A 144,179-nucleotide genomic window follows, 5' to 3' on the forward strand; every position below is an offset into this window, starting at 1 on the left:
CCTCCCCCTCAACAGGAGGCAGGCAGGGGAGAACTGGGCCCTTTAGAGGCAGAGGCTCCACAGCTACAACAGCTGTGGCTTTCCTCCCCTTTCTAGGCAACTTGGGGACTCGAACAATGGCATCCACAGGAGACCGGGAACATTTCAAAGCCAGACGGGTACCATAGTAGGCACTCAGAGAACGGACAGGATCAGGAACAGGTCCAGGGGGTGAGTGCTCCAACTTGAGCACTGCAGACCCAGTGGCTGGTGCTAGGGACACATATCCCAGCATGAGGGGCGTTGTGGAGCCTGGGGATCGTCCTCTTGAGTGGTTCATTCTGTCACGGATCCGGGCGGCTCGGGCACGGGAACGAGGCATGGTGCACAAAAAGGGCGGATGACCCACTTGCGGCTCCAGGAAAACAAAACAGGGTTTATTAAATAAAACAGAAAACACAAGAAAACCAATGAAACCAAAAGGACCACAAGGGGTCAAAACTAAAGGGGATAATTAAAGACTTAATATTACAAAACAAAAACTAGGAAGGGGAAAAACAGGACACAGATGTAACCAAACTAACCAAGACAAGCAATAACAGAATCATAGACAATGAACCACTGGGGAACTGAACAGAAGCAGGAACTAAAATACTAAAGGGGTAACGAGACTAACACAGGACAGGTGAGACTAATTAACAAAGACCAGGGAAATAGGGCACAGGTGAAACTAATAAACTCAAAGGAACTAAAAAACAGGGAAACTAAGAACCAACACTAGGGAACTAAACAGGTAAAGACACAAGCAGGGGCACAAGGAACAAAACCAAAACCAACTACAAAATCAGACACAAGGACTAACAAAACTCAAATGAAACACTAGGGAGCAAAATACAAAAACAGAGGAGGCGGGATTCAAACACAGGATAGAAGAGTACACAAACAACCACATGCTCAACACATTGAGCCACATGACCAGACAGGCAACAGGAGAGAACAAAGACTAACATAAAGAACGGGATGACCAGCAACACCTGCTGGTCAAACGGGGAAGGGACACGGAAGGACCACAGCAGGGGCTGACCCTGACAGACATGGAAGCATCAACATACACACCAAGGTCTTTCTCATAATCAGCTACCTTTATTTCAGTAGGTCCCATAAAATACCTGTACTTTATATTTCTGCTCCTTAAATGGAGTACCTTACATTTGTCTATGTTAAATTTCATCTGCCAGGTATCGGCCCAGTCACTAATTAAATCAAGATCCCGCTGTAGCTGCTGAGACACTAGTTCAGTATCTGCTACACCACCCACCTTGATGTCATCTGCAAATTTCACCAGTTTACTGTATATATTGGTGTCTATATCATTTATGTAAATTAGGAACAATAGTGGTCCTAAAATTGAACCCTGCGGTACCCCACTATGAATGCAGGCCCACTGTGACATTGTGCCTCTTATAACTACTCGCTGATTCCTATCTGTTAACCAGTTATCAATCCAGGTCACTACAGTTCCTAAAATACCTGTCGCTTTGAGTTTAAGTAAGAGCCTCTTGTGGGGGACAACATCAAAAGCCTTTTGGAAATCTAAGTAGATGACATCATAGGCCTTCTTATCATCAACTTCCTGATTAGCTTCCTCAAAAAACTCCAACAGATTTGTTAAACAGGATCTACCTCTCCTAAATCCATGCTGGCTATCCCTCAAAATGTTATTTGAGTCCAGGTAATCTACCATTTTCTCTTTGATTATAGCCTCCATAACTTTACCAGTTATACAAGTTAGACTGATTGGCCTATAGTTTGACAAATTACTTTTTTGAAAATGGGCGTTATGTTGGCATGCTTCCAATCAGAAGGTACCACATCTTCAGATAAGGATTTTTGAAACAGTAAAGTTAAGGGTCGGCAAATAATATCCCTCATCACTTTTTTTGGTTTGTATTGCTTGAAAACACTTTCCACTTTGAAAGTGATGACCAGGATGAGATGATAATAGATACTTTATTGATCCCCATGGGGAAATTCTCTTTACGCCTCCCCTAACTTGTTCTTTGTAGACAAGGATAAGCTGGCTATGATGAGCAGCCACATGTTGCAGCACCCAGGGACCTGGGGGTGAAGGGCCTTGCTCAAAAACCTGCAGGCATGCTGAAGCTGGGTTCAAACTGGCAACCTTCTAATCACAGGCACACAGGCTTAGCCCCCTGAGCCATCAGCATGGCATGACAGAAGGATGATCCACAGTTCAACTTGCAAATTCAATTCAATAAATTTTTGTATAGCACGTTTTCACAACATTACATTATCACAAAGCGCTTTACATTATCCCTGTCCAAAGCTCCCATAGAGTCCCAGTTTACAAAGTAAAATTTTGTATAGTCCAGGTCTAAATGCAGAAGGTCCAGTGGAATTATGGAAGCTGATGTCTGGCCAGGCAGCTCCAGCTGCTTCCTTTGGCAGGATGCAGGGGTGGTGTGGTCCAGCAGCAAGCAGGGAAGGATGGCAGATGTGTCATCAGGCTGGGTGGGCAGACAGGGAACTGTGTGACAAATAGTTGAAATTATATGAATTATTCATATATTATAGAGATAAGGAGGCTCTGGCAGGTCTAATTAACTATGACTGTAATGTTGTGATAATGATCCCCAACTAACTCTGCGCCATATACTAAAATCCTAGCTGGGGGTGGAAACTAGTATTTGGACACCTGGCCATTACACCTATAGGAACTTCTATGATATCCCATTCTAAATTCACAGGCATCAATATTAAGTTGGTCCCCCCTTTGCAGCTGTAACAGCTGTCACTCTTCTGGGAAGGCTTACCACAATATTTTGGAGCGTGTCTGTGGGAATTTTTGCCCATTCATCTAGAAGGCACTAATGCTGGATGTGAAGGCCTGGCTTGCAATCTCTGTTCAAGTCATCCCAAAGGGGTTTGATGGGGTTCAGAGCCATCAACCATAATGCTATCAAGAACACCCTGGGCTGTCTAGGGCCTGGTAGTTATACCTCTGTTTTGTCAGAATTTAACAGAAGGACGTTACTGGCCGTCCAGCTCCTTATATCAGGAAAGCATTCCTCAATTTTTGACAGTTCAATTCAATTCAATTTTAACAACAGTCATTGTCACAAAGCACTTTACATATAACCAGCCCAAACCCCCACCAAGCAAACTTGAGGCGACAGTGGCAGGGAAAAACCCCCTCTAGCAGAAAGAAACCTTGAGAGGAACCTAGACTCAGAAGGAGACCCCATCCTCCTCTGGGTGACTGGGGTGTATGAAAGTGTATGCACATTAACATTAGTTCAAAAGTTCAAGTCCATATAATTTAAAAGTCCCAGTTGGTTCCAGATAATGGTCTCCAAGGAGTCCAGGTGAGAGTTCAAGCGGTGAAGTGTCAGCTCGGGATCAGCTTGGAAAAGAGAAGAAAGAGAAGAGAGTTAGTGACCTACACGTAACCTCCGGCAGTACTAAAGTAACTATGGCAGCCTGGCTAAAAGGGAGACCTGGTAGGAAGCACAGACATGAGAGTTTCCAGGGGTCTTGGCGTCAAGTCAAACTACCGTCAACAACTTAAGTGATCAGTGAGAGTGACAGCACCAATCCCCCCTTTCACCTTTAATCTCAAATGACCATGAACCCCCAGATCTCACATTCATCTTAAGAAAAAGGGATTTTAGTATCCAAAAGACTAGAGCCCAACCGATAAAGGATTTTGAAGGCCGATACCGATACAAATATTTGTTGGTTTTAAAATCCGATATTCCGATATATCGGCCGATATATATATATATATATATTTTATTTTATTTTTTATTTCAGAAACGCGCAACAAAACATTAACAGATTTCCCTAACATTAGTTATTTGTAGTTATTTATGAGTTTTAACTAACATAATATGATAATGCATTTTAAAAAGAAACTTGTTTCTTTTATTATCACAACAGAACAGAGGAACATCAAAATATATTAAAGTTCTGATAAATAAAATGTATAAAAATACAAACTTAAGATATGAAACGTAAAGTCCTTTGAACAAAAACACAATAACAACAACTACCAAATCAAAGTTACCAGTATTAAAAGACTTGGTAAGCTTCATAAATATAACTCTGAACTATACTACTTATAAATTGCTAACAGTATATGAGGTAGTGTACTGAATAAGTCGATCCTCAATAGCTCCAGTCCAGCAGAGGCAGGTTGTAGTACAAGAAGCAAAGTTTCTCTGCATTCTCTCCTTTCAGAGCTTCGCCTATCCTCATAAATATTCCCTATGGTGCTGAACACTCTTTCGCTCGCCACAGAGGAGGGTGGACAGGAGAGGTACTGCCTTGCCAAAGCTGACGGTCTGGTGAAACGGTTGGTGTTGTGTTTCCACCAATCATATGGATTCCCACTCTTTCTGTCAATGACAGGCTCTCTGAAGTACCGTTCTAGCTCTTCGATGATCCCCTCTGGTTCCACTGCCTCACTGGTGGATGGAAGGAGCACAGTGTCATACAGCGAGTCTAAGAGACTGGGTACTTGGTCCTTTTGGGATTGGTCACCTCAGATGGAGTTTCCGTGGCAGAATCTGGTGGACTGGTCTCCATAGCCTCTTTTAGCCAGGTTTTCACTTTTACCAGAATTTCTGGTACCAAAGGCCGCTCTTTGTAGCATGGGTCCTGGACACAGGCAAGCACCACCTCTTTAGCGTCTTTAACTTTTGCAAATCTTTTTTGAAAACTGTCCAGCATGAATTTTCTTGTGGTTTGAATACCCCTGGTGGTTGGTCCCTCTGACTCCAGTAAACGTTGTAACACTGCTAAACATGGTAGAATGCAGGATGTGGATGAGTCCTTTCTGCTGAATTCCAGTGTCAACTCCTCCAGTGGTCCAAGGGTCTCTGCCAGGTTCGACACAATGGACCATTCCTCTGCTGACAGACATGAGAAATGTCCATGGTCGCTAGCATACGCAGTGATGGCTCTTTTCTGTTCAATCATCCTCACGAACATGTGCAGTGTCGAGTTCCACCTTGTCTGTACTGCCTGTATGATCAAATGCTGTGGGACACCTAGCTCCTCCTGAATTTTAGTGCCGTAACAGAGTGGTTGAAGTGAGTTGCAATTTTCTTCAGCTTTGCCAGAATGTCCACCACCACTCTCTGGGAACTGAGGCCATCATTGATAACTAGGTGCAGTATGTGAGCACTGCAGCTCAGGTCTGCCATCTCAACAAGGCTCCTCATCAATTTCCCATTCTTCAAGCATGGACAGAAATGTCTCTCCAATGTACTGTCCTGTGTGGAACTGTGACAAGGATTTCTCGTTCAAGACAAGTTGGACCTTTTTCCAATTCTTGTCAATGAAATGAGCAGTCAGGCTCATGAGTGCCTCATTTGACCCTGACCAACAGTCGGTGGTAAAAGAAATGCTGTTTCCTGCATTTTCAACTGACAGCAGTTTCTTTATTTTGTTTACAACTCCTGTGTAAATCTCATCCATCTTCTTTGTACGGAAAAAATTCTCTGTCTTTAATGGGTATCTGGGTATCACTGCCTTGGCCATAACCCTTTTAAACCCTGCACCCTCAACAACTGCAAAAGGCAGGATGTCAGTGGCTATCATCTCCATTAGGAGTTTGTCCATTTCTTCAGTTCTTGGATCATTTAGAGTCCATTTTGTGGTTTTCTCTAGCACTTGTTTTAGGGTTGGCTGTGTCAATGATGTGGTTGGAACTTGAGGCTGTGCTTCTTTTTGCATCTTCTCGTAGATCTCTTTGTGTTTTGATTTAAGGTGTGCCCACAAGTTGGATGTATTTTTAAATTTGAGGCTGCCAGATCCCTGGCTCACAGAGCCTGTACAGATGTTGCATGTGACTGTACCTGATGGGCCTTTTGTGAAATGCTCCCATACTTGACTTCGTCCACCACTTGCCATCTATCAAAATATAAAGTAAACAAGCCAGGTGAGATATAGAAAAAACAACATAACATAAAACGTAACATAAACATACAAATAAAATGATTGCTGCTACAGCCACAACTATTACTACCAGCATTATTACTATTATTATTAGGCTATTATTATTATTATTGACAGTAATAATTACAAAAAATAATGATGACATTATTACTATCATCATCGTTTATATTATCATTAAACAAGATAAAGGTCACTCCTAAATGTTTACATAAGAACATAAGAACTATACAAACGAGAGGAGGCCATTTGGCAAATCGAGCTCGCTTGGGGAGAACTTAACTAATAGCTCAGAGTTGTTAAAATCTTATCTAGCTCTGATTTAAAGGAACCCAAGGATTCAGCTTGCACTATGTTATCAGGAAGACTATTCCATACTCTGACTACACGCTGTGTAAAGAAGTGCTTCCTTAAATCCAGTTTGAAATGTTCTCCCGCTAATTTCCACCTATGGCCACGAGTTCTTGTATTTGAACTAAAGCTGAAGTAACTATTCGGTTGAACAGCATCCAAATCTGTTAGAATCTTATAGACCTGGATCATGTCCCCCCTCAGTCTCCTTTGCTTGAGGCTGAACAGATTTAGCTCAAATAACCTTTCTGGTGTCAGCTCGGGCGGGCAGCTTGTGTGCGTGTGTAATAATTAGTCCCTACATTGCCTTCCCCACTAACACAGAACGTTTAGGGAACGTTCTCCTAAAGTTCCCTAAAGGTTGCAACTTTTAGGGAACATTAGGGGAACGTTCTGGGAACGTTTGGTGTAACCAAAAACTAACGTTCCCAGAATGTTAAGCAAACTTTCCATGGGAACCAAAACCTAACCAAAAACTAACCTTCAGGGAACGTTCGGGAACCAAAAACTAACTTTCCCATAACCAAAAACTAACGTTCCCAGAACGTTCGGGGAACCATAAATTGTTAGCTGGGTTATAAGCTACCTTATAATTACAATGTCAGCTTGCTTATCCCTTTACCTGCACTTTTTAAATTCTTTCCACCAAACTACAGTACATCAAACCATTTTCAATCATCAGTTGCTGAACGACAGTCTGCAAATGCTGTGGCTGAACGACAGTCTGCAACGCACACTTGGCGTCATTGGATTTCACACACATGTAAAAGAAAAGCTAACTTTTATGCACAAGCTACGTTTGATACTTTTTCTCTATGTCTAAATGTTCACTCCTCGCAAATGTCTAACTTACATTTTACAATGCAGGGACTATAACTAGAGATATGCTAGTTATAAATACAGTAATCATTACTTTATTTAGGCAGAATAAGTTCGTTGTGGTTTCCAAGCTCATTAATGTTAACGTTAGCGGTCTTCCACTGATAGTGGCATTAGCTAGCTTTGTGGTTAGCTAATTCCGCTTTACTCTCGGCTTATTTAACAGCAGCAAAACTGGACATGATAGTCATGAATTTTGTCATGCTTATTTGAGTTAAGAGAACTGATGGGGATGTTCTTTTAATTGTTATTCAAGCAATGTATGTCTCGTGACCAACTCACCATGAACACACTTCGCCGATGATCTCACTCGCGATAACTGGTTCTCTGCCCGACTCTGGCTGGATCAGCAGGTTGCAGGATGTGTGGCGCGTTATACACGAGTGTTGCCAACAGGGACGGTGAAGAGTGCCCTCTGGTGGACAAACTATACAACTCCAACACTCATGACATGGTTGAAGGGTGTTTCGTCCGTTTTTATTTTATTTTTGAAATATTCATTTATCGGCCATTATAAATGCCGATACCGATAGTTTGGAAAATGCCTAATATCGGCCGATAATATCGGCCTGCCGATAAATCGGTCGGGCTCTACAAAAGACTGACTAAAGAGGTAAGTCTTAAGCCTTGACTTAAAAGCAGAGATTGTTTCTGAGTTCTGAACACTAATAGGAAGTTTATTCCATAACTGTGGTGCTTTATGAGCAAATGCTCTTCCCCCAAAAGTAATGTATTAATAGAAGACCTGCATCTTGCGATCGAAGCATATGAGTCAGAATGTAGTTGCAAGCAGAGTGCGAATTACCCCTCCATAATTGGGGGGTACTGCCTTCATAACACTGCCTTCATAACACATTACGGTCCACTACCGCATCAATATGAATAGTCGCCACCAGGATCAATGTTAAGAGTGCAAGATGCGCTAGGGGTGTTTACTAACATGTGTGCAACACACGGTCATGGTCTGGACATGCGACAAAATGAGAATCAATACAGAAGATCTCTTTATCCTTATCCAAAAGATTTTGGTTTTGATAACTCCCAGGAATTATCCTAGATGAAGTATATTAGTAAAAGTAATAAGTCTATACATTTACGAACAGCCTGGTCTGGTCCAGCAGTCTGGTGTTATTCCTGCCCAGTCCCCCCAGCTCCAACAGCCTTCAGAAATAAATATTTGCCTATTAGGCTAATATCTGTCTTGATGATACAGTAAATCTTAAAGTACAGCCTATCTAACTCACCTCTTGGTCCTGCGCGCTGTCCTCATTGTGCCATCTTCCTGCTGCCTGCTCACTGTCCTGCACACTGTCCTGATCCTGCCATCTCCCTGCTGCCTGCACACTGTCCTGATCCTGCCATCTCCCTGCTGCCTGCGCGCTGTCCTCATCCTGCCATCTTTCTGCTGCTTGCTCACTGTCCTGCACGCTGTCCTCATCCTGCCATCTCCCTGCTGCCTGCGTGCTGTCCTCATCCTGCCATCTTTCTGCTGCTTGCTCACTGTCCTGCGTGCTGTCCTCATCCTGCCATCTCCCTGCTGCCTGCACACTGTCCTCATCCTGCCATCTTTCTGCTGCTTGCTCACTGTCCTGCACACTGTCCTCATCCTGCCATCTTTCTGCTGCTTGCTCACTGTCCTGCACGCTGTCCTCATCCTGCCATCTCCCTGCTGCCTGCTCCTGTGCCTCTCCTGCCTTCTGCTGACCATCACTTTCCTTCACACACATTAACAGTTTGCAAAACGGCACCTATACTTTTGGTGTAATGTTCTGTAGCTCTTAACACTAATATTTCCTACTTACTCTTCTTTTACCACCAAAAAAGTATCTGATGTCTCCATCTTTCCTTTTCCTCAAAATGTGTGAATAAAATCTAATCTATGTTTAACAAAACAGTATCTTGGTTACCAGCAATCTAAAAATGTCCATAAATATTAAATTGTGGAATGCAGAATCAATACCACTAAAATTCAAATAATAGGGCTTATTTGCTAGCTAGTTTTTTTACGTTGCCCTTATAGGTTTCACTTATAGTAATGATTTTTCAGAGCATAACGTTAGACCTTTTTATGCATTAACATTAGCCTAATAACAAACTACACAGGCTAAATGGCGAATTAGAAAGGCACAATTTATTCATGATAAAATGAGAATGAAAACATAGGGAGTTCATCTCCTTGGAAAATGACCATGATCGATTTTACCTCACCAAATAAGCCTGGTTTAAATAGAGAACTTAGCTTATCTTACTAGTTAACGTAACTAACGTTGACTGTACCGGCCTCAGAAGGATAATGGCAAGTAATTCAACTTATAAAGACGTCAGCTTGCATTAGTAGATCCATCCAGCCATTTTCCAACCCGCTTATCCTACTGGGTCGCGGGGGGTCCGGAGCCTATCCCGGAAGCAATGGGCACGAGGCAGGGAACAATCCTGGACAGGGGGCCAGCCCATCGCAGACCATGCATTAGTAGATGAAACACTTAAACGAATAAATGAAGGTTGTAAAATAACACAGTTTCAACAGGCTAGACTTGTGCTGGCTACTTACATTTACCAATGCACGACAAACAGGACCATGACAGACGAACACAATAAACAGGTCACTCACTGAGAATGAATGACGCAACCGACTGTCTAATGCTACGTTCACACTGCGAGCGGCGAGAGCGTCAAAGCGACCGGAAGTCATTCATTCTCTATGGGAGGGAGCGTCGGGAGGCGTCGAGGAGCAGCGCGGCGCGGCGCGTCGCGATCTGGGTGCCGGGAGCGTCAGACAGAAGTTGAATCCCAGTCAACTTTATGGTAATGAGCTGTGACGCGGTTGGGCGGCAACCAATGGGAATGTAGAGATGCTCCGCTAAAGAGAGCGCCGCAGAACATAAGCGTGTAAACTTTTGTTCCGACCCAACCGTTCCTAGGCACAATGAAGGAGAGACTTATTATTGCTGTGGCCGGGTACCCAGTTATATATGATGTGTCTCTGTTTGCATACAGGGACATAAATAAAAAAAATGAGGCATGGACCAGAGTGTCCGAAACAATCGGTGTTCCAGGTGAGATGGTGAAGTGCATAATATATTTTTTTGTAGTAATTTTGGCGCCATAGCAGAGAAAACAGTGCAAATTGTCGGTAATGTTAAACCTATTTATAGCATTAGTGTTTGTCAAAACATAATTATGTGTTTTAGTAGAACTGTCGTGAAACATTTTAAGTACTATTTATGTTAACTAAAGAAACATAAAGCACAAGCAACTACTTGGCGATCATCCATTGTGATCCAAGGTAAATTTGAAAAGAAGCGCTACACTATTTATAGGTAACATTTTCCCACCAGAACGCTTGATTTTAAGTGGGAATGCAAATAACTGGCTCACAACAATATTTATTTGACAAATTATGTCCTATCAGCAGTCGGTGCAAAGATATAAGCTACACGTTTGTTTGTTTTGCGACCCCTTTAAAAAGTTCTCAGAGCCTGGCATTCTGAGCGGCCTTGTCCCCGCCCACTCTGTGACGTCAGAGAGCGTCTCCGGCGCTGGCTAGCGTCGCCTTCAGGGCGGCGGGAGCGACGGCTGGCGTCTTTGACGCTCGCGGTGTGAACGTAGCATAAGCTGCTTCTAGCGCCGAGGTGGTTAAAATGGTACGGTCCATATTAGGGGTGTCTGAAATCATTTTACATAAAATTTTCCTACAAGGTGAGGATATCTTTTTTTTTTTTTTACAACAAAAGAAAAATGTTAAGACCCCCCCAAAACTGATATTTTGTCTCTTTGGGGGGGTCTGTACCCCCCAGTACCCCCTGTAATTTGAACCATCGTTGCAATTATACCAGCTCACCTGTTTTAACAGATATATACATATATATCATTTGCATAACAATGAAATCAACAGGATCAACAGGGATATGCAACCCTCATCAGTAGAGGTGTAACAATACGCGTATTCGTATTGAACCGTTCGGTAGGAGGCTTTCGGTTCGGTAAGCATTACAAACCGAACGATTCAGAAAAATACTTTTATCTAGGGTGACCAGATAATCCATGTCAGGGAGGACACTCTGAGCTAGGACAGGAATTGTAAATTACCATTTCAATTAAAAGGACCTGGATTTCACTTGAGCACTGAGCTCTTGCTGTGTGCTGATTGGTCAGTCTCCTATAATCATGCATGTGTCACTAATGCTAATGTGAAACAGCTGGATGAGTCTTTCAGTCAAGGAAACAAACCAGTCAAAGCACAAGAAGAGCTGAACTATTTAGCCGAGCACAGGAGCCTTTCAATTTGAAAGTAGTTTGTAAAACCCGAAGTAGCTCAAAGTGTCCTCCCTGACATGGATTATCTGGTCACCCTACTTTTATCCCTCTGGAGTCGACGGCATCGTCAGCGATGCCGAGTATCTTTCTTGTCTATTTCAGTTCATAACTCGCTTAAATCTTATTATAGAAACATGAAAAAAACACTGACTAAATCCGTAATTGGTCTTCTTTTCAAAACGTCCATTGTCGGAAGTATTAAAGTTTTTAAAATTAGGGGCGTGTAGTAGCGCTCTCACCCGAAGATCGCTATTCACATTCTAAATAGCCGCATTAGCGCGTATTCAAATCCCATTCGCATGGTATTAACAGCGCAACGGTGAAACGCGATCCAGAAACGTTCCAGTCAGAGCCATAAAAGGGGGGGAGGGACGTGGCCAGTTGACAATGGCTCATTCATACACATGAAAGTTGCTACATATTCAATGAAAGGAGCCACAAATAGTGACATGAGTTCGGTTTTTCTTATTTATTTATCCAACTGAATGTTGCAACTATACCATTTAGTCATCTTCATGTAGCCAAGACTTTATTGATCAGATATCTTGGATCAAAACAAACTGCCTGTGATCTGTCGAAAAATACTACCTATCGAGACGTGCTATCGAGCCTTTCTGCGCATGTGCAGTTCCACCGTTTTGGGATTACGGTTAGGTTTTAGGGGTTAGGGTTAAGGTAAGGGTTTTAGGGGTTTTGGGGGGCTAGGGTTAGGGTTAGGGCTATCTATTAGCACTACGGTAGCATTTTTCGACAAGGCAGCATATATCGACAGAACACCGGCATTGCTTACTATGTACTTTTATTATGTGTCTGCAATTATTCCAAGCTGCATTTTGCAATGTCTATACTTTGATGTTAAATTACAAACTTAACATAAATCTGACATATTTACAAAGTACACTAAGATAAAGATGAGTTTAATGCCAAAACAAATTTATAAGAAATAATTTATTTGCCATGAATTAAGTTTATAATATTGAATGAAATGTGTGATCATGCCCCAATCAGTGAAAGTGTGTTCCCTACCCCTAGACTCCAGAGGGTTATATTTGAAAAAAATATAAGAGAATAAAGTGTGTAAAATATAATATTTTGCAACATGCTGACTGTCCCTCCCACCCCCAAACACTACTCCAGTCAGTCAGGCATTTGCTGCACTAGCTCGTTGCAAAATGGCTAGTAACGTTAATGCAATTATCAGACCAGAAATAGAGGATCCTCCTATAACCAACAGGTCTGGAGTTTGGGAGCACTTTGGTTTCCCTGTAAGTTATGAGGGTGATGGCAAGAGAGTGGTGGATAAAATGTGGACACACTCATCTTTCTGGAAAAAAAAACTTAAAAATTGATTGAAACTGAGTTCCATATAAAAACAAAATTGTTCTTTTCTTTCTATTAGTTTATAACTACTACAAAATTACATAAAAAAAATTTTATCAGGAGCTTTTTGGTTTTGGTTATAAAGGAGGTTTTGTTTTATTTGCTGCTAAAAAGAAACCTCAGAAGATGGGTGAAGAATAGCTTCATCATTGTTTAAAGTAAATGAAAAAAACAAGATCATACTTTTTTGATGTTTTAATAAATAAAAAAGTGAAAAAAATCAAAGACATTATCTGGCATTTTTTTGCTGTATCGAAAATATACCGAACCGTGACACCACTGTGTCGTACCGAACCGAACCGTGATTTTTGTGAACCGTTACACCCCTATTATACAGACATGGTGATAACAGTGAGAGGGTTCAGATATGTGTTGATGTGTGTGGACGCATTCTCAGGGTGGCCAGAAGCATGGCCCACAAAGAAGGAGGATGGGGTATCTGTGATAAAGTTTCTGATTAATCAGTATATATCACGACACGGGTTTCCCAACAGGATTCGGTCAGACAATTGGTCCCACTTTAGGAACGAGGACCACCGGACGGTGGAGAAAGCGTTGGGATTGAGACATGCATTTGGAACTGTGTATCATTTGCAGTCCCAGGGAAAAGTGGAGCGAATGAACCAAACAATAAAACAAAAATTGGCAAAAATCTGCGCGCAGACCAAAATGAATTGGGTTGACGCTTTACCACTGGCAATGATGTCAGTGAGGTGTTCCATAAACAGGGGGACCGGGTTCACCCCTTTTGAGCTTCAGACAGGCAGGCAGTTCTCAGGACCCCAGAAAGGGTTGACCTGGACCCCCGACGAGAAGGGGGAGCAAAATCCTAGGGCATATTATGATTGTTTGCAAGGTCTCTTTGCAGATTTCTCTAAACAGATCCAGGAGGCGAGACCAGAGAACCAGCCGGCCAAACCACACACGGTGGAGTGGGTCCTCCTGAAAGTCATCAAACGGAAGTGGTCAGAGCCCAGGTGGACGGGCCCCTTCCAGGTTACTGAGAGGACGTCACACGCGATTCGTCTGAAAGGCAAAGGCGACACGTGGTTTCACTGGAGCCAGTGCGCGGCTGCGGAGGACCCAGGGAGAACCACAACAGAGATCCAGGAGGCCCTGAGGGAAGGAATCCAGAGCGTCAGTTCGGCTGAACTAGACGCAACTCAGGTCTCAACAGAAGTGGCAGAATAATCCCCTGACCTGAGCAACCAGAGCAGGGTAGTCCACCCCTGCTCCAACGACCAGAAAGAACAAAAGCACCTCATCCACTGCCAGACAACACTAGGACCAAGATGAAGATCAAGATAAAAAAGGGAATGTTGGGGGAAACAAGTGTGTTATGTGTGATGCTTAAAATGCTTAAAGTGTTAATGATTAGTAGTTTGTGAGCCATGCCAGCCATGGACCCCGAAGGGGGGCCGCACCTGTGGCGGGCTGGGAGTGGAATTTCCCTGAAGCTCAGGGTTTTTGCCCTCCTTCCTAGGCTGGATGGACAGGATTGTGTGTGGAACTCTTTGGAGTCCTAAAGGGGGGAGTGTGCACTATGTTCGAGGAAGTATGCTGTACTTACATTCCCAATAACACAGCACCTGACGGCTCAGTGACCAGGGCACTCGAGGGTCTCTGGACCCTCTCCAAAACGATGCATGCACACTCCAGGATCAATAACATATGGGATGCTTGGCTGACCTCGGCGTTCGGACAGTGGAAAGGCTTAATGGGCTCGCTTTTATTATCCTTTGCTACTTTTGCTGCGATTTTAGTTACTTGCAGGTGTTGTTGTATTCCCTGCCTGCGCGCACTGTCAGTTCGTCTCATCACTACCGTGATAGAGAAGCGGGATGACACCTATACGCAGATGATGCCTCTCCTGCCTGTCGGGCCGGAGAGGGGCAAAGGTCATTTGGACAGCTTTGAGCTACACCTCCCCCACCAATAGGATGATCTCCTTGCGGAGATCAAAAGGGGGAAGGCAAAATATTACTAATCAGCATAATCAGGGTGATCTCCTTGCGGAGATCAAAAGGGGGAAATTGAGGGAATAATTCTATAAGGGGAAATAAAGGGAATGATTCTATAAGGCTGTAACTAATCAAAACGAGAACTGACTGGCGCGCTGGCAAGGCAAGGTTACCTAATCGGAACAGATAGGGGGGGGCGACAGAGAACATCAGCAAGCCCCTACTTGTCTTTTAGCCTTCCAGAAGGACAACTACGAACCGACTAACGATGGGCAAGTGTCAAACATGTGGTTGTCACGTAGACGGAAGGTACCGAGAGAGGGGGGGAAATGCCCAAAGGGCTTTAAAAGGGATACAGCTGATACATATGGCAGAGCCTCCCTCCTGTACATGCTGAATGTATGTCAGACGGCCGCTCCCGGATTGCAATCTGTCAGAGAATAAACCGATGATTTGCAGCTTCTCCCCGTGTCAGCTATGAATCTCTTCTCATCCACGGACCCGGTGGAGACGGAGTACTCCAACAGGGTGCGAGAACTAACTCTGCCAATTTTGCCGGGCAGACAAAGCTCCACAGGTGACGGAGTCTCTCGACAGGGTTGGTGGTCAAGGCAAGGCCACTGGGCAGAGGAAGTCCTGTAGCATGAGACGGCAGCTCCCCCACTGCCCCTCACTTGTTTGCCTGATGGCTATGATGCGGGCTCTGGGCAGAAGTGTGCTTGATGTTCCTTCATGTTGATGTTCGGTAAATGTTTCGTCACACAACTTAGTTTTGGGCCAGCCTTGCCAGGGGGCTGTTGTCTTTGTCAGTGGCCATCACCTCCACTCTTTCAACCTCAGAGAGGGCCTGCTTCATGCTGCGTGGGACCAAAAGGTTGTTGATGCAGGCAGTCTGGAAGGAGTGGGGTATGCATTGCTTGCAGGGCCAAATCTTCCAGCACATTTGCTGGTACTGAATTTGCTGAATACTTCCAGCTGCTCCTCTCCGTGCTGGCGTCTGCCCACAACCAGGTGACAGGCGCTCATCTCTCCTCTGCCACTCCCCAACCACTGCTTCAATGTGACTTTCAGGTCTGCCAGAATGAAACAGGCTTTTAGCACAAAGTCTAAGAGAGCTTGGAGGGCTCCATATTTGAGCAGAAAGCCCAGGTGGATGGCCTTCACTTACTCGTCCCACACATTGCTTGGGTTGCTCCCCACTGTACTTCAGGAGCCAAGCAGCCTGTGTCATCCTCCACTGGCCATCCTGTGTTCGTCTCACCCGTTTCTTCAACAGTCTCCATCTGCCACTGCTCAGTTGCCTCCTCAGCCCACCTTCCTCGCAATAGCTCAAGCTGAAGTTCTATTTCTTTTACATCGGGAAAATGGTGGGGATGTCACTAGGTACATGATCACACACATGGTAGGTACTTACAAAAAGGGCTGAGATATGTGAGGAGCAAGCAACAGACACATATGACACAGGTACACTACATGGACAATATTGTATTGGGACACACCTCTTAATCATTGAATTAGGGTGTTTCATTCAGACCCATTGACCCACAGATGTAAAAAAAAATCAAGCCCCTAGCCATACAGTCAGGTTTAGAAACATTTGTGAAAGAATGGGTCATTCTGAAGAGCTGTTATTCCAAGCATGGTACTGTCATAGAATGGGGAAGGCCCTTTTCTGTTCCAGCATGACTGTGCCCCAATGTACAAAGCAAGGCCCATAGAGATATGGTTGCACAAGTTTGGTGTGGAAGGACTTGACTGGCCCATATAGAGCCCTGACCTCAACCCCATCAACCACCTTTGGGATGAACTACAGCGGAGATTGTGAGCCAAGCCTTTCAGCCCAACATTAGTGCCTGACCTCACAAATGCTTTTCTGGGTGAATGGGCAAATATTTCCACAGACACACTCCAAAGAAAGCCTTCTCAGATGAGTGGCCACTGTTATAGCTGCAATGGGGTCACCAACTCCATATTGAAGCCTATGGATTTAGAATGGAATGTTATAAAAGTTCCTGTAGGTATAACAGCCAGGTGTCCCAATACTTTTATCTATATAGTTTAAATACATTAGTCACAGAAACACAGCACACATTATTTACAATTACACACAGACAGGGGCTATTTAGAGATCCGCTCAAGCATGCCAGGATATGCAAGTTTGTTTGGTACTCAGGACCTGGACATGCAACTAAATTGGAGTGCCTGAATTGACTGTATGTGTGAATGTGTGTGCACCCGTGTGGTTGGTTCCTGCCTCACACCAATTACAATGTATACAGTCATGGAAAAAAATTATGAGACCACTCTATATTTTTAAACAAATCTGCATTTTTAAATCCTGTTTTAATTGTGGTTCTGCAGGCTGAAAGGCTAGCAGTACACAATAATGTGAAGCAGGAAACACTGGGAACAAACAGAAACCAGGCAGGTAAAGGACGAAAGCAACTTTCAGATACCAGAGATCACCGTTAACTTATGTGACAGTTTCTCATGAATCACAGGATGGTACTGTCATAGAATGTAGAATTTGTAATGTACATTTTAATTGAATTTTTTAGCCTCAAGCTTGTTTTATAAACAAAGCAGTACAATGTCCTATAAAGACATGAATGACATTAATGAGTACTTCTGGATATCAGGTAAGTGAAATAGTTCACCATTAAACAAATCTACAAAAGACCTTAGGTTTTAATATGTAGTGCTAGAACAAATTGCTGTTGCGAGCCAGTTTCCAGCTGGATATATTGGAAGCAAATGACTGATTAACTGGAAAAGGTCACAGTAGCACTTGAGGGTTAGAGATTGTGGGATGAGTTACAACAGAAAGATGATCAGTGAGCACAGCATTAATGCAGCAATGGCAAGCCATAGAACGGGACCAGCAATCGTAGCGCTATTGCAGTGTCACTGGTGGCAGGCCATAGAACAGGACCAGCAAGTGTAGCGCTAATGCAGTGTCACTGGTGGCAGGCCATTGAACGGGACCAGCGAGCACAAGGCTAATGTAGTGTCACTGATGGCAGACCACAGAATGGGACCACTGAATGCAGAACTAATGTAGTGTCACTGACAGCAGACCAAGGAACAGGACCAGTGAGCCAAGCTGAATACAGAAGAGAGAACATTCATTAAACAAAAAGTGTAAACTTTTATTAGCAACCCAAATGATTACCTGGATTGTAGACATTTCCCAGCATGCTTTGGTTTGGAAGGTCAGAGACAGCAACCACTGAAAGATAGTCTCACAGACAATCTGTGGGGCCGTATTACAGGAATGAACTACATCCATGATATAAACACTGGGGAGTATTAACTTTAATGAACCAACTTTAATGAACTTTACTTGAGGACTTCTACTTAACACCTAATTTAAGGATGAGACATTTAAGGAAAAAGGGTCTGTATTGGGCTTCTGAAACCACAACCAAAGCTTCTAAAGCCAAAGTCGCATGGTGCTCTGCGCTGCTGGTTCCTCTAAACATCCATGCAACATTGTAAGAAAAACTCAATAATCACATTTCTGAAAACTTGCAGGGTGCTGTTTGATGGCCTGATCAGCATCTGGACCTTCAAAGCACTCCTTAATCCTTAGATAAAGCACAGTGAGCCACTCTGTGCTGCCTGCCATGTGCACCTGTAACATCTGTGTGTTGGCAATTCACTCACAGCGTTCATACACACTTTTATCTAGAGCAACATTTTCCCCTTTATACAGATATTTTACCAGAAAAGTTATTCTTAACCTTAAGTACAACAAAACTTATCTGCAAATGTCAGACAGACAGACAACCATAAATGAAACACTTTGCTAAGTAAGCAGAGTCTAGCACTGCAGACGTTCAGGAAACATACATGAGAGAGATGAGTTTAATAAAAGAAAGAATCAGGGCACACAGGGTGAAAAGTAACATTAAAAGGCACATTCTGGACTCGTTACTGACCGGGGAATACCTTTAGGAGACAGGTATTCTGAAAGACGACAGCAGCTTTGTTTGCAAATACTAATGTGCTTGCAACACAGAGTAAATGGGAATAAGTGTTTCTGGGACTAGATCAGAGAAGCATCCATCACAGTGTGCAGGCAGCTATGCGGTGCAGCCGTACTCACACCAGTGTGGTAAGTTTGTCAATGAGGTCGTCGATTGTGTACACAATCAGCTTGATGTCTTCCTTCTCAGACAGACGGTGCTGTCCTTCTTTACGCAAAATGACATCCACATCAGTGCTCAGCACACGCTCAGCCACCTGCATGGATACGTGCCAGGGCACATCCTGGTCCTTGAGCCCATGGAGCAGCCGCACAGGGCAGGTCACCGGGATGGGGCCCTGTAGGATGCAGTGATTCTCTGCTTCTCGGATGAAGTCCATGCTGATTCTGTAGACACCTTCCTCATTGTATTTGGTTGCTAGTGTCCACTCCCCCTTCTCTTCCGCCTCCTTCTTCACCTTTGGCACAAACAGCAGTACCATCACTTGGCTACATTTGCACAACTCCCCCCCAACCCCCACTCCCACAACTGTGCCGTTGGATTTCCAAATGCAGAAAACCCCTATATGGTACAGAGTAGGAGGTGGTCACAGTCACAAGCGGTAGAGGACATACCTCCAGAGGAAGGGCTTTGAAGGCTGTGACGAAGTGGTCCACTGCAGTGCCAATGCCCACCAGGGCGGCGACCTTCTCAGGTCGTGCAATGGCTGCCAGAAGCATAAGCCAGCCACCCAAGCTAGAGCCAACAAGGATCTGCAGCAGAGCAACACAGCAAATTCTGAGGGTGTGTATCATTGCTGTTCATGTACCATGTTACCCCCTATGTTCAGAATAGGCCTGTCACAATAACTACTTCTGTTGATCAATACATTATCCCAGAAATAATTGCAATAAATGATTTTATTGTCATATTAAGATAATTTTATACTACTGACATAATGATAATATAATAGCATAATAGTGCAAGTATATCCTTTAAAAGAGCAATGAACTTTTAATCCATAAGAATATTCAGACATTGGAGTTGGAATGTCAAAAAATGTAAATATCCTAAATAAAACCACACAATTGTATTACATATTAAAACATTTGACAAAGCGGTCTAGGAACTGTTAGGTCGTTCATTTACTGGCAATATACTGCCGACCCAGTTCTGCGGAGGGCACTGCTCAGTGAAACAAATGAACCTCAATCAATCACTGGCTAGGGGAAAAGTAACAGCAAGTCAGATTTGGAGAATGGTTGACTGAAAAAGTCTGGAAATACCAGCATTTATATGATTCCTCGCTACGGGATTATAAAGACTCCCAGATGGCAACAAACAACAATAAATAATGTTTGTACTGCAACGCTATATTCCCATGTATGTGTTTGCGACAGTTGTATTAGGACTGTGTATCACCAGGCCTTGGGCAAGAAGAACCATATCACAATACAATACAGCGATACACAAACCAGTTTGTAACACATAAATAGTTAAACTTGTATGTATTAACTAACTCCTTATTATCTGGTAATTTTCAGTGTTACTGACCATTTTATCACAAATTTGTGATAATGGAATACAGATAGTGTCATTAGTCTTCATTAAATATATTTAAGGTATGGTGATTAAAGTTCATATAATAATGTGTTCCATATCATTACACTTGTCTGACAGTAGAAATGCCTTTTGATTTTGTTTTTGAACAATTGATGGTGATATTCAGAATATATGGAACTAGTTAGCTGTGCAACAAATTAGTTCTGCAACAAGAGAGCTAGCTATAACAACAGCTGCTGAAAAACAAAACAAGGCTGGTCAAAAGCATATCTGTTGTGCAAAAGTATAAACATCAGGCATCCAAATTATGCATGTTGAAATATTACTGAACATAGCAATAGAATTCACAAAGATTTATCTAACAGCAATCTTGATAAAACTACTTAATAGTATTCAAATTCTTAAATAAAACTAATCAGAAACATGATTAATCTGTTTAAGAAACGAGGTTTAATGATAACATACTTAACATTAAATTAAATGAACTTGCAGAGATATCTACATAATGTTTATGTTTGGTTTCATACACTACTGCTGGGAACGTCTGGCGGAATCCCCTGTCAGGAGGAGTTTCAACTCCTACCTCCGGCAGAACTTTTCCCATGTCCTGGGGGAGGCGGGGGACATTGAGTCCGAATGGGCCATGTTCCGCGCCTCCATTGTGGAGGCGGCTGACCGGAGGTGTGGCCGTAAGGTGGTCGGAACATGGCCCAGAGTTCCTTAAGGCTCTGGATGCTGTGGGGCTGTCTTGGTTAACACGCATCTGCAGCATCGCGTGGACATCGGGGGATCACACTCCTCAGCCTCCCTGGTAAGGTCTATTCGGGGGTTCTGGAGAGGAGGGTCCGCGAACCTCGGATTCAGGAGGAGCAGTGTGGTTTTCGCCCCGGCCGTGGAACAGTGGACCAGCTCTATATTCTCCGCAAGGTTCTGGAGGGTTCATGGGAGTTTGCCCAACCAGTCTACATGTGTTTTGTGGACTTGGAGAAGACATTCGACCATGTCCCTCGGGGAGTCCTGTGGGGGGTGCTCCGGGAGTATGGGGTGCCAGGCTTCCTTTTAAGGGCTGTTCGGTCCCTGTATGACTGGTGCCAGAGTCTGGTCCGCATGGGCGGCAATAAGTCGGACTTGTTTCCGGTGAGGGTTGGACTCCGTCAGGGCTGCCCTTTGTCACCGATTCTGTTCATAACTTTTACGGACAGAATTTCTAGGCGCAGCCAGGGCGTTGAGGGTGTCCGGTTTGGTGACCTCAGGATTAGGTCTCTGCTTTTCGCAGATGATGTGTTCCTGTTGGCCTCATCGGACAGTGACCTTCAGCTCTTGCTGGGACAATTTGCAGCCGAGTGTGAAGCGGCTGGGATGAGAATCAGCACCTCCAAATCTGAGACCATGGTCCTCAGCCGGAAAAGGGTAGAATGCTCTCTCCGGGTCGGGGATGGGATCCTTCCCCAAGTGGAAGACTTTAAGTATCTCGGGGTCTTGTTCACGAGTGGGGGGACGATGGAGCGGGAGGTCGACAGGTGGATCAGTGCGGCGTCCGCAGTGATACGGACGCTGCATCGGTCTGTCATGGTGAAGAAGGAGCTGAGCCAAAAGGCGAAGCTCTCGATTTACCACTCGATCTACGTTCCTACCCTCACCTATGGTCACGAGCTGTGGGTAGTGACCGAAAGAACGAGATCGCGAGTGCAAGCGGCCGACATGAGTTTCCTCCGCAGGGTGGCTGGGCTCTCCCTTAGAGATAGGGTGAGGAGCTCGGTCATTCGGGAGGGACTCAGAGTAGAGCCGCTGCTCCTCCGCATTGAGAGGAGTCAGATGAGGTGCCTCGGGCATCTGCTTAGGATGCCTCCTGGACGCCTCCCTGGTGAGGTGTTCCGGGCATGTCCCACTGGGAGGAGGCCCTGGACACGCTGGAGGGACTATGTCTCTCGGCTGGACTGGGAACACCTCAGGATTCCCCCAGAGGAGCTGGATGAAGTGGGAAGTCTGGGTTTCCCTGCTGAGACTGCTCCCCCCGCTACCCGACCTCGGATAAGCGGGAGAAAATGGATGGATGGATGGATCGCAGGGTTCATGAACGTAATTTTGGGGTGGGGTGGGGGGGGGGGGGGATATTTATGCCTGAATTTTAAACATGGTTCGCAAACTCCTGAGAGTTCAGATGTTCATTACAGCCCTAAATGTTTTATCATTTTGATTTTTTTATTTCGTTTTTATATTATTATATTCATTTGAAATCTATTTTAGTTTTACATGTGATTTCATTAGTTTTTATTTTAAAGATGTAAATGTATTTAGCTGTTATATTTTACTTTAGGTTTTCCTAACTTTATTTCTAGGGATAGACCTAAAATTGTAGGACTTTGCTGAATTCTAATACCATCAGTATTAACTGGTCTATATTCTAATGCAAGGATGAGATTTTAAAGATGTGATGTGTCAAGTTTAATAAAGTAATAATGAAAACAATTCCAGCAAAAAGAAAAATAGCAATCTTGCAGGTAACGCTTATTACCCTCCTAATAACATTAGAACCGCCTTTTCCCACGCCAATGAACAAGCAAGAACTACTTCGGTGTATGCAGCCCTTTTGTTTGCGCTATTTTGTTGTTAGCTGCTGTTAACACTAATAACACTCAAAAAAACATAATGTTCATAACAGAGTGGCTGTTCTGTCCTGAAACCTTAAAGCTGGAAATTTTTAAACGTAGTATGCATTTTATAAAATGTTGAATAAATAGAAGTCGTTTATTGGTAATTTCATGTTGGTCGAAGTTTCCGCTTTTTAACAACTGTATACGGTTATTTTTATACGGCAAATCTATATTCCATTCTGAACTTAAAATTAGCTGCATCAAAAACGTTACGGCAGTTTGCAAACCCTACAGACTATTTACAAGGTAATAAAACTTATATACATGTAAATGTGTGTGCACAACAGAGAACAGAAAATCTCACACCATGCAGCTGACCAAAGTTGCGAACCCTGCATTTTATTTTAAACGAGAAGTAAAATGCAGTTTTCGACTGAAGCAGCTTATCATTCCTTTGCTTTGTTACTCGGACCAATACAAAACGAATGATTAAACATTATATGCGTCTCTTTTTGTATGTTTTCTAAATAAGACCACATCCCATACCTATACCCAACTGTAATAGCGATTAAAGCGATCTTTTCTTTTAGTATTTATGTTAAAGCAAGACTTTTATTTTATTCCTGTTGTGGGATTAATCTTTGGAAACCCTTAAATTTAATAAGCACAAAAACATGACATAAACACGACTGTATTGTGGGTTTTACGGCTTTGTTGGAGGTCATCGACTCCGCTGCTTTGAGAATTACTGACTGTCTCATTGATGTTTTGATGGGTTGCCGGTATACTAATGCTATTGCCTATTAACAAAAACCAAAGGTATGATACGCTGAAGTACACTCACCTAAAGGATTATTAGGAACACCATACTAATGCGGTGTTTGACCCCCTTTCCCCTTCAGAACTGCCTTAATTCTACATGGCATTGATTCAACAAGGTGCTGAAAGCATTCTTTAGAAATGTTGGCCCATATTGATAGGATAGCATCTTGCAGTTGATGGAGATTTGTGGGATGCGCATCCAGGGCACGAAGCTCCCGTTCTACCACATCCCAAAGATGCTCTATTGGGTTGAGATCTGGTGACTGTGGGGGCCATTTTAGTACAGTGAACTCATTGTCATGTTCAAGAAACCAATTTGAAATGATTCGAGCTTTGTGACATGGTGCATTATCCTGCTGGAAGTAGCCATCAGAGGATGGGTACATGGTGGTCATAAAGGGATGGACATGGTCAGAAACAATGCTCAGGTAGGCCGTGGCATTTAAACGATACCCAATTGGCACTAAGGGGCCTAAAGTGTGCCAAGAAAACATCCCCCACACCATTACACCACCACCACCAGCCTGCACAGTGGTAACAAGGCATGATGGATCCATGTTCTCATTCTTTTTACGCCAAATTCTGAACCTACCATTTGAATGTCTCAACAGAAATTGAGACTCATCATTTTTCCAGTCTTCAACTGTCAAATTTTGGTGAGCTCGTGCAAATTCTCTCTTTTTCCTATTTGTAGTGGAGATGAGTGGTACCCGGTGGGGTCTTCTGCTGTTGTAGCCCATCCGCCTCAAGGTTGTGCGTGTTGTGGCTTCACAAATGCTTTGCTGCATACCTCGGTTGTAACGAGTGGTTATTTCAGTCAAAGTTGCTCTTCTATCAGCTTGAATCAGTCGGCCCATTCTCCTTTGACCTCTAGCATCAACAAGGCATTTTCGCCCACAGGACTGCCGCATACTGGATGTTTTTCCCTTTGCACACCATTCTTTGTAAACCCTAGAAATGGTTGTGCGTGAAAATCCCAGTAACTGAGCAGATTGTGAAATACTCAGACTGGCCCGTCTGGCACCAACAACCATGCCACGCTCAAAATTGCTTATATCACCTTTCTTTCCCATTCTGACATTCAGTTTGGAGTTCAGGAGATTGTCTTGACCAGGACCACACCCCTAAATGCATTGAAGCAACTGCCATGTGATTGGTTGATTAGATAATTACATTGACGATGCTATTTTTTCTTTTTTTTTTTATCAGACATCTAATTTTTTTAGGTTTTATTCACCTGACATGTTTCGACGTTCGCTGTCGTCTTCCTCAGAGTGTTACCGGATGTTATCGGTAGCTCATAAGTTATCAGCTGATGTTCACGAAGGCGTGACCTTCCCGTCTGGATTGACGGATCGGTCACGCCTTCAGCTGTCTGTTCGTCCCCTGTAGGATGTCACTCCAGGTGTGCGAGAGCATGTATGCTCCCTCATCCCGGTTGATGGTCCTCGGGCTTCGTTTCCGGATCTCCATGGCCTCCCTGATCCAGCGCTGATGTTTGTTGTCTTCTGTGCGGATGACTTTGGCATTCCCCCAGTCCATGATGTGGTTCTCCCTTTTGCAATGATCTGTTATGGCTGATTTGTAATTTTCCTGTTGTGCCTTTTCTTTTATGGTCCGGGTTTGTCTTATTGCTGTCTCCTTTTCACACTCCTTCTTATGTTCGCTCTTCCTTGTAGAGAAGCTCCTCCCTGTCTCCCCAATATAAGACACAGAAGACAACAAACATCAGCGCTGGATCAGGGAGGCCATGGAGATCCGGAAATGAAGCCCGAGGACCATCAACCGGGATGAGGGAGCATACATGCTCTCGCACACCTGGAGTGACATCCTACAGGGGACGAACAGACAGCTGAAGGCGTGACCGATCCGTCAATCCAGACGGGAAGGTCACGCCTTCGTGAACATCAGCTGATAACTTATGAGCTACCGATAACATCCGGTAACACTCTGAGGAAGACGACAGCGAACGTCGAAACATGTCAGGTGAATAAAACCTAAAAAAATTAGATGTCTGATAAAAAAAAAAGAAAAAATAGCATCGTCATAATTACTTTAAGACATAATGAATATAATTGAAAGAGATAATTACATTAATGAGAAATTGAACAGGTGTTCCTAATAATCCTTTAGGTGAGTGTATATTGCAGCTGGTGTTTAAAAGGAGCTCGCCAGTTCTATTGATGACAGGACTTTTCTGAAACAAATGTCAGACTATGAAATAGGAAGGCAATTCACTTATAGCTCAGTAGCGGAATCAGTATTTTTCCACACCGCGAATGTAACATTTTCCCTGGGTTTCACATGTTTGCTGTTTGTGGGCCTATACGCCTTCTTGGGCCACTTCTGATTGGTGAGCATGACTGGCACGCGAGAAGCACGGCGCTTGTGATTGGTGAGAATGACTGTCACACAGGGAGCATGAATTTGTAAAACTATTCTCACAGCAGTTTTAAACCCTGGGTCCGACGTGCTGTGTAATGTATATCCTAAATCGCGATTTTTGTGACTTGCTAATTGCGTTGTTTCAAATTGTGATTTCGATTTGAAATCGATAAATCATGCAGCCCTAGTACTGTTCCACTTCGTTTGTATGTCTTGTTTTAAGCGTTTTTGAGGCATTTGCAGTTCAATATAAATATTTTCAAAGCATGCACAAGTGGCGAATGCTTCAAATTTTAACACAATTTTTCACCAATTGGTGTCAGCTCAGTTACATTTTGTTGCGACGGCAGCCCCTCTTGTATCACAAGCTGCAGTGAGTTCGCAAAACAGTCCAAGTTAGTGACTCCCAAATCATAAATTGCTTTTTTTTGTCTCACAGTTGCGTGCGCTTTAAGTGGGATTGTCCATTAAACACTATTCCCACCTCTCAAAACTTTATTTTACAAAGACTGCAAATCGCTGTGCTACTAGTTTCTGTTAAAAGCATAAAATACTCCCAGATCATCACATCTTATCTTACGCTCCTCGTACTGCGAAGGGTATGCGCATGACGTCACAGCAGGTGGAAGTCACTGAGTAGCAAAAAAACAAAGAACATCTGGCTGCAGACCTCTCTAGGAGGATCTCCACTACAGGGATGGAAACACGTGACCTCCACAAGTAAATGGTAAATGGACTGCATTTATATAGTGCTTTTCTACTCCTACGAGTACTCAAAGCGCTTTACAATTTATGCCTCACATTCACCCATCCACACTCACATTCACACACCAGTGGCGGAGGCTGCCATGCAAGGTGCCAACCTGCACACCGGGAGCAATTTGGGGTTCAGTGTCTTGCTCAAGGACACTTTGATGGAGTCAGGAGGAACCAGGGCTCGAACCGACAACCTTCCAGTTGCCGAACGACAGCACTACCTCCTGTGCCACCTGAGTCCAGACATGATGTTGTGCAAACTTATGCCATGGAGGCAGTACCAGATATCACATGATCTCCACGCACAGCCTGGATTTGTCAGTGCGAGAGTGTTCATGCAGCCCTAGTACTGTTCCACTTCGTTTGTAAATTTAATTTAGCTTTAAATTGGTTACTTAAGCTTAGACTGACTGTGTCTACTGAAAAAGAAAAAAACTAATCTGTTTAGCTTTGGTGCACTAGGCAGCTCTGTTACAAATGTTACATGTGCTGTAATGAAGTAATTATTACTGTACATGACAATTATTCTTATTAATTAAACTATTTTGGATGCACATATCTATATGGGATGCTAATTCACAGCCGGTTCTGGATGATGGCAACACCTGGACTGCCAGAAAGCTCTTGACAAACTAAAACAGAATGATCGATCTGGATAACATCAATCCCTTTCTTTTTGTTTCAGTACAAAGAAGATATGGAACACTTTCTTAAAAACTGTGTTGATAATCAGCACCTCCGGATCAACGCTATGTTTTTATTGCCTTAGAGATGAGCCGCAGTGCCCATCACTATAGCCTTTATTTAAAGTAAATTTTTTTAATAACTTTGTTTTAATAATCATATCATTGTAATAAAAATAGTTCAGAGTAGACTGAGTCAGTTGTGTTTGGTGGTTTCTTAATTTATTCTTATATTTTATTCCACTCACTTTTTCTAGACGCTCCTCCTACAATTTTTATAATCAATCCTTTATTGTCCCTCATGGGAAAATTCTTTTTACGCCTCCCTCAACTTGCTCTTCCATGCTGTCCGCGAAGGGCAGCCACCTGTAGCGGCGCCCAGGGAGCTGGGGGTTAAGGGTCTTGCTCAAGGACTCGCAGACATGCTGAGGCTGGGGTCCTTTTTGCGGAAATGTGTCTAGTTATTTATGCAATTGTTCATATTATATATTTATATGTTTATATAATAATAAAGCTGTTACTTTTCCAACCCAATATGCAAATGGATACATTAATATTTAGGCTAAAAACTTTTAAAACTCTGGCAAAACTTTAATACAAGCAACTGTAGAGGTATTGGTAAAACCTCCACAAGGTTACTTGTGTGGTTGAATGAGCTATTGGGACATTTTATGTCATGTCTCATGTCATGCTTTAAAGGTCTGTTAATTGCACTTTGTTTCCTTTGAAGTTAAGAAGTTTGATATTTTTCATATCAAAAGTCCCTTAAGTCCCATCCATTCATCCATCCATTGTCCAACCCGCTTATCCTACTGGGTCGCGGGGGGTCCGGTGCCTATCCCGTAAGCAACGGGCACGAGGCAGGGAACAACCCTGGATGGGGGGCCAGCCCATCGCAGGGCACACTCACACACCATTTACTCACACATGCACACCTAAGGGCAATTTAGTAGCGCCAATTAGCCTCAGCATGTCTTTGGGCTGTGGGGGGAAACCGGCGTACCCGGAGGAAACCCCACAACGACACGAGGAGAACATGCAAACTCCACACACATGTGACCCAGGCGGAGACTCGAACCCAGGTCCCAGAGGTGCGAGGCAACAGTGCTAACCACTGCACCACCATGCCACCCCCCTTAAGTCCCACAGAGTGATTATTTTTTTTATTGTGTTATTTGAATACATATATTTAGACAATAAAAATACTGTTAGACAATGATAGACAGTAACAGTAATTATTATTATATAAAAAAATACATTTAAAATAAAGATTTCTTATTAATTATTTTAATATTAATAATAAACCGTTAATACGTTTAATTATAATAATATTGTTGTGCCGAGCGGGGACGGAACGGAGACAAAGGCGCAGATGTTAGGGTATCTGGGAATACGGGGTTTAATTACAGGTAAGGCAGGCAAAACGGAGACGGACAATACAATGACCGGACTGGAGGAAAAAACTGAAAAGCGGGCGAAATACAGAGGACTAATGACAACAACCAGAGACAGCTGATCACACGGGGATTCCACACGGGGCTAACGAGGGGGCGTGGCACACAGAAGGAGCGGGACACATTATTTTCTTACTTTACAAATTACTGTTTTGATAAATGTGCAGATGTGTTTAGTAAAGTATATGTTCTTCTTGTTTTATCCGGTTTTTGTGTTTAAATGCTAAAGAAAAACATATTTAGGTGTAATTTTTTGGGGCTGGGAACCAATTAATTGGTTTTCCATTATTTCTTATGGGGAAAATTCTATCACAACTCGAACTTTTTAGGATTCGATCCGGAGTTCTGAACTGTATTTGGAAGGAACAGGTTAGCTGCATATAGCTGTCATGTTGTAAGAGGTTTATTTCAGCATGCCATACTACGTTTGCTAGACCTGGCATTAGGGTACAATAAGATACAACAGCCTTGTAATTAATATTACTGGAAGGAGTAAATACAACACTGCCGCGCACTACTTTGACATTAAGGCTGAGGTATACAGTTTGTGTGAATGGTCGCGACAGAGGTGAAGTGTCATGAACAATACTTTTTTCTTTCATTAATCGGTAGTCAATAATAAAACAGGTATAAACAGGTACAATAAATACAATAAACAGGAGTCAGTAATGACAAGAAATGTTAGGGAAACTTGGTGACAGATTATGTTTGCTACTTTAATCGGTTTGTTCACCTCACTGAGTTCAACTAAGATTTTTTTATATTACTGACACCTATTTATTGTATTTACTGTACCTGTTTATCATAGTGTATTATTATGATTACCGATAATGACCGAAGTATTGTCATGTCGCATGAATTCATGTCGCTTCACCTCTGTCGCGACCATACACACGGACTGTATAATTCAGCCTTAATGCCAAAGAAACAGTTTGCAGCATTAAAAAAAAATGGAAAATGAGTTCATGGTGTTACTTGTTGACTGTAAATGAATGCCTCTCCAGTTCGATTTGTTTAGACGCTGAGACATAATTTTGGTAGACATAGTTTTCATATTACTCTCGGCCTCAAACACACAGTAAATTATCTTGTGCGCACAGAATAACTTGCGAGCACAAGAAAATAATTTGTGCGCACACAATTTTTAAAAAGTCACCTTATGGGACTTCGGGGGCTCAGTATATTAAAGTGAGACCATGTAATAACATGGTTATCTAAATAATAAAATTAACATATGCTATTAACTTCCCTTCTTGTAGAATTAAAATAAATTATTAACGTCCGTTTCCAATGTTAATAATATAATTTCAATCGATCACCAAAATAATAAGTATATACTTTAAAAGACTTGATTTCTGTTCGGTTGAGTTAAAGTCCGGGCTGTGTGTGACGATTATGTGATATCTGGTACCACCTCCATGGCATGTTTGCATAACGTCATGTCCGGATTCGCTTGTGGAGGTCACGTGTTTCCGTCCCTCTAGTGGAGATCCTCCTGGTGGAGGTCTGCAGCCAGACCCTTCTCAAAAAACTGAGGGGCAGCGTTAGTGTTCAATTTGAATACCACAAAAAACACATGTAAAATGAGAGTTGTCCTGCGAATGATTGTACAAATAGATTTAACACGAAATAGGAGATGTCTTTTTAGTGATTGCCAAAAACTAAATAAGTATAGGACGTGGATCGGTCATGCATGGCCGATACCTGATCCGTCAAATAGGTCTGGATCGGTGCATCTCTAGTTTTTTTCCAGTGGCAAACATAATTATCGTGACAGGCCTAGTTCAGAAACAAGCTTTACATTTCAACACATACTCAGCAAGCAAGGGGATTCCAGGAAATACCATAATTTTTCTGGCAGATAAATCTGACTATAAAACTCAAATACAAAAGTCTTCCCCGAACAGATTGAGTCCAGGCAGATGAAACATGATTGTTTTTATATTGAATGGATTTTTCATCCCTAAAGATATATATCTCTGTGACATTTGAAATAACAGTGGAAAGGCTCTTTTCACCTGTGGTCCCTCTACAAGCTCGTCCAACACAAACAGCACGTCCTTCTTCCAGGTACCCAGTGTACACTCCGTCCATTGGCTCTCTGATGTTCCACAGCCAGTGTAATCAAACCTGCATGACGCCACACATCTTGGTGACAATACTGCCCTATGTTCAGTGGTGGAGGAAGTACTGAAGCTTAGTACTTAAGTAAAAGTACAAATATCCTGCAAAATATGTACTCAAGTAAAAGTAGAAGTGCTACATCAACAATCTTACTTAAGTGAAAGTACTAAGTACTTACTTTTAAGTTTACTTTAAAGTATTTTTTTAAGTAAAAGTACTCACACAATGGTTTGTCTCAACGTTTGGGGTGTGCCATTTTGTAAAAGAATAGTAGATGTACTGACTTACGCCTCTACCGATGTCATTGCTCGTAATAATTACAAGCAACTAAACAGTATATGTGTATTGGCTCTGGGTCCATGTTGAATGTCTCGTCTTCTTGAAATCAAGCCAGTCTACCAGCTCGTGCTGCTAACTGACGCGCGCTCTGCCATCATTGGAGCTAATGAAGCCACCTGATTGGTAGGAAATGGCAGACAACACCAGAACGCAATAGGCTAACTATTTTTTCATGCAAGATTTTGAGGAAATTGTGTTCATAAAATGTAACGACTAACGGCATAAATTGTAGAAATGTAGTGGAGTAGAAAGTACAGATAATTGCCGCAAAATGTAATGGAGTAAAATAAAAAGTATGCATTATTATTTTTACTTAAGTAAAGTACAGATACGTAAAAATGTACTTAAGTACAGTAACAAAGTACAAATAATCGTTCGTTCCTCACTGCCAATAACATTGCTTGGTTGTCTAAAACACACGATACAGCAGAATAGAGGTGCAAAAAGACCAAAAAAGGCCATCCGCGTCGTCTCCAGTGATACTGGATCGACCGCACACCAAATAGCACATCCAACGTCAGTACATGACAACATCAAGGAGTTACATTTTCACACAAATGAGCCGTTTTCTCATCAGTGCCTATAAATAAATTAATGCTTCTAAACTGCAGAATATAGAATTTAATTACTTAATGTATGACAAGCAGCTAAATCATCAAATCTTGCAGTAAAACTGAAGTTAATTTATTCATCTCTTCAGCTGAGACCCACCTCAGGTAGGAGTGGCCCAAGGACCTACAGAACTCCTGCAGAGCTTCAGCCTTCTGTCCTGCCATGGTGGAGGCAAAGCCAGGGAGGAAGACCACGCCTGGGCTCTTCCCTTTCACCTTCTGATAGGCCAGCTTGGGCAGGTCTGGTCGGCTCACATACTGTATGGAGGATTTGCACCTGATTCCTTTCATTCAGATGCAAAATAGAATTTGTAAAAACCAAGAAAACAAAATTAAATCAAATGATTTGTTGTAAATATCACTATAAATCAAAGCGCACGTGTGCCAACATTTCAGCAAAAAATTGTTTCTTAAATTAACAAAGCGTTCCATTTTGTCCAGTCAGGAAGATGAGTTTGTCTGTGTAAGGAAATAAGCACTGTACCCTTCTGAATGGTTTGCATTCTTCCATGAAGCTCTAGGGACAATGTGTGCCTCTAATCAGAGGTTGCTGGTTCAAATGCCAGGATCAGCACAGAGATTTCATTGGTGCAAGAAAAGGATGAATTTCTAGGCTGCATTCGAAGGGGTCTACGAAATGGGACAGCTTTGTGTCACTGTGACGCATTCAAACTTCGATTGCAGCCTTGAAAGACACAGCCCCTGAATTCAGTTGCTCCATTAACTTAAGTGAAAGAGAATGTCATTGTTGACACCACAGCACACAACAAAACACACCCCCTGCATTTAACCCCATTTGTGACGTTGCAGTGGGCAACTATTATTTTAGCACCTGGGGAGCAGTGCTTGGGGACGGTACCTTTCGCAGGGTACCTCAGTGGTACCTCGCTGGTCGGGGATTCGAAGCAGCAATCTCCCAATCACAAGCACACTTCTCTAACCATTAGGCCTCCCATGTACCTCGCTTTGGACAAAATTGTCTGCTAAATAAATGAATGCGGCTGGACAGGTGAATATTTAAACAGTTCTTTAGAAGTGCAATCATTAAGACTGGCCGCACTAAGAACAATAACTGAACAGCAATGCTAATATCACTCAAGGAACGTGGTTAGGTATAACCTGTTATTAATCCGTTTTTAAGTAACCAAGCAGTAATTCTGGGGTAAGGTCAACTTCACGTACAAGAAAAATCAAAGCTGCGTGTAATACCCCTGTGTGTGCAATACATCCTAATCTGTAAAGGCGCCACGCCGCCCTGAGCCAGCGTACATTTATCTTTTCAAAATTACATTACATCACCAATAACATGCATAATGTCTGCGCATAGGAACTTTTGCTCGTTTAATAATATAAATGCATAATACGCCACACTGGGAGAGGCGCTTGCCACAGTGCAGCTGCGAAGGCCTGAGCCATAGACTCAGTCACTACAGTAACATTTTAACACCATGCAGGTACAGTGATACTGTTAAGAACACAAAACACACGCTGACCTCCGGACGACTGAGCCAAAAACAAAGCGACCTTTCGTCTGACTGCAGACCAGCCGCGCCACCGAACCACCAAGGCAGCCATGCTGTTTCCAAAACACGCGAGAGTAGGATGTCATGCCTCATCATCACGGAGGGGTGGCTCCGCCCCTTTGCGAGACGCTGGAACCAGCGTGACCATGCGCACCGTGAATGTAGTCAATATGCATAGCGAACGAGCCATTTGGTGAGTTCCGTTACACGCAGTCCAAATGATCAGTGTTAAACGTGGTATTAGTGTGTGTTTGAATGTAAGAGAGAACACATTAAATATTTAAGAATTTTCATGTCATTTGAGCAGCTTTACAATGGGACATCTGTCTCACAAGAAATATCGTAGTATGAGGGTTTCCAGAGAAAACAAAGGTGATGTGGATCATGGGTATAAGCAAACACAGAATCTCGCGTTTTTAAGTTAATTTTGACGTGGAGTCAGATCCATTATCCGTCTGTCTGTATGGTAATGAGCCTATGATCGCAATAAGACGCGATGTTACTGAGCAATATTGTTCTATGGGACCGGGGGTGAATCACTAAGCATATTCCATCCCCATCCCAACTCCACCCCCGAGTGCCTTCCTCCGGAGTAACAAGTGCACTGAGACTCCCGCCCCGCTGCACTTTGTTCACTCTACATGTTAATATTACAAACTTTAGACTCTGCTTCCAGGTGACACACAGTTCGGTATTCTGGTAAATCTATCCCCAACGGTCCTATATTTTAAGGCAGATTATTTGGTTGCTAGTTGCAGCCTGTTATTTCAAGAGTGCTCTCCAGGTTAGCGTGAAGCTAGCCGCTTAACTTGTTTGAAATGCAGTCTCCACGCTTTCTTAAGAGACGCCGAACCTTTGGACATCACCGCAGTCTTATTAACTAACCACTGGCAGCAAAGGTCCACCGTTTGTAATTTCGAAATCTCAGCGTTAAGTATTATGGAAAAGGTATGTGTATGCTGGTTTTATCTTGTGTTTTTAATTGGGAGATAAAGTAATTAGTTGCGCTATTTATAACATGAGGTGTATACAACAAAATATTTAAAAGGTTATCAATTAAATTTTCAGTTAGTCGTTATGGTACATCAGAAGTGATACCAAAGTAATGATATAATCATGTTTCGGTAACTATTAAATTCCTAGTCCTAGCGAAGTCATCGCTTGATGTTACATTAACTGGTTTTTAGTGTTGTTATAGTGATGTTTGTTGTCTCCGAATGAAATCGCTTACATTACAATGGCTGATTTTTTTTAGCGTTTTACGGTGATAGAAGTTAGTTCCTAATGAAATCATTTTGTTTGTTATTGCAGTAACTGATTTTTAGTGTTGTTAAAGCGACCCGAATGTCTCAGAACAGGGTGTTACGGTTGTAGTGATGGGGGTTGGACATTGCTTGGTATTGCGGTAACTGATTTGTTTTCGTTTTGAAAGCTAACTATATTTCTTGCTTGTTTTACTGCTAGGTATTGTCATAAACTACACAAAACTGGTCTTAGAAACTATGGGGTGGTTGGGAGAGCATAGCTGATTGGTCATAGAATGAACACACCTTTCAAGACAAATGGGAATAACACCACAATGGAGAAACGTGGTGGACGGTTTTACATAATATGCTGAATGTATGCTGTTTAAGTCGGTGCCAAAAGCATCCTAAAATTGCCTGGCGCAGGATAACACTAACATGTCCATTATGTAAACGAGCCATATCAACTTCTGACCACTTATCTTGGGCAGGATCGCAGGGGGTTTGCAGCCTTTCCGAGGTAACATGGTACTTAGCAGCGGTGCACCTTGGATTGGATACTAGTCTATCACAGGGCCACACATGCGCGAAGTCATATATAATACTGCCAATACAGAGACACCAGTTAGCCTGACTACATCATTGTGTTGTGGGAGGAGATATGTGCCACACAATGAGAACACTCATATTGTATTACATAATTAAAATAGCCTAATTAAAAGATATAATTAAAAGCATTGTTTGGATGACTTATTTATTTATTTTTTGGAAAATAAAGTTTCCTAACAACCTAACAATGCAGGTAAGTATCTCTGGGACATGCTTCTTGGCCATAAGGGTCGGGTTCAGCATGAACAAAGTTCATCAGTGCTCTGACGGCTCTGCATGCCTGTTCCTCTTCCCCAGTGAATAGGATTCCTGCTGGTTTCTGTCTCTGAGTAGCTTTTATGGATTTTTCCAGCAGATGTGCTTGCCTGGTCCTTGTAAAGGGTGGTGTTACACTGCTTTTCCCAAAAGGTCGTTACCTCACACCCCGCACTCTGAACTCTTTCTGGGCAGTAATTTAAACTCCATAGCAGAGAGCAGATCTCCAATCTCAAGTAGGAGACAGATACAGCAAGTCACCAGCCAACCACAGAGCAGTTAGTCCAGCCGTATAGCTGTGCCCTCTGATTGTAGGATATTTAAACTGATTGCAGTTCTGACCCACTCAGTCTGGGCCCCATTCAGAGAGTTAAGCCCTAGTAATCAGATTAGGACCAGCAGAAAGGCCTCACACTGTTTAGGGTTAATACAAGCGTGACAGATGTTGATAAAGACAGACGTACAACAGCAGCAGCAGGCTAAAGATGACAGGCTGGGCTAACATAATGGGTCTTCAGTAGGGATGTAAAAAGTGAGGCTGACCCTTATGTTGGATGGCTAGTGATTCCATAGACAGGGACACCTACAGATGATCAGTTTTTTGTGTCTTTAATTTGTCCCAAGAATTGCAAGAAGACCTATGTCCTGAGATCTTTTAGAATGTTCCAGATTTTATACATCAGTCTGTTTACTTAGATTTTTAATGACCTTCAAAGTCAAAAGGGGAATTTTAAACTCTTCCCTGAACTTGACAGAAACCCTGTGAAGAGATGTTCATGTGATTGTTTTTTCTTCTTCTGGTTACAAGTACAGCTGACATGATTACTTGATTAAACTCAATTACTCAGTTATTAAAAAGCAAATTTACTTCTCAGTCACTCGCCAATATGGCGGAAGGAAGATGGCACATAGTGGATGAGGGTCCAAATATACAACGAAAGCATCAGTTGTGTAAAAGCACTTCACATGAAAGTGAATGAAAATGCAGAACTTAAAGATCACCACAGCATGACTGAAATGTGAATTCATCTTAAAAGAAGACATTCAGGTTTGACAGATTCACCCAATAATGCAAGATTAGCCATAGATGTGCCGTTTAGCCTCTTGGAGAAGGCTAACCTGTCTTTGTCATCATTCTGACTTAAATTGTTTTGCTTAATTTGCTTTCTGTGTACCTAAACATAATTGCTGCTGAAATGAAAATTAGCCTTGTTGCTGAGCTGCATCATAATCGATACTTTATTCCCCATGGGGAAAATTCTCTTTACATCTCCCTCAAGTTGCTCTTGGTAGGTGAGAGCAAGCTGGCCATGAAAGGCCATAGCAGCACCAAGGGACCTGAGGGTTAGGGGCCTTGCTGAAGGACCCACAGATGTACTGAGGTCTGGTTTGAACCAGCAACCTTCCAATCATAGGCACAGACTGAGCCACTGAGCCACATGCTGTTGTCATGTGTCATACGCTACATGTACCTGTGTTTTGAGTAGGGATGATCAAAAAAACTTTACATTATGATATTTAGGAGATGAAAATTAACTATATTGCCAAATAGAACTTAGCTACCAACAGAGTCTGTCAGATAAGTTGGTGGTGTTGTTATCAGTTGTGCCAACTGACACAACATGGTGCCGGCAAATCACTTGCTTTTTCTCAATATTGTCTCTATGGAATACAAAATATTTCAATACAGTAGAAGATGAATACCTTTTCGCGATCAGTTCTTGTTCATTGTCTCTGAGAATGCACGCTGAGCTCATGTAAAGCAGTGGTTGGTAAACTTTTTTTCGTTTTTTTTTTTTTTAAAAACTACATACTAGATAAAATTGCAAAGCTTGCTAAGTTTTGTTTCCTATGACCGAGTAAAAATATTTTGATGCAGCTTATTGATGGTTTAAACTTTGAGGCTGTCACAGTTTTCACAGTTGCATGTGCATGAAATGCCATATAAATTTTACTGTCATACATCATGACTTTGCAAGCTTAGCAGGGCAGCACAGTGACGCGGTGGGTAGTGCTGTCGCTGTGCACCACCTCTTGGCATATTATTTGTTCAATACATATACTGTACAATCTCCATATGAATAATTACTATGTAATAACCTAATAAAAATTCAATAATAAAAAAACCCATATTTCAAAATTAATAAATTTTTTACTAAAGCTAGATCATAAAGTCATGAACATCTCCAGAAAATTTGGTCTTTGGTTTTCAAGGAATTATATGTATTATAGATATCTTGACGTAAATGTAGCATTGCATGGTTTCATATCACTAATGGGCCTTTTTAATGGCAGCCAAACTGACATAAAATAGTATAACAAGCACATGTGTACGTAATAACATTAATTAAGGTTACAAATATGCTACAATGAAATTTAATGGAAGCTTCATTAATTTAATTCAACATACCTGTACTTGCCATACTATTGAAAAGGTCCACATGGCTAGTAAATATGGCTAATAAATGCCTGCATTCATCAGAGGTGAGTGAGGTGTGTAAATCGGTCCAGTGTAAGTGCACACTTAGGGAATCACTCGACTTTGCAAGCATCGAAGGTTATGTCATGGCTGCATATGATGATAATTGGTGGCTAGGATGTGTTGAAGAAACTATGCCCAGCACTGGAGAGTTGAGACTGAGCTTCAGAAAATTTGGTCTTTGGTTTTTGAGTTGTTGCTGAGATATCATTACTTATCTGAAGTGTGTATCAAAACCACAATTCCTATCCACCCATAATATAATTTAATAATTACATTTTGCACGATTGCCTGATGAAGTGAAAAACTAATCATTAGATTACTCGATTATTGAAAATCGATACTGATAACCCTACTTACAAGACTTGCTGCAGAGCAACAGATATTACAGCACAGCATCAAATTCAGACTGAAGCACTTTATTGACACTGTGTTACAAAACAAAATTATATTTATGACCACCCCCAGGGTGCATTAATAAATGAAAAATGAATACAAAACAGAAGATAAAAATAATATAATCGTACAAATACATTGAAATGGACCTTCTATAGATTAAAAAAAAACATTATTAATGCCCAGTGCACAGTGGCAACAGTTATTATTGCACATTAGCAAGAAGTGTATTGCACATTACCAACATAACTTATTGTATATATTCAGTGCCATTATCTCAGGCTGAGGGAATTCAGAGTTCAGCAGGTTGGTGGCTGTTGGGAAAAGCTATTTTTTAGTCTGTCTGTATGTGTACAGATTGATCTAAAGCACCTTCCTGATGGGAGGAGCTTGAACAAAACAAGTCCAGGATGATTGATGTCCTTAATTATGTTTTTAGCCATTTTCACACAGCGAGTCTTGTGTAGATGGTCCAGCGGTGGCAGTTCTGTGTTGACAATGGCTTGTGCTGTTTTTATGACTCGCTGCCGGGGTTTTTTAGCAGCTTTGGTGCAGCTGCTCCACCATGCTGTCATGCAGTTAGTCGAAATGCTCTCTATAGTGTGTCTGTAAAAGTTAACCAGCAGCTTCTGGGGAAGGCTAGCCCTCCTTAGCCTCTTCAAAAAGTAGAGGCCTAGTTGCGCTTTGCCTTCTACCACTGAGGTGTTGTCAGCCCAGGACATAATGCTGATACCTATGTACCGGAAACTGCCCACTCTCTCCACTGGGGCCCAGTTGATTATGACCGGATGGTAGCTCCTCTCCTGCTTTGTGCTGAAGTGCCCATTTAACTTCTTAGTCTCGCTGACATTCAGGAGGAAATTGTTCTTCTGGCATCAGTTCTCCAGGGCCTTAATTCCCTCCAGCAGGCCTTCTCCTCATTGTCAGAGATTAGGCCCACAACAGTGTTGTCAGCAAACTTGACCATGGTGGTAGAGTTGGAAGTGGCCACACAGTCATAGGTGTACAGTGAGTACAGCAGGGTGCTCAATACACAACCCTGGGGAGCTCCAGTGCTGAGGGTGAGAGAGGATGGAGACATGTCTGCCCACCCATACAGCTCATGGTGGTCTTTAGGTCAGGAAGTTGTAGATTCTCTGGCACAGTAATGGGCTGAGACCCAGATCCTCCAACTTCTTAGTGAGTTTTGAGGGAATTATGGTATTAAATGCTGAGTTGTAGTCAACAAACATCATTTTCGCATAAATTCCCTTCCTGATATCCAGATGACTCAGGAGAGGAGGAAATATGTTATGACATCATTGGTGGAGCAATTATGACAGTATGCAAATTGTAGTGAGTCCAGGGTTGTCAGTAGTGTCAGTAGTGCAGGCATGCAATGTTCATGTAGTGTAAACTAAATACAGAAAACGAAAATCAAATACAAAACAAAACCATAACAAAACAAATGTGCAACAGACGCCTAAACACGAGCCCCATTTTCCCCAAAACCTAGCCATTTTAAAAGTTAACAAATCAGCTACAGCCTTAACAAGCATCAGGTGTAACTGGCTCGCAGATACTCGGAGTCATGACAATGAAAATTGCCAACACTAAATAACCATTAGACCACAACCCACACTTAAGGTCGTCACAGGGTTTGAATATCTTTGTGAATGCTGGTGTTAGCTGGTCAGCACAGGCTTTAAGGACTACCTGAGATGCCATTGGGTCCTGCTGCTTTCCTGGTGTCCACTCTCTGGAAAGCCCTCCTCATGTCATGATCCGTAATGGTGACAGTGCTTTCCACTCTGACATTTCCTGATTGACAATAGTCCTGCCAGTCCTATTAGTGCTGCTAGTGTTATTAGCACCGTGGGCTGCAGCCTCAAAGTGAACGTAGAAAGTGTTTAGCTCTTCTGCCAGAGACGCATCTACCTTCCCCATTCTGGAGGGTTATGGTCTGTTATCGTTCTCAGTCCCTGTGATTGATCGGATGTCTTGCCACCTCTGCAGTGAGTTCAAGTCACAATCAAAGTCCTCCTCAATCAGCTGTTTGTACTTTCATTTTGCAGACCTGATGCCTCTCTGGCGGCTCTATAGGCTGGGATATCTCCTGATTTAAATGCTGTGTCCCTTGCCCTGGGCAGCTGTTTGAGTTCATTATTTATCCATGGTTTCAAGGTCATTTGGGTACACTCTGATCCTGTTGTTGACAACTATGTTACGCACAAAGTAATTAAAATATGAATTATATGTATCTAAATTGGTCTGATGGAAAAATATATTCCACTCTGTGTGTTTGAAGCAGTGCTGGAGGTGGCAGCCTCAGGCCTAACTTTGATAGTCCTGCTAGTTGGTAAAATGTGAGAAGTATATTCTTAAGATTCGCTTCATTGAAACCCCCGGCAATGAGGTACCATCAGGGTAGAGCTGGGCGATATGGCCTAAAAATAAAATCTCTGATTTTTTCACAAAAAATCCGATTTCCGATTTTAATCGATTTTCCCCTCCCCTACTCAAAATCAAACTACAGATTACAAAAATGGTTCAAAACAAGTTTTAACTTTATTTAGCTTTTTTTACTTTAGGGTTAAAGTGCAATCTGACAAGCCATAAAAGATGCTTGTAAGTGAGATGGCAGACCACGCCATTGTAAACACTTTTAGAAACTTGTAAAAACTTTTAGAAAGCTTTTTCTATAGCATATTTTCAAACTGGCAACAACACAATATGCCCTCAAACTTATAAATAAAAGTAATAAGTAATATTGTAATAATAATAGAAGAAAAAAAACAAAATTTTATCATGTCAGCTTGGTATTAAGTAAATACTTTATGCCATTGGGCTTGACATAGTGCAAAAGAAAGCTTTTGAAAAATTGTTAAGAAAAATGAGCCACGTACGGGTCTAAAACTTTTAGCATGTTAATGAATCCCAGCTTTTCCACAGTATGTATGGGCACCTTGTCTTTTGCACTATACATCGCGACAGCGTTTGCTATCGCCTTCCATCGTGCCCGATTCTTATCATACGGCACATAGTTCGAAAATGTGTCAGGGACGGTTGCTTGCTTAACTTTGTTGTGCTGGTGCTGCGGCTATTTTCATTTCGCTGGGAGTGGCACTTCTCCCACTCAGCTGCGTGCCTCTGCTTTACATGCTGGAATAAATTAGTCGCGCTGCTTCCTTTGGTTGCAACAGTTTTTAAAGTCTTTGCAATGAGGACTTGTTTGGTCTGTGTCCGACCTCGCAAAACCGAACCAATTCCATATTACAGATGTAGCAACACCTTTCTTGGGCACAAGCGCCAGCTTTTCCCCTGTCATTGCCATGTTGTTAGTGAATCTGCTACAGTGTTTGGGTGCGCCACGCTAATTTACCCATGAAGATTGGTGCGTCGCATTAGTTCTGCTTTTGGCGCTCGTGTGTAAAAAAAAGTAATAAAATCGATTTTCATGAAAACACATCGTCCTGAACTGTAAATTCGAATTAATCGATTAAATCGATTTATCGCCCAGCTCTACATCAGGGTATGAGTTACTGATAGCTGCTTGAGCGCTAGCTTAATATTAGCTTGTGGCGGGATGTATACAACAATATATAACAATAACAAGTGAGTGTTCTCTGGGAGGTAGAATGGTCGGCATCTTAGCATGAGATATTCCAAGTCTGAGGAACATAACTTGTTGGTTGTGGTTGTACTGCTGCACCAAGCATTACTAATGGAGAAACAGAGTCCTCCTCCTGTTTTCTTACCAGAGTCGGGTGTTCCGTCGGCGCAGTGTGTCATGCATCTTACTAGCTCAACTGCAGTATCCGGTATGATGGGATTCATCCATGTCATCAATAGTCTCTTATTAGATTTATGCGTAGCAATACCCAGTTGGAGCTCATCCATTTTGTTGATGGGTGATCTAGTGCTCACAAGAAGAGCACTAGGAAAAGGGGTTTTACGGGGAGCAGCTTTTAGTCTAGCTAGCAAACCCGCTCGTTTGTCCCTCTTCAACTCCTCTCCCGGTGCCGCCTGCGTTATCTCCCTCTGGGGTAGGAGTCAGCGTAAGTCCTAGTGATCTGACAGTCTTCTGCAGTATTGCTTCCGAGTTATAATACTGATCTGTACAGTTTCAGCTGATCTGTAAAAGCTTCTGCCGACTACAGTAAATGTTCACCTTTGTTTGTTGTAAGGAACACCTATTGGGGGAGCAGGAAGACATTGCATCCATGCACGCCACCATCTTTGTAGAAAGCACAGCAGATGTACCTGACTGTGTTGGTAACACATCAGTGGTTTGCTCTTCCTGATAGTAATCTAATCTGCTATAGAAATATGTGCATTTCTTATATAAGGAATCTTAGTTTTACAATATTTCTCCATAAATTCTGAATGCAAAGCATGTAAATATGTAAAGATGTGGACTGTTTGAACTGTTCATATTGAACAGTATCTACATAAAAGCAGTATTTGTGAGTGTTGACCAGTGTCTGAATGTGTCTCTGTGTTTAGTTTGTGCTAGTTTTATGTACCCTATTGATCAGTTTGAATGGGTTTTGTGAAATGTGTTTGTGTATTTGATTATGGCTTCAATAGACAGTTTTGATACCTTTGTTAAGTTTACCCGTAAATCGATAGCAAATGTACCAAGGTTGTAATATACTTTACTCTGGTTGCTTAGTCTGTTTTATAATGTAGCCTCTTTCTGGACCTTTAAGCCAGCTAAGAATGTAAGCAGAGCTGGTGGTCATGGATGCTCAACTTTAAGCTCTGTTATGCTCTGTGATCAGGCATCATCAACGTAAAGGGGTGGAGCCTCTGTGGGAAAAGGGTAGGGCTTCTGAGGTAAAAGGTGAAGGTGGAACCCAAGTCATATGGATCTGAATGTGTATGTATGTGTAGCCTGATATAGGGAGGTATGTGGAAATACTCTGGCCATGAGGAAAAGCACCAATTACTTAAATTAATCACACTGGATTACGGTGTTCATTGCTCAGTCATGCCTAAAAGCAGACTAAGAATATGTTTGAAAATCTGCATGAAATCTACAAGAAAAAAGAAAGCATAGCAGAGACTGTGTTGGTCACACTGCATAATCCATAATTTTCCTAATGAATTTCATTGTGCTCGTGTTTCCCTATCATAGGCTTTGGAGGCCCGAGATTCTTTACCCCGTAAAACTCCGCCCACCTGTGGAATCTCCCCTTCCAGTGACCGTCTGTCTGCCACCTGTCTGCCATCAGCATTTGCCAAGGCACAACAGTCCTTTCAGTGTGAACAGGCTGAGAACAGGAGCTCGGAAGCAGAAGGAGAGAGGCAGGTGTATGGAAATGGCCACGTTGGAGAATTCAGGCTTAGTGGCCTAAGCGGGCAGTCATGGGTCGATTCCACCAGCCCCTCCAAAGTCACATGCTGCACTCCGTCCGCCACACACAGGCAAAGCAGCCCACAGAAGTTGCCACTCCGGGGTTCTGCGGCCTGGCCAGCTCTCTCTGCCCTGCGAGGCATGGGCTCCTTCAGGAAGCTGCGCTCCTCCATTCTTCAGGGCATTCAGAGCCGAGGAGAGACTGCAGCTCTCAACAAGAGCCAAAAACACACCATGGCAGCAAATCGGAGCCAGAGCAATGTCGTGGTGCTTGAAGGCAGTGAAATGGAAACCAGTGTACTGAATCACGAGCAAAAGCTAAGAACCAGTTGGCAGAATGAGGAGGCATGCAGCTATGATGATGAGGATGAGGAAGAGGAGGACCACATTCTGCAAAGGAACACACTCTGTTCTCATAGTTTGCGCATAGCCTTAAGTGCTGGATTCATGGCACAGCTGAGCATTGGGCGGGAGTCTCGTGGGCCGGAGTCCCGTGGGCCAGAGTCCCGTGGAACAGGTCAGCAGAGGGAGTCCCAGCCAGGCCAGCCTGAGAAGGCCAAGCATCAGGCCATGTTTCACAGACTGAGCAGAAGCACAGACAGCCTGCACCTCTTCAGCAATCCCTTCCGACATAGCAGTGCTGCTCCTGAGGATGGAGGCTTGCAGAATATCCACAGAGCCACCAGCAGCACATCAGTGGAGCTGGCAGCCCAGAGCTTAGCTCAATGGAGAGCCCAGACGCAAAAGCTGCTAGGCAGCATGACAGACTTGTCGCTTCGGAGGAGGGTTGCCCCTCACTCACAGGCCACCATGAGGCCGCTCAGTGTGCTACATGATGCCTACTCCCGCAGGACACCCTGCATTGCCGGGGGGGAACGCCATCGCCGCCCATCGCCTACCCGTAGCTGGCCTGGACCTTCCTGTTCTGGGGAAGCAATCAAACAGGAGCGTCTCCCTCCCCAGGACAAGAATAACGTATCTAAAAGTCTGGGGGCTGCACCAGACGTGCCCCCATCTGCTCTGCTTTCAGCTGTACCAGACACCCCCCCATCTGTTCCACCTTCTATGCCACCAGACACACCTCCATCTGTTCTGCCTTCAACTGCACTGGACACAGCCCCATCTGCTTTGCCTTCTATGACACCAGACACACACCTGTCTTCCCCAGACACACCCACAGACATCACTGTATACTCATCAGACATGATCAGGCACAAGACAGACTGGGTGAGACCTCGGCCGCTGTCTGACTATGGTCAGTTGATAACCGGGAAATTCTCCATTCCTGAGGAGGAAGCAGGGTCACAGAGTGATGAGATCATAAGCAGGCCTGGACTGAAGGATCATAGCACCAGCCACAGGAAGAACAAAAATGCGGGATATCGCCACCAAGACACGGTAGTGGAGTCCTACAGAACACATCCCGTCTCTGTGGTTGAAGAGGTCGACCTTTACTCTCCATCAAGTGCAGAGCTTTTAGTAAGGTTCCTTACCTCTGCCAACTGGGGGTGCCCAAAGTTTGTTATGCATGATGTGTGATGAAGTTTGTTGTATATGATGACTTCTATGGAAGATTTTATTGGACTTTATTATTTGTAACCCACAGAATACAATACACAAATATCTACCACAAATATGTACTGGAAGAAAGCTAAAATAAGAGGCGCTAGTTAAGCTCCATGAAACTGAGCACAAATGAAAAATCCAGTGTTTGTTTAGTGCTACGTTTGTGCTGTCTTGTGCCAAATAAATTAATATTGTTATTGTTAATAATTGGTTGCTATTATTTTTCCCCGACAATGTTGTCACGCAGTCCCCCTACAACAGCGCAAAGATGTGACACCTGACTGCTTCTTTAGTGCTACATTTGTGCCGCAGAAATCTCCGTTCTATCTCTCTTAGTTTTTGAGACAGTTACAATAACACATTATTATACTTTGCCTAAAAATAGAAAATTTGCTATATGCCGACACAAAGGCATCAAACATTCCTACATGAGAAACGTGACCCTAAGCACTATATGCCGATCATGTTATGCCATAAACCAAGAGGTAAAATTCAGAAGAAATAAACATTTTTAAACGGCACAAACATGGCACAAAAGATTGAGACTGGGTTGGTCCAAATCAGAGGCACGGTGGTGATGTCCCCATGTAAGCAAAATATATCTCAAAAACTAAAGCAGCACAAACCGAAAATTTCAACAACCTAGACGCCATAAATAATTCAGACTGGTTATTTTAAAATCTGAAACATAGCATATACAGGCGTTGGACAGTGAAACTTAAACACTGGCCAAAGTGGTGTTTCAGGTTTCACATCAACATCTGCGCAACCTAGTGGCCAATTTTCACTGATCGCACATTCCATTCCGATAACAGCAGAGTGTGAAGGTTAAATTAGCAAAGCAATAGCACAGCTGTACATAAAATACTGCAATCCACATGACATAATGGGAGGCATATCAGAGTTTAAAAGAGCACAAATTGTTGGTGCGTGTCTCCCTGGTGCATATATGACTAGGACAGCAACCGGGCCGGCTTCACAGAGCTTAACTAGCGACTCTTATTTTAGCCTTATTCCAGTATGTTAGCTGATAACTGTACCTCATATTTGTTGATTTTTTCCCCCCCTGATCAGCTGCAGTACGAATTGGACAAAAATCCACAAATAAATAGGAGTGAAGTCACAAATGTCACATGATCGACAAATACAAGGGATGTGATCCACAAATGTGCAAAATACATTTCTCGTGTACAGGTAGCTCCATATTTCTGTGGATATGATTTTACACAACACAAATTTAAAAAATACATATTTGATACTTGTTGTTCACGGTACATATTTGTCATCTGTGGGTTACAAATAATAAAGTCCAGTATATACTTCCGTAGATTTCTTGCTAGAATTCACCACAGAGAACAATTGCTTGACACATCACTATTTTCACTAAATTGCTTTAGCAAAGTGTCGACTACCTGAAGTACAACGGTACCTTGGAACACAAACTTAATTCATTCTATAAGGCTGGTCGAGTTACGATTTCGTCGAGGTCCAAGTTGAATTTTCCCATAAAAAATAATGTAAATGAATTTAATTACAGAAAATGCAAATGACTGCTTATTTAAACTTATCTACCTACCTAACTAAAAATAAAAAGCATTGACAATCAATATAAAAATAATACACACATGAAAAAGCGCACACAGAAGCATTAAACATAACATAAATGACAATCCCATACTCCGAATCGAGAGCAGAGACGTGCACCACATTCAAGTCTCGCTATAATTTCCTTACAAGTTCTACAGTTACTCTCAGCACTTTTCTCTTTGGGTTGCTGCTATGACTGCTCATATTCTTAGGGGCCATGACATCTGGATCAGTAAATGTACTGTAAATAAAGCACAAAATAAATACACCAATTACAGGAAGGGATTTTTTGCATGTCGAACTCGGTCGAGAGGTACTGCGAGACTGAGAGTGATTCATAGGCATCAGCATCCCAGTATGTCTGTTTGCCTTTGTGTCAGCTCATCAGAGAGGTGTTTTAATCTGTATGAATTTTGCAAGTCGTCTTTTTTGTTGTGTTCCAACTTTTCGGTCAAGTTCTGCTAGATTTTTTTCAACCAACCCATTCGAGGTCCATATTGATAGAGGTGAACTCATCTCAACCCATACACATTTTAGCAGGTATGGTCGAGTTCCAAGATTTTGGTCAAGGTACAAGTCGAAAAAAATTCAACAGACCCGTTCGATGAACAAGTTAAGGGGCGCTCCAGTTCCAAGGTTCCACTGTAACACATTTCTCTCTTCAGCTACAGCCAGAGCCCACCCCTCCCAGGCCTTCGCACCCGCAGACTCCCTACAGAAAGGCCTTGTCCCATCCGCAGTCTGCAGCCCTGTCCCAGAGCACCCCCACTGGCCTGGACCGCTTGGGTCGTGGGCCGGTCCTCCACAGAGTCCACAGTGGTGAGTGTGTATGTGTGTGTATCAGGGTTTTTGTAGTTAATGAAAACTAAGACTAAAACTAAATTTGTTAACTGAAATTAAATAAATACAACAGCTTTCAAAAAAATGAAAACTAAATAAAAACTGCAATGAACAATTCAAGACAAACTAAAACAAAATAGAAATGCAGTTCAAATCAGCTTTGTTTTCATTTTTACCCCCTCGATTTGCACTGTGGATGTGGGTTGCAATTTACATCATTATCCACCATGTTGGTGCATTTCTCGCCTGGTTGAGGTACTCGAATGTACTGTTTTTTCCACGTTCGTCAAGGTTGTGGTGCTGTTTTTGACTGGACTAACAACAGTGTTTGTGACAAAGGTAAAATATTTTGTAGGATTCCAAAAAACTGTTAATAACCATGATCCAGAGTGAAGAGATTAAGTTTTATCTAGTGAGCACTGCTGCACATTTTCTTTATTCTCTTTGTCTGAGAGACACATACGTATGTGCTGTGCAGTGGTTATATAAATGAAAACCTCCTGTTACCAAGGTTTGTTTAATGGTTTGGATTTGTGTTTATTCATTATATTTATTCATGTCCTGGTATAGCTGGTGCACCGGCCCAAGGCTCAGTGACTCTGAAAGAGGCTCTGACTGAGGAACATTGCAGCTTCCAGGAGCTGCCTGACAGCCAGCTGCACCTGAAGTCCACAGTGGATCTCACTCAGCTCAGCAAGGTGAGAAGCAGCTCTGATCCTGACACGTTGATCTCTGTGCATGTGTGACTGGTCACATGTTTTGCATAAAGATGTCAACTGATATTAACCAGCTAATTGACCATGGTAACAGATAAAGCCTGACCCTTACTGTTTTGACATTCCCAGTTTGCACGGTTGTGTCTTCTTCAGCATGGTGGGACCCCACTCTTTGTGTCTTGTGCTCTATTACTGAATGCATGTGGCACTTTCCCCCTTTTGCAGTGTATTTGTTCGGGGCTTGTTGTGCATGCAGAGGCTCTCTGGGACCACGTCACGTTGGAGGAGCAATGCCTGGCTTTCAAAGCTGGAGATGTCGTTCGTGTCATTGATGTCTCTGACACAGACTGGTGGTGGGGCATGATGGCTGACCAGAGTGGCTGGTTCCCTTCAAGCTTCGTCAGAGTAAGTGCATCCCTACCACCCCCCCCCCCCCCCCGCAAAACTGATCATACATGTAAGGAGGTTTCAGAGAAAGATTAAAACCAAATAGAAGAAAAACTAAATTCAAACAGCAGGAAATGACTAAACATGATGATTGTGTGATCATTATTAATTATTATAAAAAGATATTAACTGAGCATACTATAATTATAATCATTACTATTATTATAATCATTAATTATTAATCACTGTCTGCAAATGAATAAAAAATCATAAAAACCGTTCTAAAGGACATTAGTTAAGTGAACACAAAGGGGGTATTTTCCGTACGTCGCTTAAAACACCCTAGATCAGATGCCTCATCCTGGATGAGTTAATGCCAGTGAAACTCGTCCGGGATAAATCAGTTTTTCAAACGCAACTGTGTAGTAGATTAGTCTAGCTGGATCCAATCATCCGAGATGATTGTGCGCGCCCACGCTGCTTGAAAAGCCCACATATATCAAGTCTAGAAAACTTGATCAGCAAGTCTTTGATAGGCTGCAACAAAATGACGAAAATGACACAAGTGGAGCAGGACCTCGTATTAGAAGGATATGAAGAATTTCAAGAACTAATATGCACAAGGGGTAACACGGCAAAAGCAGCCCAAAGCAGAAAAGACGGCTGGCAAAAAGTGGCCAACAAATTAAATGTGGAAGTAGTGTTCATTGTACTCACTGAATGCAGCATTTCATTTCTTATGTGTCAGATTATTATTTAGTACAGTACAATCCAGTTATAACGAACTTCAAGGGACCTGGAAAAACAGTCCGTTATATCCAAAGTGTGTTATATCCAGAGTTGCTGTATACGCAGAATAAAAACGCCGAACAAAACTACAGTTAAAAGCGGCCCTGGGGATCAAATTGTTTGTCCATTATAAGCAAAATTCCCTTATATGCGAGTCCACTATAACAGGATTTTACTGTTTGTCATAATTCCAGATCAAACATAAGCACAATGAGAACATGGGAACAAGTTAAAGTGAAGTACAAGAATATACTTCAAACCGGGGCCGGTTCTAGACATGCATATATGAGGGGGCAGACAGAAATGTGAAGGGGGCACATGGTGGCGACGGAGGCAGGAAAAGGGTGGGGTGGTGGTGCTTTGGATAACTGTTTTTGTCATGTAATTGGATTGCACTTTGTCAGGCCTCTACCCTAAGACCTGTCCAACTTGGGGGTCCCACCTGAAAGCTAAGCTTCTGCTGGTGTAGCTCTTAGGGTCACTGGGGCACGCAAACCCCCTAACCACAATAAGGTGGCAATCCCTCAGGGGGAAAACTGAAAAATAAAACAACAAAAAATAAAATAAAATATTCCTCATTAGATTAAAACAACTAAAAACATGACATTTATCTTAAATGGATGGCCTATATCAAACATATTTGAACCCAACAAAACACTTTTCACTATTGCCGATTGTCACGTCCAGCTCCGTCCGATCCTCGTGTGTGCCACGCCCACCTCATTACCTCCTGTTTTTGCCTGATTGTTCTCACCTGTTGCTCGTTACCCTCAACTTGGAGAAGGGTCCAGCTGCAGACGCCTGTAGAGTGGAGCTCCACCAGAAATACGTGTTTTAAGGGGCGTAAAGTGGATCTCATGATCTTTATGGACGTAAAGTGGAGCTCCACAGGAAACACGTGATCTCTACCGGAAACTACCACTCTGTTAGCGAAAAGAGACAAGATAGAATCCAAGGAGCCATTCCTCTTTGGTTTTCAGATCCAAGAGGACATGGAATTATTTTTACAGGCCTGTGTTGACCAGCGGGGCTTCCGGGTTAATGCTGTCTGTTATGAGAAAGATTAAATTACTGGCACATGAGTGTGTTGATTGATTTTTTTTTTATTTCATTCTGTTTGTTGTTGCTGTCTAAATAAATTTAGCAGTTGATTGAATATAATTGTTACATGTTGATAACTGGTACGCAAGTACGCATACACCTTTAAAAGCGATACGTGCGGCAATCGATTGCTGTGACAGTGTAAATGCGTACGTATTTTATGTGCATTTGCGCTGATATGACAAGAAAATACCATGCATTTCAACCTATATACCGCAAATGAAGTACGAATTAGCATATACAGGTTAAAATGCACAATAATTTCTTGTTATATCAGCGCAAATGCACATAAAATACGTACGCATTTGCAATCGTATATAATATATGTTTATAACAGTTAAGGCAAGACCAATATATATATTAGTAATGTGTATCTAAAGTAACATAATAGCAATTGCGTATGTATGGTATGTTTATAACTGCTCATCTTATGACCAATATATATATTCCACAAACTAGATCAGACCAGATATATATATATATGTGTGTGTGTATTTATATATATAATTTCTCTAGCGTATAAATGAACGAAAACATACTTTTTGAGAATTTTACAACTGAAATTCCGCTAACACACAGTTTGGTCACGTGTTTCCTGTGGAGCTCCACTTTACGTCCGTAAAGACCAAGATCCACTTTACGCCCCTTAAAATCACGTATTTCCTGTGGAGATGACGTATTTCCGGTGGAGCTCCACTCTACAGGTGTCTGCAGCTGGACACTCTTGGGGGGGTCAACTTGTCTTGTGTATTTAGTCCACGTCTCTGTTAGTTTCCCCAGTTCTATCATTGATGTTGTCCAAAGTAGTGCCTGTTCCTGTCCTTGTCTGCCCGTCTGAGACCAATAAACCCCGGTTATTGGACTTCCTGGCTCAGCTTGCCTGTTTCCTCGCTCGCCTAACGTGACAGCCGATATTAACAAAACTAAAAAGGGTAGGCTAAGTTATGAAAAAGAAAAAATCAATTCACCAAGTCTTGAAATATAAAACTGAAAAATAGGATTGGTCAGGGTTCATTTCACTACATGTTGTACATAAGAACATAAGAAATTTACAAACGAGAGGAGGCCATTCGGCCCATCAAGCTCGTTTGGGGAGAACTTAGCTAATAGCTCAGAGTTGTTAAAATCTTATCTAGCTCTGATTTAAAGGAACCCATGGTTTTAGCTTCCACTACAATAGCAGGAAGACTATTCCATACTCTGACTACACGCTGTGTAAAGAAGTGCTTCCTCAAATTTGTTTTAAAATGTTCTCCCGCTAATTTCCACTTATGGCCACGAGTTCTAGTATTTAGACTAATATTGAAATAGTCATTTGGCTGAACAGCATCCAGACCCGTTAGAATCTTATAGACCTGAATCATATCCCCCCTTAGTCTCCTTTGCTCAAGGCTGAACAGATTCAGTTCCGCTAACCTCTCCTCGTAAGACATTCCTCTAAGACCAGGAATCATTCTCGTAGCTCTTCGTTGCACCTTTTCTAAGGCAGCAATGTCCTTCTTGAGGTATGGTGACCAAACTTATTTGTTATAACTATGTATGTGACGAATAAAGAATCTTGAAATCACAACGTTAAGTCGCTCAATGAGAATGAATGACGCAACCGACTGGCTAAGCTGCTTCTAGCACCGAGGTGGTTAAAATGGTACGGTCCACACTAGGGGTGTCTGAAATAGTTTTAAATAAAAATTTTCCTACAAGTTGAGCTTATTTTTCTTTTTTAAAAAAAAAAAAAAAGAAAAATGTTAAGACCCCCCAAACTGCTATTTTTGTCTATTTGGGGGGTCTTGGTCTTGATCGGGGGGTACTGTACCCCCAGTACCCCCCGTAATTCGAACCATGATCTTACGAGTCATTATGATTTTGACGAGAGAGATTGCTGCTTCCTCTAAACCTCCCGCAATCGCGCAGCTCATTTCGCTCTGCCGGGTCTGCCCTGCCTACTGAGAAACTGGCTCATTTGCATACTAACAGTGATTGGATGTTTAGCTGGGGGGAGGGTGAGTGGGGGATCTCGGCCGAGTGCTGTGTGAGCGCGCGCACAAACAGAACGCGGAGGGAAAGAGCGAACAAGAAGCGAAACTTATCATCTCGTTTGTGCCTTTTCAGTGGATTTTTCAGCTACTGTAGTAAATCTTGTCCATATTCAGTTTGTGGGTAATCTATTATTTTCTTCCTCAACTTCTAAAAGTTTGATTTAAGGGGGCAGGACGTTTGTTTAAGGGGGCGTTGCCCCCTCTTGCCCCAGCGTAGAGCCGGGGGGTATTCCAGAAAGCTTGGTTAACTTACCATTTGGTAAATCTTAACCTCTGGGTTGATATACCCCAAACCCGCATACCATGAGTATGTCGGTTCCAAAACACCTGAGAAGAGTAAGTTCAATCAACCTTCTATTGCTTACCCAGAGTTAATGCGCGTGCACCGTGCATACATAAAGACGTTTTCAATTGATCGCCGATTTCACGAGTCAGAATGGAAAATCAAAGTGAAAAAAAGAGAGCGGCATACTTCACAGAGGCGGAGTTGGAAGTTTTAATGCACGCATATGAAGAATTCAAGCCAATAATAATGAAAAAAAGCAATACGGCTGCATCGGCTAAAGAAAGAGAGTTGGCTTGGCAAAAAATAACGGACAGAGTAAATGCGTGTGTATTAAATTGCAAATTTGACATCGCCTCCCCTTTTATTATAATGCAAAATAATTAAACACTTAACAAGGCAAAAAATTAAGGATACAAAATCAAGTTACCTGCACATTGATACTATGAATAGATTTCCTCCGCTATCTCGCTGTACTTGTATAGTGACAATAAAGACATCTATCTATCTATCTATCTATCTATCTATCTATCTATCTATCTATCTATCTAACATAGTCTCCCTCATTTATTGAAGGAGCTTTAATAGGAATGTAGGTGCCATCAATGCACCCAATTATGAATGAATGAATGCCTTTTATTGTCACTATACATGTATTACATGTATTCCAAATTACATTTGGAAACCCTGAAATAGAAAGTCATATATGGAAGTATCAAGTGTGTGTGTGTGCAGGATGAATACATGTAGGCTATAGATATAAATAGTATGACTATATATTAAATATGCATCATAGATTTTACTACAAAGGACAAACCTACCACTCTGTGGAATTCCTCTTTAATAACACGCAGAGCTCTATGGACAGGGAACTGTACAAACGTATGTAAGAAGCGTTAAGTACCAGACATACTGTGCGAACGGCTCTACGCACAGTTGCCTTTCCTATATGCTCTGCGTCGCCCATATTGTACAAAAAATGCCCTGACGCCAAAAACCGAAGTGCTATGCACAGGATGTTTTCTGTGCTAAGCACAGACCCGCGGTTTGGGTTTGTGACATTTGCAATATGCGGTTTCAAGAGATGTTAAGTAAATGAACGATTCTTTTGAAAACTGATAACGCTTTTTCAAATAATCATTAGGAAATGACAAGACATCAATACGCGGTCTTATAACTGTCTCCCGGCGAAAAAAACCTTGTATAATTTATGCCTCCACGTTCACAGGATCGTCATCAAAAGGGCACGCCATGCTCAGTAACCTTCTGCAACAAACTTACCCTGGAACATAACCTGCTCAGTAGCAGGTTATCTTCAGAGAGTAAGCTGCTATGGTTACGTACATACCCAGAAAGTTAACCTCCGTTTTTGGAACCGAAAGTTGAGGTTATCCACTAACTTACCCTTAAACTTACCCGGGTATGTCACATAACCTGCTTTCTGGAATACCCCCCCGGCCCCGCTTCAAACTGGTAAATATTGGTATATAACTATTTACATACACACACTTATATATACGTATATATACTTCGCCTAGTTTGACTTTGAGTATAAGGTGCTAATAAATTTTTGTGGTAAAATATTCACCCTCTATTTCATTCGAAAAGAATTTCCTCCGGGAGCAATAAAGAATCTTGCCAATCCCGCAAAACCCTCTTTATGAAATTCTCTTCTTATAATTTGCGCACCGATATCAATTGGTCGCTCATTCATGAATGGCGAGGCCATGTTGATTGGATTTCAACGCACGGACACTGATTACGTGTGCGAGCTAATCCTTGTTTACATAGAACAAACCTGCTTCGAACAGGGGGGTATTCCAGAAAGCTTGGTTAACTTACCATTTAGTAAATCTTAACCTCTGGGTTGATATACCCCAAACCCGCATACCATGAGTATGTCGGTTCCAAAACACCTGAGAAGAGTAAGTTCAATCAACCTCCTATTGGTTACCCAGAGTTAATGCGCGTGCACCGTGCATAAATAAAGACGTTTTCAATTGATCGCCGATTTCACGAGTCAGAATGGAAAATCAAAGTGAAAAAAAGAGAGCGGCATACTTCAGAGGCGGAGTTGGAAGTTTTAATGCACGCATATGAGGAATTCAAGCCAATAATAATGAAAAAAAGCAATACGGCTGCATCGGCTAAAGAAAGAGTTGGCTTGGCAAAAAATAACGGACAGAGTAAATGCGTGTGTATTAAATTGCAAATTTGACATCGCCTCCCCTTTTATTATAATGCAAAATAATTAAACACGTAACCCTTCCGCATCCTTTTGACTGTTAAATCACTATGAAAGCATTTACTTTTCCTGCCATTCATTTCTTTAGGTTAAAATAACAATGTGTATCGACTAGGAATATATGGTTTCTTATTTAATAAGGTGTAATCCTTCTGGAGCCAGAAGAACTTTGAGCCAAGTCAAAATGAAACACAAAAACATTCTGCAAAAAGGTAATTGATTACACGATCACTTAACTATTTATTAAACACGATTTAGTATATTCTTTCTGTCATGTAGCTAATAGAAAAAAGGCTGAAGCCTGTCTAACTGGCGGGGGCCCACCACCACCTCCCCTCACCCCATCTGAGGGCAACCAGTGGTAACCAGCATTGTACTGTCCTGTAATGATTACCTATAGTTAGTGGAAAAAAGTAATGAGTTTGTTGATTTTAACAAGGCAAAAAATTAAGGATACAAAATCAAGTTACCTGCACATTGATACTATGAATAGATTTCCTACGCTATCTCGCTGTACTTGTGTCTTGTATAGTGACAATAAAGACATCTATCTATCTATCTATCTATCTATCTATCTATCTATCTATCTATCTATCTATCTATCTATTAACATAGTCTCCCTCATTTATTGAAGGAGCTTTAATAGGAATGTAGGTGCCATCAATGCACCCAATTATGAATGAATGAATGAATGCCTTTTATTGTCACTATACATGTATTACATGTATTCCAAATTACATTTGGAAACCCTGAAATAGAAAGTCATATAGGGAAGTATCAAGTGTGTGTGTGTGCAGGATGAATACATGTAGGCTATAGATATAAATAGTATGACTACATATTAAATATGCATCATAGATTTTACTACAAAGGACAAACCTACCACTCTGTGGAATTCCTCTTTAATAACACGCAGAGCTTTATGGATAGGGAACTGTACAAACGTGTGTAAGAAGCGTTAAGTACCAGACATACTGTGCGAAGGGCTCTACACACAGTTGCCTTTCCTACATGCTCTGCGTCGCCCATATTGTACAAAAAATGCCCTGACGCAAAAAACCGAAGCGCTATGTACAGAATGTTTTCTATGCTAAGCGCAGACCCGCGGTTTGGGTTTGTGACATTTGCAATATGCGGTTTCAAGAGATGTTAAGTAAATGAACGATTCTTTTGAAAACTGATAACGCTTTTTCAAATAATCATTAGGAAATGAAAAGATATCAATACGCGGTCTTATAACTCTCTCCCGGCGAAAAAAACCTCGTATAATTTATGCCTCCACGTCCACAGGATCGTCATCAAAAGGGCACGCCATGCTCAGTAACCTTCTGCAACAAACTGACCCTGGAACATAACCTGCTCAGTAGCAGGTTATCTTCAGAGAGTAAGCTGCTATGGTTACGTACATACCCAGAAAGTTAACCTCCGTTTTTGGAACCGAAAGTTGAGGTTATCCACTAACTTACCCTTAAACTTACCCGGGTATGTCACATAACCTGCTTTCTGGAATACCCCCCAGGTTTGAGGATTTGGATATGCTGCTATGACAACACATCCAACAAGAGTTTCAATAAACCGAGAGATCAAGGATCATTCCAAATCGTCAACAATTACATCCAGCTAAACGAGTTATCCACATACAAAAAATACCCCCAAAAAAGCTGTTTAGATTTGAATATCCTGACAGGTTGAATGTTTGAGTGCTTTTTACTGGCTGTGAGATCAATCCTTGGTTAATGGGATCCACAAAAGATCTGAGGTTACCATGGAGATCCTGGAGGATTCTGGCATGACCACAGTGATCCTCTGTCTTTGGCAGGTGCGAGTGAACCAGGATGCTGGGATAGGCACTATGGAGTCCATGCAGGCACAGGAGAATTCACTGTCCAGCGACATGAGTCTGAGGAGCCTGAAGCTCAGGGGACAGATGAGAACAAATGTGGTGAAGGAGATCATGAGCACAGAGCGAATCTACCTGAAGCATCTGAAGGATATCTGTGAGGTCAGCCTGACTCTGTCAAAACCAGTTAGACTAAGAGCACGGTTTTTGGTGCTTCGTGTGTATATGCAGTGTCTCTGTGTTTACCTGTTTAGGGTTATGTACGCCAGTGCCGCAAACATGCAGCCATGTTCAGCCCACATCAGCTGGTCACCATCTTCAGCAACATTGAAGACATCTACAGGTTCCATCGCAAGTTCCTGAAGGAACTGGAAAAGAAGTTTAACCCAATGCAGCCACACTTGAGTGAGATAGGCTCCTGTTTTCTCCTGCAGGTAAGTGTTGGTGGTAGTAGGTGATATTCAGTCTGCAGCACACGTTCGCATGGTGGCATCTTGCACCATATACCATGGTTTACTTCTGGCTGTCAGCCCTGTTTGACCTCGTTTCCTCAGGGTGAAGGATTCTCCATCTACTCTGAGTACTGCAACAATCACCCACGTGCTTCCGCTGAGCTGCACAGGCTCATGAGCCTGAGCCGTTATCGGCACTTCTTCGAGGCATGCCGTCTGCTGCAGCAGATGATTGACATCCCATTGGGCGGATTTCTCCTTACACCCATCCAAAAGATCTGCAAATATCCTCTTCAGCTGGGGGAGCTGCTGAAGTACACCTCTGAGGAGCACAGGTAGCTCACATGATCGGCCCCTAACCCTCTGAGGAGCACTGGTAGCTCATCTAATCAAAGCTCCCAACCTTCTGAGGACCACAGGTAGCTCATCTAATCACAGCTCCCAACCCTCTGAGGAGCACAGGTAGCTCACATGATCAGCTCCCAACCCTCTGCGGAGCACAGGTAGCTCACATGATCAGCTCCCAACCCTCTGAGGATCACCAGTAGCTCATCTCATCACAGCTCCCAACCCTCTGAGGAGCACAGGTAGCTCATCTAATCACAGCTCCCAACCCTCTGAGGAACACGGGTAGCTCATCTAATCACAGCTCCCAACCCTCTGAGGAGCACAGGTAGCTCATCTAATCACAGCTCCCAACCCTCTGAGGAACACGGGTAGCTCATCTAATCACAGCTCCCAACCCTCTGAGGAGTAGAGGTAGCTTATCTAATCAGCAGCTCCCAACCATCTGAGTAGTACAGGTAGCTCATCTAATCACATCTAAACAATATTATTGTCATTTTAAGACCATTTTATGCCACTGATATAATGATAAGATAATAGAATAATAATGCAAGTACACCCTTTCAAAGGGCAATGAACTTTTCATTCTTAAGAATATTCAGACATTGGAATTAGAATGTCAAAAAATGTACATTACCCAAATAAATAAAACATGAATAAAACAAAAGAACCAAAAGATAACAGAATAAATGAACTCTCAGACTCTGTTAACAAAAAATGCACTAAACATTAAACATATGGCAAAGGGGTATAGAAAGTCATTCATTCAACAAGCAATACAGAAACATAGGGATGCCTGTAGTTTTTGTAAAATCTGCTCTACAGCACTACCCCAGGCCAGACGTAGGAGTACACACTGGGGCTAGAAGTACAAACATTCAGGATTGCAGACACTCCGGCATTACAGCACGCACACGTTCATATGAAGTAAAAAGCAGCCATCCACAGCACCAGCAGATGAGAGGGCGGATGCAGTGCGACTGGCCCAAATGGTGGTGGCATTCATTCTTATGTAAACAGAATTTGCTGATATTGAAGTCAGAAAAAAATTATCAAAGTTATGTCCATATATTATGCCATAAGCTGATAACATAGTTATGTTGACAGGCCTATATGTGGCATAAAATACATGTAAAATATGCAGATATGAAGTATATCACACTGTACCATTTAGAGGTCTGTTACATATATACATGTTCACGTTATCATTCTTTAAAAGAGAGGGGCTAAACGTATTTATACAAATACATACAGAAGCATTTATCAGTGGATATATGCGCAAATACATCTATGCATTAATGCAGACAGAGACTCCCCACAATAGCTAGGCCATGTGTTTGTGTCTTTTTGGTCTCTTGTAGGGACTATGATAGCGTCAATGATGCTCTGAAAGCAATGAAGAAGGTAGCATGTCTCATCAACGAGAGGAAGAGGCGGCTGGAGAGCATCGATGCCATTGCTCAGTGGCAGGCGGCCATTCTGCACTGGGAGGTGAGAACTCACCTCTGACTGGGGTGGGATTCTGCACCCACAGCAGACATGCACACCAGAGAGCATTAACACTGCTTCTGCTAGTCAGTGGCTCTGCCGTCCATGCTGAAGTTACGGCACCATTGTGTAAAGATCTGAGAACTTTGCTTTTATATTGGTTGTGTGAAGGGAGATGATATCCTGGGCCGGAGCTCAGAGCTGATTCATTCTGGAGAGATGACCCGAATGTTCCTCCATGGAAAGAACCAGCAGCGCACCTTCTTCCTGTTTGACCACCAGCTTATCTTCTGCAAGAAGGATCTGCTCCGCCGAGATCTGCTGCACTACCGGGGTCGGCTGGACCTGGACCACATGGACCTCCTAGACTTGGCTAATGGCCAAAATGCGGCCCACAGTACCTTCCTGAAACACGCCTTCGAGCTGCGGAACAAGATCACTGGGGAGTCACACGTCCTGTGCTGCAGGAAGCCTGAGGACAAGCAGAAGTGGCTGGAAGCCCTGGCCAGAGAACGCCACCGTGTGCAAGAGGCAGAGGAGATGGGTACAGATCCATGCCCATTCTCTGTGGGGTTGTAGTGGTGTTTAGGGTTTATGGTGAAGAACTGGGTACTCTCAAGTGTACTGTCATATAACGAAATGTAGTGCTCCATGACAATTCCGTCCATTTTTCTTTCAGGAATTGAAATATCTGAAAGTCAGCGAAAGTCAGCAATTGTAAATGCAAATGCAAGAAAATCCAAGCGAGGGAATATGAACAGTGAGTCCTCCCTGTGTATATGTGCATGTGAGCGGGTATACCTATCCTTATGGGGACACAATGTCCCCACAACATGATAAATATCCATTTTTTTTCCTTTATGGGGACTGGTTTTCTGGTCCCCATAAAGGAAAGTTCTATTTTATAAAAATCGGTGACTGCTATGAAAAAACTAAAAATGCAAAAAATCTTGTATTTTGCTTGGTTGCTTATGGTTATGGTTAGGGCTGGGCGGGGGTTTAGTGAATGAGCAGTCCCCATAAGGATAGGTATATCCGACTCTTGTGTGTATGTGTATATGTGTGTGTGTGTGTGTGTGAGCGGGTTTACCTATCCTTATGGGGACATAATGTCCCCATAACGTGATAAATATCCGTTTTTTTTCCCTTATGGGGATCGGTTTCCTGGTCCCCATAAGGGAAAATTCTATTTTATAAATATCGGTGACTGCTATGAAAAAACTAAAAATGCAAAAACTCTTGTATTTTGTTAGGTTACTTATGGTTATGGTTAGGGCAGGGTAGGGGTTAAGGTTGTCATAGTTAGTGTTAGCATTTTTCCCATTGAAATGAATGAGCGGTCCCCATAAGGATATTTTTACCCTACATTTGCATGCGTGTGTGTGTGTGTGTATGTGTAAAATATCCATGTAGCCAGAGTCTACTTGGCAAATAAATCTGAGTCTTTGGATTACTTTGTGTTACAGATGTGGGCTTTGCCAGTTGTGCTTTGGTACCTCCTCATCAACCTCTTCACCCCCTTCACCAGTGTCATGTTCCCGTGCCAACCAGGCTTCCCCAGCAGCGAGTGATCTCACTGGCAGAGCCCATGCACAAGCCATTCCACCTATGGGACAGCATCACCAAGCACAGACACCTTAGGAAGTGACTTCACTGACACAGAAAGTGACCAGTTAGGAGCTACAATTAACATTAGCAGACTGTGATGTGACTGTCATGTGCTTAGTACACTGTATACTGGACCAGTGGTAGCAGGGCAGCTTGTCAGTGCAGGATCCAGTATGTGCAGTCCAGAGAAGCAATATGCTCCGCTATGATTTACATATACCGTACATTTGTTTTATTTGATAATTTAAGGCTTGATCCTTGTAAATTTCTCATTTGTGACAGGATTCTCCTCATTTATACAGAATAAACTAATGTGCAAATTAAGTCTGCTATTTTTTTCTGTTTGATCAGAAGTTGCGTGTTGTGATCCCAAAGGGGAGAGAGATGAATATTTAAAGTGGGTTGGAAATGGACTGAGAATATGAGTAACATAACTTCCAGGCAGTATTTTTGCATGGTTATGGTTGACTTTCACATTAAAATATTGCTCTCTAAGTGACCAACCTCTCACTTTAGGGAACAATAAGGAAGAAAAAGACCAAAGAAGTTTTGTTCAAGGAGGTGTACATCCTATAGCCTTTCGAATGAACCGGCATCTCGAAACCTCTAACCCTCTACAGATCCAGTTACACACTGCAGGCTCAGAGATACCTTCTCAAGACCTGTGAGCTGGTGTAGGTATTAAACTCGACCCTCCCTAGCAGATCTCTCGGGATGTGCACGTCGTCCTCGGCTCAGCTTTGATCGCGGTTTTTTCCGCTCGGAACCTTGAACATGAACTGAACGTGGACGATGTTGGTTTATCATGGAGTCCAAGGGCAGCCAGAAAAAAACGCCTCAAGCCGACGAAGCGAGCGTAAGTGCGAGATCCTGTCTCGACGCGCTTAGAATAATCTGTCATTTTATTAAACATGGTATTTTCATCCTTCATTATCATGTGGGGTAGTTATATTGCTAGACATTAAACAATGGATTTGCATCTTTACTTTCAGCATTGTTTAGTAGGTTTTGGAAAGTTCCTGGTGTGGCTATGGTTCAGCGTCTTTAGAGTGAACGCAGGTTGCATTATCTCTGTCCTACTGTTACAGGCAGAATCTATAGTCTTTATCTCACAGGGTGGATTAAGTACCGCTCAGGGGATGAAATGACACAAAATACATTATTCATGTGATCCGTAACTCAATGATCTCCAATTCATTGACGGCCAATGGGGATACAGTACAATACAAATACTTAAATTGACCTGAGTACAGTTAAAGTCAAAGCAAATTATATATTATATTAAATTATACATTTCTCCCCTGAATACTTTGTATCTTACCTGAATTGTAAGTGTGTAACTCTATAGGTTAAATCCAAGGAATGTTCTGTTCTTTGATGTGTTTATAATGTGATTTTCATTCTACAAAAGCCACACATAATTTGTCTCATAGTAAGACGATGTGTAACATTACAAATTAACACTAGATGTCAGTACAATCATATATTAGTGTAACACTGAGGCTTGATAGTGAAGTTTGTTGCATGTTTCACATGACAAATTGGCGGTAGGTAGGGAGTGCCTAGCTCTTGTGTATTATCATTGGGAGAAACATTGAAAACCCCTTGTGTCAATCTTCAAATTAGTTATTAGGCAACATCTAAGTCTGTATTCTAAAACGTAGTAATCGGGCAATAGAACGTTTTGTGGCCAAAGCCTAACTCGTACTATGTACACTGTATTAGCAAAGGAATGTGAGCTTTAAACTAATTGCCCTCCTTTGTCTTTTCTGTGTTTTCGGCTGACGTAGGTCTCTGATATTACTGTGGAACTGGCTACTGTCGACGCCACATTGAACAAACTCTGCAAAAAGTACAGTCGGACGAGACGAAAAGGAAAGAAGAAAAAGAGGAAAAAGAGCCCTTACTGGAACTTGCAGAATCTCACTATCCTTCTGACGGTGGTGATTTTTGTTGTGGTGCTGATCATGTGGTCGCTGCTCTGGGTCTTTTTATGTGAGTCCAGCATGAAAATCAGGATCTATATTAATGATACAGACTGTCATAGATATAGTAGCAAAATGGGAACAGCTGGTTTTGGTAAAAAGTGAAGAAGCTTGTGCAGGGAATCAGAGTGACTTCATTCAATATAAACATCATACAGCAGCATCACTTTCTTAACAATCAATTTATTGCAGTTATTAAATTTTAAATTCATGCAAATAGTGCTTCTGGTTACTGGAACCTGGGGGGAAAAGTTAGCAATGGGAACTGGAATAATAGATTTTATAATATATGTAATGTCAGGCCCTTCCCTTATTAGAATAAGATCTCATGGAATCAGCCTTACTGATCCAAGCACAGGGTTTGCAGAATTTCTGCCTAAAGTAGTTTGGAGAAATCGAAAAGTGAAAATGCTGATTGTACAAAATTAGAAAACCTATTACTTAAGCATACGAATTATCAGAGGATTTGGCCATGCATTCATTTTTAGCACTTGCATAGCCTTGTGATATTGCAGTGATTGCAGGAATTGCAGTTTGTCAGGCAGAATCACCATGGAGGCACACGTCATCAATTCACACGGTCACACACTGAGGGTACATCCGAATAAGGCTACCCTGAATTTGTGTCTGTTTGTCTGATGTAAAAAAGAAATGAAAGGGTTTGGAATGTTTGGTGTGTTTGTGAAGCTGCTGTAAAAGGTACTGCACTTGATGTAAAATTAGGCGTGTGGGCATACCTTTTAAATATGGTGTGCATATCTGGATACCATGTAAATTCTGTGTGTATACCATTCTGTGTGAATACCGGGTGACTAACCTGTGCATACCATGTTAATACCACATGCCTTTCAGTGCTTGTCTCTTTTTGGATTGTAGTTCGACTGGAGAACAGCAACAGCATGTACTTTGCGGGGATGTTTCGTATTGCTGATGTGGAATTCCTGCCAGAATACCGGCATGCAGAGTCCAGCGAGTTCCTGTCCATGGCAAGCAGGATCCAACACATAGTGCGTCCTTCTACACACATGCTCACCGGATACCTCATATGCGGTGCACAGACTGTCTCCCTCTGCTTCTCACTGTTCTTATTTGTCCACTCATACATTCACTTTTGGCTGTATGGGTGATTCCTGTTTTGGACCACATACAGTATTTGGCTGGCTGTTTTCTGAAAATTGGAATGATTGTATTTTATGGTTTAAACATTTTGTCAGGACTATACCATACTTAGCTATGAGGAATGCATGTTTGCCAAGCTCAGGGGTTGAAAATATTATAATTGTGGGATGTTTTTTGTAAATATTTCTTCAGACGTTTTCTACCCTGTTAGGGACATGTACATGGTAATCACAGAGTTTAAATAATGTACAAGCAATACTGAACTTTTCTGGGATACAATGTGTCCCTTTTGCTATGATAAAAGTTTAATTGTTGTAGCATTTACAGTTTTAATTTTATGAATAGTACAATGTCAGAATGAGGGAATCTGTGCATTATTTGTCCCCATTTTGTTGAGGAATTTGATTAATTAGAAATAAAAGTATATGTAGAATTTACCTCATTTAACAAAACAATATACAAATATACCAAACACTTACTGTTGTGATTAGAATTTTTTTTTAAATCATTGCCTAACAGGGTGGAATAGAATATAACAGGGTGGAACCAAGTAGGCCTCTTAAGAAGTACATTCAGATTCACAACAACAATACTACTACTACAACAACTAATAATAATAATAATAATAATAATAATACCACTGTAGTAACATAAATAATTAAGAAATACACTCATATAATAATAATAATAATACTTTTTGATTATACCATTATTATTCATTATCATACACAAGAAATACATTCAAATAATAAATCTACAAGTCATTTTAATGAAAATAATAAATATTCTTGTACAATTTCTACTCAGTAGGCTGCATATCCCATAAATAGCCTAACAGGGTGGAATATTTCTAGCTAATTTAGCTCTAGCTCTTTGACTGAGCAACATTTAGCTAGCACACACTCTACAGCTGATCAGCATTTAAATAGCTATTTTTAACATGTTTTTAAAAATATTTTTTCCAATAAATATTTCCCATAATATATACTAACAGGGTGGAACTTTAATGGTGCCTCAAACTGGTGTGTAATATAAAATTGAGAAAAATACAGGAGAAAGTGACAGTTAAAGCTTACCTTAGTCTTCCAGTTGAATTTCCCCCCAAAAACAAATGATGTCACTTCGTGGAAATGGCTGTATGGATTTGTAATCTTTTTAGGGAGCCTAGAAACTAGAGGCTAACAGGGTGGAAAACAAATGCAGGGACATATAATATATTATATAATTACAGAAAACAAAATAAGTTTAATCAGATTTGTTTCTTTCTCTAAAGGTAGTATACCCTAGTCTATCAAAATAATAAAGAATAAGTTTTGGTTTTTATAATTTTATAGTTTATATTTACTGAGGAAGTTGAATACTTTGCATTTGGGACATGCTAAAATGAGCGCATATTCCAGAGAAATGGTGCTTTAAAGAGATGTAAAAAAAATTTAAATAATAATTTATCTTTGTTAAAGCAATAGAAAACACCTAAACATATAATAAAATAGGTTTGTTATAAAGATTTGTCTAATTTTATAAAAGAATAAGAGCCAGTTAAACACGAGGACATGAATATGTGGCCCAAAACAGGAATCACCCGCCTTGCCTCCATTCAAAGTGGATGAGGCAGTTGTGTTAGAGATGAAAAAACTCAAAAATGTCTTTCTTCTTATGCCTTTTAGGTGAGCAGTGTGTACAGAGCCTCGCCTGTGGCCAAACTCTACCGGCATTCTGCCATATCAGACCTGAGGTACTCGTGCATTTCTCATTCATTTGCTTTCATTCATGGTAAATTCTATGATTTGAATGATATCATTTTATATACATTAAGTTATATACATTATAAAATGTAATTAAATTATATACATTATAAACAGGAAGGTAAATATGGTATATTTCATGACAAAGAATCGCTCCTCTGTTTGTGAGATTATGTCTATGTGTGCCCTCACAGCAACACCAACAAGGGTGGTCTCCTGGTCTACTTTTGGCTGGTGTTTGCGGCCCCACAGCAGAGAAGCCTAGCCATGTGTGAGGAATGTGTTGGTGCCGTCCTACGCGATTCTGTGCTCACCAGCCTGACAAACCGCTCTTCCATTGGGTTCCTGCTCAGCTTACCAGTGGATATTGACTCCATCCTCATCAATGGTACAGGAATCATAATGAAGATCTCATTGCCTTTACAGATGTGCTTGGTAGCCATAGGCGGGTGTGGCTGTAGGCAGTTGCAGGTGTTATTAGTGGTTTTCTGAACTTAGGCTGTGCCGATTGAGGTGCCCTGACCACTCATTTGCTTCTCTGCCCGGGTTCAGCTGCCATGCGCTCAGACTATTCCGGCACTGCGACAGGTAAGCTGTGCCTCTTACAGATGTTTTGCTGGGAGCAGGTCAGGGCCGCCAGCTCTTCGGTGGTTAGGATGTGCTGCTCATGATTTTTTTCACTTCAGACTCTAAGTGTGTGGACAAGCTGTATGCCGGCCTGCCAGGGATCTCCGTGCCCCTGAACGTCTTCTCGTCCTGGGGGGGCCTAAGCTGTCACGTGAAGCTGACAGCGGCTGCTGGCTGCCTCATCCGCCTCAGCATGTTGGCCTTCCGCATCGAGCCCAGTGGCTGTGCAGGGGACAGCGTAACCGTGTATGATGCGCTGCTCCCAATCCGAAGCCGCATGCTCTATAGGTGGGGGGAGGGGGGCACACCTGCCTCATTCATACTTGCAGATTTACAGATTTACTTATATAAATGCGTGTTATGCATGTGATATGTTATCACTACTGTGACTGAGCTACATTTCAAGCAGCAGACAGACATTTCTGCAGGTGTACGTTTGCTCTGCTGCCGCCAGGCTCTGTGAGCCCGTGTCTGAAGCCATCCTACTCATCTCCACGGGGAACGTTATGCTGCTGTCCTTCAGAATGACCCAGGGCAATAAGAGCTTTCGCGGAACCTTCCAGGCCATTCCTGAAGAGCGTAATGCCTCATGTTTCCGGCCCTGTATGTCTCATTGAGTATATAATGCTTCCCTCATGATATGTCTTACAGTAACCTATTTTTCCTCCTAGCATGCTTTGCTACGATAGAGATGCAGAGAGAGGCTGCTTTTACTGGGGCAATCAGCAGCCCTTTCTTCCCCAGCCTGCTCCCACCATCCTGCACATGCACATGGCACTTCCAGGTATCACACGCATCATCATCTAGGGGCCATTATCTAGCAGGCCCTGGTATCACACACATCATCATATAGGGGCCATTGACTTGGCAGGTCCTGGTATCACACACATCATCATCTAGGGGCCATTGATCTAGCAGGTCCTGGTATCACATGCATCATCATCTAGGGGCCATTGACTTGGCAGGTCCTGGTATCACACGCATCATCATCTAGGGGCCATTGATCTAGCAGGCCCTGGTATCATACACATCATCATATAGGGGCCATTGACTCGGCAGGTCCTGGTATCACACTCATCATCATCTAGGGGCCATTGACCTAGCAGGTCCTGGTATCACACTCATCATCATATAGGGGCCATTGACCAGACAGGTCCAGGTATCAGACAAATGGATAATGATTGTAACTTCTTTTCATTTTTGTAGACTCCACATGACAGTTTAGGTGTGGCCTTGATGTTCCACAACTATGTTCTATAACTGAAGGACTTGAAGGCTTGTAATGATTGTAACTTCTTTTCATTTTTGTAGACTCCACATGACAGTTTAGGTGTGGCCTTGAAGTTCCACAACTATGTTCTAAAACTGAAGGACTTGAAGGCTTGTGACCATGGCTGGTGGAAGGTGAACGAGATCATGTAGGTGTGTTTGGGTGTGTTAGGGTTAGGGAAAGATCATAGTCACTGATCAAGCGTATGATCAAAGTGAGTAGGAGATAACATGGGGTTGGGGTTATGCCAATCCGCCCGGATTTTAACATGGTGCTAAAACATTTTAATCTTTAGCATGTTGGGAAATTTTTGCTCCACTACTCATTTGTAACAGTTTTTGCCATATTTTATTACAATCCACTTGGTATAGAGAAGTGCATCATGGACAAGCTGCTCCATTTTAGGGCAAGTGAACAGCACTGTAGAATCTTTTTGCAGTACAGGGATACACTAATTACAGCAGGATTATGAAGCATGTAGAGGGAATGCTAGGCTCAGTATCTGCCAAACCACTGCATAAACAAGGAATCAGCCCCAGGGAAGATATGTGGCTTTTCTGTAATCTCTGTGTGGCATGTTAAGGAGGTTATAGTGTTGCTGTCCACTCGACTACTCACAATAATGCCTAGAGTGGCCTTTATACCTTTATGTATTTCTTATTTCCTTGGTAGATACTGTGGCAGCTACATTGACCATCCCACCATCTTCCATATTGCATCGCCGAATGCTGAGGTGTTGTTCCTCTGCAGTTCCCAGCGCTCTGACCTCCCTTTCAAAGCCGATTACGGCAGCTTCACAATCAGTCAGCGTAAGAAAAAAACTGCTGTCCGTATAATGCACTGCCTTCCGCCAACCCCCCCCCCCCCCCGCCAAAGAATGTTCTTTCTGATGCTCAAGATTGGTGATCACATCATGTAAATGCCAAAAGCCAAGAGGGGAGCTTTAAATGTATCTTTCCAATAACAAATTTAGTTTTGAAGTATTATAATAATAATAACAATCTGACATCTTGAGTACAGTATGTCCTCCTACAGCACGTGCTTTAAAAATTTGCTCCAAATTGTTTCATAAAAACAATTACAGTATACTGCAGTGTTTGCCTTTGTTTATGATTGATATGTTGATTTCGTCCGTGAGGTGATCGCAAAAAACAGCACCCAGCTGAACCGACCCACATAGGAGCGCATGGAACACACGCCTGGCAGCTGTGGAAAGCCGTTTGAGCATTTATTCTGATATCCATGATATCAAGCCCACTTTACTCTACTAGTTCAGACTTTGGCCGTACTAGTAAGACATCCTGGTGCACTAGTACGCGACTAGGTGGTACTAGTACTGCAAAAATGCTTACTTGTCAAGCTTTTTCATCAACTTGTTAATGTGTGGGCCTGAAATTTGCTGCACTAGTTAACTAATAAGGTTTAAAATGCTTACTAGTAGCACTAGTATAGGCCAAAATGTCCACTAGTGACACTAGTAAAGGCCAAAATGTCCACTAGTGACACTAGTAAAAGTCAAAATGTCCACTAGTTGCACTAGTGAGGGTGTTTTGACCTCACTAGTGTGACTAGTAAGGGGCAATTGTCCACTAGTGACACTAGTAAGAGTCTATTTGCCCTTACTAGTTACACTAGTGAAGGACAAAATGAACACTAGATAACTAGTTGAAGTGCACTAGTCGACATGCACGGTAACAAGTAAAGAGCTAATAACTTCACTTGTTAACGTGTATGGCAGTTTAGCACTTACTTGTTAACGTTCTGTGCGTACATGTCGACAGCCTTTTGTGGTGGTGTGATTCATTAGACCAAACTGTATCTAAAGGCAGCTTTAGACCCGACTTTTGATAGTGAATAAAATAATCCAATATATAATGCATCGGGTCCTTGCGTTGGGTAATATTTTGTTTTATGTGCCCGTTTTACTGCGCCCTCACTGAGTTTAGACCACTGATCAAGGACTCTTTCTCCCGTTTCTACCATAAATGAGGCTGACGTCTCTCCGCAGACTGGACTGCAGAGAGAAAGAGAGCGCAGTGTCTCTGTCTGTAGATGGCATGATCGCTGAGGATGTCTTACTAGTACGGCCAAAGTTCGAACTAGTAGAGCAAAGTGGGTTTGATATCACTGATATCAGAATAAATGCTCAAACGGCTTTCCATAGACAGCCAATTACTGCACCAGCTCACTGAGTGCTAACCTACAACCTGCATGTTTTGCTGTTACGCCACATTTTGTTAACTTTTACAATTAAAGAAAGGCTCATTTAACAATCGCAAGAAATGTCTAAGCGTCCTGGTTCAAAAAGCCAAGCAGTGAATGCAAAAGGAAAGTTTTAAGTATTGAAGAGAAACTTGGAGTATCAAAGTGTTTTGAACAGAATGAGAGGATAATGCAAAGTGCCATATTTATTGTAGGATTTATCTATTTATTACCTATTATTTATAACACTATGCTATAGTTATTTTCCAATTCCTGTCTTTCTGTGTCTTTCTGTGTGTTACTTACAAAGTTTTTGAATGTTTTTCCCTTAACTCCATTTTCCCCATAAACTCTGTTGTTTGTGTAGTGTGAATTTGTGCTAAATTTTGCGCAAAGACAGCTATCACATTAAAGGAGAACATGTGCTCTCTGTGTCTGTCTGACTGTGGTTCTGGCAGTCAGTATGAACATTTAGTTCGCCGCAAAATAGTAGCCTGGAAATGGCTCATTTCAATGTGATGCTCAGGGTAAATTATGTATATTCACTGAGAGTGTGCATATGTATTGCGCATAGAATCCATTTGCTGTATAATTATTATTTAGTTTCCGTGGCTCATGCCTCTCTGATTTGTTTAATTCTTTTCACTCCACCCTTTAAGTGGAGTGATAAAGTTTTCTGTCCTACATGCGCTTAACCTCTTTTGAAGGGCATGTCCTCTATGTCACAGCGTGTCCTGAGGGACACTTCCACTGTGGCACAGGTTTCTGTGTGGAGCCCTGGCGTCGCTGCGATGGCCTGGATGACTGCCTGGATGAAAGTGATGAAGTCTTCTGCAGTAAGTGTCTATGTCTTCTGTGTTCAGAGACCAACAGGTTTTCCCTATTATAGACTTCTTAAGACTATATTCAGACCAGTCAGTTCCTGAATAATTTTCTGTGTACATCTTTAATTGCTTATTCTTTAGCGAAACCTCCCAAAAACTGTGAGAGCCCCACCCCCCTCCACCCCATCTACATCTGTAATGGGGAGATGGACTGTCTGGATGGCCAGGATGAGACAAACTGCACTCTGGGTAAAAAAAACTTCTCTGCATTACTGCACTGTCATAGTAAGCAGGTTGTAAGAAACAGGTGAGCAGGACTTCATTTTGATTTTTAAGGCAGGTCCTGCAGAATTCTTTGGACAGCTGGTGAAACACCTTCTCTGGTTATGCTCTATGTGTCTGCCTTCCTGTAAGATGTAACATGCATCTTGTGTCTCACATACACATCTTTCCGGCAGAGACGAGCTGCTTAGACATCCGCTTCAGGTGCAACACCGGAGCCTGCATCCGGAAGAGGAACGCCAAGTGCGATGGTGCCCATGACTGTCTGGACGGTAGCGATGAGAGTGACTGCGGTGAGCTCAAACCTCAGCGTGTTTCACAGTCTTAGTCAGCCTGGCCCCAGTCCCACAGTCTGTCCCGGCCTCTGCAGACCACATTCAATACTTTGCCTTCATCTTCTCTGCTTACAATGATTTACCAGACTTCAGGTCTCACAGATCTTCCTTTGATCACTAGGGATGATAGGTCCTTGCTGGATGGACTTTTAATTAAATGGCACAGACCGTGGTGACCCCCCGCTGGGGCAGGGGTGTGAGTCAGCGTTTCTTCACCATGTTTATAGTCTGGGTTCATAACACACTTGTAACACACACAGCTACTATTGTCGCAAACTTGGTCATAACAGCTCTGGGCTAATCTGTGGTCACATCCAATCGCAGTTACATGCACTGAATACACTGTCTACTCCTTTCCAGATCTCCACTTACTCCCAAATTTTCTTCCCTGCAGCTTGTGGTCAACCAAGTATAGGACAGGAGCGTGTCACTGGAATGTGGGATGGCCCAAAGCTGCAGCGCATTGTGGGGGGCGTGGCTGCTTCAGAAGGGGAGTGGCCATGGCAGGTCAGCCTGCACTTCGCTGGTCATCTTTATTGCGGGGCAGCAGTCATCGCTTCACAGTGGCTCCTGTCAGCAGCACACTGCTTCAGCAAGGATAGGTACAGTAACATCAGTGTGTTCCAGACTGCTACACATACACAGTGCCAGTGCTTTTCCCCTGCAGTGTGAGGAGTACAGTGTGTCCTACAGTGTTAGGAATACAGAGTGGTTAGTGCAGTGTAGCCTGAAGTGTGGAGAATACAGTGTGTTTAGTTCAGTGTGTCCTGCAGTATGGTTAGTACTTAGTGTCATCAGAGATGGGTAGAAATACATCAAAAATGTCTTGTTACAAATTACAAATACTTGCTTATCAAATGTAACAAAATAAAATACAAAATTTGTGTGAGAATGTGTATTTAATTTTAGGATAGTTATGTGTGCACCCGTGATAGAGGGTCCCGTACGGTGTCTTGCCTGCCTGGTGCCCAGGTAGGGGACCTTCCGAATCGAGTGGACAGGCTTTTGGCCCCAGCCGGGGTGGATCCAGTGGTCATGGTGCATGTTGGCACCAATGACATAGGAAAGGGCAGGAGGGCTGTTCTGCAGGATAAATTTATAGAAGTCGCGGATAAGCTTAGAAGCAGAACATCCATGGTGGTATTCTCTGGAATACTTCCCGTGCCACGTGCGAGTCAGGTTAAGTTAACTGAGATAAGGGGATTAAATGCGTGGCTAAAATGGTGGTGTAGGAAAGAGGGGTTCAGGTTTATGGGGCACTGGAAGACCTTCTGGAACAGGTGGGACCTGTTCAAGCCAGACGGGTTGCATCTGAACCATAGTATGTGTAGAGTAGTTGAGGAATGTTTAAACTAGGGACTGGGGGGGCAGTGAGGTTAGTTACGAATTTATGTGGGGAGAGACGGAAAGCCCAAATAAATATTTAAAGTGGGCACTGTAAAAGACCTATCATTTGTGGTCTGTATTTAAATGCTAGGAGTATTAGAAACAAAATTAATGATTTAGAGACTTTAATTTCATCGGACACTTACGACATTATAGGAATAACTGAAACATGGATGAGTGACAATGAAGGGGAAGAATATAATATTGATGGTTATACGTTGTTCCATAGAGACCGGATAGGCAAGAAGGGAGGTGGTGTTGCAGTATACGTAAAAGAAACCTTGCAGGCAAGGGAGCTCAATGATAAAAATAAAAGTACAGAAGCTGTATGGATAAAACTGGATGCTAAAGACTCAAATGGCCTAATTGTCGGGGTTTGTTATAGGGCACCTAATGTAGCTGCAGAGGAAAGCAGAATGTTATATGATGATATCAGGATTATGAGTAATAAAAATGATGTGGTGGTTATGGGTGATTTTAATTTACCTGGAATACAGTGGGACACAGTCTCTGGCTCTTCTGTAAATGAACTTGAGATGGTGGAATTATTACAGGATTGTTTTTTTACTCAGTTTGTTAATACCCCTACCAGGGGAGAAGCCCTTCTTGATCTTGTTTTCTCTAATAACCAGGATAGGATTGGAAAATTAGAGGTTTTAGAACCATTGGACGGTAGTGATCATAACATGTTTAAATTCGAGGTTAATTTTAGTGTCAGAAGAGCAAAGTCAAAATTAAAAGTATACAATGTTAGGAAGGCTAACTTTAATGGTATGAGACGGAAATTAGAAACTGTAAACTGGACGGAGTTAAACAACAAAACAGTTGAAGATGCATGGGAATTTTTTAAAAGCACATTGTTGCAAGTGCAAGAGGACTTTATACCTGTTTCCAGCAAAACTAAATCTAGGAAACGACAACCAAGGTGGTTTACTAAGGAAATTAAGAATTAAGTCAGGAGGAAAAGGGCTCTGTTCCACAATTGGAAAATAACTAATGATTTCAAAATTAAGCAGCTGTATCTAAGTCTACAGGTAGAGTTAAAAAATAACATTAGACTGTCCAAGAGGGATGTAGAAAGAAAAATTGCATTGGAGGCTAAGGATAACAATAAAAGTTTCTTCCAATACTTTAACTCCAAAAGAGCTCTAAAAGCTGAAATCACTAATTTGCAGGATAGTAAGGGCCTTATAATTGAAAATGAAATTGATATAATAAATGATTATTTTTCACGGGTGTTCACAGTAGAGAAGACAAGTAACTTACCACCAATTAGTACAAATACAGCGTAGTCTATGACCAATATATGTATAACTGAGGCTGATGTGGTACTAAGCCTAGCTAAACTCAAAATAAATTAATCGCAGGGCCCTGATGGCATCTTACCTATAGTTTGAGATGAGGGATATTATTAGCCAACCTTTAACTATAATATTCCAGCAATCGTTATCTGCAGCTGTGGTACCTTCAGATTGGAAGCATGCTAATATAACACCCTTATTCAAAAAAGGGGATAGAAGTAATCCAGCAAACTATAGGCCAATCAGTTTAACTAGCATTACTGGAAAAATAATGGAAGCTATAATCCAAGTGAAAATGGTAGATTACCTGGATGCAAATAACATTCTAAGGGATAGCCAACATGGATTTAGGAGAGGTAGATCCTGTTTAACGAATCAACTTGAGTTCTTTGAGGAAGCTACAAGTGAAATTGATCACAAAAAGGCCTACGATGTGATTTACTTAGATTTCCAGAAGGCCTTTGATGTTGTCCCCCACAAACTGCTCTTGCTAAAGCTCAAAGCTGCAGGGATTTTAGGAACTGTGGCAGCTTGGATCGAAAACTGGTTAACTAACAGGAAGCAGCGAGTAGTTATGTCACAGTGGGCCTGCGTTCATAGTAGGGTACCGCAGGGTTCAATTTTAGGACCACTATTGTTCCTAATTTACATTAATGATATTGACACCAATACATACAGTAAACTGGTTAAATTTGCAAACGACACCAAGGTGGGTGGTGTAGCAGATACTGATCTAACAGCAGAGAGGCTACAACGGGATCTGGATTTAATTAGCGACTGGGCTGATACTTGGCAGATGAAATTTATCACAGATAAATGTAAGGTAATCCATGCAGATAGCAGAAATATAAAGTACAGATATTTTATGGTTTCCACTGAAATAAAGGTAGCTGATTACAAGAAAGATCTCGGTGTGTATGTTGATGCTTCCATGTCCCACTCTCGCCAGTTTGGGGAAGCAATAAAAAAGGCCAATAGAATGTTGGGTTATATCTCTAGGTGTGTGGAGTTTAAGTCAAGGGAGGTGATGTTACATTTATATAATTCCTTGGTAAGACCCCACCTAGAATATTGTGTGCAGGTTTGGTCACCATACCTTAAGAAGGACATTGCTGCCTTAGAAAAGGTGCAGCGGAGGGCTACGAGAATGATTCCTGGTCTTAGAGGAATGTCTTATGAGGAGAAGTTAGCTGAGCTGAATCTGTTTAGCCTTGAGCAAAGGAGACTAAGGGGGGACATGATCCAGGTCTATAAGATTCTAACGGGAACTTGTGGCCATAAGTGGAAATAAGCTAAAACCCAGGGTTCCTTTAAATCAGAGCTAGATAAGATTTTAACAACTCTGAGCTATTAGTTAAGTTGGCCCCCTCTCGTTTGTAAATTTCTTATGTTCTTATGTTCTTATGTTCTTATGATACAAGTGATTTGTAACTGGAAAATACAAAAATTTATACCCAGTGTTTCCCACAGAATTGGTGCTGGTGGCTGACAGGGGTGCTGGGGTGTGTGTATGCATGTCCATGTGCATGGGCGAGGAGGCACACCAACAAAATTAATTATCATTATGCGTGAATTTCCCCCTTTGTCTTACAGTAGGGTGCCAAATATTTGCAAATTCAAAGAAGAATACACACTCAAAAAAACAGAACCATGGATATAATATACAAGTCAGTCATCCCTTTTACACAGGTTCAGTGGCTATAAAAACACCCACGTTTAGCTGATAGAAATTAATTTTGTCCTTAGCAACAATAGCTACCCTGATTTATCACTAATAAAGTCTTCCATATATGACAAATCACAAGATGCCACTGCCTGAGCATACCTGTTGAAATAATCTAGAATGCCACTAGCAGGCTAGCAAGTTAAAGAGGACATGGGTCATTCCATGTCAAATCATCACACTTTCGGACCTCATCGTCACAGATTTTAATGAAACTTGGCATGCTGATTTGGTCACATGAGTAACTCATGAAACTGAAATTGGACATGTCTGGGATCAAAATTGAGGGAGTTTTAAGCGAACAAAGTTTTAACTTTTTTTTTTCGGGGGGGGTTAGCGGGCTATGACTTTGACTGGCTAGAAATGGTCCTCATATTGTTTTAAAGCTATTGTCCAGTACTATAGATTGAACAAATAATATGCCATCCCCATATGAATAATTATTATGTAATAACGATTAAAATATTTTTTAAAACCTATATTTCAAAATTGATTATTTTTTTTGCTAAAGCTGGATCATAATGTCATGAACATCTCCAGAAAATTGGTCTTATTGTTATTGAATTTTTAATATTTTAATCAGTTATTACATAGTAATTATTCATATGGGGATGGCATATTATTTGTTCAACTTTGTTCAATCAATATTTATTTTCAATCTATAGAGCTGGAAAATAACTTTAAAACAATATAAGGACCACTTCTGTGCAGCTTACATTAAGGTAAATATAGCCAGTCAAAGTCATAGCCCTCCCCACCAAAAAGTTAAAACTTTGTTTGCTTAAATCTCAATATTGATCCCAGACACGCCCATTTTCAGTTTCATGGGTTACTCATGTGACCAAATCAGCATGGCAAGTTTAGTTAAAATCTGTGATGATGAGGTCCGAAAGTGAGATTTGACATGAAATGACCCACATGAAATAAAGGATGTAGTTAGCATAATTCACAAGCTGGATTCCCACTCTAAAAAAAGCAATGCTCGCACCTTTGACTATGACATTGCAATGCTGCATCTGTGCATCTAGCCAAAGATGGTGATAAGCTGTATTTATATTTGTAAAATGACAGAAAATAAATAATATTAAATATTTTTTTTAAACACATAAAATACAATCTCTCAAAGTATTTTGTTACAAATTACATCTGATTTTTGTCTATCCAGCAAAATACAGATTACAATTACAAATATTCAAAAGTAATTAAATATATATTTAAAATACATTTAATTGAAATACTGCCCATTTCTGTCACGATCAGGAACAGGCGATCCGGGAAGCAGGTGAGTGGAGCCGGGAATACGTAGAAAGGGGGTTTATTCCGCAAACATAGAACATGACACCACAGACAATACAATGACGGATCTAGGGAAACTAACTCAGACGCGGACTAAATAAACAGGACAAGTTGAAAGTAACAGGTAACAGGTGATGACAATCAGGAATTGACACGAGGTAATGAGGGGGCGTGGCACACACAAGGATCGTACGGAGCTGGGCGTGACAATTTCTGTGCGTCACACAGTGTGGGGGGTGCAATGTATTTTGCAGTGTGGGCATACATGGTGGTTAGTATAGTGTATCCTGAGGTGTGAGGTTTACACTGTAACCCATGTATGATCATATTTAAAAACATCACTGCTGCTTTGCCGGCAGGCTGACAGACCCAAGACAGTGGACCGCTCACCTGGGGATGCTGACACAGGGCAGCGCAAAGCATGTAGCGGAGATCCAGAGGATTGTGGTGCACCAGTACTACGACGCTCGCACCTTTGACTATGACATCGCGCTGCTGCATCTGCGCAGAACGTGGCCGTCATCACTGGCTGCATACATCCAGCCCGTGTGCCTGCCCCCTCCTTCCCAGCTTCTGCCCAGTGGACTCCAGTGCTGGGTGACTGGCTGGGGCTACAGGTCTGAGGAGGGTGAGTGTCTTTGAACACACAGACAATTGCTGATGTCACAGCAGCACCTGAACAGCACAGTCAACATGCCACCCTCTCTCACTCCACAGATAAAATTCTTCCCATGATCCTGCAGAAGGCTCAGGTCCAAATCTTCAGTCAGAGCGAGTGCAAGCGGACCTACAGCCCTGTGTCTCCACGCATGTTGTGCGCAGGGGTGCCCTCAGGAGAGCAGGATGCCTGTCGGGTGGGTGGCTGCCTGGCTTTTGGCCAGACTCATGTACCCATTCTGTACATGACTGATAAAGACATTAGCTATTAGCAGTAGCTCCAGTCTCAGACATGGTGTATTCTTTCAGGGTGATTCGGGGGGTCCGCTCTCATGCCAGGTGCAGGATGGGGGCCGCTGGTTCCTCGTAGGCATCGTGAGCTGGGGAGCCGGCTGTGGGAGACCCAACCTGCCTGGGGTTTATGCCCGTGTGGCTAAGTTCAGCGCCTGGATCCAGAGCTACACCCTTTGAGTCAAAGTGACCAGTGCACCAACTTTTTCCCCACACAAACCTCCTAGTGCAGCAGCTTCTTCCTACACAAACTTCCCAGTGCAGCAGCTTCTTCCTACACAAACTTCCCAGTGTAGCAGCTTCTTCCCACACAAACTTCCCAGTGCAGCAGCTTCTTCCCACACAAACATCAATTGCTACCCTCACACCCTCTGGCCCTGGTGTAGTGTCCTAATCGCACAATTTCATGACATGTATGTGTGTTTAAATGTTTCTTTGAACCTTGGATCTAATTTTATAAAAAAAAAAAAAAAAAAAAAGAGCTTGGCCACCAGCATAGTGTGAAAGACTGGTCTGTTGTATCAGAATCAGAAAAACTATATTGATCCCGGAGGAAATTGCTCTGGGTATATTATCCTGTCAGCAGCCCTGGACACTAATAATGGCTCTTGGTGGGTCTCTAATGGTACAGTCATTTATCAAAAACATGCACAAATGGACTGTCAATAAATAACTGTAAAGAGCATCCTCCTACTTTAGGTAATAACGATAATTTAATCTAGAATGAATAATTATATGAATTCTTTATCATATTAATGGTCCTACGGTACAGTGTTTAAATGAATTTCATGTTGATGTAAAGCTATCATTTTTGTCTGTCAAAACCTCTCCTAAAGTCAGTACCAATGTGTCTGTTGACTCAACCAGTAGTATACCATGTTTGGTTATTCAGTACCACATCAACTTAAGTAATTAAGTTAAGAAATTTAATGAATGTATGGAATGGCTGGGGTGCCCCTGAGGAGAGGTTTGTAAACTGATGTGGTGTTCATCTAGCCATCTAACAAAACCTCAGTAACGTTTTAGAAAATAGTAGAAATTCTTTACCTTCCATTATGTTGTTATTTATTTGCAAGTATTCTAATGTTACATTGTCTTTTTTTCAACAAATGTCCACCTACTACACAGATAAACAACATTTTCTTTCACTGCCTCAGACTCTTGCACAGTAGAGTACCTAATGGAGCACTTCAGCTTTTTCCCAAGAGCACATAGCAGATTTCCCCCCCCCTTCTCCCAATTACCCGGAGCCACAGTGCATGAGGGAGGTTTTTATGGGTGAAAGTATATATGCTCACAATTCAAGAAACCAGGAAAGCATATTATTTTCAATTTACTGTTTATCTTTTGAAAAACGTACTGTGAAGAACTTGACGGCTGGTTTATACTAAACTATTTAGTATTACTGTACTAAACTTTAGAAAAAGCGACTTTTGTCAATTTAAAAAGCCGGGTTGTACTGTCTGAATCCCATGCATCACAGCAGAAATCCTGCTCTTTCAGTGTTCATATTGGTAAAATCACGTTTTACACCACGCCTTCGCAGAGTAATTGACTGAACAAGCCGATTTCTGTAATAGCTTCGCAAAAGCCGCCTGTGGTCCTGAGCAAAATAAACGCAGAAAGCGCCGCAGGCAGTACATGCCCCGTGCTCTCGCTCTCCTCCTCCCTACACAATCCTGGGTTCCCCTGAGAGTCACAGTTTGCTCCGTGTACAGCCGGTAAAAACGCTGCAGCGGCTCTGAAAGGCGCGGTGCATGCCGGTCCCCATATGACACCTGCGTCCTCCAGCGCAGAGCCGCACACCTGAAGCCCTTCCCGTTTTCCTAGAAGACACTAGTGACTTTGAGAAATTTCAGCGCCGGGGTGCCGTCTTGCCACAGCCGCAGAGCCATGAGAAAGGCTCCTGGAGATCGGACTTGCGAGGTTTACTGTGTGTCGGGCTGCGGGCGCTGCCTCCCCGCCCGTCTACCTGCACAGGTAGGAGGAAAGGGCTGCAAACAAAGAAGCATATTGTCTGAAATATGAGGTCGCCGATGTATGTTTCACTTGTCCTACGTCGCTTTATTTGCGTTTGTTTGATGATCGAACAAGCAATAAATGGTAGTATCGTGTGGCCAATAATAATCAGAAATGAAATGAATCGTTTTCTTAAGGTGCGTTCACTGGGAAGACTGCTATTCTGCTTGCTATTCTGTTCCTAAAGAGCCAGGGATGATGCCAGCCGTGTTAAAATGTCGTGGGAGAACACAATTTACCTGAAACGTTTCTTTTCCTTTGAATGTGGCTAGTGTTGCCGGCAGTTTTCAGGGACGCATGTTAATTGTGTCGTAGAGATTAGTGTGATTTTGGCATCTTTGCTTCCGACTTCAACTGCTATACGTTTTCTGAAATGGCATCGTAGGTATTTTTACCTGTGTGTTAGATTGCTGTGACAGAGCCCCCTTCATCTTCAAGCCCCCCCGTGTGCACCCAGGCAAAACACAGCAGCCACAAAGGAGGCTGCCCCCCCCCCAGCTCTGCCTGGTGGAGGTGGAGTGTGGGGGCAATACCCCTCCTCCCCCTCACAGCTGCTGTCACACTGACCGTCTACTTCTTTGTGTGTAAGTACACTAACTGCGTACTCATTTGCAACAAGACAGAGAGCATTCCTGTGTGTCCCTGGCATGTATATATGTGTCTGTGTCCTGCTGTGATTACATGACCTCTGCTGTGCAGCACGCACCCCTACTGTGCTCTACCTGGGCGGGAGCTTGGAGCTGGCGAACCTCAGTTTCTCGCCGCACTTGATGGATGCATCTTCACCGCAGTTCCGGCAGCAGGCCCTGGCGCTAGGACGTTATGTGAGTGTCCAAGTCGCCCGGCTGCCCCGCTGGGTCCATTTACATGCAAAGCCTGTCGAAACCAGAGCCTGGGCTCCCCCGGTCCCCATTCTGCACCGTAGTGCAGACTGGACCTCCCAGGGGGCCCAAGCTTTTCAGGCCGGTGGACAAGAGCCGCCGTTGTCATGCAATCGCACGGCAGCAGGGAACGCGAGGAAGATCAGCCTCAATACAAACATTGTCTTCATATCTGTCATGCGATCAGCAGCCTGTTTGCCAGGGATGGTGGCAGGTGGGTTTAAGCACAGCCGCTGGCTGGCAGGCCAGTTTACGGACACCGGGTTAGTGGCTCTTTGGTCAGTAGCACGGCCAAGACTGGGATTAGCAAGGATTATGTTAGCAAGGAGATTTGCTAAGGGTTAAGGTTAACTGGCCTTATCAATAACAACAGCGGTTATAAAGCTGGACGAACAGTAGTAGTAGTGGACTAGAAAAAGTTAGCAGTGGAACTAGTAAGATAATGGTGCTTTAAATGTTGTAACTGGGCATACATTGGAAGCTCAGCTGCACTTATGCCCAGTTGACTTCTCGACAGCCGTCCATTTGGAATGTGCTCTTTGTCTCACTTATACGTTGCTTTAGACAGAAGTGTTTGCTAAATAAATTAATTTAGTTATTGGGGCTGTATGTGCATTAAGTTCAGGAACACCATTGTCTTCTGTCTCAGCAGCCTCCCAGCGCTTCAGTACTTCTACAATTAAACTTTTGTTACTCCCAGCAGAATAATTAAGTGAGCGAGAGTTTTCACATCGGGCAGTGAGATCATTGTTTACCTATTCACTGATTTGTCAACATGCTGTGATTTCTAGACATACACCCACCATTAGTAGTGCATCCTCTGGTCTCTAGCTAGCGTTTCCTGATTTACAATCCTGCATCTCTGACCCACTTAAGATCAGCTCAGTTCTGCTGGTTATAATCCCGCCATGCAACTCACATCCTCTTCTGTTCCCTGTCCTCGGGAATACTGGGATGATGCCGGGATGGGAGCAGCTGTCAGGGCTGTACAGCGCCTCTCCCTGGGGCTCCTATTACATGCACTCAGAGATTACAGCCTTCAGGTAAGTGGAGGACAGACCAGTGCCTGACAGAGTCATTGTGATGTTTATGTCTGTGCGGATCAGCCAGATTGTGTCCCTTCCACCAACTGGCAGTGAAGGGGCGGATGGCCTGCGTTTCTTTTACTGGGCCAAGTTCAGTGCTCCAGCTGCTGTCGCTCCGGGGATCCTCAGCGCCGCATTAGGGCGTCTGCAGCGGGCAGGTGCCAATGACCAGAACCCACTACTTAGCAACAACGGGGAGCTGTATTCTCTGGGGCTGGATGAGGACACGCTGCATCTGCTGGGTGAGCTCCTGGGCTCCCCAGGTCGTGTGACTTTCCCCTAGACTCTGTGACCATGTGACCCGGACCCAGTGACCTTCTTCCAGATCTGTTTCTTGCTCCCCGACTGCACTCTGCTGTTCCCTATTTCCAGCTTCTGTTCTGCCCTTTGATGTTAGTTTTGTTGTAGGCCTGGACTCTGACCTAGAAGACAAAGCAGAAAAGATTAAAAATCCTGCTTCTCTGCAGAACATCAAGTGGCAGGTGGGATTCCAAGGTGAGGAGCTGCCCCCCCTTCTCATTCTGCAATGAAGCTGTTGAATTTACCAGCAGTAATGAGCAGTTCTGTGTTCACAGTGATGTCCTTTGATCTTTATGCCAAATATGGATACAACCGCACGCTGAGCCTGATGAGCCCCAAGAAGCCGTATTACCAGTGGCGGCTGCGTGTGCCCTCAGGTCACGTGGTCCGCCTCGTCATCCTCACGCTACACGGGGCCTCGCCCGGCAGCTGTTCTGCTCACAAGCTCTCCGCATACGACTTCCTTTTACCTCTGCAGAACAAGATCATTGCCAGGTAGTGTCCTGTGCATCACCCTGATGACACTGCACTTGGGTCGCCCAATGGGTAAATGAACTGCACCGCAAAGTGGAATGCTTGACAAGCCCTTCTCTTCTAGATGGTGTGGCCTCCCGGTTTCTGGATCCTCTCCTATCATGAAACTCACGTCCTCAGGAAATGTCATGCTAGTGACCTTCTCATTCAACAGACAAAAGGATGGAGCCATTTTTAAAGCCTACTTCCAGGCTGTGCCAAAGATAGGTCAGTGTTTTGCTGGCCCAGTTCCAGAAGATGAGTGTCTCTTGATGCAGACAAACAACACACAGTAGAGATGCTCTAGTTTTTCTTCATGGGAGTGTTGCTCAAATATGGCTTCCATAGCTTACAGTGTTGCGCCTTCACTTTCACCCAACTACATAGATATTTAGCCAAAGCTGTTGCATGTTGCAGGAGAAGCTCCTTTTATCAGCAGGGCTTTGAGCATTTACAGATATTGTGTGCTTTCAACACTCAGGCTCCGGTATTAAAGGGAGGCCAGTTAAACTGCACTGGTGTGTTAATGGGGCCTAAACTGACAGAGGGTAAGACCAGCTGGCACCAGGGTGTCTCTGCTTTCTGGCAGGCTGTGGTGGCTCCCTGACTGCATGGAACGGGACACTGGTGTCCCCCTACTACCCCAGCCACTACGCTCCCAACATGGACTGCAGCTGGACCTTACGGGTGAGCACTGGAGTCTGAATGGCCTGTTGGGTCTCCCTTTCCCGTCTCTGACGCGCCCATTGGATCCCTCCCTTCAGGTGTCACTGTCCCGTCTCTGGCGCACCTATTAGATCCCTCCCATCGGGTGTCCCGGTCCCGTCTCTGGCACACCTATTAGATCCCTCCCATCGGGTGTCCTGGTCCCGTCTCTGGCACACCTATTAGATCCCTCCCATCGGGTGTCCTGGTCCCGTCTCTGGCACGCCTATTAGATCCCTCCCTTCGGGTGTCCTGGTCCCTTCTCTGACATGCCTATTGAATCCCTCCTCTCAGGGATCCCGGTCTCCTCACTGACGTGCCTATTGGATCCCTCCTGTTGGGGATCCCGGTCTCATCTCTGACGTGCCTATTGGATCCCTCCTGTTGGGGATCCCGGTCTCATCTCTGACGTTCCTATTGGATCCCTCCCCTCGGGGATCCCGGTCCCTCTCTGATGTGCTTATCCACTCCAATCCGTTTGCAGCTACCCTCCTCTTTCCCCTCAGACTCCGTTGCCCGGTTACTTGCTGTCTGTGACTATTGTGATGCTGGATATTCAGGATTCACCCTCTTCTGATGGCTGTGAGAAAGACTGGCTGGACATTAACGGCATAAAGTGAGTATGATGTAGTCTTTCCCCAATCAGAGCTCAGCACTGGAATTGGACATGGCACTACGGAATGTAACTGCTGTTTATGATAAAATCAAATTTATTAATTTCAGCGAGAAATCATTAAGTCAACTCATTTTTTTTTTTTACCATTTCCAGCTTTTAACTTAGCTGTATAGCTAAAACACACCCTCTAGGGGTCCTCGTTGACACGACTATTTCCTGCCAGGCTGTGTAACCCCATCACTGATGGCAGCCGAAAGAGGATCTATTCCTCCCCTGTGATGCTGCACTTCCACTCTGATGAGTCCCATACTTACAGAGGCTTCTACATTCTCTACCGGGCCTTCAGTCAGGAGAGCTGTGAGTCGAACCCTAACTCTCAATCAGGAGAGCTGTGAAACACCATTTCATCACGCCACATTACATCGCTGACATTTCTTTCCATTTAAACACTCTGATAGCTTCGGTTAGGATTCCTGCATCAGGTACTCCTATAACCACTGTGACGGTTCTTTTTGGGGATGACTGTGTAAAGCTGTATGCTGCCCTTTGTGCCCTCCCTCTCACTGTAGCTTGCCCTCGCCAGTTCCGCTGTGGAGGTGGGCAGTGTGTCCCCCTGCGCAAGGTGTGTGACGGGATCAAGGATTGTCCCGATGGCCGCGATGAAAGTAAATGCTGTGAGTGCAGACCTGCATATATAGCTGATGTTCCAAGAAGCATGTCACACTGTCACATCTGCTCAGATTCACCCACTGCCTCTTCTGACCCAAGTTCTGTTTGTCCCGTGTCTGGCAGCTTGCAGGCCTGGGGAAGTGCATTGTGGGAATGGTCAGTGCAAGCCACACAGCAGTCAGTGCAGCACACATAGCAGCTGTGGAGACAGCAGTGAGGAAGCTGGCTGTGGTACGTTTTGCGTGAAAACTGCTGGTAATGCCTGTGCAGAGCTGTGCTTTGATATGCCCCTAAGGTACCGTTTCAATTTTTCACAGCTGCGAGGATAGCTTTGGTAAGGATGTTTCTATGTGGTTAAGCAGGCATGCCTTTTTACAGTTTACCAAAGTGTGTTTTTTGTTATACCTGCTTTGTGACTGTTACTCTCAGTATCTGTGCTCTTCTTACTTAAGTGTGCATTATTTTTTTATTATCTGGTATCTAAGTTATCTGTGCTTTGGTCTTTGGCAGTTGCTGCTCATTGCATATTTTGCTCTTCAGCAGGGAAATGTCACCACATGTGTTCTAACAAGGTGTGCCTGGCCAAGTCTTCAGTTTGTGACGGTATTGTTGACTGCAAAGACCGCAGTGATGAAGTTAATTGTACCAGAAACTGTGAGTCTCCTTTTCAGTATTTTTAAATGAAGATTTTTTTTCCATTCCCTGATTTCCCTTGCAACCTGCTGTCCCACTGATTTCTCTTGGCGGCCTGCCGTCCCCTTGATTTCTCTCATTGCCTGTAACCCCCTTATTTATCATTGAAATCTCACTCATTATTGTTACCAGCTGGCTGCTAATGGTCACTCCACTCTAATGATGAATGATCTCTCTCTGTCTCTGTCTGTCTGTCTGTCAGTCAACAAAGGCTGTTCCCCAACTTCCTACACATGTGCTAATGGAAAGTGTGTGAGTAAGACCAACCCTGAGTGTGATGGCGTCAAGGACTGTCTGGACGGCTCAGACGAAATGCGTTGTGGTAACATTCTAACGAAGCTCCAACTTACTGTGCTATTACTGGTGTATCATTTTAACACAGCCTCATGTGTCACACTGAAGGCAATAACTCTGCCCTCTTACAGTAAGTTCCTGATATCCAGACAGTCTGTGCTATTGCTACAGGTTGTGGAACAAGGCCAAAGAAGAAAACTAAGATAGTGGGTGGGGCCAGTGCCCAGATGGGAGCGTGGCCCTGGCAGGTGAGCCTGCAGATGGAGCGCTATGGGCATGTGTGCGGAGCATCACTGGTTTCGAGCCGCTGGCTGCTCTCTGCAGCTCACTGCTTCCAGGATTCTGAAACCATCAAGTAAGGACTGAAATCACTACCGTCTCCATACTCAACAGAAGCACTCAATCAACAAGGCTATCACATTCCTTCCTCTCAAACATCACACACAGGAACATGAACAACAACCACGCTTTAACAAACCCCCACACACTCATCTCTGTTGGCAAATCTAATTAACTTGCATATTTTTTAACATCTGTTTATTGATGTTTTAGTTAAACTTGTATTTTTTCACTTATTTGATCAAACATATTGCAGGGATGAGCAGGTATTCAGACATAGCAACAACCTAAGTTATTCTCACCACCATGAAGTTATTCTCACTCCCCTAAAAAGATCCCCCTGGATGTTTCTGTACTAAACAATCACAGTCCTCAGTCTCTACCCTCCCCATTCTTTAGGGCAGGGGTGTCAAACTCCAGTCCTGGAGGGCTGGAGCCCTACACAACTTTGGGTTTCCCCTCAACACAACTGATTCAACTCACACACAGCTCATGAGCTGAATCATTTGTGGTGGAACAAGGAAAGGGAAAGAACTAAGCTACACAGGGCTCTGGCCCTTCAGGACTGGAGATTGACACCCCTGCATTAGGGGTTTTTCTGATACAGGAGCTAAAATGATACTTTGAAAATGGTGCCAATGCCAAAACGGTGACTGAATTGGTACTTTTACGAAAAAAAAAAGCATTAAGGTTGACGACATTAAAGAATGTTTTTTTTTTTTTTTTAATTATTTCTAAGGTAAATTTGAACTGTACAATAGACCTATATTTAACTCAACACCTTTAAATATATGAATAAAAATACAAAACAATATATACATATATAATATATAAATAACCCAACTATAAAAATTTAACACTAAATATCACCTTTACCATTGTGTACATGGGACTATCAAGAAAAGCTATTACATACTTTTTGTCTTTAGCACATATTAGACACAGACACACTATATGGACAAAAGTATTGGGACACATCTCTTAATCATTGAAGTCAGCTGTTTCATTCAGGCCCATTGCCACATATGTATCAAATCAAGCACCCAGCCACGGAGCGAGTTAAGTCAAGTCAACTTTATAAACAAAGCACATTTAAAACAAAAAAGTTGAAGTCAGGTTTAAAAACATTTGTGAAAGACTGATGGATGTCACCTTTGCAATAAGTTAGTTTGTGAAATTTCTTCCCTGCTAGATACTCCACAAACAAAAACTGTAAGTGGTATTATTGCAAACTGGAATCGTTTAAGAACAACAGAAACTCAGCCATGAAGTCACTGACCACATAAAGTAACGGAGCGATTGCAGAGGTGCTTAATGAGTAAAAGTCCCCAATGATCTTAACTCAACCCAACTGCTGAGTTCCAAACTGGCATTAACCTTAGCACAAGAAACTCCACCTAAAATGGGTTTGCAATGGGTTGCCATGGCCAAGCAGCTGCATGAAAGCCTCTCATTACCAAGCGCAATGCCAAGCGTCAGATGGAGTGGTATAAAGCATGCCGTCACTGGACTCGGGAGCAGTGGAAATGATATTGTTCTATGGAGTGACGAATCATGCTTCTCTATCTGGTAGTCTGATGGATGAGTCTGGGTTTGGTGGATGCCAGGAGAATGTTACCTGCCTAACTGCTTTGTGGCAACTGTAAAGTTTGGTGGAGTAGGGCTAATGGTATGGGGTTGTTTTTCAGGGGTTGTGCTAGACTCCTTAGTTCCAGTGAAGATTCTTAATGCTTCAGCATACCAAGACGTTTTGGACAATTATATGCCTCCATCTCTGTGGTAACAGTTTGGTTAAGGCCCTTTTTTGTTCTAGCATGACTATGCTCCAATGTACAAAGCAAAGCCCTTAAAGGCATGGGTTGTGTGAGTTTAGTGTGGAAGAACTTGACTGGCTCACACAGAGCCCTGACCCCATTGAACACCTTTGGGATGATCTCAAATGGAGATAATGAGCCAGGCCTTCACATCCAACATCAGTACCTGATCTCACAAATGCTCTTCTGGATGAATGAGTAAAAATTTCCACAAATACCCCAAAATATCGTGGAATGCTTTCCCAAAAGAGTGGTAGCTTTCGTAGTTGCAAATGGAGAACCAACGTCATATTGATGCCTATGGATTTAGAACAGGATGCCATAGTTCTTGTGATTGTAATGGCTACACGTCCCAATAATTTGTCCATATTTGTCCATGTGGTCATATAAAATCAAGTCACAAATTACTGTAACTGCAAATTTTTCTTGAATCTTCCCTAATCGCTAAAAAGTTTCCAGACTAATTGAACTGTTTACATTGTTTGAAAATAATTTTGACATTATAAAAATATAAAGCTTTATACCCATTAAATATTTTTCATATCAAAATGATGTATAAATAATATTGTATAATATTTCATTAGGTCTGCCAGGCAAAATATGCCTTCCTGTGTATTTACAGAGCAAAGCACCCACCTGTTATAATATACTGAAATTGGTGTTTGTACCTCTGTAAGAGTCCAGTGATCAAAATCCATTATCATTTAGCTAAATTGGGCAAATATTGCACTACCACTAGATGGCGCCCCATTCACACTTAACAGTTTAGGTATAAACAGTGGCAGTGGTAGTATTAAAGGTAAATATATATATATATATATATATATATATATATATATCAATATGAGCAAACTTCTAATGTTTATACTTTGTTTCAGTGATATTCTTAGTAATTCTGACTCATGGAGATGATATGCGGAAAAAGCATGCTTATGTTTCAGCACTGTTTGCAAACTTTAGACTTAATTTTATATATATTAGTGCTGTCAAACGATTAAAATTTTTAATCAGATTAATCACAGGGTTGCTGTGGATTAATTTCGATTAATCACGATTAAATATCATTTATTTTTAATCTATATTAATCGCATTTCATTTTGCATGAGCAAACAGACTCAAGAAAAAAGGAAATATATATGCACTTAACATGTTTATTGAACATCTTGAACACGAGTCGGATGCATTCCATCTGCCACAGAAGTGCAATACTATGGACCCACATGAAAAAGCAAGATTTATTTTTTTTTTGCTTAGCCGGACAACTTGTCGGATTTAAGGTACCTCAGTTTAAATGGTCTTTATCTTCGTTCACTTACAATTAACCCTAACTACCGTAAATCAGACAAATAATCCGACTAATCATGAAATCCAATTCTAGCCCGGTTAATTGCCATTGTTAGCAATATTAATTGATAACATTACACGCGGTGCTTTACGTATAAAACTCCGTAGCAACACGTCCACAGATAAGTTGGACGGTATAGTGTGTGAGACTGATTTAATGAGCCACAAATGAGTAGTGCTTAAGCAGTATAAAACTACAACTTTCCCTTCTGTTGATAAAGGGCGCAGCCATCTTGGATTCTGAACTCAGGATCCTCTGTGCTGCTCCAAGATATTTCTCGGCTCTCCGAGAAACGGGACCACGCATGCCATCACTTCCGGCTTCAAAACTCGGAATCTGACTCGAAATACGAGTTCCCAGGGCAAATGGAACGCACCAAAACTGCCCGAAATGGGTTGGCAGAGACATTTCATGGATTTTGAGTCATTCTGCGCCGCAGATGGGTTAATTGCGTTAAAAATTTTAATCAGATTAATCTTGATGATGGATTAATCCACGTTAACCCATTAATTTTGACAGCCCTAATATACAGTATAATATAATATAATATAAAATATATTGTATTGGATTCCTTTGTAGTGAAATACAGCCAAGCTTTAGACTATTTACTTTTAGGCATTTTCACCGGGTCAAAGTAGCTACTAGCCGACTGTAGGCATCTGCTCAAAACAAGTGTCATGTTGCTTTTGGGGCCTGAGAAGCAGAGAGAAAATATTTCAGTCAACAGCGCAATAAAGTGGCACTGAAATCTGTGTTGCAGTACGGTCCAATGCATACTGATTGTATAGGAACCGGCACCATTTTGGCACAGAGTTTTGTTCGGCAACCCTACCATTCATAGGCAACATTACAGAGAAAATCAGAGAAATGCAACTTATTCTGCTGATGCTGCTGTGAGGATGCTTCCCAGGACCAAGAAATATAGACACATCACTACGGTCCTCAAAGTGTCACATGCGCTCATTTTTCAGGCACTGCTTGTTGGTTGAAACAAAATCTGGTCTGGACTTTTACTCTCTGGACCTGAGCTACCCACGTCTAGCTGCTGGGTTTGTTATAGAGCACCTAATGTAGCTGTAGAGGAAAGCAGAATATTATATGATGATATCAGGATTATGAGTAATAAAAATGATGTGGTGGTTATGGGTGATTTTAATTTACCTGGGATACAGTGGGACACAATTTCTGGCTCTTCTGTAAATGAACTTGAGATGGTGGAATTAGTACAGGATTGTTTTTTTACTCAGTTTGTTAATACTCCTACCAGGGGAGAAGCCCTTCTTGATCTGGTTTTCTGTAATAACCAGGATAGGATTGGAAAATTAGAGGTTTTAGACCCATTGTACGGTAGTGATCATAACATGGTTAAATTCGAGGTTGATTTTAGTGTCCGAAGAGCAAAGTCGAAATTAAAAGTATACAATGTTAGGAAGGCTAACTTTAATGGTATGAGACGGAAATTAGAAACTGTAAACTGGACAGGGTTAAATAGCAAAACAGTAGAAGAGGCATGGGAATTTTTCAAAAGCACATTGTTGCAAGTGCAAGAGGACTTCATACCTGTTTCCAGCAAAACTAAATCTAGGAAACGACAACCAAGGTGGTTTACTAAGGAAATTAAGAATAAAGTCAGGAGGAAAAGGGCTCTGTTCCAAAAATGGAAAATAACTAATGATTTCAAAATTAAGCAGGAGTATCTAAGTCTACAGGCAGAGTTAAAAAATGACATTAGGCTATCCAAGAGGGATGTAGAAAGAAAAATTGCATTGGAGGCTAAGCATGACAGTAAAGGTTTCTTCCAATATTTTAACTCCAAGAGAGCACTAAAAGCTGAAATCACTAATTTGCAGGATAGTAAGGGACTTATAATTGATAATGAAATTGATATGGTAAATGAGTTTAATGATTATTTTTCAAGGGTGTTCACAGTAGAGAACACAAGTAACTTACCACCAATTAATACGAATACAGCATCGTCTATGACCAATATATGTATAACTGAGGTTGATGTGATACTAAACCTAGCTAAACTCAAAATAAATAAATCGCAGGGGCCTGATGGCATCTTACCTATAGTCTTAAAAGAGATGAGGGATATTATTAGCCAACCTTTAAGTTTAATATTCCAGAAATTGTTATCTGCGGGTGTGGTACCATCAGATTGGAAGCATGCTAATATAACACCCATATTCAAAAAAGGGGATAGAAGTAATCCAGCAAACTATAGGCCAATCAGTTTAACTAGCATTACTGGAAAAATAATGGAAGCTATAATTCAAGTGAAAATGGTAGATTACCTAGATGCAAATAACATCATAAAGGATAGCCAACATGGATTTAGGAGGTAGATCCTGCTTAACGAATCTACTTGAGTTCTTTGAGGAAGCTACAAGTGAAATTGATCACAAAAAGGCCTATGATGTGATTTACTTAGATTTCCAGAAGGCCTTTGATGTTGTCCCCCACAAACGTCTCTTGCTAAAGCTTAAAGCTGCAGGGATTTTAGGAACTGTGGCAACTTGGATCAAAAACTGGCTAACTGACAGGAAGCAGCGAATAGTTATTAGAGGCACAATGTCACAGTGGGCCTCCGTTCGTAGTGGGGTACCGCAGGGTTCAATTTTAGGACCTCTATTGTTCCTAATTTACATTAATGATATTGACACAAATACATACAGTAAACTGGTTAAATTTGCAGATGACACCAAGGTGGGCGGGGTAGCAGATACTAATCTAGCAGCAGAGAGGCTTCAATGGGATCTGGATTTAATTAGCGAATGGGCTGATACTTGGCAGATGAAATTTAACACAGATAAATGCAAGGTAATCCATGCAGGGAGCAGAAATATAAAGTACAGATATTTTATGGGTTCCACTGAAATAAAGGTAGCTGATTACGAGAAAGATCTCGGTATGTATGTTGATGCTTCCATGTCCCACTCTCGCCAGTGTGGGGAAGCAATAAAAAAGGCGAACAGAATGTTGGGTTATATCTCTAGATGTGTGGAGTTTAAGTCAAGGGAGGTGATGTTACACTTATATAATTCCTTGGTAAGACCCCACCTAGAATACTGTGTGCAGGTTTGGTCACCATACCTCAAGAAGGACATTGCTGCCTTAGAAAAGGTGCAACGAAGAGCTACGAGAATGATTCCTGGTCTTAGAGGAATGTCTTACGAGGAGAGGTTAGCGGAACTGAATCTGTTCAGCCTTGAGCAAAGGAGACTAAGGGGGGATATGATTCAGGTCTATAAGATTCTAACGGGTCTGGATGCCGTTCAGCCAAATGACTATTTCAATATTAGTCTAAATACTAGAACTCGTGGCCATAAGTGGAAATTAGCGGGAGAACATTTTAAAACAAATTTGAGGAAGCACTTCTTTACACAGCGTGTAGTTAGAGTATGGAATAGTCTTCCTGCTAGTGTAGTGGAAGCTAAAACCCTGGGTTCCTTTAAATCAGAGCTAGATAAGATTTTAACAACTCTGAGCTATTAGTTAAGTTCTCCCCAAACGAGCTTGATGGGCCGAATGGCCTCCTCTCGTTTGTAAATTTCTTATGTTCTTATGTTCTAATCACTTAATGGCCCAGAACAAAAATGCACATCAGACATGCCCACAGAGTACACTACTGCTAACCAAACATCTTCACCCTCCCTGTGGTCTGAGATGGTCACTGCGTCCAAGCTAGCTGCCTCACTTGTAGCTCGTCTTGGCAGGTACTCGGATGCTCGTGCCTGGAGGGCCATCATGGGCATGCGTGGCATGAACATGGTGAGCTCTGCCGCGACCACGAAGCCCATCCGCCGCATAGTCCTCCACGCACTGTACGACCAGTTCACGTCAGATTACGACATCGCACTGCTGGAGCTTGCCACCCCTGTCGTCTTCAGTGAGATGGTTCAGCCCGTGTGCGTGCCAGCCTCCACGCACACCTTTGGCTCTGGAACTAGCTGCTTCGTCACAGGATGGGGGGTGCTCACAGAGGATGGTGACTCTTCTACCGGCCGGAACACGCACAGCCTGCACTTTCACATACAGTGTTCTTGGTCACACATGGCTGTTGCTGTTGAATCCCCAGATATCTTCAGGCATCCATCACCCCCCACTGTGCCTTTTTCAGGTGAACTAGCTACTTTGCTGCAGGAGGCTCCAGTAAAGATCATCAGCCACAACACCTGCAACAAGCTCTATGATGATGCGGTCACTCCCAGAATGCTTTGTGCTGGGAACCTTCAGGGTGGCGTGGATGCTTGCCAGGTGAGTGTCTGTGTGTCTGTCTGCAGGTTCTCCTAAACTTTGCCCATTTTTTTTTCCCTGAATGTTCCGCCTGACTTGCTGTGTGTCTGTAGGGGGACTCGGGCGGGCCTCTGGTCTGCATGGAAAAGAGCCGACGCTGGTTTCTTGCGGGAATTGTGAGCTGGGGCGAAGGCTGCGCCAGACAGAACCGTCCGGGAGTCTATACACAAGTCATCAAGTTCTCTGAGTGGATCCAGCAGCAGACCAAAGGCCAGGTGTGAGGAGGGGGCATGGACCATGCTCTGCCAGCATGCCTGTGGCGGCTGCTGGACTCCCCAGGGACAGCGGGGGGCCTGGGGGCTCATTAGAGCACCATTCCTGGCATCACAACACATATATAATATAGATAGTTTGCACTCACAGCAGTGATACTCCGCTTGAACTTGTCTGAAGGTTGTGGGATTTTCTTTTGTTCAGATCACAACCTACCGGATTCCTCTTTAGTCACATGACTGTACCTCTCCTTTGATTACCGGCAGGCAGTCACCTTCCCGTTCCATAGGGGGGGTGAGGGCTGCTGCTGGGTGCCACCTGCTCTGGCCCCATGGCACTGAGTCACTCCGAAGATCCTGTCAAAGTTCAGACTGACTTTGAACACGTGCAACCTTGAGAGAAGCATTTGGCTTTGTCACGTTGAGCCATTTTCTCCAGTCAGTGCTTTGGGTCCTGGAGCTGATCATCTTCATATGTGCTCTGGAATCCACCAGGAATCCACCCTTCATTTCCATTCTTTGTGACCTTTAATGTGCCTTGAGGGTGTCCATGTCACTGCCTCTCCTGCTGTGACTCTGGCATCCTCCTGGTACTTCCTGATGAGGAGTTCAGGCAGTAAAATACTGTGTTTCATGGCAAATGTGGACCATATGGCTTCTGTTTTGCATTCATATTTATCATTTTCTCAGACTTCTAAATGAAACCAGTTTAAACTGCTTAAATATGTAACAAGTGAAAGGACTGTAGACTGGGCACGCAAGCACTGAACCTCCCAGGGCTTCATGTTTTAAGGTCAGTTTTATTACTTTGTAACAAATCTTTTTAGTATGGTGATGAAATCAAGTGAATATTGAAATAAACGGTCTCCAGTGCTGCTATGTGATCCGTGTGTTACAAACGGACTGGCAGCCTGACCAATGCTACCACTGGGCAGTTGTACATTTTTAGACACCAGTGTAAACACAAAGAACCTTTTGAGGATGAGAAACATAAATACACCCACTGAAACCAACAGCTCTAAGATACCTCCAGGCACTGAACCGTGCGCACAAGCTGCTATGGATTAAAGCAACCGCACTGGGTGTCATTGGTGTAATGGCATTTTTAAAGAGTTGTGTAGTCTTTTTACCACAAGGTGGAGACATGATCCCTGCACTGAGTAATTTTAATCTGGCATCTCAGAACCAGGTTCATGGCTTCTGTGTAATTTTGTCCTTCATAGTGCATAGCAGAGCAGCACTTTCTTCATTCTTGTGAATTCTGACTGAAATCAAATCGCAGAAGGTGCAGCTTTAAAAATTGAAAGTTTTCATTATGTGTATATTGTATAATGAAATTAAATTCTTGTGTTTTGCAGCACAAAATGGAGTGCAGACTGCAGTTTAGATGGAGGCTGCAGGCTCAACTGTGGCAATAAAAACTCAATCTTTTCTTTAAATTAAAAGAAAATACATATGAGGAGAAACTTACAAATTCAAACTCTGCTGTGGTAAGGACTTTCCTGTGGCAGGGCTTAAGGCTCAAAGTGCTTTCTTAAACATTTTCAAATGCGAAATCCCTTATCCTTGTACAACGTATGATAATCTCTAGACATGCTGTAGCACAGGGAATAAAACGCTATCTTCATAACATGGTGGTTTAGAGTTCAAATGTGGCAATGCAGCTTCCTTATAAAACAATTAGGGAAAATGGTTTCATCAACATCTGTGTTGTTGTAGCCACCTGTGTAATTAAATATGTAACAAGTGAAAGGACTGTAGGTGGAAATTAGCGGGAGAACATTTCAAACTGGATTTAAGGAAGCACTTCTTTACACAGTATGTAGTCAGAGTATGGAATAGTCTTCCTGATAACGTAGTGCAAGCTGAATCCTTGGGTTCCTTTAAATCAGAGCTAGATAAGATTTTAACAACTCTGAGCTATTAGTTAAGCTCTCCCCAAGCGAGCTCGATGGGCCGAATGGCCTCCTCTCGTTTGTGTACTTCTTATGTTCTTAATTAGCAATGGTGAAGCTCATTATTTTAGAAGGTGAGGAGGCTTAGGGTTAGGTTGTAGTGCAGTGGCTTGGAAGTGTCAGGATTCCATGAGGGGAAACTGGGACTGAGCACATGGATTAATATGGTAAAGTGGATGGTAATAATCCAGCTGTGTGAAGAGAGATGATTTAACATGAAAGCAATAATAAATGTGCCCTTTACCTGATTGGGCTGCCATGTGTCCCCATGCACACACACCACTGTAGACAATATTTACTAAATGGGTGATAAATATGCACAGCTGGATACAGAGTAGTGAGTCACTCAGCAGTAATACATGGTTGAAGGTTCAAATCTAATTCTCAAAGTTCCATTTTTAAATATCAAGTATCTTTCCACTAGAAAATCCATACGAGAAAGGTTGTCAAACGTATACCACACTAGCACAGTGGTACAAAGGATAAAGGTGTCATGGCCAACATGTGGTGGTTGAAGGTTCACATCGTACAATGCAAGTTCTTTCTCAAACATGCCTTAAAAGCCCCTTACCCCAGAACAGGTATATGTGAAAGTTTGCCAAAATCAAACACTCTGTGTTACAGTTGGCAAAATGTGAAGCACTTAAGCTGAAAGCCACATGGCCAAATTTGCTAATAAATTTGCTGATTAGTGTTTTTCTCCGCCAGGGAGGCTGCTGGGATTGCTGTACTGTTCACGCCGGACGGGTTGTGTTGTGTGCCTGTTGAAGCGGTTGATTTGATTTGAATTATCTGTAAAGTATATTTGAGCGTTTGTGTGCCAGCACGGTTACGTGGGTGGTTGTTGTTGTTTTCATTTTTTACTCTTATTTTTACGTGTGTGCTTGTCTGTCCTTGTGAGTGTTACCGACAGCTGCGGGCGCGAGTGGCGTTTCTGTTTGCGTCCTTCGCATCAAACACCCGCGGGTAATATTATCGAACATCGGTAACATTAACTCTAAAAGGTCAGTTGCTCCGGAGCTTTGCTCGGTCGCCGGTCGGGGCCGGGAGGACATTTTCCACTTTTTTTCCCGCTCCGGCAGTAGCCTGCTTTGAGAGGGTTTTTGTGGTTTTTTGGCCTCCCTAGAGCAACTTCGCTTTAGTTTAAGCTAAACGTGGTTCAGCAGGAAGTTAATCTCGGGTAAGTAATTGTAAATTTGGTTATTTTAAAAGTTAAATTTAAAGGTTGTTATCGCTGACGCTGCCGGATAATTTATAATAAAGTACCGATTTAATGCAAGTGTTAATTTAGTGTTTTAGTGTACTCGGCACTTTGTTTTAACTATACGTTAATTAGATCAACTAAAAGTTTATATATTCTCTATTAATATACTGGGCTGGGAGTAAAGGACGGGAACATAGTGAGTTAGGTAATTATGGGGCCAGCTCAGTGTTGTGTTTGCAAGATGTTTGCCCTTCTGGATGCTTGCGTCCAGTCGGACTTCGTCTGCGAGCGATGTGGGTTAGTTGACTCACTCATGGTCCAGGTTCGTGACCTAGAGGAGCGGCTGGCTCTCATCCAGCATAGCAATGAGTTAAAGGAGAGAGTTAATACTAGGGATGAGCGAGTACAGCATTATCTGTATCTGTATCCGTATCTGTTAACCATATGAATGATCTGTATCTGTATCTGTACTCGGAATGGGCGGGGCCTAACCCGGAAGTGGGCGGGGTTTGACCTGGAAGTGGGTCGGGTTGTCTTTAAATGGGCGGGGCTTTAACCGGTATGTTATTTTAAGCATGCAATTGATATGGGTTGATCAGAAATTGTTATATTTATTGCTGATTAGAAAACTATTTACATGACAGCATCAGCATTGAGCTTCAGATCAGTGGTTTTGATCACGATAACAAACGAACTATATACAGAACAAGTTTTGCAACAATGAATACAACACATGCGGTTGCAATTATGAAGTAAAATGTAATGAACAAGAGTTTTCATCTCAACATAACTTTCTTTAACTTTTAATTTTTTTATGATCAGTGTGATTTCTTTTTTTTTTGGTTCTTTTTTATTTTTTTTATTTCCACACCAGGTATGTGTGAGTGTGTGTGAGTGAGTGAGTAAGAGAGAGACAGAGAGAGAGAGAAAGAGAGGGGGGGGGAGTGTGTGTGTGTGTGTTTGTGTGTGTAGCTTAATTTGTAATATTAATTATACCACAACTACCTTTATATTTTTTTATAAAATACAGCAAGAAAGTGTCAGACACTCAGTGCGTGAAGTAAAAAAAAAATGGTTAGAGCCAGCTGACGGTTTAAAAAAGAAAAAAAAAACTCCGACAGGCAGAGACGCGAGTCGCATTCTACAAACAAACCTGAAGCTGAAGAAACCCTAAACGTTAACGGAAAAAAACCCGCGATCCTGAGTGACTGAGGGAGCGACAGAGAGAGAGAGAGCGCTATTCTCTTCTCTTCTCAGTGTTCTGTGTGTGAGTGAGCAGAGCGGGACACAGCAACACAATAAATCTGTATGTGTGTAGGGGAGGGGCGCTGTGACTAGTCTATCACAGAACGCAGACACAGTCAGCTACCCAATGAGAATTTTTATTCAATCCGAGCACAGATATTAACTTGTATTACTCGTATGATACTCGTACTCGTCAAAAGTGCTTTATCCGTACCGGATACTCGTTTCAGCCGAGTATCCGGCTCAACTCTAGTTAATACGCCTTCTAGGGAGACTATGTGTACGTCACAAGCGGGGAGGGGGGAGAATGATGAACAGGTAGGTCGAGAGAGCTGGGTGAACGTAGGTCGTAGAGGTAGAAAAGGACGTACACAGTTCACAGAGGCGGCATCACCTGAAGTAACGGTTTCTAACCGCTTTCAGGTGCTTCCAGCTTTAGAGCCGGAAGAGACTGGGGAGGCAGGTGGGCCCTTGGGCACCAAGGAGCCACCTAACCCTAGTAGGAGGGAGGTTGTGGTAGTTGGGGATTCAATTATAAGAGGTGTAGATAGTTATGTGTGCACCCATGATAGAGGGTCCCGTACGGTGTCTTGCCTGCCTGGTGCCCAGGTAGGGGACCTTCCAGATCGAGTGGACAGGCTTTTGGCCCCAGCCGGGGTGGATCCAGTGGTCGTGGTGCATGTTGGCACCAATGACATAGGAAAGGGCAGAAGGGCTGTTCTGCAAGATAAATTTATAGAAGTCGCGGATAAGCTTAGAAGCAGAACATCCACGGTGGTATTCTCTGGAATACTTCCCGTGCCACGTGCAAGTCAGGCAAAATTAGCTGAGATAAGGGGATTAAATGCGTGGCTAAAATGGTGGTGTAGGAAAGAGGGGTTCAGGTTTATGGGGCACTGGAAGACCTTCTGGAACAGGTGGGACCTGTTCAAGCCGGACGGGTTGCATCTGAACCATAGGGGAACCAGTGTATTGGGGAGGCGTATGTGCAGAATAGTTGAGGAATGTTTAAACTAGGGACTGGGGGGGCAGGGAGGTCAGTTAAGAATTTATGTGGGGAGAGACGGAAAGCCCAAATAAAAATTAAAAGTAGACACTGTAAAAGGCCTACCATTAGTGGTCTGTATTTGAATGCTAGGAGTATTAGAAACAAAATTAATGACTTAGAGGCTTTAATTTCTTCAGACAATTACGACATTATAGGAATAACTGAAACATGGATGAGTGACAATGATGGTGATGAATATAATATGGATGGTTATACGTTGTTCCGTAGAGACCGGATAGGCAAGAAGGGAGGTGGTGTTGCAGTATACGTAAAAGAAAACTTGCAGGCAAGGGATCTCACTGATAAAAATAAAAATTCAGAAGCTGTATGGATCAAACTTGATGCTAAAGATTCAAATGGCCTAATTGTCGGGGTTTGTTATAGGGCACCTAATGTAGCTGTAGAGGAAAGCAGAATATTATATGATGATATCAGGATTATGAGTAATAAAAATGATGTGGTGGTTATGGGTGATTTTAATTTACCTGGGATACAGTGGGACACAGTCTCTGGCTCTTCTGTAAATGAACTTGAGATGGTGGAATTAGTACAGGATTGTTTTTTTACTCAGTTTGTTAATACTCCTACCAGGGGAGAAGCCCTTCTTGATCTCGTTTTTTGTAATAACCAGGATAGGATTGGAAAATTAGAGGTTTTAGACCCATTGTACGGTAGTGATCATAACATGGTTAAATTCGAGGTTAATTTTAGTGTCCAAAGAGCAAAGTCTAAATTAAAAGTATACAATGTTAGGAAGGCTAACTTTAATGGTATGAGACGGAAATTAGAAACTGTAAACTGGACAGAGTTAAATAGCAAAACAGTAGAAGAGGCATGGGAATTTTTCAAAAGCACATTGTTGCAAGTGCAAGAGGACTTCATACCTGTTTCCAGCAAAACTAAATCTAGGAAACGACAACCAAGGTGGTTTACTAAGGAAATTAAGAATAAAGTCAGGAGGAAAAGGGCTCTGTTCCACAACTGGAAAATAACTAATGATTTCAAAATCAAGCAGGAGTATCTAAGTCTACAGGCAGAGTTAAAAAATGACATTAGGCTATCAAAGAGGGATGTAGAAAGAAAAATTGCATTGGAGGCTAAGCATGACAGTAAAGGTTTCTTCCAATATTTTAACTCCAAGAGAGCACTAAAAGCTGAAATCACTAATTTGCAGGATAGTAAGGGCCTTATAATTGATAAAGAAATTGATATGGTAAATGAGTTTAATGATTATTTTTCAAGGGTGTTCACAATAGAGAACACAAGTAACTTACCACCAATTAATACGAATACAGCATCGTCTATGACCAATATATGTATAACTGAGGTTGATGTGATACTAAGCCTAGCTAAACTCAAAATAAATAAATCGCAGGGGCCTGATGGCATCTTACCTTTAGTCTTGAAAGAGATGAGGGATATTATTAGCCAACCTTTGACTTTAATATTCCAGAAATCGTTATCTGCGGGTGTGGTACCATCAGATTGGAAGCATGCTAATATAACACCCATATTCAAAAAAGGGGATAGAAGTAATCCGGCAAACTATAGGCCAATCAGTTTAACTAGCATTACTGGAAAAATAATGGAAGCTATAATTCAAGTGAAAATGGTAGATTACCTAGATGCAAATAACATTATAAAGGATAGCCAACATGGATTTAGGAGAGGTAGATCCTGCTTAACGAATCTGCTTGAGTTCTTTGAGGAAGCTACAAGTGAAATTGATCACAAAAAGGCCTATGATGTGATTTACTTAGATTTCCAGAAAGCCTTTGATGTTGTCCCCCACAAACGGCTCTTGTTAAAGCTTAAAGCTGCAGGAATTTTAGGAACTGTGGCAGCTTGGATCAAAAACTGGCTAACTGATAGGAAGCAGCGAGTAGTTATTAGAGGCACTATGTCACAGTGGGCCTCCGTTTATAGTGGGGTACCGCAGGGTTCAATTTTAGCACCACTATTGTTCCTAATTTACATTAATGATATTGACACGAATACATACAGTAAACTGGTTAAATTTGCAGACGACACTAAGGTGGGCGGGGTAGCAGATACTAATCTAGCAGCAGAGAGGCTCCAACGGGATCTGGATTTAATTAGCGAATGGGCTGATACTTGGCAGATGAAATTTAACACAGATAAATGTAAGGTAATCCATGCAGGGAGCAGAAATATACAGTACAGATATTTTATGGGTTCCACTGAAATAAAGGTAGCTGATTACGAGAAAGATCTCGGTATGTATGTTGATGCTTCCATGTCCCACTCTCGCCAGTGTGGGGAAGCAATAAAAAAGGCGAACAGAATGTTGGGTTATATCTCTAGATGTGTGGAGTTTAAGTCAAGGGAGGTGATGTTACACTTATATAATTCCTTGGTAAGACCCCACCTAGAATACTGTGTGCAGGTTTGGTCACCATACCTCAAGAAGGACATTGCTGCCTTAGAAAAGGTGCAACGAAGAGCTACGAGAATGATTCCTGGTCTTAGAGGAATGTCTTATGAGGAGAGGTTAGCAGAACTGAATCTGTTTAGCCTTGAGCAAAGGAGACTAAGGGGGGATATGATTCAGGTCTATAAGATTCTAACGGGTCTGGATGCTGTTCAGCCAAATGACTATTTCAATATTAGTCTAAATACTAGAACTCGTGGCCATAAGTGGAAATTAGCGGGAGAACATTTTAAAACAAATTTGAGGAAGCACTTCTTTACACAGCGTGTAGTCAGAGTATGGAATAGTCTTCCTGCTATTGTAGTGGAAGCTAAAACCATGGGTTCCTTTAAATCAGAGCTAGATAAGATTTTAACAACTCTGAGCTATTAGTTAAGTTCTCCCCAAACGAGCTTGATGGGCCGAATGGCCTCCTCTCGTTTGTAAATTTCTTATGTTCTTATGTTCTTAAAAATTCTCTCTCATACATTCTTTAATATTCAAAGTCTATATACTCCCACTAGAAAACTACACGAGAAAGGCTGCCAAAGTCAGCTTCTCATGTGACCGAGTGGATTAGGGGCTAGCCCCTTAGTTTGCTCAGCTTCAGTCATACCTGGAGACACACAATATACTGGATAAAATTCAGTCAGGCTTCCACCCAGGACACACCACTGAAACTGCAGTGACTGACTAAAGTAGGCAATGACAACAATAGCAACTGATGCTGACAATGTGACTGTGCTAAAGCTTTTGGACCTTAGAACAGCTTTTGACACAGTTGACCATTTTGCTCTATTACGAAAGCTTAAATTTGATGTTTAACAACACATTCCACACAACTCAACATCCTTTTTGACTAATCCAAATCAATATATTCAAGTGTTGCCATTAGGTAACATAATGAGAAAACATAATGTTATCACTCCTACGTCAACAACACCCAAGACCTGGATAACCAAAAACTTATCATTAAATATTTAGAAAACCAAGATTCTGTTGTTTGGAGGCAGGTTTGTGGATAGGAATGCTATAATCTCTGCAGTCCACTCCAAGCGGCTGAACTTTATCCTCAGCAGGTGGGCACCATCTGAGCTGGAGTCCTGGTTCAGTCCCATGGAAGGGTGACATTGTGAATGAAACCTACAAACTGCAACATGGTGGGTGTAGATTTCAATTTGCCACCCTACACAGGCCGGCGTGGAAAAGTGACTCATTGATGGACTTTGACTTGACCTTAATTATACTTTGGTTTTAGCGAGCAAACTCACTCACTCTTTAAAAAAAATGAAATAGTCAAAAGTCTTGTATTTAGTTTGGTTACTTATGGTTAAGGCTAAGTAGTGTGTGTGTTCTTGCAGGCGTGCATGTGCATGCGTGTGCATGACGAGCCTGAGATCTGTGAAGCAGCGTGCGCTCACATAGCCCTGCTCGGGAAGTGTCCGGCCTGGGGCCAGGTCCATATCAGGGGCCGAGCAGAACTGACAGACTCAGGTCATGTCTTTCCACTCTCCCCACCTCCGCTGGGGGGGCGGGGGTGAGGGGCAGGGGGATTGACTGGAGGCTCAGTGCATTGATTCGCTCTTAGTAATGGAAAAACTGAGCCCAACACACCCCCTCAGACATACACACACACACACACACACACACACACACACACAACAAACACGATCCTCCCAGAATACATAAACACAGCCTCTCATTTATGAAGGTTTGTTATTTTATAATGTGCAATGATGACGGTGACTCATCTGTAATATATACATAAAAAGTTTTCAAACTCAAACCCAGGACTTATTCAATAAAATATCATAATCATAAGATAGTTAGTCATAATTATGTCATTATGTTTAAAAATGTCTAAATATCAACAGAAGCAAACTGCACATTTGTTTATTTAGCAAACACTTTTGTTTAAAGAGACATATGATGCAGATGATACATAAAGAAATTAATTCCAACTTGAAATTACACAGCAGACTGTAAATCATTAATACACAAAATTGCTTTACATCAAAAACAAGCTCTGCAGTAAGTCTTCCTATTACTGCTGTTGTTTTTTCTGCTTTGGGAAATATGGGTCCATAATGGTAACTAATTTAGTTTTAGTGAGGTAGTGAAATAAATAATAACAATTGTTATTCTGGAATTTATCTTAATATTTGAACTTTAATTGGTTAATAAAATATTCAGCTGTGTAAGCCACTCAGTATGAAATGTTTTACTGCATAATTATTACATTTTGTTTGTTTCATTGCCTATTGTTCACAAGCACAGGAAATGCATGAGACTCGCACGGCTTTCTGGGCCTGTGGTTGTGAGTGTGTGCAGGACTTCCTGCTGAAGAAACCTTGGGATGGTCACATGACCCACACTCTGTGAGGAGCTGTAATGTTTTTTTGTTTTTTTAAAATATTCCCTCCTCCACCCCCCTCTGCGGAGGACTACTTTATTTGTATTTATTTATTTTATTATTTATTTATTTATTTTATATTTTTATTTACTTCCTCAAAAGGGGGGGGGGGAAACAAAGGAGAAGAAGGGGGGAAGAGAGAGAGGGAGAGAGAGGAAAAGAAAAAAAAAAAGGGAGAAAAGAAAAAAACAAAACAGATAATCTGCTTCCATGTCTGCTGAAAAGAGAAAGACAACATACAACATCTGTACTAATCACAACGACCATCAAACGTTAAATGTTGTTGAACAGCACACACAACCAGCATTACAACACATGCCCAGAAGCAACAGCCGATCAAGACAGTGTGTGTCCGTGAGCACGTGTCCGAGAGCACCTGTGTGCACACCTGTGTGTGTCAGCGCGCTGGTATTCCTAATGTTTCTCCATGTAAATGTCTAGTAGTGTGTGTGGGGAGCCACAGGACCCAGGACATGAAACCGACATGGAGGAGACCCGGGCCCCAGACATCCAGAGGCCCCGCAGGGCACGGGAAACCCAGGAGGACCACCGCAAGGACAATTGCAGCCCCCACCCAGAAAAGGGCAGAGGGGCCCTCCGGAGGGGGGCCATCTGGCAGCCACATCGCAGGAGCCCCAGGGGGCCGTGGTGGCGAGCATGCAGGCTCGGTCGGCGGCCGGCCACACCAGAGCAGACCGGACCCCGGACCCAGAGGTCCAAGGACCCCCCCACCCCCCAGCCGGGACCCGACAGAGTCGGAAGGACCAGGCCCCGACAGGCAACCGCCGAGAGTGAGCCAGCACACACCAGAGCATCCAGCCCCGGACATCGAGAACCACCAACGCATCGGCAGCCGGGGGCCTCTTCCACCAGCAGGGAGTGTGGCGGGGGGCAATAGAGCCTGAGATGTTATTTCAGGTGGAGTCTAAGACCCAACCTGACACATGTGTATAGACAAACAGGCATACAAATACACAAGCATACGTTCCCACCCTCATGCACACATAAACAAATATTCACCCATTCGCCCAACATGAAGACTCACTCTTTTTGTTTTCAGTAATATCAGCATGTCCATTCGGGTTGAGCAGCCAGCTGGTCTTGGACCCCCAGAGGTTTTTTTCTCCCTACTTGGAAATTTTGGGTTGTCATCTGTTGTCATCTGGCTTTTTTCCTTTAATTTCTCTGTCATTCTTTTCCCCTGTTTTTGCATTATTCTCTCTTAATGATGTAAGACTGTATCACAACACACCCATGTAAAGCAGTTTGAGGCAACTCTGTTGTGAAAGGCGCTATATAAAAATTAATTGAATTGAACCTAGGAAGATATTTATTTTTAACAGAACCACATGCCCCAAACAAAAAATGGGAAGAACATTCTGTCTCTTTAAGTCCTGCCTAATGCATTCAAATAGGGGAGTGCAATTTTTGTACCTTCAGTCAAAAATGGGTTAAAATATTTCCAAATACACAAAGCCTTCTGGGGACCATTTGAAGGGGAAGGAATGAGAGGTCTGAGGTTCTTGCTTCAAACTGCTGCAGAGGCACCAAACCTGCCAATGGTCTTGGTATCGGAATCAAGATAGATAGTTCAGGCTTAGTAAAGAGAATCAGAATATAATCTGCATTGAGAGTAATCTTATGTTGTCTGTCTGCTACAGTTAGGCTTTGTAAATCAGGATTTGTTCTCACTGCTTCAGCAAACAGCTCTATAGCTAATGCAAAAAAGTAGAGTTGAGAGAAGGCAACTTTGTCTTGTAACTCTCCGAATGTGGAAGCTGGGGGACCGCAAGCCTACACGTTATTAGAATAGTGACCCTAAATAAAACTTGTTTGATCTTCACTTGAAAGAAGAAGAAGTAACCCTTCCAAATGTGTATCTTGGACAGGAGTTTCAGATCTCCAATCACTGGCTGAAATTATCTGCACCCGTGGAATTTTTCCAGAAGATGCACCATTTCTCCCAGAAAATTGTTACAATTACAAATGTTTTGGTATACACATGTTTATTTCCTTTATGTGCATTGGAACAACACAAAAAAAGCAGAAGAAAAAAGCCAAATTTGACATAATTTCATACAGAATTCAAAAACTGGGCCAGACGAAATTATTGGCACCCTCAACTTAATATTTGGTTGCATGCCCTTTGGAAAAAATAACTGAAATCAATCGCTTCCTATAACCATCAACAAGCTTGTTACACCTTTCAACTGGAATTTTCAACCACTCTTCTATTGCAAACTGCTCAAGGTCTCTCAGATTTGAAAGTTGCCTTCTCCCAACAGCAATTTTGAGGTCTCTCCATAAGTTTTCAATCAGATTTAGATCTGGACTCATCGCTGGCCACTTCAGAAGTCTCCAGCGCTTTGTCTTCAACCATTTGTAGGTGCTTTTAGAGGTATGTTTGGGGTCATTGTTCTTTTCTTTGTAGGCCTCATTCCGTTTTCTCTAAACAGTAGAATGATGAGCTTTACCAAAAAGCTCTAACTTGGTCTCATCTGTCCACAAGACGTTCTCCCAGAAGGATTTTGGCTTCCTTAAGTACATTTTGGCAAACTCCAGTCTGACTTTTTTATGTTTCTGTGTCAGCTGTGGGGTCCTCCTGGATCACCTGCCATAGCATTTCATTTCGTTCAGATGAAGTAGGATAGGTCGAGCTGACACTGTTGCACCCTGAATCTGCAGAACAGGTTGAATTTGTTTAGAAGTTGATTGGGGTTGTTTATCCACCATTCAGACTATCCTTTGTTACAGTCTTTTATCAATTTTTCTCTTCCGTCCACGTCCAGAGAGATTAGCTACAGTGCCATGTGTTGTGAACTTCTTGATTATGTTGCGCACAGCGGATAAAGGAACATGAAGATCTCTGGAGATGGACTTGTAGCCTTGAGATTGTTGATATTTTTCCACAATTTTTTTCTCAAGTCCTCAGACAATTCTCTGCTCTTCTTTCTGTTCTCCATGCTTAGTGTGGCATACACAGAGGCGCATCTTGTCAGCAGGCAGGGCAGGCAGCTGCTTGGGGCCCCCAAGCCACTAGATGGCGAACGAGAGCTGGTTTCATATTTTAAAGTCCATTAACTTGTTGAAAATGGTAACTTGTGAAATAAAAAAAGTTTACTGTTCACAATTTTTTGGTAATGTCAGATTATTTATTAAAATGATGACAAAAACTGGTTAGAGGGGGGGGGGGCCAGTGAATTTTTGCTTGGGGCCCCAACAGACCCTAGGATCACCTCTAGGCATACACAAACACACAACAGAAAAGTTGAGTCAACTTTTTTCCATTTTAACTGGCTTCAGCTGTGATTACATTACCAGCACCTGTTTCTTGCCACAGGTGAATTCAAACGAGCATCATATGCTTGAAATAAAATGATTTACCCACAATATTGAAAAGGTGCTAATAATTTTGTCCGGCCCATTTTTGGAGTTCTGTGTGAAATTATGTCAAATTTGACTTTTTCCTCAGTTTTTTTTGTGTTGATCCAATGCACATAAAGGAAATAAACATGTGTATACCAAAAAGCATTTCTAATTGCAACAATTTTCTGGAAGAAATGGTGCATTTTCTGGAAAAATTCCAGGGGTGCCGATAATTTCGGCCTTGACTGTACATTTAATTGAGATATAGGTCTACAGGAGGCACAGTCCTCAGGCTGTTTGCCCTTCAAGATCAAAGAGATATTTGCCTCCCTCAAATATGTAGGAAGAGTATTTCTGGTAAGGAGTCCATACCACGATATCCCCAAACACTCTAACAAATTCACTATCGAACCTGTCAGGTCTTACTGCCTTCCCAGACTGCAATCCTTTAATAGACTTGAACACCTCTTTTATAGATAAGGGAGCATTAAGAGCAGATTTCTGATTCTCTGACAAGACTGGGAAAAAGAGACCCAACTCAGCTTCATTGTTCAGAATTTTAGGAAGCTATGTCTCAAAAACCTGTGTCAGGTAGCTTCCATCAGCACCCTCAGGTATTCCAATTATGCCTTCTGTTCCCCAGGTCCTGAATCTGCTGGGCCAGATCAAGCACTTGAACTTTCCAAAGTACACAATTTACCCTCAACAGGGTCATGATATCCTCCAGCGCTGATATTCTAGCTCTGCTTCCATAATTCACTTGTCATCATTATTAAGGTTGTCACAGTGCTCTTGTTAAAGTCACAATAGTGGTCCCAGCTTTTCCCTCAATAATATCAGAGATATAAGCCGTGATTTCGGCAACTTACTTGCAAAGTGCCAGCACAATCATGTTAGCTCCCCTTGTAGCATTGTTAACTTCATTGCTAGGGTCTTCAGAGTAAAAGTAAATATGGAGACTCATTAATAGCTGTGAATGTGTGAGAGCTTGTAAAAAAAAGTGTGTATTGTGGGGTAAAACCTAAATAGCGAAATAGCACACCCGCTCAACTAGGCTCAACCTTCCTTCAAGCCACCATCTTGAAAGCCGCCATTTGAAGACTTTTGATAGAAGTGGTCCCATTTGAAAACACAATGAAATTCAGACTTTTAAATTATTTATTCAACACAACAGAAATGCAACTTTTATTGGGGGAAAAAATAAGCTCTTTCTTCCATTTAACATCTGGTATTGCATCTTTTGTCAGATATTCTCTTGAAGCCCTTTAATTTTTTTTTGCATTGACCAAGAGAATTTTTTTCCCGTTCCTCTACTGTATGCAGGATCTCTTTAATGTGTGATGTTGGAGGGGTTTCTTGCATGATCCACCACGAGTACCCCCACAACATTTCAATTGGATTAATTTGATTTGGCCATTCCATAACACTCAATTTTATTGTTTTGAGCCACTCCTTTGTAGATTTGTTTATATGTCTTTGTGGTCATTGTTATGTTAAAAGACTCAATTATGGTTCAGCATTAACATTTTGATGGAGAGACTCACATTCTCATCAAACACTTTCTGGTATGATTTTGCGTTTATTGTAAAGAGAATGATGACAAGTTGGCCAGGCCCTGAGGCAGCAAAGGAGTGGATGAATAAAATTGAATCACACAGGTGAGTTTTTCTTAATACTCTTGTAGTCTCTAGCAGAGATGGGGGACTCGAGTCACATGACTTGACTCGAGTCAGACTCGAGTCACAATTTTCAGGACTTGAGACTTGCTTGATTGAAGTAAGAAAATGACTTGACTTGACTTTGACTTGAGAGTAAGTGACTTGAGACTTGACTTGACTTAAAGTGGAAGACTCGACAATGACTAGAACTTTTAAATATAATTCGTTTAATAAAATAAAATTATTTAATAAAATAATTATGACTCAGCAGCACCATAATTGGCGCCTGCGCCCTTAACGCTGCACAACTCTTAACGTTACCAAGAAGAAGAAGAACGCTGTACAACTCAAACCGCGCCAAACATGGCAGACAATAGTCGAGCTCCTCATATAGTCACGTTTGGCTATAAGGACTTTGAACTAGACCGTACTAACAAAAAAAGCTTTGCCAGATGCAGAGAATGCAACGCGAGAGTATCAGACACGACAACCACAACATCAAATTTCATCCGGCACTTCAAAAACCACAAGGAAAGGTAAGAAAGTCGAATTCTTTATAGTCAATTTAATAAAACGATTACTAATTAATTAAATTAATCTTTTCTGTTTGTCATAATTTGGCCTTGGTTGCATGTTTTTTTTTTTTTTATCAGAAATGTGATGATCATCTCATAAATAAAACGCTATAACGTTACCAGTGGCGTAGCCACATTTTAATGTTGAGTGCAACTTGAAATGAAAGGGCTTCTCGATATTACATGTAAACTATAATGTCTATATTAAATGTGCGCATTTTCAAGCGTTTGTATGGACTGACTGCGTGTGGTTAGTTGAATGGCAGCTCGTGTAACGTTATACTGCATGAAAATCTAAGATGAAAGCGTCGGTGCAATCACTTCTCCTTCAATAACTCGTTCAAAACTTTTTGGTCATACAGACAAGAATAATTTCATCGTTCGAAACGTTACGTTAAGTGTCTATAATTTTTTTGTGTACACTCACAATAACAACAAAATGTTGTGTGCTGTATAATGAATGAAACCAGTTCAAATAGAAAACAAATATATCAGATTATATATTATGTATGAAACGTGTATATTGCGCGTCCACCGCAGAGATGACGATTAAGCTTCATAACTTCATCACTGGGCTATATTAACATACATTATATTTATATTCTGCTGAAATGAAAAAGATCCGTTCATTTTAATTAACGAGATTCATCACTAACGTTAGATTAAAAAGAGTGGATAAATCCCCTACTGTGCCTTATAATGGACAGCATAAGTATTAAAGCATCATATATAAAACATACTAGATAAATCTTCAGTCACAATACTTTAATTTATAAGGTTCATAACCTGTATAAATACTTAAGTCTTACATTCTGTCAGTACATTTAAGTATTTCCATTTTTGTGTGTGTAAACATGAAAATCTGTAACTGCTGGAACCTAACTTAAAGCACATACATAGGCAAGAGATCATCACTTAAAATTAATTTTGCTTTAATGTTTACTGTTTTCCCTGATTGGTTTGGTATTTTTTTTATCCTTGCAGATATGATGAATATCTTAAATCCAAGATACACTGCAGCGACCCACAGCAGCCATCCATGTCGCAGTTCATTGTGCCCCAGACGGGGTGCCATACATATCCATTATATAGAGAGAAATCCTGAAATGTTTTCCTCAAAAAAACAATTTCTTAATGATCGAGGAAAGAAAGACATGAACATCTTGGATGAGAAGGGGGTGAGTACATTATCTACATTATCTAGTACATTGTTGTTGTCAAAGTAAACTAATCCTTTCAGATTGAATTGCATTATACATTTTAGACTGGATTTCTTAGTTTTAAACATTTTGTGTAAGCAACACAATTTTATTTTCAGATATTAATGTAGCACAAATATGCATATAATTTAAATATAGCAATGCAAATAAGATACATAATGTATGTATATAATTTCATCTTTTCTGTAAAAATTTTTCTGTGCAAAAATAAACATGTATCGAAAATTTAACCTCTGTTTGTTTTAGTACTGCAACTTGACTTGACTTGGCTTGAAACTTATCAGGACTCGACTTGACTTGCTTAGGGTGAACCCTTGACTTGACTTGCTTGATTTGTCTTAACTGTGACTTGAGACTTGACTCGAGACTTGATGGTTAACACTTGAAACTTGCTTGGACTTGATCATATGCGACTTGTCCCCATCTCTGGTCTCTAGTCCCCACGGCTCTCACTTCTCTTTTGATTTTTTTTTCCCCCAAAAACAAGCATCTGCTAATTGACCAAGTCAACCACTATTTAAAACCTCATTCACTCTAATATAAAGATAAATTTATAATATCTAATTATAACTTGTGTAAAATAAATCCTTTTCAATTCCATTCTTACACTAGCAACATGCTTTACAGGTGATATAGATTTATTTCTCAATTGTTATGTTCTATTTGTTTATTTTTTCTTTGCAAATATGATGTGTAGTTGTACTTTTTGAGAAAAACCTTCTCCATTTGTAGATTATTTTACAAACAGTGGTGGGTATGTCTTCACATAGTTTGGAAATGGCTTTAATTTGCTCTTCCCAGATTCAAAAGCACTAACAACTTTCCTTTTGAGGACCTCAGGCAGCTCTTTCAATCTTGACATTATGGTACCACGTACTTCAATGGCTATGACCAAACTGAGGCCTTAGAGAGAATAAGTTATACAATGGATGGAGCTTAGCGGGTGATGATGCAATATATGGGGGGGGGAGGTGGGCTTATATGGTGTTCCTTCATAATGATTCACAGGTCCACTTCCACACCATTCATGAACACCAGGTGCAAAATAGTTTACGGTTTTATTAGTTTCAATGGTGTCACAGCATTCTTAATAAGAAAAGCACGTAGTGTTTCACCCCCAACTCACTCACACAACATTCTTATAGCAAATAGCTTCAATAGTTTTAAGCAATAAGATTTTTTGCCATATTTGTTAATAGTCTTTTTAAAATATGTTTTAATGAATAAAAGCTTTAGCGGGACGAATTTAAACATCCCAGGCCTCCTGTAAAGGATCGTCAGACCGCTGTACCATGCTCTACAGTTTGAAAGAAGATGAAAACACTTACACACTCTTTGTTAGTGCCAACAAGTTTTAAGGGAGAATTTATACACTTTAACTTTGCACCGCCCTTGAGGAGGACTCCAGCAGAAATGACAGAATCAGAAGTGGGGCTCTCATGTAATCAATAGAGTCTGGCTGCAGATCCACTGAGACTCACGTCCACTGAGACGCAGGAAGTGACATCACGTCCACTGACATACAGGAAGTGACATCACTAATCCACTGAGACGCAGCCATAGATATCTTCTATGATACATCCTACTTTTAGTTAATTTAAAAATGGTTCGCAGTTATCACTTGTTTGTATGCATATACAGTCATTCCTTGCCACTTCGCGCTTCAACTTTCGCGGCTTCACTCCATCGTGGTTTTTTGTCTATTGATTAAAAAGTTGATTGAGACAATGAAAATGATACATCGCTACGCATCGGAAGCATCTTTGCTCTTCGTAATTAGATGTATAATAATAACAATTATAACGTCTAATATTTTTCTAATATTTTGGGTAATACGAGTGTAATTTTCATGACCTACCTGTCTGATCCTCTTGTGTGCCACGCCCCCTTATTAACCACATATGCAACCCTGATTGTGACCAGTTGTTTTCTGTCAATTTGATTCTGTTTCTGTCAGTGTCTATAACCCCAGGTCTGTCGTTGACGTTTTGATGTTACATGTTCCTGTCCCGCATTTGGAGTGATTCCAAATAAACCCTTCAATCCTGACTCCTCGTGTCCCCGTTCCTGCTTCCCTGTCCAGCAGTCATAAACTATTGGTGACTAAAGGATGTTATTCCATGTCTAGAGGACTCTAATAATGTTAAAAAACCGTATTTAGAAGGTCGTAAACAGGTTTCCAATGCTCTAACTATGAAAATATTCAATTTCTAAAGAATCCTATTTCGCGGATTTCGCCTATTGCGGGTTATTTTTAGAACGTAACTCCCGCGATTAACGAGGGACCACTGTATTACTAAATCATAGATTATTTTAAAAATAGTTTGTGCTTAGCACATTTGAATTATACATTTATAAAAGTAGTTTGTACTTATAATTAAGAATTGCATAACTTATAATTTGATAAGTACACAATTTTATTAAATTTTATCACCTGTAGTCCTGATTGTGACTGTCAATGGTGACCAGATTTTTTCCCTCCTCAGAGTATTATATTGAAGCCTTAAAGACTGCAGAATTATGCTTCTCGCAGAGCTTTACTCCATACTTCTGTTATTTGAAGATAAAGTACGTCCTACATAAATAAATCACTATACATAGATAATTTGGCAAACATTTTATTTGTAGTGTATTGATATATAAATTTGAACAAACGTGCAAAAAAAAAAGTATATGGAACAGAATAAAAATACAAATTTTTCCTTATGTAAACATGGCATGAATTTTAAGACCCATCCTATCAACGCAATTGGAGAGTAAGGTTTCCATGTCCTCCTTATTATTAAAAATAAACATGAATGGGTCATTCCTGTTGTCACTTTGACCCTCCAGGACCTCCCTTAGTGCTTCCCGCTGATCCTCAGCCTCCATCTGGAGAACAGCAGGTTCGGTCACCTCTCTACGGAAGAGGGAGTGATTCTTGCGAATCCAGCACACGGCACTGCAGAGGTCCCTCATGATGCGCGACTCCTATATGATATTGGAAGTGAATATCAGGGATCGAATAAGTTAATCAGGTGCAGCTGGTAATCAACAGGAAACCACCTAAGAAAAATGAGACACACACACACCACTATTACACTTTGTAGAGCAGTCAGTTACAGCTTGCCCACCAGGTCTGAGAACAGCAGGAGTGCTCACCCTCGAGAGAGGTTCCAAGTTTGCTTTCAGCAGGTGTGAAGCTTCCTCAGTCCATGTCTGAGTAGTACAAGTACACATCATTTACACTACCAAGACATAATGTTTCAATATCTCAATGGTGTTAATAACCATATATGCAAAACCTCTCCATTAGCTGAATGCACTACCACTGATGAATTAATGGAATATTTCCTTAAAAAACCTCCCTGCTGAGCTTTACCCAGTGTTCTGGATTCCTTACATCATTTAGACACGATGCAGTTATTGTGTGTTTAGTAATGTTAATTATAGCAGTTTGCTGCCACCTGTCGACCGGTTGTGGTAGTGCCAACCTACGTGTCAGTTTATTACATCGAGAACAAGTCCAGCCCCCTTGAGTTCAAAGGGCACCGGAAACTCCTCCTTTTGAGTTCAGTTTTAGCAAGGCGCGCAAAGGTAGCAGATCTTTCTCTTCAGACCCTGTCTACAAAAATAGCCTGTAAGTAGAATTGTTAGTTGTTTGTGTATGACTAAGTATTGTATATGTTATCTAGTCCTGACGTACTGTTGTTTGAATTGTATTACAGTTTTTTACCACTTGCATCGCGCTCATAAATCTGCTATAAGGATAAAGCGTCCAGGCTCGTTCATTTCATGGAAGACTGAGTATTTCGTCGCTGACTTCCTTAAGATTTATTGGTTAAACTATCTGTGGAGCTTCTATACACGGAGTACATAGTTGTGAAAACAGAATACCCGGTATTCTATATCTGACAGAAACCTCCTTCACTGCAAAGAAAGGGCACTTGATTCTGCATCTGAATGCATCTCAATGTAAAACACGATGCTTTCCATACATACTTTTCCAGACCACTGTTCATCAGAGTTAGGCACCACCATTTCCTTATCCTTTGCATGTTAGACTGAATATAAAAAGACAAAAACCATGCATTCAGAATGTTAGAATGGGCACCTTTTTCTCGTATAGATAACTATGCAACATTCTACAGCGTCACAAAGAATATCTTCTTAATGACGTACTTACAGCAGTAAAGTGGAATGGTTCCCCCAAGGCCATGCAGAGTGCATACTGACAAAAGGGAGGGGAGGGGGGTAAAAACATCAATTGAAAGTATATCACAAGTGTTACACCCGACAATTCAAGGTGGTCCTTCTTACCATCAACATGAACACACCACAGTCCACAGATCCAATCTGTTTTGGAACACCCTGCAAAATACAATGCATGATACTAAGGACAGTTGTTTCCAATAGAAATGTAGCAATAGAAAATGCTGAAATCCACTTTACCATGTTTTTCAGTAGCTTCCAGTCTCCTGTGGCAATTTGGTTTGGCAGTTTGTTACAATTAGAAATTTGGAATTGTCAGCGGCATTATGACTACAGCTTATCATGCAAGCAAGATTAAAACTTTATGCAAGAATTAATGGACACACGGAACACCTTCTGTCACATGTATATGCATACACACACACACACAGTCCTGGTCTGCAATCACAGAAAAATGTTCCACACTGACTTAACAATGGTAGTACACCAAGTTTCTCTGGTATTGTGTCGGTCCAATTATTCACTGTTTATGAATGGCATGAACCAATGTGGAACATTTAGTATCAATATGGCAAAGGAAGCGAAATACTGATGCGCAAATGCGCAGGAACTTTGCAGTTGAACAACCTGTATAAATCGACATAACCCATGATGGTTTGTCGAGTCAAAAAAGCGAATGAATCGCTGCTTGGGATTCATCCCAAGCAGCGATTCATTTATTGTGTGATTCATTTATTATGAATTCTGTTGAAGGAATTTAATAAATGAATACATCGTCAGTTTGACTGACTTTTATACAACACAACTTACAAAAAGTTGCGGGTCGGTCTTAAAGATCAAATTAACACTATTATGAGAACATTTCTACTTCATTCACCAGAGTTTAGGAAAATCTACTTAGGTTAATATGATTTTACAAACCAAAAATTTCTACAGATGACATACCTTGGAATGAAATTCCGGTCTTTGCGTGTGAATGTAAATGCTCCTGGGCTCGCAGTAAGGTTGTCGGTTTAAACATCGTTACTGGGCATATTAAAGGGCAATGGAAACTATTGCAACAGTTAGCACATCTTGCTAACTGAGGCACGGCATTCCTTCGCCAAATTGACCTGTGCATCTGTTGGTCAAAATGAAAAACAAAACACTGTGAGAACGATTGTGTATGCATTTATGGGCTTTTGAAGGAGTGTGATTACTTGAATACAATTCAGCAACACGGCGATTTCAGTCAGGCTAACTTACATTTACTGTATATATGCATTTGAGTGGCATGAAAACACCATTCAACTGATTAGAGTAATCCGCACATGAAAATAAGTTAAACTATTAAGTAAAAGTAGCAACAACCTAAGCACGGACTGTGTTTTATAGCAGCTAAACAATAGCTAACAAAAAAACCATTCCAACAGTTCTAAACATAATGAACAAAAACCATTCCACTTCTAAACATAGCAAACAAAGAAGTTCCCATCCTTTCTGAAGAACTAATAACTGAACATATTTAAACAACTAAAACTGTACTTACCGTTCTACTTTCCTTCGCCAATGTCTTGCTAAACAAAGGACGCGTTGCTACCGCTCGTGAGTAAAGTATCCACCAAACATTATGCGTGACGTCATTTATGCGCTCAGTGGACTTCCTGCGTCTCAGTGGACGTGAGCCTCAGTGGATGTCTGCAGCCAGACCCTTCTCCATGTAATGCCTGTTTGAAATGACAGGAAAGCAACAACAGAAGGACACCAGCAGCTGCTTGGACAGGTTAGCCTTCCTCAGCATCCTTAAGAACTAGAGTTGCTTCTGTGCCTTCTTTACCATAGTGGTCATGTTAATTAGAGGTCGACCGATATGGGTTTTTCCATAGCCGATGCCGATGACGATATTTAGGAGTCAGGGTCAGCTGATGGCCGATATATGCTGCCGATATTTTTTGGCCGAAAATTGGACGTTTTCCCCTCTATTTGCATGATAAAATATCACATTAATAATAACAAACGATACACAAAATTTCTCAACTTAGCATTTATTGAATACTGACTTGTGTAAATTTAAATATAAACTTAAATAACAAAAACACAATACAACTTATAAACAACTTAAACTTATAAACAATAAAGATAGCAGCATCAGAATCTCTTTAGCAGCAAACTCATTCTTCAGCTCCCAAGCTCACCAGTCTGCTGCAGATATTGCACCTGGCTTTTCCTGGTGTTGGCTTTGTGAAATGCTGCCATACAGGATTAGATTTTTCTTCAGCCATCAGACAGCAATTACTAAAACAGAAGAATAAATGCAAGGTTAGAATTTTTATTATAGTTCCTTCATCTTCAATTCATTCTACAATTCCAGTATTCCATGCACATTAAAACAATTACACTCTAATACATTTTGAAGAAAAAAAAAAACACTAAGTGCATCATGGTATGATGAGTAGTGTACACTAACATGTTGTTTCTGTTGTTAGCAGACAGATAGCTTAAAGCCAAATTCACAATCAGAATCTAGTGATCCCGGAAAATAAAATAACTGTCGTATTGCACAACCTTGTATGCAAGGACAACATAAGCCCCTAGTGATTGTGACGTTGTCTACGTATAAGCCCGTATAAAGGATAGACATGTTTAATGAGGAAACTTACTGCGCAAAGTCATGCACTTTTTATCTAGACGTCTGACAAATTGTTTGAATCTCCGGTCTCAAATGAAAAAAATTTGCACAGAAGGACCATTGTCAGCATCAGCTCAAGTAAATGGTAACCACGCTTTCGAACAAACACTTTTCTCCGCCATGCATTGTTCTTAGCAGCTCTGTGTCTCCGAGGACGGCGCTGTCTGTGATCAGGGCAGAGTAACGCAACTCTCACACACGCTGCAGTATTTGAGAGCTGCCTGCTCCGCCCCACACACTCACAGACAGAGTGAAACTCTCCGACACAAGAAAAAAAACATAACTGATAACATCGGGCTGATATGGTAATAATTAAAATGTTAACAATTAAAATGATTTTTAACGATTAAAAAACGTCTGTGAGCCCACCAATAAGCGCACAAAACGAACTCCATTAGAATCAATGATCCTTAATGTTACCTGTAAGCTACAGTTGGTTGAAGGCTCATTATCATTACCCCAGTTCCCAATAGCGTAATTCGCGTTTTCTTTTAAAGCAACATTTCATAGCAAACTACTTAAATAAACAGGTCATTGAAAGATCAGAATTTAAGCCTTACCGTTTTATCCCAGGACTCTTCCAAAACTTCTGGCTGTGGTCCTGCACAAGGCAGCATGGGTCACGTGTTCCACAACAACAATAACACTGGGCTGCCCGCAGACGTGCCTGTCTGAAAATCGGCGTAGTGCACTCAGATATCGGCCGATGCCGATACATTAAAAAATGCTAAATATCGGCCCGATATATCGGCCGGCCGATATATCGGTCGACCTCTAATGTTAATGTAGCACTCTTGTTAAATGGACCAGTGGGAAAGCTACACTCACAAAGATACTAGGTCTTAGAGTTGTCATACAACCAAATCTGAGACTTAGATTTTTTTTATTTTTATTTTTTTGTAACTAACTTTATTTTGTAAAGCACCTCATTATACTGCACAACAATATGAAACAGAACATATACACTCACCTAAAGGATTATTAGGAACACCTGTTCAATTTCTCATTAATGCAATTATCTAATCAACCAATCACATGGCAGTTGCTTCAATGCATGTAGGGGTGTGGTCCTGGTCAAGACAATCTCCTGAACTCCAAACTGAATGTCAGAATGGGAAAGAAAGATGATTTAAGCAATTTTGAGCGTGGCATGGTTGTTGGTGCCAGACGGACCGGTCTGAGTATTTCACAATCTGCTCAGTTACTGGGATTTTCACGCACAACTATTTCTAGGGTTTACAAAGAATGGTGTGCAAAGGGAACAACATCCAGTATGCGGCAGTCCTGTGGGCGAAAATGCCTTGTTGATGCTAGAGGTCAGAGGAGAATGGGCCGACTGATTCAAGCTGATAGAACTTTGACTGAAATAACCACTCGTTACAACCGAGGTATGCAGCAAAGCATTTGTGAAGCCACAACACGCACAACCTTGAGGCGGATGGGCTACAACAGCAGAAGACCCCACCGGGTACCACTCATCTCCACTACAAATAGGAAAAAGAGGCTACAATTTGCACGAGCTCACCAAAATTGGACAGTTGAAGACTGGAAAAATGTTGAAGACTGGAAAACAGAATGAGAACATGGATCCATCATGCTGTAGGATCATACATGCACATGTCACAGGGCCTAAATTCCAGGTGGCCTGAGACAAGGCCGAGCCTGGTACGAGAGACACCAAAGGGGGGTTACACACATAAACACACACACACAGATAACAAGGGAGGCCAGCACTCCAACTTTTATTGCCCAAAGATTTAGGGACCCACAGACAAGCAGAGTGGACCTAATGGACAGAGGTCCCTTGACTTGGCACACAACCCCCTCAACATACACTCTGCCTTACATATCACTCACCCAACAGACGAACACCCTAAAGGAAATTTCATTTAAGTTCGGCTTTTGTATACCCTGTATATTGATTTACTCATGACTACTAGTCTCAATATACAGATAGGTTATGTTTGTATGTGTCCTTAGACAATCTTAGTGTTTTGTGTGCCACCCTTATAACCATGTTCACGGAGTATCACCTATTTTACCCCTTTGCACTTGAACACATATAAATTTAAATAAATAGATAGGTATAGCTACCATTGTATATATGTTCTCATGGTATACCAGAAGAATCTGGAAAATTAGTGTAACCAATGTGTCCTAACTTTTAGAGAGTCTTCTTTGTTAAAACCCCCCCTTCTCTTCCAACATTCCTTTGTGGCCCTTATCTAATCTTGGTGGACCGTTACCAAGTTTCTATGTTCTAACATACTATATTAAAAAGAACTGAATTAAGGTGTACATTATCCATTTTGGAGAAGATGAATTGGCATAAGCCACACCAAACAAAATATGTTGTTTCCAGATGTGCAACTTATATTGATATTACCACAAACTAACGGCCACGCCTATCTATGGATAAGATGTGCTGTTTGGAATATGAATATTTGATGTAATGTCTGCACAAAGTGTAACATCTGTTGAGGTGCAACCCAAAACACCTGTATCCCATACTGATGTGAATGAGTCACATAGATAAAATAATTAATTGTTTAATCAATTAATGCAGATGGTATGAGGTATGTACCTGTGAAGCTGGTATGGCATATTTGGTGTCAAACTGATGGAAAATCACTCCTGATTCCAAATCTGGTCAGTGATTACCATAAAAGTGGATGTATCAAAAGTTATAACAGCTTAATGAAAATCATCAGTAAAGGGAGAATCAGTCGGGCCATAAATCCCAAAAGGACTGATACAGACCCCTTCCGAAAGCCCGCCAAATGGATGGCCAGCCATTGGGCCAGGAGTCGAATTCCTGGTCATCCCTATTCATGAACTTTAGACCATAAAAATCTAGCACCTCAGAACAAAGGTGCGCAGAGAATAATCGCCAGCCCGAAGAAGAACATCAGCCGGGGCAAACAGATCATCAAGCGCAGAAAAGACCATCAGCCCGGGAGACGAGAAGCCCACAAGAAACCCTCCGGTGAAGGCCACAGCTGAACAGAGAACAGCACCCAAGACAAAGCTTCACCAGGAGAGAGAATCCAAAGGGGCTCCACTCCGCTGCTCCAAACGCCGTGCCTTCCTGAGTGCCATCGGCTCAGCAGCTCTGCCATCAACTGCCAAGACCCTCCCCCCCCCCACTCTTCAACCAAGTAAACCAATTTCCTTTCATCCTAACAACTTAAGCTGTTCTGTTAACCTGCTATAAGACTTTAGGGTCGTGTTTCCACAAACTGTGCTTGCTTTGCAGAACAGTATTTCCCATTTAAGGTTACTCATTTAAAATTTAAATTACTCATTGCATTTTCATAATTACATTGTTTGTTTTATTCCGTTATTTCGTGTTTGTTGTTTGTGTTAGGTGTAATGTCTGTCTTATGTTAGTTGTAGTGTTAGCTACAGTAGGAATAAATGCATGTCTTTTACACAACTTTAGCCTCCGTCATTGAGTGTTCCACAATAAGTTCCTGCCTTTGTGCGATCTTGCTACACGCTCTGAACCTCAAACTCGCCTGAAACATCGCGAGACTCTCTCTCATCGGCCGTGAGGGGGGCTTCGCTACCAATTGTTTACATTACCTGGTGACGCAGCTCGGTGGACGAGCCTTCTAACCCAGGTTATTAAGTGATACTGGTAATTAGTGAATCCCATTTAAGTCTCACATTAACAGACTCACAGGGATACCGCAATCGAGTTTGGAGGAGCCGACCATTCGGCATAACAATTGGTTAATAATCAGCATTATATAATAATTAATTAAACTTTAATTAATTCAAACATATTGGTGGAGATATTAAAATTTACCTGAGCTAATAATTCCTACAATGCCTTGTTACCACTGTGCAGGCTAGTGGTGGTGGTGTAATGGTGTGGGGGATGTTTTCTTGGCACACTTTAGGCCCCTTAGTGCCAATTGGGCATCGTTTAAATGCCACGGCCTACCGGAGCATTGTTTCTGACCATGTCCATCCCTTTATGACAACCATGTACCCATCCTCTGATGGCTACTTCCAGCAGGATAATGCACCATGTCACAAAGCTCGAATCATTTCAAATTGGTTTCTTGAACATGACAATGAGTTCACTGTACTAAAATGGCCCCCACAGTCACCAGATCTCAACCCAATAGAGCATCTTTGGGATGTGGTGGAAAGGGAGCTTCGTGCCCTGGATGTGCATCCCACAAATCTCCATCAACTGCAAGATGCTATCCTATCAATATGGGCCAACATTTCTAAAGAATGCTTTCAGCACCTTGTTCAATCAATGCCACGTAGAATTAAGGCAGTTCTGAAGGCGAAAGGGGGTCAAACACCGTATTAGTATGGTGTTCCTAATAATCCTTTAGGTGAGTGTATACATTAATGTAATTTGAATGTATGTGTGTGTAAATGAAATTGTCCTTGTGCGCACGTTCACGCAAGTTCTTTTCTGTGTAGAAATACAAGCTTACCTGCTGTCCACATGCGAGGGCTTGGAGGTTCAGGCTGATGCTGAAAAAACCATACGGCAGCTGGCCAGGCTACCATAGGCTTGGTGTCCTGCATGCGGGGTTTCCTGGGACAGGCTCGCCATCTTGTCTAATTAGAAATCTTCTATTCCGTACAAAAAAAAACAATCTATACAAAAGATGTAATGTGTTACATCATAAAAAAATATATGAGATCTTAATTCAGTTTTGCTATAGCATCTAATTCGTATACGGGTATAGTACAAAACAATGTTGAAAAGATAACTACATCCTAATTTGCAGCAAACTACGGAAGAGGATTAGGGCCACCATGAAAATATTATTTGAATTTTGACTTTTTTCTCAGAATTCTGACTTTAATCTCAGAATTCTGAGTTTAGAAAAAAAAAGTCAGAATTCTGAGATTAAAGTTAGAATTCTGAGATTAAAGTCAGAATTCTGAGGAAAAAAGTCAAAATTCTGACATTAAAGTCAGAATTCAAATAATATTTTCATGGTGGCCCTAATCCTCTTCCATAGCAAACGGACCCAGCATACGACAGCCCGCGTAATCAGCCCAACCAGACAGTGTACAGAAACAACCATGCAGTAATACACCCATATCAAGAATATAAAATGCATGAGAACACACATTAATCAAAGTATGTTGACTAGCTGTCAAATATTAATAGCCTTTAACCATTTCAATAAGGTATTTTTTCCTTATGAATTTAAACGAACATTTGCAACACAGATGCAAATGCAACATCAGATTACATCATATTATAACAATTAAATATGAGCACACTGCTCTCATTTAAAGAAAATACATTTTAGAAATGAATAATCGCTTCCACTGGTTTTTTATTTTTTTGTGAGCATTTACGATCTCACATGCAACATACTGTAGCAATTCGGAGGGTTGGGGGCGGAGTTTCCCAGAATGCTTTGGGGTGTAGAAGGGAGAATTGTGTTTAGAATGTGTTAGTTCTGTGTTATTTTGGTACAAGGGGGGTGTTTAGTTATAACAGGGATATTTAGGTTGAACATTTACGGGAATGGTTTAGGAAATAGTTGTTATTCAATTAATCTACCGTTAGTGTGAAGGCTGTTGCTGTTAGTGACCTGCGGGTTTTGGGATGATGATAGTGCTTTTCCTGAAGTGTGTGCAATAAATGATAGCTCCTGCTTTCAGAAAGCTATGCTTCTCTGTAGTGTGTTTACAGCCGAATCTCACGCTGTTCCATTGGTGTCAGAAGTGGGATCCATAATGGCTACGGCACTAAGAGAGATTGAAGAGCTAATCATGCGCATTGAAGCACTAGAGGGAGCCCGTCCAAAAGTAAAGAAGCCCACTGCGGCCCCAGAAGAAGAACTGCTTAGCCGATTACCGGATGGGGCCAGCAGCCGAAAATGGAAGGCACAAGGACCGCAATGGGCGACTGACAGCAGGCCAGAAGAACAGTGCCACCTACTGCAAGCACCAAGACCAAGGGAGGAGCTGCAACCAATGACGGCCAGTCCCCAGCGAAGCAGCATGAAGCTGCCACGCTATAATGGAGAGGACCCTCCTGACAACTACTTGGCCCAAGTGCGGCTGGCCGCCCAATTCAATGGCTGGTCCTCAGAAGAGACAGCTGTCCAGGTGGCACTCGCCTTGGAAGGTCGAGCACTGCAAATCCTTACCGACCTCCAACCCCAACAGTGGAGGGAGTGGCACGAGATCGAGAGAGCGTTACAACATCGGTTTGGCCACTGTGTCTACGCGGATGATGCAAGGGACAAGCTTTTCAGCCGGCAGCGGAAGGTCACGGAGGGGTTGGGCTCCTATACTGCAGACCTACGACTCTTTGCGCGACAAGGGTACCCCACCTTCACTGCAGCAGCCCAGGAAGAACTCGCTCTCCAAGCCTTCGTCCGGGGACTCCAGCCGGAGCGACTCCGGGAGCACATACGTCTGTGTGCACCAAAGACCTTGGCTGAAGCCCTTCAGGAAGCAGAAAGGGTTGAACATGTCTTGGGTGGAAGAATGCACCCTATTCGTCGAGGAGACCAGGCTCGCCAAGTACATCGTGAGGGGAGTGACGAGGAGGAAGCAGCCCATCAGGCCATGAGCATACCTCCCCAGCGACCACGACGCAGAACCAGGGGCATGCTGGGGAGGACTGGGGAGGCCTGTTACCGGTGTGGGGAGCCAGGCCACATCGCACGCTACTGCCCGGCACCAGCCCCAAGGAGCCTTGCTCCCCAGCCGCTGTTAAACTAGAAGGGGGTGGCACAGCGGAGGAACTGCCACCTACAAGGACACCTCCAGTTCAGTCGCAGTGGCGCCTCGGACGGGTTGGGGGAACTTCGGGACTCTATGTGGACTGCAGCCTCGATGGCATCTGGTGCAGAGCCTTAGTGGACACTGGTTCCACCATTTCCCTGGTCCGCCCAGGAGTTCTACCGGGTACAGATGCCACCAACCCACAGGGCTGGACGGCTACTGAGCTCCGCATTACAAACGTTCGCTACAAGTGACCATCGCAAGCCGCACCATGGACCACCAGTTCTGGTTAGGCAAGATACAAGATCCCTGCATCATTGGGCTGGATCTTTTGGGCAAGTGGAAGGCTGTGGTAGACGTGTCTGGGGCAACCCTCCACTTGGATGGGGAAGCCATAGCGCTCCGCACTATTGGCGAGGGAGGTGTGCGCATCGTCTCCGTGCCGACCTTTGGGCCTGCTAATGTTCCGTCATCACCTGGATGTCAGCTGGAGCAGAGGGGTCCACCAACGTCCAAACGTTCGCAGCCACCGTCTGAGGAAACCAAGCAGGCAATCAATGAGCTGTACGGCCAGAGCTGTGAGGGCCTCAAAGAGGACCAGAGGCACCAGTTGAGGGAGCTACTGGACCAGTTCGCCGACATATTCGCGGCTAGAGATGAGGACTGTACCCACACGCAGCTGGTACAGCACAACATTGACACTGGTAACAGGGCCCCCATTCGGCTCCGACCGCACAGCATGCCATTGACTAAGCGACCTGTGGCCGAGAAAAAGATCAGGGAGATGCTGGAGGCTGGGGTCATCGAACCTTCCACCAGTCCATGGTCTGCACCAGTAGTGATGGTGAGAAAAAAGGACGGCACATGGCGCTTTTGCGTTGATTACCGCCACCTCAACCAGGCAACACGCAAGGACTCATACCTACTACCCAGGGTGGATGACACACTGGACCATATTGCTGGTTCCTGCTGGTTCAGCACCCTTGATCTCAGGAGCGGCTACTGGCAGGTGGAGTTGGCCCCAGAGGCGCGCCCGAAGACCGCGTTCACCATTGGGCAAGGCCTGTGGCAGTTTAAAGTGATGCCTTTCGGCCTTTGCAATGCCCCAGCCACCTTTGAACGCCTGATGGAGAGGGTCCTGGCTAACGTACCCCGGAGCCGCTGCGTGGTTTATTTGGATGACCTCCTTGTCCACGCTGGAGACTTCAAGGGTGCATTGGCTAACCTGAAGGAGGTTTTCCTGGCCATTCGCCAAGCTAACCTGCGTCTCCACCCCCGGAAGTGTCACCTATTCCAGCGGGAGACATCCTTCTTAGGCCATGTGGTCAGTGCCGCAGGGGTAGCCACCGACCCGGCAAAGGTGGCCGTGGTGAAGAACTGGCCAATCCCTAGCAACATCAGGCAGTTACGAAGTTTCCTAGGCCTCACCTCTTACTATCGGCGATTTGTGAGGGATTTTGCTACTATCGCTAGCCCTTTACATTGTCTGACACAAAAGGGGCAGAGGTTCCAGTGGAGTGAGGACTGCCAGCGTGCCTTCTCCCAGCTTAGAACGCCCCTGGTCACAGCCCCCGTGCTTGCTTACCCTGATCCCCAGCGACCGTTCATCGTGGATACCGATGCTAGCGATGTGGGACTGGGGGCAGTGCTGTCCCAAGAGGGGGCGCCTGGTGAACAGGTCATCGCCTACTTCAGCCGTTCTCTCTCTCGACCAGAGAAAAACTATTGTGTGACCCGTCGAGAATTGTTGGCTGTTGTCTTGGCCCTCAGGCAGTTCAGACCATACCTCCATGGTCAGAAATTCCTTCTGCGCACTGACCATGCGTCTCTCACCTGGCTCCTCAATTTCAAGGAACCGGAAGGGCAGCTGGCCCGTTGGTTAGAGGCACTGCAGGAGGCGCTCCCATGCCAACGCGGATGCACTGTCCCGGCGACCATGCGAGGAGGCGGAGTGTAAATACTGCGAGCGGGCGGAGGGGAAAGACATGGCCGACCCTAAGGTAGCTGTGCTGCGAGACACGGATGGCGTTGGGGTAGGCCAAACCAACAGCAGTGACGACCCTGTGGCACCGCCAAGCACTTCTGGGGTGGACTGCCTTGACCTGGAGCAACTCCGATGTGTGACTCGCGTCCAAGAGTGGGTAAGGACCAGACAGAGGCCTGAGTGGTCAGCAGTGTCTGCGTTGGATGCGGAGACCAAGTCATTCTACTCGCAGTGGGCCAGTCTGGTTTCACATGAGGGGCTCCTTCACCGCTGCTGGCAGGCCCCCGGAGCCGGTAGGGATATCCTCCAGCTAATAGTCCCTCGACTGTTGCGCCCCACAGTACTCCGACTGGTGCATGGCTCCCCAGGCGCAGGCCACTTCGGGGTAGCTAAAACTCTGTGTCGCCTTCGGGCCCGATTCTACTGGCCCGAGTGCCGCCAGGATGTGGAACTGTATGTGCATCGTTGCGACACCTGCACAGCCAAAAAGGGGCCTACCCATCGCTCCCATGCCCCTTTACAAGAGTACCGGGTGGGGGGCCCAATGGAGCGGGTGGCGGTCGACATCTTGGGCCCGTTCCCTGTCACCGAACGGGGCAACCGCTACATCTTAGTTGCGATGGACTATTTCACTAAGTGGCTGGAGGCTTACGCCGTCCCTGACCAGAGCGCTACCACCACTGCGGAGCGGTTGGTGGACGAGATGTTCTGCCGATTCGGGGCCCCAGAAGAACTTCACAGCGACCAGGGGCGGAACTTTGAGTCTGAAGTGCTAGCCGAGGTCTGCCGCCGGCTGGGGGTGAGAAAGACCCGGACCACGCTGCTGCACCCTCAGAGTGATGGCCTGGTCGAACGCTTTAACCGCACCCTGACCACACAGCTTGCCGTCTTGACCAGTCGCCAGCAGCAAGACTGGGATCAGCATCTGCCCCTGGCCCTATGGGCATACCGAACGGCAGTGCAAGAGTCCACCAGGTGTACCCCAGCGTCCCTCGTGTTTGGACGCGAGCTGCGCACCCCAGTGGACTTGGTTTTTGGTTCTCCCCCAGAACCGACCCCCGCAGGGAAGCCGGGTATGGACTATTATTTCCAGCTGCGGGAGCGACTCCAGGTTGTGCACGAACTGGCCAGACAGGCACTGGTGAAGGCGGGCAGCAGGCAGAAGCGAGCGTACGACACCCGCTCCCGAGGGAGGGATTTTAATGCTGGCGACCAGGTATGGGTTTATAGCCCAGAGCGGAGGAGAGGTCTGTCGCCCAAACTGATGAGTCACTGGAGTGGGCCCTGCACCGTCCTTGAGAAGCTTACGGACGTCGTGTATCAGGTGAGGCTGGCCAAGAGAAACAGGTTGGTGGTCCTTCATCGTGACCGGCTCGCACCTTACCAGCCCCTGGCCCCTCCCAGACTGGAGGCCGGGACCGAGCCTGGCCATGAATCACCCCCCAACCTCCAGCCCGCAACTGGGGATCCACCATCGCGGCCCCGTCGGCTACGCCAGCGCCCCCCTCACCTCCAGGACTTTGTGGTAGATAGTTGGGTTGCTGAGGACAGCTAACCAGCTTGGTGGGGGCTGTGTAGCAATTCGGAGGGTTGGGGGTGGAGTTTCCCAGAATGCTTTGGGGCGTAGAAGGGAGAATTGTGTTTAGAATGTGTTAGTTCTGTGTTATTTTGGTACAAGGGGGGTGTTTAGTTATAACAGGGATATTTAGGTTGAACATTTACGGGAATGGTTTAGGAAATAGTTGTTATTCAATTAATCTACCGTTAGTGTGAAGGCTGTTGCTGTTAGTGACCTGTGGGTTTTGGGATGATGATAGTGCTTTTCCTGAAGTGTGTGCAATAAATGATAGCTCCTGCTTTCAGAAAGCTACGCTTCTCTGTAGTGTGTTTACAGCCGAATCTCACGCTGTTACAATACATTGAGCATGCATTCTACCATCAGCGTAAAATTGACTAACGTAATAAAAGTAAACTTACCGAAGCTCTCCTTTCATTAAACAACAACCAAAAAAAGAAAATACCCGTCCGTTTGTGATAAGTCAGTCAGAACAGGGTATCAAATTTCTCAATAAAGAGCACTCAAATTCTCCCGCGAACTTGTCTGGGCAAGTTTTTTAAATTTTTATTTTTTTTTGAGGCAAAATGCGCGTGCACGGCTCAAGACAAACTGTGCATGCGCGGTGCACGTCCACCCTGTTCTAGTTGGGCTACACTAATGCCTTGTCCACACATACACGGGTATTTTTTAAAACTTACCTTTTTCTATACATCTTGGGCTTTTGTCCACAAGTAAACGGCGTTTTAGGTCACTGAAAACGGAGCTTTTGCAAAACTCCACCCAGGGTGAAGATTTTAAGAAACTCCGTTTTCAGTGTCGACATGTAGACAGGGAAAACAGAGTTTTTGGCTCGAAACGTCAGATTGTGAGCCGTTGTCCACTTTGTTTAATGTCAGAGCGTGCGCTGTTTGCTGTGTACATTAGGCGAGTTTGAGCAATGGCGGACTTAGCTGAAATAGTGCTTGTGCTAACCTTGTCTGTTATTTGTAATGTTTACGTCTACTGTAAATTAGATATCTGTTGTTCTTTATTCCTGATTGCCATGTCCGAGCTAGAAAATGTCATGGTGTATCCTGATCATAGTGTCATGACCTGCGCATCCGGTCCTCGTGTTTGCCACACCCTCCTCGTTACCCCTGTGTCAATTCCCATCAGCTGTCTTGCGTTTATTCTGAGGTCATGTCCTGTATTTAGTCCGCGTTCAAGTCTGTCATTGACGTTTGTCTTGTGCTGCTCTCTGTTTACCCCAAATAAAACCCCATCCTTTGGATTTCGTCTCGTGGATTTACTTCCCCGCTCCCCACTCAGGCATAGGATGTGACACATAGCTACTTGCAAAATGCTTAAAGTGATTTTAATGGAAACTTGAAATGCTAGTCTGATGTGTTATCTTTTATCCTTCTATGACACTTTATTCTCTGCTCCTTCACCTTCAATCTTTTTTATAGATTCCATTTGTGTGTTTAACTGCCATCTGGTCTATAGACCTTTAATCTCAATGTCAGAATTAAACAGCTATGCCTCAGAATTTTGTCATGCATAACATGCAGGTGTGGATGTTTTTTTGAGGTCCAAAACCTCTTAACTTTAATGGGCTTTTCTGAGGGTATGACAATGAACATTTGCCTAATTGCTCTTTTCCTCTACATAGGAATATACTGTAGTTATCTATGAACATTGTCTGTTTTCTGGCCATTTATTTTTTTCTCTACATCTAAAAACTCTTTTCAGCATATTTATATCATAAATATATAAATCAAATCAGTTTCCATATGTTTCCTCATATTGTATGTTCTTGGGAGAAGAAGCTGTCAGATAAAACAAATCAGACAAGGACTGAAAGACACCCTGGTTTGGCCTCTTCTTTTTAAGAGGAAGGATGTGGTGCTCTTCCCAATGGAATCTGAGGATCATGCACCCCTGAAGTAATGCTGATCTAAATTTGTGAGAAAATGGAACGATTATGATACTCTTCTCCTCATATAGAATGTCAAATGCCCTACAGTTGTGCTGTGACAATAGGAAGCACGTAGCTGATCATGCACTCATTCTGTTAATGGTTTACAATAGAGGGAGAAGGGCAATGGGAGAGGACACATCCCTGGGGAGCACCAGTGCTGACTGTCTGTATACCTGAAGTGAATACTCCCAGCCTCACATGCTGTTTCCTGCCTGTCAGAAAGCTGGTGATTCCCTGACAGATGGCAGGGGATACAAGGAGCTGGGAGAGTTTGGTGGAGAGGATTTCTGGAATGATGGTTTTGAACACCGAGCTGAAGTGCACAAACAGAATCCTTGCATATGTCCCAGGGCAGCCTAGATGTTGCAGGATGTACTGCAGTCCCATGTAGACTACATCATCCACTGACCTGTCTACTCGGTAGGCAGACTGCAGGGGGTACAGTAGGCGTCCTGTGAAATCCTTCAGTTGGGCCAGCACCTGTCATTCAAAGGATTTCATGACCACAGACTTCAGAGTGACAGGCCTGTAGTCATTCAGTCCTGCAATGGAAACCGGGGACCAGCATGATGGTGGAACATTTGAAGCAGGAGGGGCTTTACAGAGCTCCAGGGATCTGTTAAGGATGTTGGTCAGCACAGGCTTTAGGACAAGAGGGGGAGACACCATGTCGACCTGGTGCTTTCCTGGTCTTCTCTCTCTCTGGAAGAGGCGTTTCACATCCTCTTTGCATATCATGAGTAAAGCTTGAGTATGGGGGGTGGGGATAGGGGGGTTTCCAGAGGTGTGATGGGGACTGAAAGGCTGAAATAACATATTGGATCAGCACTACATACATCATATAACATCATATATCAAAACCCAGAGATTAACTGGTATTTTTATTTTCCAAAAGTACCACATATTTATCCTTCAGCTAACCTCTGGGTTGCCCCTTTAAGAACCTTTTCCTGGCAAAGGTTCTTAAAGGGGCAGCACCAAATCTTATTAAAAGAGGGCAATATTACACCTCTTGGCTACATGAAAAGTGAATCATAAGAACATAAGAAATTTACAAACGAGAGGAGGCCATTCGGCCCATCAAGCTCGTTTGGGGAGAACTTAACTAATAGCTCAGAGTTGTTAAAATCTTATCTAGCTCTGATTTAAAGGAACCCAGGGTTTTAGCCTCCACTACACTAGCAGGAAGACTATTCCATACTCTAACTACACGCTGTGTAAAGAATTGCTTCCTCAGATTTGTTTTAAAATGTTCTCCCGCTAATTTCCACTTATGGCCACGAGTTCTAGTATTTAGACTAATATTGAAATAGTCATTTGGCTGAACAGCATCCAGACCCATTAGAATCTTATAGACCTGAATCATATCCCCCCTTAGTCTCCTTTGCTCAAGGCTAAACAGATTCAGTTCCGCTAACCTCTCCTCATAAGACATTCCTCTAAGACCAGGAATCATTCTCGTAGCTCTTCGTTGCACCTTTTCTAAGGCAGCAATGTCCTTCTTGAGGTATGGTGACCAAACCTGCACACAGTATTCTAGGTGGGGTCTTACCAAGGAATTATATAAGTGTAACATCACCTCCCTTGACTTAAACTCCACACATCTAGAGATATAACCCAACATTCTGTTCGCCTTTTTTATTGCTTTTATTTGAGGGGGACATGGAAGCATCAACATACATACCGAGATCTTTCTCGTAATCAGCTACCTTTATTTCAGTGGAACCCATAAAATATCTGTACTTTATATTTCTGCTCCCTGCATGGATTACCTTGCATTTATCTGTGTTAAATTTCATCTGCCAAGTATCAGCCCATTCGCTAATTAAATCCAGATCCCGTTGAAGCCTCTCTGCTGCTAGATTAGTATCTGCTACCCCGCCCACCTTGGTGTCATCTGCAAATTTAACCAGTTTACTGTATGTATTTGTGTCAATATCATTAATGTAAATTAGGAACAATAGAGGTCCTAAAATTGAACCCTGCGGTACCCCACTATGAACGGAGGCCCACTGTGACATTGTGCCTCTAATAACTACTCGCTGCTTCCTGTCAGTTAGCCAGTTTTTGATCCAAGTTGCCACAGTTCCTAAAATCCCTGCAGCTTTAAGCTTTAGCAAGAGACGTTTGTGGGGGACAACATCAAAGGCCTTCTGGAAATCTAAGTAAATCACATCATAGGCCTTTTTGTGATCAATTTCACTTGTAGCTTCCTCAAAGAACTCAAGTAGATTCGTTAAGCAGGATCTACCTCTCCTAAATCCATGTTGGCTATCCTTTATGATGTTATTTGCATCTAGGTAATCTACCATTTTCACAATCGGTATGGTTTTCGTCATCAGGATCTGCAGTATGTAAGTACCAATCAAGATGATGGATGAGAAAGGTGGTAAATAAAATGGCTTGCAGTTTATGAACATCCATCCATCCATCCATCCATCATCTGCCGCTTGTCCGGGGTTCGGGTCGCGGGGGCAGCAGCTTCAGGAGAGGCACCCAGACCTCCCTCTCCCCAGCTACCTCTACCAGCTCCTCGGGGGGGACACCGAGGCATTCCCAGGCCAGCTGAGAGATATAATCCCTCCAACGAGTCCTGGGCCTGCCCCGGGGCCTCCTCCCTGTAGGACATGCACGGAAATCCTCTCCGGGTAGCCGCCCAGGAGGCATCCGCACCAGATGTCCAAACCACCTCAACTGGCTCCTTTCGACGTGAAGAAGCAGCGGTTCTACTCTGAGGCCCTCCCAGATATCCGAACTTCTCACCCTATCCCTAAGGGAAAGCCCAGACACCCTGCGGAGAAACCTAATTTCGGCCGCCTGTATTCGCGATCTCATTCTTTCGGTCATTACCCATAGCTCATGACCATAGGTGAGGGTAGGGACAAAGATGGACCAATAGATCGAGAGCTTTGCTTTTTGGCTCAGTTCTTTCTTAGCCACGACGGACCGGTTAAGTGCCTGCAAAACTGTAGACGCCGCTCCGATTCGTCTATCCAGCTCCCGATCTCGCCTACCCTCACTCGTGAACAAGACCCCGAGATACTTAAACTCCTCCACTTGAGGCAGTACGTCTTCCCCGACCCGAAGAGGGCAAACCACCCGTTTCCGGCTGAGAACCATGGTCTCGGACTTGGAGGTGCTAATCCTCATCCCTGCCGCTTCGCACTCGGCTGCGAACCGCCCCAGTGCATGCTGGAGATCCCCAGCAGATGAAGCCAACAAGATGACATCGTCTGCAAAAAGCAGCGAGGCAATCCTGAGGCCACCAAACTGGACACCCTCAACACCCTGGCTGCGCCTAGAAATCCTGTCCATAAATATTATAAACAGGACCGATGACAAAGGGCAGCCCTGGCGGAGCCCAACCCGCACCGGGAACACGTCCGACTTATTACCGGCAATGCGGACCAAGCTTCTGCTCCGTTCGTACAGGGACCGAATCGCCCACAATAGCGGACCCCGGACCCCATACTCCCGAAGCACCCCCCCACAGAGCACCTCGGGGAACCCGGTCGTAAGCCTTTTCCAAATCCACAAAACACATGTAGACTGGATAGGCAAACTCCCAGGCTCCCTCCAGTACCCTTGCAAGGGTATAAAGCTGGTCCAGTGTTCCACGGCCAGGACAAAAACCGCATTGTTCCTCCTGAATCCGAGATTTGACTATCGATCTCACCCTCCTCTCCAGTACCCCGGAATAGACTTTCCCAGGGAGGCTGAGAAGTGTGATCCCCCTGTAGTTGGAACACACCCTCCGGTCCCCTTTCTTAAATAAGGGGACCACCACCCCAGTCTGCCAATCCAGTGGCACCGTCCCTGACCTCCACGCACTGTTGAGAAGGCGTGTCAGCCACGACAGCCCCACAACATCCAGAGCCTTCAGGTAGTCCGGGCGGATCTCGTCCACCCCCGGGGCCCGGCCACCACGGAGCTCTCTAACCACCCTGGCCACCTCAGCCCCAGTGATGTGCAAGCCCCCCCCAGCACCCTCGGGCTCTGTGCCCTCAGATGTCTCAAAGGCAGTGTGCATAGATGTATCTGAGGCAGGGTTGCAGTCGGAATTCTGCCGGAGGCACGAGTTAAAGCTCCAGCGAACAGGAGCCTCTGCCAGACGTTCCCAGCAGACCCTCACTATGCGCTTGGGCCTACCAGGTCTGACGGCTTCCTCCCCCGCCACCTGAGCCAACTCATCACCAGGTGGTGATCAGTTGACAGCTCTGCCCCTCTATTTACCCGAGTGTCCAAGATGGAAGGCCGCAGATCAGATGATACGATTATAAAATTGATCATCGACCTGTAGCCCCGGGCATGTTCGTACCATGTCCACTTATGGACACCCTTATGCTCGAACATGGTGTTCGTTATGGACAAACCATGCATTGCACAGAAGTCCAATAACAGAACACCACTCGGATTCAGATCAGGGAGGCCGTTCCTCCCAATCACCCCCTTCCAGGTCACACTGTCATTGCCCACGTGAGCGTTGAAGTCCCCCAGCAAAACGATGGAATCCGCCCGCGGCATGCCAAATAGCATACCGCTAAGGGAATCCAAGAAGGCCGGGTACTCCGAACTGACATTCGGCGCATAAGCGCAGATGACAGTCAGAGACCTATCCCCGACCCGAAGGCGTAGGGAAACAGCCCTCTCGTTCACCGGGGTAAACTCCGTTGTTAATGCACCGAGCTGTGGGGCCACCAATAGCCCCACCCCAGCCCGGCGTCGCTCACCCGCTGCAACTCCAGAGTAAAAGAGCGTCCAGCCCCTCTCCAGGAGATTGGTTCCAGAACCCAAGCTATGTGTTGAGGTGAGCCCGACTATATCTAGTCGATACCTCTCAACCTCACGCACAAGCTCAGGCTCCTTCCCCACCAGAGAGGTGACATTCCATGTCCCGAAAGCCAGTTTTGTCAGCCGGGGATCAGACCGCCAGGGCCTCCCTTGGCCGCCACCCGATCCACAATGCACCGAACCCCTGACATTCCCCTTGCGGGTGGTGGGCCCACCTGGGGACAGTCCCGCGTGCCTCTTTCGGGCTGTGCACGGCCGGGCCCCACGGGTCAAGGCCCGGCCACTAGGCGCTTGCCAACGGGCCCCTCCCCCAGGCCTGGCTCCAGGGTGGGGCCCCGGTGACCCTAGTCCGGGCGAGGGAAACAGGACTTTGATTTTGTACGTTTTCATGAGGTTCTTTTGGATTGCTCTTTGTCTGGCCCCTCCCCTGGGACCTTTTTGCCTTGGGAGACCCTACCAGGGGCTATTGCCCCCGACAACATAGCCCCCAGGTTCACGGAGGCACGCAAACCCCTCCACCACGATAAGGTGGCAATCCAAGGATAATGTATAATGTATTAAAACACAACAAACAAATAACCAAATAAATAAATATTATTTATTATAGGACATATAGGACATAACAAATAGTGTTATTTTTATATTTTATATTTTGCTCTTTTTTCCCATGCTCTTATTCTCTTATTATGCACAGCTACTAGAAGTGACCATGCAGGGTTAAATTTTACTACATGTATGTTTACAACTGTGTATGTGACAAATAAACCTTTTGAATCTCTTGAATATTGAATCAATCTCTTGAATCTTCTGATAACCCTGGCCTTCTCCAATTCATGTTGCATTGCTTCATGAACTTTTGCTTTCTGCTCTGATGAATCTAACCCTGCCTCCTGACATCACACGGTCTCAGCTCTGGCCCAGCTGATTCAAGATTCAAGAGATTTATTCATCACATACAGAGTTGTACACATACAACATGTAGTGGAATGTAACCCTGGTCACTCCGAGCAGCTGTGCATGATACCCATGAGCTGTTTTTCAGGGCCAGAAAAATGAGCTCTAGTCCAGATATATTGGCACCACACCGCTGTTATTTTTGGTGTAAATGCAATGCCCGGGCTGGAATTTAGGCTTGGTATGGGCACCGACCCTGGTGTGAAAGGGCTAACAGTGAGGAAACAAAAACAAAGAAAGTACTAGAGCGCTGTGCTGCAGCTACTATCTGTGGTGCCATCTTGTTGTGATCTTAACCAGCTGGACAAGTGCCTAGAATAGAACATTACTGTATACTCATACAAACATGTCTTACAGGTCTCGTTTCCACCAACAAGATGCTGGAGCCACATGTTTCCACTGCAAAAAACTGGCCCTGGACCAGAAAACACGGCTCTAGCGCAAACCAAAGAAAAGCTGGTCTCAGAATTTCGAACCATAACATCAGCAATAAATAGGCTATAAATTCCAAACCTTCCACATTTGCAGACAGTAAAGTACTGTGCGATACTTAAAAGGACAGTGGTAAAACAGTGAGCGAAAATAACCACAGGAGTGAACAACTAATCAGCAAGGCTATGGAACAACAAGACGCAGGTGAAATAACTTTTGTAACAATTATCAAGACCAGTGGCCTGTACTACGAAGCAGGGTTACTGGCTTATCGGGGTAACTTGCTGGATTTAAGGTAGTCTGGGCAAAATGTAATTGAGCGAATATGAAGTGCATTTAAACTGTGGTACCTTAAATCTGACAAGTTACCCCGATAAGCCAGTAACCCCGCTTCGTAGTACAGGCCACAGGAACCAAGGAACCTAACAAACACTAAGGCTTAACAACAATGTGGAAGACTAGGAACATAAGGCTATGCAGAACAGAATAAAACCAGGGCTGATACTTGGCAGATGAAATTTAACATCCATGCAGGGAGCAGAAATATAAAGTACAGATATTTTATGGGTTCCACTGAAATAAAGATAGCTGATTACGAGAAAGATCTCGGTGTGTATGTTGATGCTTCCATGTCCCACTCTCGCCAGTGTGGGGAAGCAATAAAAAAGGGCAATAGAATGTTGGGTTATATCTCTAGGTGTGTGGAGTTTAAGTCAAGGGAGGTGATGTTACACTTATATAATTCCTTGGTAAGACCCCACCTAGAATATTGTGTGCAGGTTTGGTCACCATACCTTAAGAAGGACATTGCTGCCTTAGAAAAGGTGCAACGGAGGGCTACGAGAATGATTCCTGGTCTTAGAGGAATGTCTTATGAGGAGAGGTTAGCTGAGCTGAATCTGTTTAGCCTTGAGCAAAGGAGACTAAGGGGGGACATGATCCAGGTCTATAAGATTCTAACGGGTCTGGAAGCTGTTCAGCCAAATGGCTATTTCAATATTAGTTTAAATACTAGAACTCGTGGCCATAAGTGGAAATTAGCATTTTAAAACAAATTTGAGGAAGCACTTCTTTACACAGCGTGTAGTTAGAGTATGGAATAGTCTTCCTGCTAGTGTAGCGGAAGCTAAAACCCTGGATTCCTTTAAGTCAGAGCTAGATAAGATTTTAACAACTCTGAGCTATTAGTTAAGTTCTCTCCAAACGAGCTTGATGGGCCGAATGGCCCCCTCTCGTTTGTAAATTTCTTATGCTCTTATGTTCTTACAACAAGGGAAACCAGAAGCGGGTACAAAAAGTAAAGACAAAGATACAACACCAAACACACAGGAAAAACTGATAGTACATAAGTTACAAACTCGTGGGCTCAGTGGGCTTATAGTCTCAAGACCACATGCTCAACCTAGTGTGCTATGCAGTGTTCCAGGTAACAACGGAAACACACTAGGGACTTAGGCACACTGTGGCTGAAAGGCAGGGTAGGATAATACAGAGCCTAACAGTGAGAACCAGCCCAACACTGGCACCAGCACCGGCTCCTCATTGGTGGAAACGAGGCAACAGAGTGAAACTATAAAATTGAGAGATTCTGCTATGGAAAGCAAAGGACAGCTGGTCATTGATCATAGGTTCATAGCAGACCTTGAAGGAGAAGTGATGATCCAAGCTGTACGGTGATGTCATGGAGAATGCTAAAGTTAGCCATCTCTGCATTGTGACTTTCTCCATCACAGTTTCACTGTATTACAGGGTTGGCACAAGAAATTAAATGGGATATTTTTTGGAGATTTTGTGAGTGCCCCAGATGTGTGCAGTGGTGGCTTGATGGTTAAGAAAGCGCACTTGTAATTGAATTAGCTGTGCCCTGCTATGTCACGAAAGTCACATATGGGTTAAATGCAGAGGACACATTTCGTTGTTGCGTGCGGTGTGTTGACAATGACCACTGATCACTTAATTCTAATGACACATGAAGGCCAGCAGATGGAAACTTGCTGAGGGGACCGAAAAAATTTTATGAGGTTTTTCCAGATCACGCGGAGGGCTGTGCCCCTAAACCCCACAATGTGGAAAGATTGACTGTACTTCAGACAGATTTGATGAAATCTGTGTCATTTTGGCAATATGACATCATATGATACCTAATCACCATGTTTCAGCACACCATCTGTGCAGGGTCATTGAGGCAAACTTATTTGTTTGTTCTGAAAACATTCTGCAGAGAGTGTGGTATAATCAGGAGGGAAATCAGGTACAGCTGGACGGCATTGGCGTAGTGGCATGGGTGCTACTTTGAGCTGTTATTTTGTATGCCATTCTTGGCAATGGAATGTCCAGTCTGAAACTGGAGGTTGAACATGGCTTGTTTTGCTCATTTGTATATGGTAAACATGCCCCAGAGTTTGAGCAGCCAGAGCCAGGGACCTGCAGTTGCTCCTTTCCATTGTCCCTGGCAGTACTTCATCTAGAGTTTACCCTTTCATTTGAGCTTATACTACCCTATGAAGCTCATCTTTCAGAAGGTGGGGTATGTGCTCAAACAATTGATTGTTTGGCCAGCTGAGATACTGGTAAAGTACTTAAAGACTTGAATTACCCTTCCATATTCTATATGCTATATGAAATCATTATTAACAGTGCTACATCATCACTTCTGACTCATGCTAAGTAACATGATATGTCAGTCCTCAGAAATAACGTGCATAAGCTCCAGACACTTGCACATGTTACTTCCTCCATAATAAACCATCACCATTCATCCTGAATGGAGTGAGAGTGTCAGGGTCAGCGCCTATCCGTCCCTCCCCTTCATGTCACATTCCGCACTTGGCCATCCTGTTCCCTGCTCTGTCTTGTAGCCCCTTAGTCCCTATTGTGTTTCACTGTTCCCAGAGCCATCATGTGGCTTAATGAGCTAAGTGGATGACCCTTTTTGTTGTGGGTTCAAGGCTGGCATGACTGGTGTGTCCCCATCTCCCCCTACAGGAGACAGAGAACTGGCCTGGCCCTATACTGGATCTCCACCTGCATCATTGGGGGCACTGGAGACGCGGCGGTGGGCTCCCTCGGGCAGGACACTGGAGACATGGTGGCTTCCCCTGGGCAAGACACTGGAGATGCAGCAACTTCCCCTGAGCAGAGACACGAAGGCTCGAGCATAATGGAGGCCTTCCCTGGGCAGGGGTCTGGAGGCAAGGAAAAGCTCTCCAACTCCTGGAGGTCTGACTTGGGGGAGAACAGGGACAGCCTATCACCAACCTCTTTGAAGCGGATTAAAATATACAGTGACTGCAGAGTGGCCGGGTTTCTAAAGATTGTCAGGAAGAGTCCCCGGAGGATGGATAACTCATTGTCCCGAACACCTGGACAAGTAAGTCAGCTGAGTCAGGTTCCTCTGCTGGATCAGGAACTGGGGCTTCTCTGCCAGGTCAGAAAACAAAAGAAGGAGTGAGGGTTATAGAGCCTATCCAGACAATGGTCCTGGAGCTTTGGGATTATCGCTTTGGTTGGTACATTCTTTTATGGCAGGGCATGAGGGAAGTGGGGAAAAGATGATTATCCACGGAATGATTCTAAGACAGAAAGGGATTTATTGAAGAAGCATTACAAAATAACAATAGTACAAAATAACTTGACCATGACGGGTCAAACGCAACACTCATAAAACTGAACGTGACGCTAGCAGCAAACACAGGCAGACTGCAAAAACTAACAGGGAATGACTATCATGAATCAAACACATGGCAACATGGGGAAACAGCCACAATGAACCAACAAGGAACAGAACAAAAGTAGGCATTTGAATACACCACTAACAGGACATAATGCTGGAGAGATGAAAACCATAACTTAATTAGTCAATCAGCTAAGAACAGAACTACAAGAAATAGGTGGAAATATTACAATTAACAAGCACAGGAAACTAGAGAACATTAAACTCAGAGGCTCACAACATAAATACAAGAACAGAATTAAACCAGGGAACAAGCACAAGGAACTGTAACTTGAAAATACACATAAACCAATAGACTGTAAAATAAATGTTAAACCAACAGAACCAACTAGTGGGAACAGTTGCCAACTACTTAGCCCATTAAGCTACATTGCAGTCCAGGGAACAGGCAAACACACTAAGAACATAAGAACATAAGAACATAAGAACTATACAAACGAGAGGAGGCCATTCGGCCCATCGAGCTCGCTTGGGGAGAACTTAACTAATATCTTAGACTTAACATCCATGGGACTAAAGGGCTACAAGACAGAGGCGGGAACAGGAAAACCGAGTGGGGAAGTGACATGAAGGGCAGGGAAGGACGGGTGCTGACCCTGACAGTATTTATTTAAGAGGCATAGCATCCCAATTTGACCACAAGGTGGAGGCGCAAGCCACTACAGGGTACGATTATGGCTCCATGCCATCACTATTTCCATCAAGTGCTATCAGTACATATTAACTAGGCATTTGGAGTAGATAAGGTTGTTAAATCTGCAACTTCCAGTTAGGGCTAAGATTTCACTGCAACTCAATATATTTTCATGCTACTACAAAAATTATTTTGCTGTTGTGGTTAAATGCTGTGCAATAATTGTATCCCTAGATGTAGAAAAGGTATTCAGTAGAGTAAATTGAGCATTCCTACATGAAACACTTCTTATATTTAGTTTCAAGGAGTAATATTCTGCAGTTTACCAATGGCCACAGTGGTTACTAATGGGCTAACATCACAGAGGTTCACACTTCACAGCGGAACCAGGCAAGGATGTCCACTCTCCCTGTCACTTTTTCCCTGTTCATTGAACCTCTTGCCACTGCAAAAACAAAAACAATGCTATCAGAGGAATCCAAATCCTCCACACTAACCACAAGATCAACCTCTATGCAGATGATGTACTCCTGTATCTGTAAGAACCATCAAATCTCTTTAAGTCATCAAGCTTGTTAATTTATTCTCAGAAATTTCTAACTATGCCATAAATTGACCAAATCTACAATACTACCCATACATGATGAGTACTGGAATTCTGTAGCTCAAAACCCACCCATTCCCACTAGCAACATCAAGTACTTAGGCATAAACATCTCTACCAGCCTCACAGAGTCATTCCACCTAAACTTCACCCCTTTATTTATAAAAATTGAAGATGATTTAAACCGCTGGATAAATTTACCTCTCATTAATCGTTATAATAGCAACTGTAAAAATTATTATATTACCAAAACTCTGGGTGGACTAGAAGCCCCAAATTTTCTAAATTATTACCTAGTAAATCAACTACAGTACATCAACAACTGGATTCACCCAAACCTACAGAAGAATCAATGATTAGAAATATAACAACTAGAATGTAAACAAATATCAATCTCTGATTTACCATTTCTAAACACCCCCTTAAAACATCATAATTGCTATAACAATAAAGTAATTTTAACAACTTTAACAGCCTGGTGGAAAATCAACAAAATCTTCAAATTACATACATTCCAATTTGGTATAACCTGGACTTTCCACTCAATAAAACTCCTAAACTTTTTTTAGTACCTCCACCACCACCTTTTCGAGAATAACACATTTATTACTTTCCAACAATTAATCCAAAAGTATGACATCAGGAAAGAACAATACCTTCAGTACCTCCAATTCAAGTCTGTTCTTAAGCCTAAAATCAATATATTAAAGAACACCAATCCCACTTGTAGAAGAAATCAAAAAATTACTGACACAAAGAAAGCTACACAAAATTATAAAAATTACATCCACTGTAAATACAACAATTTCCATTCCAAACAAAGCCTGGGAAAAATACTTATCATCTACAATAAAAATTGAATTCTGGTCCCAAATATGCAAGAATACCACCATTATGACTAAAAACACTAACCTGCAACTAATTCAATATAAGGTAATTCACAGAGCACACATCACCCAGCACAAGATGTATAAAATGGGCTTTCTAGAAACGGACACATGTTCACATTGTGCATTACGCACCCCAGATACCTGCTTGCATTCTCTCTGGCTCTGCCCACCAATTCAAAGTTTCTGGAAATCACTAATAGAATCTCCTCTATAATGAGCTACAGCATTCCACTATCTCCTTCCATACAGTATGTCTACTTGGAGATCTCTTAGACATAACCCCACCAATCAAAGATGCAGAACCCATATGGGTTCCCTTAAGAACCATGTTAAACTGAAAAATCAGACACACATTACCTATCACACAATGGTCAAACCTACTCAAAGAATATAAGAATGTATTATCCTACAGCACCAAACCCCATACAAAGTTTGGGGCTCATTTTCTATTGCACTGGACTTGCCTGTAAACTAAACTTACTGAATGACACACATAAATAACCTCACACACACACAGACACACACACTGACAATACAACTGCTCAATGCAATCATGCCCTGCATAACTCAAAGAAAATCCCTAACTATCCCAGTGAGAGTATTGCTCTGTTTTGTCTTGTCTTGTCTGTCTACATCAACTTGCACGGTTTTGTAATGTCATACAGTATCTTGTTTGTCTTACCTGACGTGTCTTATTTGTCTATTTGTGTTACCGTTAGGTCATAATGGGGGGGGGGGTGTGAGGTGGGCTGATTTGGAGTGGCTTCACTTAATGTATTGATTAAAAATAAAGTTGTCCTCCGAAGAGGGAATATATATAAACAAATTAATAACTGCATGCATGGATCTCCCCCACAGTAGCATCTATGCATCAATTGAGTGACTGAACAACAACCTCCAGATAGGCTAAAAACTCTTTGCTTCAGCCCCAATGTGAACTGCAATACAGAGCTCATTATATTATGCACCTGTACTGTGTTTGTGTTTATTGCTATTCTTGTTATACACATTCTCTGCATAATCATTCAGGAATCCCACTTTTTAATGTTATATGTTACTCTTTAATTAAGTTATTGTCGTGTTTGTGTGGTTCTCACTGCAAACGCCTAGTTAAAGAAAACTACAGAGTAAATGTTGTATTTCCAATGGAGGCTCAGCTGCTTCAGTTCCAACACAATGCTGCAGATTTTCTACTATTCTGTGGTTATTGGTGCCTTCCTCCATGCTACTCTACTAAAACTACAGAGTAAATGTTGTATTTCCAATGGAGGCTCAGCTGCTTCAGTTCCAACACAATGCTGCAGTTTTCTACTATTCTGTGGTTATTGGTGCCTTCCTCCATGCTATCATGTACTGCAGCAGCAGTGTGAAGGTAGGAGATGCCAACAGACTCAACAAGCTGATCATGAAAACTGGGTTAGTGCTAGGGGATGAGCTGGACCCTATTGTCACTGTAGCAGAGAGAAGGATACTGGTCAGACTTTGGTCAATCATAGACAACTCAACTCACCCGCTTCATAGTGTTTTGGTTGGACAGAAGAGCACTTTCAGCCATAGACTGATCAACATATAATGCACCACAAAACACCTGTTAAACATCTGTTATGTTAAACAAGTGACATCAGTTGCTGCTCTTGAGACATAATATTAAAGACAGGTATTAAGTCCTGGATCAGATACTGTACCTCTGGGATAGTTGATTTTATTTAATTTTATTCCTGTTGTTCTTTAAATCAGATCTTTTATACTTGCATGTATTTTATGCACTTTGGCGTATGCTTGTCGTCTGAAATGTGCTCCATAAAAAAATTCTACTTTACCTGAGGATATCATTCCATCC

General features: G+C 42.8%; 4 protein-coding genes and 2 long non-coding RNA genes across 15 annotated transcripts in view; 4 read left to right on the plus strand and 2 right to left on the minus strand.

Moving 5' to 3' along the window:
• Nucleotides 1-17,974: 17,974 nt before the first annotated feature.
• abhd10b (abhydrolase domain containing 10, depalmitoylase b) lies at nucleotides 17,975-33,776 on the minus strand. Its single transcript, XM_023804921.2, has 5 exons — nucleotides 33,639-33,776; nucleotides 32,246-32,429; nucleotides 31,090-31,201; nucleotides 19,450-19,587; nucleotides 17,975-19,292 (listed from the first exon to the last, which is right to left on the minus strand). Exons 1-5 carry the CDS (start codon nucleotides 33,718-33,720, stop codon nucleotides 18,951-18,953), a joined length of 858 nt encoding a protein of 285 aa, XP_023660689.1. The 5' UTR covers nucleotides 33,721-33,776; the 3' UTR covers nucleotides 17,975-18,950.
• A 95-nt stretch (nucleotides 33,777-33,871) lies between these two features.
• On the plus strand, nucleotides 33,872-61,596 carry spata13 (spermatogenesis associated 13). 2 transcript variants are annotated; one of them, XM_023804912.2, is made up of 12 exons: nucleotides 33,872-34,616; nucleotides 43,771-45,468; nucleotides 47,808-47,961; nucleotides 48,553-48,680; nucleotides 48,924-49,103; nucleotides 57,359-57,541; nucleotides 57,634-57,813; nucleotides 57,934-58,166; nucleotides 59,538-59,667; nucleotides 59,836-60,208; nucleotides 60,344-60,424; nucleotides 61,131-61,596. In XM_023804912.2, the coding sequence occupies exons 1-12, from the start codon at nucleotides 34,608-34,610 to the stop codon at nucleotides 61,310-61,312; spliced, it is 3,531 nt and encodes a 1,176-aa protein (XP_023660680.2). In that variant the 5' UTR covers nucleotides 33,872-34,607; the 3' UTR covers nucleotides 61,313-61,596. The 2 variants fall into 2 exon arrangements, with proteins under 2 accessions (XP_023660680.2, XP_072567460.1); XM_072711359.1 differs by lacking the exons at nucleotides 33,872-34,616; nucleotides 43,771-45,468; nucleotides 47,808-47,961; nucleotides 48,553-48,680; nucleotides 48,924-49,103 and adding exons at nucleotides 53,136-53,230; nucleotides 54,749-54,767.
• Nucleotides 61,597-61,706: 110 nt separating this feature from the next.
• Nucleotides 61,707-78,505, plus strand: tmprss7 (transmembrane serine protease 7). The gene is made up of 18 exons (XM_072711361.1): nucleotides 61,707-62,128; nucleotides 63,063-63,267; nucleotides 64,134-64,264; nucleotides 66,044-66,111; nucleotides 66,316-66,509; nucleotides 66,674-66,709; nucleotides 66,808-67,036; nucleotides 67,203-67,327; nucleotides 67,420-67,532; nucleotides 68,060-68,166; nucleotides 68,691-68,827; nucleotides 70,949-71,056; nucleotides 71,186-71,293; nucleotides 71,503-71,619; nucleotides 72,056-72,263; nucleotides 77,727-77,995; nucleotides 78,085-78,221; nucleotides 78,334-78,505. Exons 1-18 carry the CDS (start codon nucleotides 62,078-62,080, stop codon nucleotides 78,493-78,495), a joined length of 2,505 nt encoding a protein of 834 aa, XP_072567462.1. The 5' UTR covers nucleotides 61,707-62,077; the 3' UTR covers nucleotides 78,496-78,505.
• A 1,553-nt stretch (nucleotides 78,506-80,058) lies between these two features.
• Nucleotides 80,059-95,023, plus strand: LOC111840267 (suppressor of tumorigenicity 14 protein homolog). 4 transcript variants are annotated; one of them, XM_023804914.2, is made up of 20 exons: nucleotides 80,059-80,295; nucleotides 80,741-80,918; nucleotides 81,034-81,158; nucleotides 82,191-82,258; nucleotides 82,352-82,542; nucleotides 82,709-82,795; nucleotides 82,876-83,095; nucleotides 83,199-83,341; nucleotides 83,703-83,800; nucleotides 84,325-84,434; nucleotides 84,658-84,791; nucleotides 85,004-85,108; nucleotides 85,227-85,334; nucleotides 85,644-85,757; nucleotides 85,999-86,118; nucleotides 86,262-86,445; nucleotides 93,308-93,579; nucleotides 93,712-93,848; nucleotides 93,941-94,102; nucleotides 94,367-95,023. In XM_023804914.2, exons 1-20 carry the CDS (start codon nucleotides 80,209-80,211, stop codon nucleotides 94,439-94,441), a joined length of 2,718 nt encoding a protein of 905 aa, XP_023660682.1. In that variant the 5' UTR covers nucleotides 80,059-80,208; the 3' UTR covers nucleotides 94,442-95,023. The 4 variants fall into 4 exon arrangements, with proteins under 4 accessions (XP_023660682.1, XP_072567461.1, XP_023660685.1 ...); XM_072711360.1 differs by having other exon boundaries at nucleotides 80,188-80,295; nucleotides 85,647-85,757; XM_023804915.2 differs by having other exon boundaries at nucleotides 80,209-80,295; nucleotides 80,792-80,918.
• A 14,435-nt stretch (nucleotides 95,024-109,458) lies between these two features.
• Nucleotides 109,459-144,179, plus strand: part of LOC140588858 (uncharacterized) — a 35,205-nt gene continuing 484 nt past the window's right edge. Inside the window, exons 1-3 of the long non-coding RNA XR_011990073.1 lie at nucleotides 109,459-109,955; nucleotides 110,979-111,172; nucleotides 139,464-144,179. The exon at nucleotides 139,464-144,179 is cut by the window's right edge and continues 484 nt beyond it. This is a non-coding gene — a long non-coding RNA (uncharacterized lncRNA). The remainder of the gene's footprint in view (nucleotides 109,956-110,978; nucleotides 111,173-139,463) is intronic.
• LOC140588857 (uncharacterized) lies at nucleotides 113,817-118,826 on the minus strand. Of its 6 annotated transcripts, XR_011990072.1 has the most exons (9): nucleotides 118,634-118,815; nucleotides 117,580-117,679; nucleotides 116,934-117,111; nucleotides 116,351-116,525; nucleotides 115,514-115,564; nucleotides 115,380-115,424; nucleotides 115,196-115,257; nucleotides 114,356-114,412; nucleotides 113,817-114,184 (listed from the first exon to the last, which is right to left on the minus strand). It is a non-coding gene; the product is annotated as an uncharacterized lncRNA (long non-coding RNA). The 6 variants fall into 6 exon arrangements; XR_011990069.1 differs by having other exon boundaries at nucleotides 114,692-115,257; nucleotides 116,934-117,679; nucleotides 118,634-118,822; XR_011990071.1 differs by having other exon boundaries at nucleotides 114,286-114,412; nucleotides 116,934-117,679; nucleotides 118,634-118,816.

Source organism: Paramormyrops kingsleyae, chromosome 4 (assembly GCF_048594095.1).
Source record: "Paramormyrops kingsleyae isolate MSU_618 chromosome 4, PKINGS_0.4, whole genome shotgun sequence".
NCBI lineage: Eukaryota > Metazoa > Chordata > Actinopteri > Osteoglossiformes > Mormyridae > Paramormyrops > Paramormyrops kingsleyae.

Coding starts and splice junctions, on each gene's coding strand:
- abhd10b (XM_023804921.2), bottom strand. CDS start 33,720: ATGGCTGCCTTGGTGGTTCGGTGGCGCGGCTGGTCTGCAGTCAGACGA. Junction 31,202..32,245: donor TTGGGCCACTCCTACCTGAG/GTGGGTCTCAGC, acceptor GGCGTCATGCAG/GTTTGATTACACTGGCTGTG. Junction 19,293..19,449: donor TCAAAGCCCTTCCTCTGGAG/GTATGTCCTCTA, acceptor TTTGTGCCAAAG/GTGAAGAAGGAGGCGGAAGA.
- spata13 (XM_023804912.2), top strand. Junction 47,962..48,552: donor CCTCCACAGAGTCCACAGTG/GTGAGTGTGTAT, acceptor GTCCTGGTATAG/CTGGTGCACCGGCCCAAGGC. Junction 60,209..60,343: donor GCAAGAGGCAGAGGAGATGG/GTACAGATCCAT, acceptor TTTTTCTTTCAG/GAATTGAAATATCTGAAAGT.
- tmprss7 (XM_072711361.1), top strand. CDS start 62,078: ATGGAGTCCAAGGGCAGCCAGAAAAAAACGCCTCAAGCCGACGAAGCG. Junction 62,129..63,062: donor CTCAAGCCGACGAAGCGAGC/GTAAGTGCGAGA, acceptor CGGCTGACGTAG/GTCTCTGATATTACTGTGGA. Junction 67,533..68,059: donor CATGCACATGGCACTTCCAG/GTATCACACGCA, acceptor TCATTTTTGTAG/ACTCCACATGACAGTTTAGG.
- LOC111840267 (XM_023804914.2), top strand. CDS start 80,209: ATGAGAAAGGCTCCTGGAGATCGGACTTGCGAGGTTTACTGTGTGTCG. Junction 86,446..93,307: donor CAGGATTCTGAAACCATCAA/GTAAGGACTGAA, acceptor TCGTCTTGGCAG/GTACTCGGATGCTCGTGCCT. Junction 94,103..94,366: donor AGCAGCAGACCAAAGGCCAG/GTGTGAGGAGGG, acceptor GATTACCGGCAG/GCAGTCACCTTCCCGTTCCA.